We start from the raw sequence: 144,179 nt of genomic DNA on the forward strand, positions 1-144,179 counted from the left end.
TCCTCCAGAGCCCGCCCGCTGACGGCAAGTACGACGCCATCAAGGCACTTCTTCTGGGCGCTTTCGCCCTCTCCCCGGCTGAACGCGCACGACGCCTGCTCGACCTTCCTGAGCTCAGCGATACGCGCCAGTCCGAACGTATGGACTACATGCTCGCGTTGCTCGGCGAGCACCCCTCGGATTTCCTTTTCCGAGAGCTTTTTCTCCGCCAGCTCCCGGCCCAGGCACGGGTCACCCTGGCAAGCACGACCATCGCGAACCCCCGCGACCTCGCCAGTGAGGCCGACAAGATCGATTTGGCAAGCCAGCTCATCGGAGCGGCGAGCCAGCTCGTCGGGGTGGCTGCCGGGAGCCCGCCCGCGGTGCAGTTTCCCGCCCACCTGCCCGACGCCCGCGACGCAGCTTCCTTCCCGGAGGCCGCCGGGCCGGCGCGACTGGCAGCGGCGACGCCGCGTCGCCCGGTCCCGACGCGTCGACCGGAGCCTCTGCCAGACCCGGCCTGGTGTTATTTCCACGCCAGGTTCGGGCGGCGGGCCTGATCATGTCAATCCCCGTGCACGTTCAGCAAGTCGGGAAACGGTCGGGCCGGCGCTCACTACCAGCCATGAGCGCCGGCCGTTCCGGAAACCTGCTATTCATCGCGGACCAAGCGTCGGGGCGGCGTTTTCTCTGCGACACCGGCGCTCACCTGAGCGTCATTCCCGCTTCGGCGGAGGACAGGCGGGCCGCCATTTGCGGTCCCTCCTTAATCGCGGCCAACGGCTCCGCCATCCGCACCTTCGGCCCACGCACCGTCGCCCTCCGCTTCGGCAGCCAGCTCTTTCGCTGGGAGTTCGTGACGGCGGACGTCCCCATGGCTTTGCTTGGTGCCGATTTCCTTTGCGCCCATGGGCTGCTGGTCGACGTTAATCGTCGGCGTCTCATCAACGCCGAAACTTCCAGCTCGCTGGCGTGCGCTTTGAGCCGTTCCGCGCCCACCGAGCTTTCCTGCGTCCTCCCGTTGGCAGACGACTTCGCGCGTCTCCTCGCGGAGATCCCGGCCCTCACGCGACCGACGTTTTCGGCTGTCGCGGTGCGTCACGGCATCGAGCATCATATTCCCACTACGGGCCCGCCGGTATACGCCCGAGCTCGCCGTCTCGACCCAGCCAAACTCGCCGTCGCCAAGGCCGAGTTCGCCGCACTGGAGTGCCTCGGCATCGTGCGGCGCTCCGACAGCGCCTGGGCCTCGCCGCTGCACATCGTCCTGAAGCCGGGGGGCGGATGGCGGCCATGTGGCGACTACCGCCACCTCAACGACGTCACTACCCCCGACAGGTACCCCGTCCCGCACATCCAGGATTTTTCCGCCCGGTTGGCGGGGCGGACCATTTTTTCAAAAGTGGACTGATTCGGGGGTACCACCAGGTGCCCGTCCGCCCGGCCGACATCCCGAAGACGGCCGTTATTACACCTTTCGGCCTCTTCAAATTCCTCCGGATGCCCTTCGGCCTCAAAAACGCGGCACAGGCGTTCCAGCGCCTGATGGACGGCGTGCTGCGTGACTTGCCGTTCCTCTTTACCTACCTGGATGACATCCTCGTCACCAGCACGTCCAGAGCCGAGCACCTCCTCCACCTCCGGACGCTGTTCAGCTGCCTCAGCGAGCACGGCTTGATCGTCAACCCGGCCAAATGTCACTTTGGTGCGGCGACGAACGAACTTTTTGGGCCACCGCATCACCCGGAACGGCGCCGTGCCGCTACCAGCCAAAGTCGAGGCCATCGCCGCTTTCACGCGCCCCCGCTCCGTCAAGGCGCTGCAGGAGTTCCTCGGGATGGTGAACTTTTATCACCGCTTCGTGCCCCGAGCTGCGCAACTCATGCGGCCCTTGTACACCGCCCTCCGCGGCCAGCCGGCGAAGCGCGACGTCGTCTGGTCCACGGACATGGACGCTGCTTTCACCGGCGCGAAACGGGCCCTCGCCAACGCCATGCTGCTGGCCCACCGGGTACCCCATGCTCCCATCGCCCTCACCACGGACGCCTCCGACTACGCCGTGGGCGCAGTTCATGAACAATGGGTAAACGGGGCCTGGCAGCCGCTCACGTTCTTCAGCCGGCAACTGCTGCCCAACGAGTTGAAGTACAGCACTTTCGACCGCGAGCTCCTCGGGCTGTACCTGGCCGTCCGCCATTTTCGCCACCTCCTGGAGGGCTGCCCGTTCACGGCCTTTGTCGACCACAAGCCATTGATTTTCGCCATGGCCAAGGTCACGGAGCCGTGGTCGGCCCGCCAGCAGCGCCACCTCTCTGCCGTGTCGGAATACACCACGGACATCCGGCACGTCGCCGGAAAGGACAATGCCGTGGCCGACTGCCTTTCTCGAGCCGGCGCCAACGCTGTCCACCTCAGCGTCGATTTCGCCCTGATGGCGACGGACCAGGCCACCGACGGCACGGTGCAGGCGCTCCGGGTGGCGGACACGGGCCTCCGCTTGGCTGACGTCCCCTTCGTGGACACAGTCCTGCTTTGTGACGTCTCCCAAGGCCGACCTCGCCCCGTTGTGCCGGTCACCTGGCGGCTTCGCATTTTTGCTTCGCTCCACGGCCTCTCTCACCTGGGCCGGAAGGCGTCCCAGAGGCTGGTGTCGGCACGTTTCGTCTGGCACGGGTTGCGACGGGACTTCCGCGACTGGGCCAACGCCTGCACACCCTGCCAGCGGGCCAAGGTCCACCGTCACACCCAGGCTCCGCTGGCTCCTTTCACCATGCCCGAGTGACGTTTCGACCACGTCCACGTGGACCTGGTGGGTCCCCTGCCCCCATCGCAGGGGTTCACCCACCTGCTTACCATGGTGGACAGGACCACCAGGTGGCCGGAGGCCGTGCCCCTCGCCTCCACCACCACCGCCGACGTGGCCCAGGCGTTCATCGCCACCTGGGTCGCGCGTTTCGGCGCACCGGCGAACATCTCGTCGGACCGCGGCCCACAGTTCACGTCCGAACTGTGGGGCGCGGTCGCCCGCACGTTGGGCGTTACCCTGCACCGCACCACAGCCTACCACCCCCAGGCCAACGGGTTGTGCGAGCGGTTCCACCGCTCCATGAAAGCCGCACTCATGGCCGGCCTCCAGGACGACGGCTGGGCCGACCGGCTCCCGTGGGTCCTTTTGGGCCTCCGCACGGCTCCAAAGGAGGACCTCCAGGCGTCCACCGCCGAGCTGGTGTACGGCCAGGCCCTCCGCGTCCCGGGCGAGTTCGTGCCCGACGCCACCAACCCCTGGTCCGCCGCGCGCCAGCGCATGGATTTCCAGGAGGCCGCCCAACGTTTCGCCCCGGTGCCCATGTCCCGCCACGGCGACCCCCAATCCTACGTCCCCCCAGCACTCCGCACGGCGGAGTACGTCTTTGTGCGCCACGACGCGCACCGGGGGCCGCTCCGGCCACCATACGACGGACCCTTCCGGGTCCTACGACGGGACAACAAGTCCTTCGTCATCAGCATCGGCGGCCGGGCGGACCAGATTTCGGTGGACCGCCTCAAGCCGGCCCACATGGACGTCGGCCAGCCGCCACGGCTGGCTCTCCCACCACGGCGCGGCCGCCCCCCGTCCACTGTCTGGCCACCCGCCACCACACCTGCCCCTGTTTGTGGACGGCCCCGGTTGGTGGACGGCCCTGGTAGGAGGACGGCTCCGGTTGGAGGACGGCCCCTGTTTGTGGACGGCCCCTGTTTGTGGACGGCCCCTGTTTGTGGATGGCCCCTGTTTGTGGACCATCCCTGTTGGTGGACGGCCCCTGTTTGTGGACGGCCGCTGTTGGTGGACGGCCCGGTTGGAGGACGGCCCCGGTTGGAGGATGGCCACGGTTGGAAGACGGCCCTAGTTGGTGAGAAGGCCTCTCCGATTTTCCACTCAATGAAATGAGGAAAAATGAGGAAAAAGTAATTGAGGAAAAATGAGGAAAAAGGAAATGAGGAAAAATCCCATTTTCCACAGTAATTCTGTGTCTAAGTATCCAATCATGAGAAATTAAGTATCCAAATCCATGTTTTCAGGGTCATTGGATATAATTAGCACATTTCTGGATTTATTATGCTGAATTGAATAATGTGAAATATGCAAATCAGGGCTCTGACGCCATTTTCAAAAAAATGATTTTCCGCAATAACTCTATCTAAGTATTCAATAATGACAAAGTAGGTAGACCCATATTTTCTGCATTAATGGATATAATGTGCACAGTTCTCCCCTGGTCTGGGTGCCGGCAACTCTGTCCCATGTGTAAAAGCGGCATTTTTCTCAAACATCTGCACTTCGGAGTACGAACACCCAAAGCCATGTAGTCCGGCAGCCAAACTGGGCTTTTGGCCCAACCTTGCACTGGAGTACCTACAAAATGTTTTTGCAGATTATGCATCTATGGACCCTCCATATCAAGATTCCGAGTGATGCCAAGTTGGCATCATTGAGCATTTTGAGAAAATGGCCCGTTTCCATGGCAACCATAACTAAAATCGAAAAATGCAAAAACTCAAATACTTCAGGATGTAGATGAGCGATTTTCACAATTTTGGTGTCTAAACATATATTTGAGAGGATGGTCTATCGATTGAGGTCATGACCTTGATGTTTCAAGGTCAAGGTCATTGCGAAAATCCAAGGTCAAACTAAAAAATTGATTGATTTTCTAGTAAATTGCCGTGAAATAGCGATTATTGGCTCCGAAGATTAAAACAGACCTTCGGTGAATCCTGACAAATTCAAGGGTTGTTTCATTTAGCTGCGAAATCACATTTCACATTGTAAGCCATTTTATAAATGCCAACTTTCTCATTATTGCCTAGCCTATAGACCGTCTATGTTCCTATGGCGATGCCTACTTTCATGTAACATTTCTATTTCATCTCATTATTTACTAACGTTGGCCTTAGCCTAGGCCTAGGCCTAGAGACCTTCTACCTCGATAGGCCTAGAGCCGTGTTTCAGGAAGAAGAAGCCAAGAACTCACATTCGACAGAAGTCAGTCATTATGTTGACTGATGTGTCAAACTGTGTGGGTTTGGTAAATTACGGCTTGTGATTTGTGACAGCTGCCTGAGTTCGAAGACTGGTGTCACCAGAGAGGAGAAGACATTCCCAACTTTCAGTACTGGGCAACTGTGCTGGATCTAGAGATGTTGGTACTGGTCTACGTGCGTTCTCTGCGGCAGGCTTCATTCACGATGTACCTTGATGCCCTGATGGAACTGGTCCCATGGTTCCATGCCTTAGACCACACACACTATGCCAGGTGGGTCCCTGTTTACCTGAGGGACATGGTTGCACTCCCAATGAAGCACCCAGATGTAGCCAGATAATTCAGGGCTGGCAACTTCACTGTACAGAAGATGAAGAAGGTGTTCTCTTCGATCCCAATCGAATCGAAATCTTGCAAAAATCAAATCTCTGAATCCGAGATGGCCCAATATCCAGATCTTTTCATAATATGATAGTCTACGAGTGTGCCAAATTTGGTGCTTTCCTCACAAAATGCACAATTGTTATGCTAAGTTGCCCCACTACATCTGCAGGTTATGATATGGAAAAGTCTGAATGTATCTCAAATAGAACCGTGTGAATGGGGGTGGATGGTGGAGAATGGTAGATTGGCGCCTGTCATGACCGACATGGAACCTGCCCCCGATGATCTTCTGAAGTATGTGCGCTGCAAATGTAAGGCATCGTCACGAAATCCCTGCAGCACCAGTCTTTGTTCCTGTCGGAAAAGTGGGCTCAGTTGTGTCACTGCTTGTCGTGACTGTCGAGGTGAAAAGTGTCAGAATGCTGCTCCAGTGCAACCGGAAGAAGACGAAATGCCTGTGGACGCGAACATCTTTGAGATACTACTGTAGCGACCCATGGGTCCCGCAAAGCTCGAGACCAGCAACAGAATCTCCTGGCCCTAGCCGGTGACGTAACCGGTGGCCAAACCGCGGCGCCGAGGTTATAATCCTTTGCACCTGTCGGTCACATGACCACCAAAGCGTGCCTCGCCTGAGAGGCGGGGCTTTGGTTATGATGTATGCTTTTTGGTTTGGATATATATATGCGAACCCGATAAACGGGCTTTCAGAGTTCCCGAGATGATTATACAATAAACATCTTCTCGGACGAGTTTGTGTCTTGTCCGTCACTTCGTCCGTCTCAAGCAGGAGCGCTGCTCCTTCACTACTTTAGATTTATTTCCTACATAGTACATATGATTTACATCTTTCGTAGAAAGTAAGCCATTCCAGTTTGTTCCCTGTTATTTTTTTGCAATGTTGCTTGGTAATGGCCTGACTATACGCCGGACGCGTAATATTTTTTTCCCATGATGGTACAGGCAAATTATACGATACTATACTATACTATATTTTAATGACAATTGCCCTGTACCATCATGGGAAAAAAATTCGCACCCCGGACACAAGGCTGTTACCATGCTGGATAAATCGTGCTGTAAAAGGTTTTCCCCAAAGAGGATCAAAGAGGAGTTTTCACCATCTTGTAGAGCATAAAATTGCGCTTCTTTTGATGCCATATATGCTTTGGTAACAAGTTTTTCCCGGTAGATCAATCAAACGACCAGACTATCTAGGCCTATCGAGGTAGAAGGTCTCTAGGCCTAGGCCTAGGCTAAGGCCAACGTTAGTAAATAATGAGATGAAATAGAAATGTTACATGAAAGTAGGCATCGCCATAGGAACATAGACGGTCTATAGGCTAGGCAATAATGAGAAAGTTGGCATTTATAAAATGGCTTACAATGTTAAATGTGATTTCGCAGCTAAATGAAACAACCCTTGAATTTGTCAGGATTCGCCGAAGGTCTGTTTTAATCTTCGGAGCCAATAATCGCTATTTCACGGCAATTTACTAGAAAATCAATCAATTTTTTAGTTTGACCTTGGATTTTCGCAATGACCTTGACCTTGAAACATCAAGGTCATGACCCCAATCGATAGACCATCCTCTCAAATATATGTTTAGACACCAAAATTGTGAAAATCGCTCATCTACATCCTGAAGTATTTGAGTTTTTGTATTTTTCGATTTTAGTAATGGTTGCCATGGAAACGGGCCATTTTCTCAAAATGCTCAATGATGCCAGCTTGGCGTCACTCGGAATCTTGTTATGGAGGGTCCATAGATGCATAATCTAAGAAAACATTTTGTAGGTACTCCAGTGCAATGTTCACCCCCCGGGCTGCCGGACTAATGTTTATGAAGAGCATCTACGATAAACCTTGAGGCAAAGTGATGGTGCATTTCAGTTGCAAGGCCAAACTGTAATGGAGCTGGAAGGATTCTTGGTCTGGTTGCTTGCATAATAGCTTGTCCTATTGATGCCACCTTTAAATCAACGTTTTGTCCAACAAATAAACTTGTAGAACCGCCAACAGTGACTGTGGTATGAACTTCATTGCTTCCTCAGTGTAAGACATCTCTTCTCTAGTTGGATTTGTATCCCTGGAAGTATAAACATACTTGATGTCATTCTTGATAAGTTTGGCAGCTGTGCAGTTGGCAGTATTATTCTCATTAGATCTGTGTCTGAATCGTCTTTCCTCTGTTCCTGATAAAACTCATGCTTAATGGCATCAGCTGTACTTCCAAATGTAACTACATTTGGTTTATCATTCAACTCGGAGATGATTTTTTTTTTCACCGAAATGTTCCAGTAATTTACTTTTCATGTGTTTGAAGCTCTATGGCTCAAATGCTGAAACCCAGGAGACAGGTCTCCATCTTCTTGATCAAGTCTGCAATGATTATTATATCTGTTCATCGTCATTTTCCTCTAAGTACTTCGTAACCATAAGAAATGCTTCATGCCATTCTCTTTCTTCTGGCCTACCAAGCTTTCTTTTCTTGGTACTGTCAACTACGCCAGAGGAATATTGTTGTGGAAGCTGCTTTCCAGTCCTGAAGTTGACGCTGCAAATCTGATGGTAAACCGCATCAGCTGCAAAAAGGTCCCGAGCATAAGCAATCCTACCTGCAACTAACTTTGACCAGTCATCTTTCCTTTCTTCACATGCACGGCAGACAGTATTTTGTAAAGTTTCAGGTTCTAACAGGGATGACGTCAAACCCCTGTTTTCTTTCTTCATATTTAGCTGGTTGACCACAGAACAAGCAATGTTTTTTGAAACTGAACTGCGGGCTCTCTGAGCGGAGAACACAAAATGAAGGCAGTTCCTGTGCAGTTGCTCTTTCCTGTTCGCTGGCAATACTTCCTGGATTAATAAAAACCCTCCTGCATTCCTGGTGCACACATAGACCTTTTTTAGTCCTTACAGTGCTTCCGCGTGCCGCACTTGCCTTATTAATACCCCCACTCCCCTTTTCTCTAAGAATAACGGTCTTCTGGCCATCTTCTAAACTCTTGTTGCATAAAATGCACTTGTCCATGTTCTGTAACACTAACACTGTAACATCTGTAACACTACTCGGCCTTTAGTTACTCTGCAATAGAATAGAAACAATGCACATAATATAGCACTTTCCTATAAATGTAACGGTGACACCTAATTTCCGTATTTCATATAAATGGATGCATATAATTCATCGAAAATGTTTTACTCGTATGTATTTATTTTTTATTTTTTTTATTTTTTTTGTATACAAGATCGAGGCTCGTGAAAGAGCGAACATTAATCACACAGAAAGACAAACAGACACACAAAACAAATAACATCGGGAGCGGTAGACAAGATGGGGAGAGAGGGGGAAGGACACAAACACAACATTTGAGAGCAGGGACCGAGAGACATGGAGACATCGAGAGAACTGTGGGAGGGAGAGGGCTTTGGGGCGGAGGCATGGGAAGGGGGGGGGGGGGTGGGAGAGGTATAAAACATATGGACACTGCCAAGACTTCCAGGAAAGAAGTTGGAATTTCAAACAAGGTGGATCTGGGGTGAATTAGTGGGGGTAGAAAAGATCAAGGTTTTGGATGGGGGAAGATAAGAGATGGTGGTGAACAGCTGTTTTGAAGACCTGGAGGGAGGAGTGTAATTGAAGTGAGTGTGGGAGTTTGTTCCAGAGGCGGGAGAAAAGAGGAATGAAAGAGTGAAGGTGAGCAGAGAGCCGAGATTTCGGCAGTTTAACCATCAGAGGGTGGCTGGCAGATCTTGTGCGACCTGTAGGAATATTTGGGGGACAGAGCACAGAGAGAGCTGGGGGAGCAAGGCCGGAGAGGAGTCGGTAGAAGACAGAAAGACCACCTACCTGCCTGCGGTGAGTGAGTGAAAGGCCCTCAGAGATAGCTTCATCGCGGGAGATTCCAATGATTCTGAAAGCTTTGGATTCAACAGCGTGAAGCCGAGCCAGGTGTGAGGCAGGAGCACCAGCCCATAGGGGAGAACAGTATTCCATTGAGCTGCGGATGAAAGCCTTGTATGTGGTGAGGAGCTCAGGTGTGCCTAGGAAGGACTTCGCACGACGGAGGATGCCCAGTCGGCGACTGGCTTTGGAGGCCAGCTTGGAAATGTGGTTTTCCCAAGAAAGATCATGGCAGATGGTGAGACCCAAAAGCTTGAGCGACAGAACTTCTTGGAGAGGATTGTTGAGAAAGTAGATGGGAGGGTTGTCCAGTCGATCTTTTCGGAGAGACAAAGTAAGAGTGTGAGATTTGTCAGGATTGAAAGACATGTTCCACATGTTTGACCAGTCTGTGATTTTGTCCAGGTCTTCAGAGAGTGAGGAGGCTGCAGACTGCCGATCTGAGGGAAGAGGAATGGAGCGGCAGAGAGTGGAGTCATCAGCAAAGAGATACAGAGGATTTTCCAGAGAGTCGGAGAGATCATTGATAAAGACCAGAAAAAGCACAGGGCCCAGCACACTGCCTTGGGGAACTCCAGCCTGAACGGGAAGGGGAGATGAGAGAAATCCATTCAGGGCCACACGTTGACTACGACCAGAGAGGAAGTCCGCAAGCCATGCATGGAGATTTCCATGGATACCATAGGAGGAGAGTTTGGTGAGCAGAGCTGGGTGCCAGACCGTATCGAAGGCACGTGATATGTCAAGGGAGACAGCTCTGATTTCCTGTTTGGCATTGAGGACCTCCATCCATTGTTGAGACAGCAGAAGCAGCATGTCCAGAGTAGAGTGACCTGGTCTGAAACCAAATTGATGATCAGAGATCAAGCCATTGGAGAAGAGGAAAGATTTCATATCCGAAGCAATGATGGATTCCATGACTTTGCTGATAATTGGGAGCAGGCTGATTGGTCTGTAGTTGCAAGGATCTGTTTTTGCACCTTTTTTGTGTAAAGCGGTAATGTTTGCTGATTTCCAGGATGCTGGCAGATGACCTTGAGCAAAGGATAGGGTGAAAAGAACAGAGAGAGGGTGAGATAGAGTGGCAGAGCAGGATTTTAGGACCCGTGGGCTGATGCCATCTGGTCCAGTTGCAGAATCAGAGTCGAGGTTTGACAAAAACTCCTCCACCTTGTCAGGAGAGAAGGTCACAGAGTCCAGGAGCAGTTTGGTTCGACTGGGAAAGGTGGGAACAGAGAGAGATGGGTTTGGGACTAAGGATTTTGAGGCAAACACAGAGTTGAGGCATTCGGCTTTGTCACGTGCGATGTCAACTGTGTGGCCATTTGAGGTAAGGGAGGGGATGGAGGGGGAACAAACACCAGAAACGGATTTGACCAGACGCCACCAGGATTTGGAGGAAGGAGACAGGTTTGAGAGTTCATTCTTGAGTGAGGAGAGATAGTGCTTCCTGGCACTCCTGAGGGTAGACACACACTTGTTCCGAGCTTGGTGGAAGGAACTGAGATTTCCTTCAGTTGGATTAGCCTTCCAAGAGGCAAAGGCAAGTTGTTTCAGGGCAACTGCCTCACCACAAGATTCAGTGTACCATGGACGGGAGGAAGGGTAAGACAACTGAAGGCGAGATGGGATAAATCTGTGCATGAGAGAGATCAGTTTGCTTTGGAAGAATTCCCAGGAAGAATTGATGTCAGAGGCAGTGGAGATGGGAGACCAATCCAGACGATTGATGGCTGCTTGAAGACCGTCCCAGTCGGCCTGAGTGAAATGCCAGACTCGTCGACGCTGAGGAGGCTCTCTGAGAATGGCCAGAGAGATGTCCACTTTGACAAGCACATGATCAGAAGAACCGATTGGAGCAGAAGAAGAGCAGCAGAGATTAGCAGGGAAGTTAGTCATAACCAAGTCTAGAAGAGAAGATACTCCATTGGCTGAGATCCGGGTCGGGAAATTGACAGATTGTGTCAATCCCAGTGAGTCACAGAAGTCCTTTGCTGAGGTGCCATGACTGGTGAGAGAGGAACCCACACCCAACCAGGTGGCATGATGACAATTGAAGTCACCACATATGAGGAAGAGAGAGTTGGGATGAGTGGATAGAAGTTGGTCCATGTTGTCAGACAGTGAAATGTAGATGGAGTCATCACTGTTTGGGGGACGGTACAGAACACATATGAACAAAAGGTGGGAGCGGAGAGGAAGCCATAGCCAGAGGTACTCCTGGGGGTGAGGAGGAGAGAGGGCAGTGCAAGGAGAGTGAGGAAGAGAGTTTTTGATAAAGATAGCCACCCCACCACCAGGCCGAGGCTCAGGTCTATCATACCGGAGGAGGGAGTAACCAGGAAGAGATATTAAGGAATCAGAGACATCTTGAAGGAGGAAAGTCTCTGTTAAGCAGATCAAGTCTGGATTGTCAGAAGCAACCTGTATGGAGAGATCAGTCAGGTTTGAGCGAAGGCCCCGGATGTTTGAGGTCCATACCGTTAATGAAGAGAGAGGGGGAGCATCGGGTACAGGACAGGGGAGGGGAGGAGTAGGGCAAGATGAAGGATGAGAGGGGGAGGTAGGGAGAGCAGTTGTTAGTGTGTCAGCGATTGCAGAAGAGTTCCAAGAAAGGGAAGGATGAGGAGGATGAAAGGTTTGAAGGTGAAGGGATGAGGCACATTCTGTTTGAGGGGGGGCAGAGGAAAGAAGAAGGTTGGGGGGGGGGGTGGAGGTATGAGATAGAAGGGAGACGAAGTGGGGAGGAGGCAGCTTTGAGGAGGAGGGGGGAGGAGGGAGAATTGGAGAGGAATGGTATGGGGGGAGATTTGAATGGGAGGGGTTGGGGGGGAGTTTTGAAGGGGAGGAGTGAGGGGGGAGTTTAGGAGGGGAAGGGCAAGGGGGGAGTTCAGGAGTGGAAGGGCAAGGGGGGAGTTCAGGAGTGGAGGGGTAGGGGGGGAGTTTAAGAGTGGCGGGGCAAGGGGGGAGTTTAGGAGTGTAGGTGCAAGGGGAGGGATTTGGATGGGAGGGGCAAGAGGGGAGTTTAGAAAGTGGATGATTAATGAAAGACGAACATTGAAAACAAATTGGGTTTGTTGTGATTTTCAAGTTAGCAATCCGGTTCAGAATGATGGAGGAGGGATGGAATGAATGTGAATTTAGACCATGTAGTGAGGGAGACGTATAAGATATTGAATTTCTTTTTTTTGAGGTGGAATGAGTTGGAGAGGAAATTGAGAAAAGCCTTTTAAATAGGAAGAAAAACAGCGTGTTGTAAAATACCACCGAGTAAAACACTGAAGGGGAAAGGTTATACATATTTAAATAATATTTAAACAGAACCGTGAACAATCTTATGTGCACAAAAATACCAACGGGGGGAGAGCCGAGAGGGACCACCACGAGTCACGTGAAGGGCAAACGGTGGATCAACGGTGGACCATTTTAGTATGCACTAACTCTGGAAATTTGAGCCTCCTGGCCACCGCTAAACTCTTGTTATAGTGGAACATGCTCTTGTCAATGTTCATCCGTCACACCACAAACCCCTTCAACAAGGTACTCTGCAACAGAATCGAAAATATGTACTTAGTTAAATAGCAGTTTCATATAATGAAGATAGCTAATTTGAATTTTTGCATAATTGTACGCATATAATTAATCCAGAAATGTGCTAATCATATCCAATGACCATGAAAAGATGGGTCTAGACACTTCATTTACTATGATTGGATGCTTGAATACAGTTATTGCAGAAAATCGATTTAAAAAAAAAAATAATGGTGGCATCTAATTTGCAGACTTCATTGAATTGTATGCATATAATTGATCCAGAAATGAACTTATCATAATCATCAACCCTGAAAACATGGGTCTAAACACTTCATTTGCTCTGATTGGATGCTTAGATACAAAGTTACAGTGAAAATTCTGTATTTTTTTCAATAGCGGCAGCTAATTTGCATATTATTCAAATTTGACACCTTTACACCGAATATATTTTGGTATACTTTTAGTATTGTGCTAAGGGGACATTTCTGAAATGCATCGCGGTGAAAAAAATTATGTTGCAATTAGTGGTGGGTTGAGCCATAAAATTTGTTAGATTGACTGGACTACAGTAGATGAGCAAGGAACTAGATGGGTGTGTTTGTTTTACAATCCATCTGGAGAGATGGTGAGATTTTCCAGGATTTAAGGACATGTTCCATTTATCAGACCAGTATCTAAATATTTCCAGATCAGCTGCTGATGTCTGCTTAGTTGAGGGATGGGATACTTACAGTATGGCACAATGTTCTCATCAAGAAATCAAACGATACTAATGAATGTATATGTGTGTGGGGGAAGGGGGCAGGAGGGATGGGGGGGAGGCTCTGTGGTGTGTAGTGTGTGTGTGTGTGTGTGTGTGTGTAGTGTGTTTGTCTGTGTGTGTGTGTGTGTTTGTCATTTGTCAGGGTGTGTGTGTGTGTGTGTGTGTGTGTGTGTGTGTGTGTGTGTGGTGTGTGTTTGTCAGTGTGCGTTTGTCAGTGTGCGTGTGTGTGTGTGTGTGTGTGTGTGTGTTTGTTTCAGTGTGTGTGTGTGTGTGTGTGTGTGTGTGTGTGTGTTTGTTTCAGTGTGTGTGTGTGTGTGTGTGTGTTTGTTTCAGTGTGTGTGTGTGTTTGTTTGTTTGTCTGTGTGTGTGTGTTTTTCCCCATAACTTCAAAACCATGAAACTAATGAGCCCAAAAGTTTACGTTCATACCAAGTAAAGGAAACTCAAAGTGAGTGCATCAATGAAAACTGGGTATTTGGGTAAATTTAAATACCCCTTTTGAAGATAATTAACAGGGTGCTTATCATGAAAAACCAAAAAATGCTTACCCTTGGTTAGCCTGCTTTCACCTCGTAGGGGTCTTAAGCCGCCATTTTGTTTCTGCCTGTTCAAAAATGCCTTGCCTTGGACCCACAATGTATTATCACGGACTAATTAAAGTATATAATCAAAATCTGTCTTCTGATTTGAGGATCGGAGCTTGTGTACTGAATAAGTGGTGAAATCTGACAATTTTAAGAAGGTAGTGATTGTTACAACTAAGCGTATTTCATTTAAGTAAGGCTGTGTGTGCTCCCTCCTTCTCCATATTTACACAAGAAAATGTGAAATTTCCAGAGCGTTAAACTTAATTTTTCTATTGTTCGGTCAATTAACTTGAGTGAAGAAAAGATTAATGAATGTGCCGAAAGTGTAACTTGATTGAGCGTACCAAATATAATTAAACAGCGGGATCGCCGTGAAGGCTCCCATGGCCACTCGGTTCTCAGTGGGGAAATCTCCGGAGTAAGGAAGACAAACTAATTTTAATGAAAGATCAAATTAAAAGAATGATTCACATAACAAGAGGATTAGAATGAGTAAAACAACGGGACAAATTAATTTCGAGTTAAAGAGAGAATCAGAAAAATTTCAATCACATTTTTATTAATTTACTCTGAAAAATGTCACTCAATTTTCAAGGCGTTACTCTCCCTCCCCTTCCTCGCTCTTCCACCCTATCTCCCCCCTTCCTTCCACTCCCCCACCCCTCCTCTCTCTCCCTCCCCTCCTCTTCTCTTTCCCTCGCTCCCACCCCTCCTGGAGTGTATAGCGACATGTGGGGAGGTGTTGCCGACCCCCCCACACCCCTCAACACCCCACTTTGGTCTCCACAAATTCATCACTCTCCCTCCTTCCTCGCTCCCCACCCTTCCACTCTCTCCAATCTCTCCCCTGACTCACACACACACACACACTCTCTCTTTCTTTCTTTCTCTCTCTCTCTCTCTCTCTCTCTCTCTCTCTCTCTCTCTCTCTCTCTCTCTCTCTCTCTCTCTCTCCTCTCTGTCTCTGTCTCTGTCTCTCTCTCTCTCTCTCTCTCTCTCCTATCCTCCTCTCCTCGCTCTCCAAACCCTCTCTGTCTCTCACTCTCTCTTAGTATTCCCATCAGTGAAGGGATGGGTGGCATTTGCTCATCAAGAATAATTGTTGCAATTCGTGTGATAAACAAATCCATTTTTGAAAGGCAACATTCGACCCTTTATTCACAACCATGAGATAAATATGGAATGTTTGGGAATTCTCGTGTCTCACCATGAGGCGTTGATATCCTGGGAACGCAGTCTGTAACAAATTGTGTCAAACATCACCATGCACTGAGAAGTCCCATCAACATGTAGTAAGCAGCATGTAGCTGTTTCTTATAGCAGAAACAAAGGGTTAAATAAAACAAAACAAAAATCTGTTACTTTGCTTTTGCATAAACAACATATTTATTGTGCCGTCACAAACGAAAGCCTTTCGAAACATTTTTCTGCAAAACTGAACAAGTGACGAGCGAGGAGTGTGATCGTTCAAACTGCTAAAATAAATACAGGATAAAGAAGAGCACTTGTCGTTTGATCTGGTGTTGTGGCCTCAGTTGTGCAGTTTGGAAACGATGAACATACTGGGCCTCTGAACAGCTTAGGCCTCTGAGATGTCGGGTTCTAACCCCGACCCAGCTATAAACTCTCATCCTAGTTAATGTTCCATTGGCATCAACGTGTGTGCATCCGTCGATGGCCAACACTTGTTGTTCAAAGACATGAATATGATCCCAAGGTGTGCTTCATGAAGATGGGGCAAATTATTTCCAGTGCCTTGAACAAATTACAAAATCCTGGCTGCACTGCATGTGTAGCAAGTGGTTTGGTCTTTTTGAAGGTTCCTTCTTTGAAGGTCACACAGCTCACGATCTCAGATTCACATATTACATCAGCTATGAAGGGCAACCATGATGTGTGGAAGTGGGCAGATCGTTTCAGGATCCTGAAAATGAAGATGACAGCTAAAATCGCTTTCCACAAAACTGCAGATAAACAGCATCCCGAAGTAGTAGTAATCTCCCCCATGGGAGTCGGAGTCGGGGGAAAAAACCTCACCTATGGCCGAAGGTATCTGTCCTTGCTCATCTTTCATTTCAGAGACAACGTTGCGATGTTTCCGAACACTCTTGAGATCTTACCAGAAACTCAAACAGCTTCCATTAGTGTTCCTTCATTACGGTATCTTCTGGTATTTGGTTTCAACTACTCCATGTCCGAGTTTATGTAGCAATGTAGGAAGTTATTCTTATCGATTTCTAAAAACTTCTTCATTGAACGTTTGATGTCCTCGTATGTTTAGTTCTTTAGATCTTTTCGAAGCTGATAGTGGGTGCTTTTCATCTTTTGTTTCATTCTTCTTCTTCATCGCTTGTTGCTCTATTATTTTGTTTTTCTTTCTCGTACCAGCATTTTATCTCTTCTCCCAAGTAGGTTTGTGTGTCTAAAGTGCAATTGCTTGTCTTCACAACTACAGACAGCGACTACATTTGTACATTTCAACTTTCATACTTTTGGAAACCGAAAGCTTCCTCTTCATTGTTGTAGAGTCGAATGCTTTTTAGCCACATGTGTCTGACAGGAGTACAGGCGAGTGAATTTCCTTCCGCATACGTCACAGACGAATGGCTTCTCCCCCGTGTGAGTCCGAATGTGTCTAATTACATGGCTTTTACGAGAAGAATAAGCACAATAACTACATTCATACTTCCTTTTAAGGTAGACCGGGTGAATCATTGTCTTTTTCTTCTGAACGTCAGTCCAGGTATTGAGGCTGTACGGGTTGATTGTGAAAGGGACCTTCTTGATGAGATCTACAGGTTGTCCTGAAAGATTGTACACACAACACACACAAACTTATTAATTCTCATTCAGCGATTTCAGAGAAGCCACAGTAGAAAACAAGTACAGATACATTCAAAGTACACCGACCCCATGCCAAATAAATAAATAACATCCTCCAGCAACCGGCATTGCCGCAGGGCCTTCGGCACCCAGCGATACCACCGTGCAACACATAGAAACGGAATTGGGAGTGAGAGGTGTACAACAATTGATTGATCAATTGTGTAATTAAAATCAATAAAAAGAAATCATAAAACAATTTCTTAATCAATTGGGTAATAGCATACCTCAGCCACCAGTGTTTCATTCGAAGCTGTAACTTTTTGAAAATTAATTAAACTAGTGAGGTACCCGTGCTACACATGGGTGGGAGGCCAGAAGCAAACAGGCAATGCAGATACGGCGAATGCCAAGCATGAAGCCTATAAATTCCACATTCCTGTAGCACCTTCAGTCGCACATCAGACATGGACAGCAAGTTTGTGAAGGACTTCCTTGAAAAACGTACCCGTTCGCAAACAAACGGGTGCGTTCACGTATAGAAACATCGATCGTGGGACCGTGGCAAATCTGTATATGGCAATCCGAGAAGTTCACGTTCAGAAAGTAGAAACCATCACGGCATGTAGTCATTCACTTGAACTCGATATCTCTTTTTCCATTCCAAACAGCATAACTCCAATCACAAATTAATCACAAAATAAACTTTTAACAACATTGTTAATGTTTCCTTCATTGTAAAAACTACCAAGTCAACGGTTAAAGGATTTTGAGCCGATAGGTGTTACGGCCTCGGCAAGATCGATGGAGACAGCGATCTGTTGGCTTACACACCACCCAAATAGCTATGTGGAATTCTCTCATGTAGAGATTAAACCCACATCATTTGAACTTTGGCCGAGGTCATTATTTACTTTTAATGATGTTTATATACAAATCAAAAAGAAGATAATTGGTTTTGGGTTGTCCTTTCCGCATATCTCGTGGGATTGTGAGTTGGAGAGACAACTGTGATGGCGGGGTGGGGGTTGGCATTTTCTCAAGCAGGCATTCATCCCATGTCCTTATAAAAGGTCTATGTCCGAGGTCACTGATTCCGATCGGTGCAGCCGTGCAGCGATCAGTGCAGCCGTTTGCGCAGCACCCGGGAAAATAATGTTATGCGGGAGGCCAAACCGGAAAATGCTGGAGGCCAAAGCTGAAATTGGAAAAACAATATAGCCTATTTTACTCTAGGGGATCCCAGGATTACCCACCCAAAACATCGTTGCGATCAGTTCAGCCGTTTTTGCGGTACCTTCAAATGTACGGACAGACAGACGGACGGACATTTGGTGAATTACAGTAAACCACCTTTAGAGGCCATTTTTCCCCGCGAAGCGGGGGTTGGCCTTTTTCGGGAACCGTGGTTGTTGTTGTTTTTTGGTCCCCTTTTTGAAGCAATGTTTTACGGCCGGATGCCCTTCCTGACGCCAACCTTTTTTGCCGCCTTTAACGACAAACAGGGAATTACCAGTGAACTGGTACTCAATTAGCCGACCTCGGAAGGATGACAGGCTGAGTCAACCCCCCTGGCGTTAATTCAGCGATCGACCGGGATTCGAACCCAGGATCCTAGGATCCTAAGCCGGCACCCTAGCCGCTAGCCCAACACCAAAATAATTTGGTGAATTACAGTAAGATAAGTAAATTAATCGGAAAAATAATTGATTGATTAATCAATAAATGATAAATCGATGAAGTGATTAATCAATCAATCAAAAATATCCTTTATAGCCATATCAATTGGTCACTGTCATGTCCAAATTTCAGCTTCCTAGCTCAAAAGGTGCCTGAGATATTGCCCAGATGAGAAAGAAAATAAGTAAGTGATTAATAATGAAAACAAATAAATAATAATGGTAAAATGACTAAACTATTAATAAATTTGCTAATGGGATACCGAAACCAACAGTTTCATTCGAATCTGTAATTTAAAAAAGAAACAATTAAGTCATAAATCGAATAATTAATCGATTAATTGATTAATCAATAAATCAAAAAAACCCTTTCAGCTTGCATCGCAACTATCACAAAGGTCAACTGAACTTCCAAAATCATCAATTTTCATCTGAAATAACTCGATTTTCATCCTGTTGACTTGTAAATGGAACAGCATTTGCACATCGAGTCACTAAATTGGGAAACCAAGTATTTTTGAGGTCAAAAGGTCAAGGGTCAACACAAGGTCAAACTTCCAAAATCATCAATTTTCATCCGATTGACTTGAAGATTTACCAGCATTTGCATCGTGCCTCACTGAATTGGGAAACCAAATATTTTTGAGGTCAAAAGGTCAAAGGTCAACTCAAGGTCAAACTTCTAAAATCATCCATTTTCATCTGAAAAATCATCACATTTCATCCTATTGATGTGAGTTTTGATCAAGATCATAATTTTTAATCTTGATGATACAGATCATTTGATGGATCAATGGCAACCTTTTTTGGGGGTGGGGGGAGGATATTGCAAGTATCATGCTCTGCATGACGTCTTCTTGTTATTAATTGCCGGAAAAGATTCCGGCAAGTATGTTGATCTGTTCGTTTGTTTGTCTGTTTGTTACTTGCACCTCCTAGCACCTCCATATCTCCAAAAGTGCTGAACAGAAAAAATTGAGACATGGCTCATTGCAAAGAACTCTCCATGGGGAATAAAATATGTTAATGATGACGTCATCAGTCACGTGGTTCGGCCGCCATCTTGGAAAAACCGAAAAAATTTGCACCGCTATATCTCCGAAAGTACTGAACAGAAAAAATTGAGACATGGCAGTAGATGATAAATGTTGCTTCTGGGACACCTCCGTTTAACATGGGAAATCCCTATCTAATGTCATTTACCCCCCTGTCTTTTTCAAAAACCATAAACACCTCTATGTCTCCCTCTAGGCCTCTATGAACCTATAATCCTTCTCACCTTATGAACCTATAATCCTTCTAGCCTTATGAACCTATGATTTTCTTCCTTTATGAACCTATAATCCTTCTAGCCTTATGAACCTATGATCATTCTCACTTCCATGTAATTTTTACCCTATTCCCCCCACTACTCCCTTAATGTAGTTCCTTAGACCACTCTACTAATGAGCCTATAAATATATTATCTCTTTCTAACTTTTTAAAGAGTTCCATTCTCCTATAGAACTCATCCCCATCAAGTATATTTATAAAGTATACAGGTTCCTTAACCTTTTGTTGTGAAAGTATAAAGTGGTATGTTTCACGGAGGGTTCTTGTTTGACCTCCTCCTCTCCCACATACCATTTTAAAATTATAATATTTATTATCCGATTGATAACCATTAAAGTTCTCACTCCACTCTAATATATTTTTCTTCCCGCCCTCCATTACCCCACTTAACAAATGAATACGTTTATCCGTCTTGAGAACCTTCTGACCAGTGATTCTCTCAACCTCTTGAATCTGATATTTTTCACATTCGTTATGTTTTCCATTTATATACCAAGGTTGATTACACCTCCACTCTTTAGTCTGGTTGATACTTGGTTCTATCATTTATATAATAGTAAAAAAGGTGGCGGTAGCCCGTTAAAATCCCTAACCCCCTTTTTAACTTATCACTTATATATATACCTTATCACTTATATATCTTATCACATATATCTTATCACATATATCTTATCACTTATATATCTTATCACTTATATATCTTATCACTTATATATCTTATCATTTATATACTTATATAACCATAAGGGAGACTATCAATTCCATTTTCTAAAATAAACCTCTTATCATCAAAAGCCCCCAATGCTTTCTTATTCACCTCTTCTGAATATAATTGATGTTTATAACTTCTTATTCCATTAATCTTTCTAAACTCTTCTTTCTTTGTTGTTAAACAGTTATAATAATCCTTAAAGTTTATTGTTTCTTTAATGACATTTTTCTTTACACCTTTTAACTTCTTATCAGTCTTTTCAACGTTATTCACAATGTATTTATAAGCATAAGCCTTCGACCTCAATCCCACAAATTCACTCATAACATTTCCTCCCAATTCATCCTTGAACTTTCCAATCACCTTTTTATTTTTAGAAGAGAACAACTCACTCTCTGGACTGTAATTACTTGTATCATAGATATTAATGTCCTTTTTCATGTCTGAATAAACATCATCAGTATTAATTTTCAAAATAAAACTATCAGTATCCATATACAACAATGACACATTATCCTTATACTTTGATTTTAGATTAATATAAAAGTAATCATACATTAATGACTTTGACAAGTCAAGAATTGATGTTCCAATGTAAATAGGTTTGTCCATTTCAATACTCTCTTTAACCAAATGGATCGCACAAAAGTTCTCAGTAAAGACCTCAGCTCTAGTAAAACTCGGTCTATTAATTAATTTTGATGCTTGTTCCCAAGATGTTGCTAGTCTGATATTTTGTCTTTTCCTCACATTCTCCATGGTCTTACCAAAGACCGCATTATTCATCAATTTATAAAAGTCTTTCTCAAAATCTGTTTTTGACTCTGTTCTTCTTTGTGTATTAAAATCAATGTACCCCTTTAACCAATGACTTTGATTGAACTTTAGAACCCTGTGGATCTTCTCTACTCTTAGACCTTTTGATAAATATTGTCGCAAATTTCTTTGGTGTAGTACATAATTTTTCTTGTTATATAATGTAGTAAGTAATTTTTTTGTTGATTCACCTATATCAAACGATCGTTGATAATCACTCAACCATTCTTTCTTTGGACTTTCTTTCTCACAAGCAAATGGAAGATCTTTATGTTTGATATGAAGTTCTTCAGGATATTTTAAATCGACCTCAAAATAATAACCAACCTTTGAATCATCCAATTGTTTTTGTGTAGAGATACATACATCTTGTAAAACCTTTGTGTAGTCTTTTTCCTTTACCCATCTTAGTTTCCCATAAGGAAGAGCTTGAGACATTGCCCAACCATACAAGTTGTTTGCGTCATAGTACATCAAGTAAGAACTCTCTTTCGTTGAATCATAATTTGGAAGATATTTGTTATTTGCTTTTGCGTATCTGCTCGAGCATACTTGTGAAATTCCACCTCTTTTTGCCTTTTCAATCATCAAAAGCATATCGACATCGGTTATCAAATCCAAATCTTGTTTTGTCATTTTCAACATCGCGCTCCAAGCCAATCCAGGTGCTGTGTAGTAGTGAGCAGGATCCAATCCATATCCAGTGCGACAAACAGATCTAAAGGCTTCAAATACATCGGCCAATAAAAGCACATCAGTTTTGAGATACAAATCGTGATACTCACCAAGATTCTTGATGTTATATTTTTCCCAAACATTTTGTGCGTGTACATAATCTTTATCAGATATATGACTGTTGTTTAATTTGTTATCGAAATTTTCTTTTAAAGGAAGTTGTGTTTCATTGAATCTCTCAAATGAGTCCATATAGTCATAGGGGTAAATTCCCTTTTGTGTTAGAAAATCTTTATCTGAAAAATACTCTGAAAGACATGGAAACTCTTTTAGATTTTGAACCAAGTTAGCCAATGGACTTGCCATGAATTTAAATGTATCAAGAAATCTGATATGAGTAATAGGAGATGTGTGAATTGTTTTTGTGAATGAAATGTATTTCTGATCTGTGTTAGGAATTGCTGAAATGTGTCCAGATGTCTTTGAAAGTTCATTAATAAATAGATGCGTATCATAATGAGCATTGTTATGAAGAAAGACAGGAATGAAAGAGGGGAGTTGATAATTAATATTACAACTTTGATGAGCCGGACCTCTATATTTACCAGTGAGATGACAATGATCTCTAACCTTTAGACCTTCACCAATTTTTTCCTCACAAATATGACAAACATTGTTTTTTCTAAATTCCCTTTTCTGTTCACTTGTCAAGGACATTGGTTTATTAGTTTCTCTCATTATCTTGGTTAATCGGACACAGTCTTTTTCTAGTCGTTTCACAAACTCCTCTGGGGTATTTGAGCCTCTATACTCCTCTAACTTGTTATATTTATCACCAACGGATGATTTGATATAATAACAAAAACCGCAAGGAGTATGTTTTTGATATTTATTTGTGTATGAATCTTTTGGATCTGGAGAAGCAGTATCTATTTTTTCTAGAATACTTTCAAAATCAGCATATATAACAAATGGATGTTTGATCTTTTTCTTTTCATCTTTGAATGTGATATTTGAGCCTTCTTTAGGCATATTGATTACCGTTGATTTATGTTCACCACAATAATTTGAATGTTTATCTAATCTTTCTTGTGTATGGAAGAAGTTAAGACAACGCAAACAAATATATATTTTATTTGTTCTTTTACATACTTGTGGTTTTATTAATTTAGCAATATCTTTAATGTATGTATAATGTGAATTTTCCTCTGAATTAAAATATAGAAGATTAATATGAGTTTGTTTACAATTGTCAGAAAGCTTTAAAACCTGAATGCTGTTTGTTTCTGTTAGACCATAAACATTAACTGATAAATTATTTATCTTTTCAAATTTAGGAATATCATTTAAAGCCATCGGAAACTTTAGATCTTTCGTATTTAATGTATTCTCATATTTTTTATAATGAGATACTCTTTCATCATGAAAATGTGGAGGATGTAAGTGTGCTAGAATAGACCAGAGAAAACATTTATTGTCTTTATTTTTGATATTGATAACTGCTTTTCTATTTTTGATAACACTGGGTAAATCAATGTAGGAAGAAGCTTTTAGAGGATCTGATTTAAGAATATGAATATCTATGTAAATAATTTTTCCTATATTGAATCCACTTCCTACGATTGAATTATCCACATCTTGCTCTTGTTTAATAAGTTCATCATAGACTCCTGATGTTTTAAAATCTTGATATGAAGATATAAAGTGTGGCTCAGTTCTCATGTATGGTGTATCTATAACTCCTTCGTCCTTTGTCATTTCTAATTTTACTCCCATATAAAATTTAAGTGGTTTCATTTCTTTTAGTGTTTTTTCAATCAACGTTTGAACAGCAGGTTTAACTATTTCTACAGCATCAACTATAGACTCTGGTTCAGGAGGTTTGAAGTTAAAGACTTATTTTAATATGTTCTTTGAATGCGCCATCAGAGTTTTTAGTTGTGATAAAATTTGATAAATGTAGAATTGTTTTAAGATGTATTTCGAAGCCTTTCTTGAGGATATTTTTATTACATGCAGAACAGTGTTTTGTTTCCTTCTGAATAGGAGATAGTAGGTGAAGTAGATTAAATGTGTGTTTGTTAGTTTTAAGGTGTCTTTTGTATTGTTTATATTCTTGTTCACAAACATCGCAATACGTTGCTTTGATCATATTTATTTATATAGTAAAATTATACTTAAAACAAAGTGCCTTTTTTAGAGGCTTTTTAAAAGATGAAACTGTGCTTAAAGTAAAACACCTTTGAGCTTTTCAACTCGTTTTATGTATATAACTTTACTTAAAGTAAAACACCTTTGAGCTTTTCAACTCGTTTTATGTATATAACTTTACTTAAAGTAAAACACCTTTGAGCTTTTCAACTCGTTTTATGTATATAACTTTACTTAAAGTAAAACACCTTTGAGTTTTTCAACTCGTTTTATGTATATAACTTTACTTAAAGTAAAATACCTTTGAGCTTTTCAACTCGTTTTATGTATATAACTTTACTTAAAGTAAAACACCTTTGAGCTTTTCAACTCGTTTTATGTATATAACTTTACTTAAAGTAAAACACCTTTGAGCTTTTCAACACGTTTTATGTATATAACTTTACTTAAAGTAAAGCGTCTATGTATTAGCCAGAAAGTTTAGATACTCTAGTTCATCAATTTCAATTTCACGATCTGAGTCATCAATAAAGCTACTCTCATAACTATCATTTGAACACAAACTATTAGTATCATAACTATCTTCAGATCCTAGACTCTCAGTATAATAACTCTCAGAGTATTGACTGTTAATATCACTCATTTACATACCATTAAACTTCCATCAATATCTATATATTTTCTTTCATTAGAACTAATAACCACAATATTTTTTACATTAAATGTTATTTTCAAATAATCTCTAATAATCAGAGTACGGAATGATAGTTCACCACTAATATTCATATTATTAATTTCACCCACATCTTTGGGTCTATTAAAGAATATACAAATGTTTCCTCTAGAATCGTTGATGGTCTTATCATTCATTTTCAAAGCTTCTTTATCAATGACCTTTTCAAGCTTTGAGTAAATTGTTAGTAGTAGTGGAGAAACTTTTGTCAAATTTACTTTAATAGAGTTATTAATTAACATAGCTTGTCCCATAAATTTAATAAAAGGACACATGTTATTCTCCATTATGGGTTTAATCCAAAAATTTCCATATTTATCTTTGTTCAATTTAACATCTTTGACATATTTTTCTATATCTTCCACCGAAGTAGAGATTGATTGAAATTTGTCTTTTGTGTTTTGAAACATTGTATTTATTAGCTAATAAATTTGCGTTTAGTTTAAGTAAAGTTATATACATAAAACGAGTTGAAAAGCTCAAAGGTGTTTTACTTTAAGCACAGTTTCATCTTTAAAAAAGCCTCTAAAAAAGACACTTTGTTTTAAGTATAATTTTACTTTATAAATATGATAAATTCTGAAGGATATTTAGAATTTCCAGACTCTCCATATGATATATTTGAGAATTGTCTGGCTTGTGGTAGAGTGGGGCTTAATACAGAATCAGAAGCATATAAACAATGTATTTTCTGTGATTATCTTCTAATTAATGATAATAAAAAATATAGAAAAATATATAACTCTTTTAAATTAGAACCAAAAATGAATTACTTTACAAGATTAATAATAGAGATGAATGTTAAGTATTATGGTGATAATACACCATTTCTTACAAGGGAAGAGACTATTTGTATTAAGGAAATGCATAAGGGTTTAATGATATTTATTATTCAAAATAATTTTAATGGAAATGTTAATACAAGATACTATATAAACAAAATAATGGATTATTTTGAAATTAAACCTGAACTCAGGATAAAATATAGAGTTTCTCAAAAAACTCAAAAAAAGTTAGATGACTTGTTTTCCAAATATATAAATGAATGATTTTTTACCTGTTTGGGAAAATAAGATAAAATTTAATAACCATAAAAATCTTCCAAATTCATTGAGATGTCTAATAGTCGGTTCAAGCGGATGTGGAAAAACCTGTTTACTTTTAAAGATGCTCCTTAGTCCTAATTTTTTAGATTATGATAATTTAATAATTTTTACAAAGTCAAGTTTTCAACCTGAGTATCAACTACTCTCACAAGGTTTTAATGCGGGTCTTAAAAAGGAAGACATTATCGGTTTATTTAAACTTCAAAACAAACTAAATGATTATAATATTGATGATATAATACAATTATTTTGTGATACACAGAAATCAAAATCAAAACCAAAACCCATAACTTGTATTCTCAGTGATAATACGGATGATATACCTTCACCTCAAGATTTAGATAAATCAAAAAAGAACCTCGTTATCTTTGATGATTGTGTTAATGAGAGAAACCAAACAGTAATGGATAGCTACTATACAAGAGGGAGACATTCTTCTTGTAATTGTATTTATCTTAGTCAGTCATATTTTCAACTCCCTCGGCGCTCAATAAGAAACAATGCTAATACTTTTATTTTATTTAAGTTAAATTCAATAGATACAAATAATTTTTGGAGAGATAATTGTTCTACATTACGTAGTAAGAAGGAATTTGAAAATAATATGAAACACACGATTGGAAAATATAAATATATTGTTGTGAAACAAGATGAGATACTAAATGATATTTTTCAATAAATAAATACAGAAAATGAATACCGAAGAAAGAGTAAGAAAGTTTAAAGAACATCAAGAGTTGGTTTCAAAAGTTGTAAAGCAACAGGAAGACATAAAGAAGAAAAGGAGACAGAAACTAACTGGTGAAGAAGCCTTTGAAAGAAAACAAGAGAAATTTTTTAAACCACTTTTAAAAACTCAACAAACGATTTCACCTACAGTTCCCATGGTAGAATTTACTCCAAAAAAATTTCAAATGCTCAAAGATTTTAGTCAAATGACAGAGCAAGAACTTGGAGAATTAGAATATGATGATGAAGGATTATTTCGACATCTTGAGAAGGTAAATAAACTTTCCAATTATATTGTAGAAGCTCTTCAAAACAATGAATATTTGAAGGGTTCAAAAACCAGAGCAGGTCTCATTCCAACAGAAGAACCAGCACAGTTCCATCTTGTGAAAGAAAAGTTATTGATATTTAATGATAAATTGGTGTTCTTAAGTTCTGACCAACCAAATGTTGAATTAACCCCAAGATTAATGTTTCTTCTAACAAAAGATGGACATTCTAATTCACCTTATTTTGATGAACCGCTTGATATGGAAAGAGAGGAAGATAGAGAGTATATTGAGTTGCTAAACGCACTTGATTATGGAGTTTCTGTTGCTGGTAAAAGTAAGAAGAATGAGAAGGAGAAACATATTATTGATGCTTTAAGTAAGCTTGGTTCGGGTGTTAGTTTTCTTCCAAATGACCCATCACAATTAGTTAATAGGTTATTATTGTTGTTAGGTAGTAAGAAGGCTGGAAACAACAATTGTTTTAATGAAGCATCCGCCATTTTAGATCAGTTGATGAATATGAAAATAATTAATAAATGTCAATACAAAGATATTTTATTAGATATTAAATAAGATGAGAAGCACAATTCTTAGTTTTAATTTCACAACGAGTGATTACACAGCTTCATTCCCTTACCCACTACAACTTGACCCCAAAAAAGAATATGAGGCTTCTTTGTTGTCAATGGAGACTTACAATACCCTTTTTAATATCACAGAGAAAAACAACAAGTTTAGTTATAATCCAGGAAGTGGATATAAAACTATAACCGTTTCACCCGGTGCTTACGAGATTTCTCAAATATCTTCAGAAGTCTCTCGCCTTATGAAAGAAAAAGGTGATGAACCAAAAAATATTGTAATAGATATTCAAAAACACACTTCAAAATCAACTATTAAACTTAAAAATAATTATAAAGTTGATTTCACGATTGAAAATTCGTTCAGAGAGCTATTGGGGTTCTCTTCTAAAAAGATTGAAACTAACGGAACGTTTTACAGTGATAATGTCATTCAAATATCCTCCGGTATAAATTCAGTATTAATTCATTGTGATTTGATTGATGGTGCTTATAACGATGGAATAAGAACAAATACAATATTTTCATTCAGCGCATACTCAACCCCGATTGGTTATAAATTTAATATGGAACCAAAAAATCTTGTCTATTTACCTGTGTCAGGAAAAACCATATACAGAGTAAATTTTAGGATAACCGACCAAGATAATCGTATGATATCCTTTAATGATGAAATTATATCCATCAGAATTCACCTACGTGAAGTTTTTCAATAAATAAATAATGGTTATTGTGAGAAAACACGAGTTGGGAAAATATAAAATAATTACAGGGGATGGGATGTTCCTTTCACCATATAGTCTAGTAGGAAGACTAGGTCCCCCTGCACCCCCCGGAGATATACTTCTAATCAGTGTTTCTAGATTGGAAAAAATGTGTAGAAAATGACTAGCTATGGCCCCAAGCTGAAAAAATGTCCCACATACCATTTTTATGCAAATTACTGCTGCAAATTTTATGCAAAATTATGCAAATTTTATGCAAATTTTTGATGAGGAGTAGAGTTGAGGGGTCTTTGAGGGCTTCATCGAGGTGCTCTCGGTTGCAAGACTGGGTCATTCTGAGAAGCACAGCAGGGTCAGAGATCATGATGTTCTCCTCCTCAGTGAATCTCTCCATCAACAGCCTCTCCATTGCCTCACACACTGTTTTGAGGCAAAAGAGGGACTTTGCGTAGGCCTTTCCACTGAGAACACCTTTGAGAGATCCACTTGTTACTAGTTGTGCCTCAAAGAGAATCTCTGCATATCCAGAACCACGCATCTTGTGTCCAGTGAGCATCCCGATGTAGTTCATGGATGTGTGGAAGGGTCCAATCGTTACTACATGACTAGCAAATTCATTTGGCCAGCGCCAGATGATGGGAAGGGCTTTCATGCAGACACCCAGATCAAATGTATTCAGGACCCATCTCTGACCCACCTCAGCAGTTGCTGCCTCGGAACGCTTCAGTAGCTCACGAACAACTGCGTTGTCTGTGATCGGTTGGTGGATAGGCGTGCAGTAGTCGACTGTTGATTTGCTGGGTGGGGGAGAACCAGTTGCAGAGGTGAAACCCCCTAGCCCAGGCACAGGCTGCAGGCCATTGCCATGCCATGCAGGCACCAGGCACAGACCGATCACAGACAACGCAGTTGTTCGTGAGCTACTGAAGCGTTCCGAGGCAGCAACTGCTGAGGTGGGTCAGAGATGGGTCCTGAATACATTTGATCTGGGTGTCTGCATGAAAGCCCTTCCCATCATCTGGCGCTGGCCAAATGAATTTGCTAGTCATGTAGTAACGATTGGACCCTTCCACACATCCATGAACTACATCGGGATGCTCACTGGACACAAGATGCGTGGTTCTGGATATGCAGAGATTCTCTTTGAGGCACAACTAGTAACAAGTGGATCTCTCAAAGGTGTTCTCAGTGGAAAGGCCTACGCAAAGTCCCTCTTTTGCCTCAAAACAGTGTGTGAGGCAATGGAGAGGCTGTTGATGGAGAGATTCACTGAGGAGGAGAACATCATGATCTCTGACCCTGCTGTGCTTCTCAGAATGACCCAGTCTTGCAACCGAGAGCACCTCGATGAAGCCCTCAAAGACCCCTCAACTCTACTCCTCATCAAAAATTTGCATAAAATTTGCATAATTTTGCATAAAATTTGCAGCAGTAATTTGCATAAAAATGGTATGTGGGACATTTTTTCAGCTTGGGGCCATAGCTAGTCATTTTCTACACATTTTTTCCAATCTAGAAACACTGATTAGAAGTATATCTCCGAGGGGTGCAGGGGGACCTAGTCTTCCTACTAGACTAATACTATAAGGGTGAAGGTATGTTTCTTGGGAGAGGATACTATAAACCAAAGAGACCACGGGGTGTGGGACATCAATTTAGAAATAAAGGAGATGGGATAATTGATACTCTAATGGGTATTGGTTCAACCATCCTTAAACATAAAGACCTAATTGGTTCAACTGCTTCAGCCGTGGGCTCAGTTGCGGGTGCTATAAAGAGTATAAAAGATGCTCAAAAGGAGTCTCATAAATTACAAGCAATCAAAGAAATTAAAAAAGGTAAAACTCAACTATCTTCACAAGAACGACAAAAAATCATTAAAATACTTGGGTCAGGGTTTCAACGATTTTAATGCTATATAAATACAAGTATGGAAGCGATTGATAGTATCTATGATTTGGATGATACGATTATCATTTCAAACTCCACTAAAAAGGAAGACTATTTTAAGGTAAATGCTATAACAGGAACAGACTGGAATTCAAACGGAACAAAAAGTTTTGAAATAAATAATCAACAAACTTACTTGAATATAGCTGATAGTTTCTTGCTGTGTAAATTTAAATTCACTAAGGCTGCGAATAATACTAATGCTACACTCGTAAATGATTTCTTCTGGAAAATGTTTGACAGTGTCCGCCTGTATATTGGAACACAAGAGGTTGAAGCGGTTGATTATGTCTCTGCTACATCTGAAATGATGAAATTTACACTATATTCGTTTAGTGATAGAATGGGTAAGGGAGCTGTTGAAGGTTTTATTCCTGATATGTCAACAGGAACAAACGCAGACCCTGGTTATAGTCAAAGGAAGTCAATGTATAATGATGACGCAAAAGCAGAGAATAGTTTTACGGTAGCAGTACCTCTGAAAGGTATATTTGGATTTTGTGATTATGATAAAGTTTTGTATGGGCTTAAAATTAGATTTCAACTACAAAGGAATGATAATGTAAATAGGTTGCTTTTTGGGGTTGAAAATGCTTTTGGAGAAAATAATAAATTTGTTATTAATGATTTGTGTTGGTATATCAGTGAATATACTCCTAATCTTAAAACGGAAGAGATGTTAAATAGAAGACTTAACTCAAAGAAACCGCTAAATGTATCATACCTTAAAAGAAGATGTCAACACGTTAAACTGGAACACACTACCTACACCTGGAATTTGGGTGTTCTTGAAGGAAAGCCACGATACCTCTGGCTCATTTTTAAGAAACCAGATGGAGAGGAGGGTACTAATAAGAATAATGCCCTGAGTGATAATGCTAAGGTGAAACAACTTCGGGTTTCTCTTGATGGGACATTTTATCCGCGAGATAGATTGGAAATTGATTGGGAAAAAAATGATTATGCGGAAGCCTACAAGTCTTACCAAAAGGTGTGTGAAAGCAACGGTAATAATGAACCTATTTTGGATATGGTTGCGTTTCAAAAACTTTATACAATCTACACAATTGACCTGAGTTCTCAAAAGGAAACTATAAAGTCTAATAGAGTGGATACTTCTCTATACATTGAAAGAGGAGAGAATGAAGAAGTTGATGCTTATTGTTTGCTTTTGGAGGAAACAGAATTACAGATTAATACAGATAATGGTGTTATGATTAATATCACATAGGTTTTTTCTCATAAATAAATGGTAGGGGTATATGTTAATCAAATCAATCTTGATAAATTAACATCTTGTATTCAAAATCAAAAGCCTTGTATTATTAATGTTAATACATTTCAAAGAAAAGGAGCAGTAAGAATTGATGTTTTACTCACAAGAGAGCAGGTGAAAACACTAAATGATGCTGGATCACTTAAAATTAAAATGACAAAACCTATGTTAAAGAAATATTCAATAGACGAGTCAAGAGGAGGATTTCTCCCATTTCTAATTCCTTTATTTGCTGGTTTAAGTGCGGCGGGAGCATTGACTGGTGGTATTTCAGCAGCGATAAAAACTGCTAACGAAAGGAAGGCACAACTAAAAGCTCAAAAAGAATTGGAAAGACATAACAAGGAGTTGGAGAAACAAATTAGTGGAAGTGGTGTAATTGTAGATTTTGCTCAAAAACTTGAAAGTCTACCTGATAAAGCTAGATTGTTAGTTGGAGATATGCTTTCCTCTATCGCTCAAGCGGGTGTTAAACTAACTAAACGGGGTAATGGATTGTATCTTTCTCATAAATAAATGGATAAATGGTTTAAACAATTTGGAAAGAATACAACGTCAAATATAGAACTAGCTAAGTATTGTAAAACACTAAAAATTGATAATGTGGTTATTTGTATGAGAGATGAATTAAAAAAGTTGTCCAAGAATACAATGAATATTATTATGAATTTAGACACACAGAATGGTTCTCATTGGGTTTGTATTCATAATAGTCAGGATAAATATTATTTTGATAGTTATGGTATGCCACCACCTGTTGAAGTAATACAATTCTTACAGAATGGTGTTTATCAAACATTTCAAGTTCAAGAAATTAATTCTAAATGTTGTGGTCAATTATGTTTATATGTATTATTTCAACTCAACAATAATGAAAATTTTTATGATATCATTTTTAATCTAATATAAATGACTTATGTTGGAAAAGATGGTTCTATCTTTGGAAAATCCTCTCAGGATATTGATTTATCAAATTATTATACAAAGGCACAGGCTGAACGACAAAAATATAGTGTAAGTAAAAATATTAATATGAAGAATACTTATAAATTAATCAATTATCCAAACCCTACAGATGCGAATGACTTAATTAGATTAAGTGATTTATCACAATATATATTTTTAAAGAAAACAGCACGTTTTGTTAAACAAGTAAAATTTACAACCACAACACCTGGTTATACTGACCATACACCTTTCCTCATTGAATTTAACTACCTGCTTACAATTGAATTTTATAAAGAAGGACATTTAGTTAATATGCGAATTAATAAATGGGGGTATGATATGCCTGATTTAGGGTATAATTGGTCTTTTTCAATAAACATAGAAGACCTACATGATTTAAATCAGTCTCGTAAAGAAGAATATTATCCACTTGGTGAAGATAAGGATTTATGTGGAAGTACAATTAGCAAACAACAAATACGTGATTTTAAGAAAAGAAAAATATATGATAGTATAGCGATGGTTCGCATGACAAAGAAGGAAGGTAATGAGATAAGGATAGAAAGCCGAGGAATACAAACCGATTTGGTAGTGGGAAGATGGGGTGGTATTACCTGTCATAATATTAATCTCACATATATTTCTGATACATAAATGGCAGGAAGAAGACTACAAGAGAATTATAATTTTTGTATTCAAGGATACCTACAAGAAAAGGGTGCTCGGTATTACATACCTTATGATTTGGAGCATATACATGGGAATTTTGTCATTAAAAACTGGCCTTATACTGATATTGTTAAACCCACAAATAGAGACTTGTTTAAAATATTAAATAAAAATGAACTTCTCAAAGTTATGAAATATAAAACTCTTTTAGAAATCGTCAACAAATCTTATTGGTATCCTATTATGAGAAAAATAATTATAGATACAAGAATATCTCAAAATCCAGATGAGTATATGTATAATATTCTTTGGGGTTCAAACTCAAGGGTAGCAAGGGATGAGGAAGGAGTTGAAGAAGAGAAGGAGGAAGGAGTTGAAGAAGAGAAGGAGGAAAGAGAGAAGGAGGAGAAGGGGGAAAGGGAGAAGGAGGAGAGGGAGGAAAAGGAGAAGGAGGAGAAGGATGAAAGGGAGAAAAAGGAGAAGGAGGAGAAGGATGAAAGGGAGAAAAAGGAGAAGGAGGAGAGGGAGGAAAGGGAGAAAAAGGAGGAGGAGGAGAGGGAGGAAAGAGAGAGGGGGGAAAAATATAAAAATATGACCATTCCTGAGATTAATGAAAGATTGAAGGTATTACGACAAATAAATAAATCTCAACGCACTGAAGAGGAAAATAAAGAATTAATGACTCTTCCGAACTTATTGGTTTTTAAATTTGCTATAATGAATTCAGAGCGCAGATATACAACATATAGTTGATGATGTTGGTGTTATTGACTTTAGTTAGTTTTATTTGTAAATAAATGGAGGAGAGAGTGAAGTCATTTCTAAGGATTCTTTATGTTTTAAAAATCAAGATAGAAATGTATATGTTGAAAACCAAAAAGGTTTTGGCACTATGTAGAACTTTTTCTCATAAATAAATATGAGTTATTGTCTCAAATGTAAAAAGAAAACTAAATCGAAAAATATCTCTTATGTTAAAGCTAAAAATAATAGAGTTTATCAAAAAGGAATATGTCAAGTGTGTGGCTCTAAAAAGTGTCAATTCATCTCTCCTAAAAGTGGAGGAGACATACAAAAGTTTTTGTCAGGTAGCAAATTTACAACAACTGGAATTCCAGGGGAATTACACCTTCCAGGGTATTCTTTCTGTGGCCCAGGAACAAACTTGGATAAAAGATTAGATGAGGCTGACAATCCTAAACCTTGGTCTAAACCTACAAATAGGGTTGATGAAGTGTGTATGAAGCATGATATTGCTTATGGGAAAACCACTACATTGACTGAAAAACATAAAGCTGACAGAGAAATGTTGTATAATTTGTCTTTGATACAAAATCCAACGTTGAGAGAGAAAGTTGATAGGTTTATTGTGAGAAATTTGATAAATGCTAAATTGAAACTTGGCCTTGGTTATTCACTCTCAAAAAACTATTAGGCTCTCATGATGTCATCAAGACTGAGGAGCTTTTGGCTGATGAATTACATAAACCTATAATCACAAAGTTTAAAAGAAGGAAAGTTTATTCTAAATACACCGACCACATATGGTCCGCTGATTTAATCGAACTAAAAAATGATAAGGGATACAAGTATGCTTTAACCATTATTGATTTGAGGAGTAGATTTGCTTGGGTTGTTCCTTTGAAAAACAAGAGAGGTTATACTCTGATGTTAGCCTTCCAACAGATATTTAATAAAAGTAAAAGAAAACCAAAGAAACTGTGGACCGATGAGGGAACAGAGTTCTATAACAAAATATTTATGAAATTTCTTAAGGGGGAGGGTATTAAATTATACAGCACCTTTAATGAAGGAAAAGCAGTTGTTATTGAGCGTTTTAATCGTACTTTAAAAGAGAAATTATATAAAAAATTCACACAACTCGGTTCCCAAAAATGGGTGTATTTTATTCAGGATATTGTAGATAATTACAATAATACAGTTCATTCATCAACAAAATCAAAACCATCAGAAACATTTACAAAATTAGAATATGAAAAGGAGATTAATTTGAGAAAGCCCAAGTTCAAAGTTGGTGATATTGTAAGAATATACAGATGGAAAAGTCATTTTGAGAAAGGTTATACAAAGAGATGGACTAATGAATTATTCAAAATCGTTGATGTAATGGATACTATGCCTTGGACTTACAAATTATACGATATGAATTGGGAAGAAATCTTGGGTTCATTTTACTCACAAGAATTACAAAAAACAAAACTGATAATTCATTAAACAACAACCATCCATACTTTCATCCACCCAGATTAGCTAATTTAATTAGTAGTAATAAAAAAAATTAAATAAATAAATAAAAATCATAAGCCACACCCACACAGACCCCACCCACAAACCCCGCCCACACAGACCCCACCCACACAGACCACACCCACACAGACCACACCCACACAGACCCCGCCCACACATAAGAAAGCATTGGGGGCTTTTGATGATAAGAGGTTTATTTTAGAAAATGGAATTGATAGTCTCCCTTATGGTTATATAAGTATATAAATGATAAGATATATAAGTGATAAGATATATAAGTGATAAGATATATAAGTGATAAGATATATGTGATAAGATATATGTGATAAGATATATAAGTGATAAGGTATATATATAAGTGATAAGTTAAAAAGGGGGTTAGGGATTTTAACGGGCTACCGCCACCTTTTTTACTATTATATAAATGATAGAACCAAGTATCAACCAGACTAAAGAGTGGAGGTGTAATCAACCTTGGTATATAAATGGAAAACATAACGAATGTGAAAAATATCAGATTCAAGAGGTTGAGAGAATCACTGGTCAGAAGGTTCTCAAGACGGATAAACGTATTCATTTGTTAAGTGGGGTAATGGAGGGCGGGAAGAAAAATATATTAGAGTGGAGTGAGAACTTTAATGGTTATCAATCGGATAATAAATATTATAATTTTAAAATGGTATGTGGGAGAGGAGGAGGTCAAACAAGAACCCTCCGTGAAACATACCACTTTATACTTTCACAACAAAAGGTTAAGGAACCTGTATACTTTATAAATATACTTGATGGGGATGAGTTCTATAGGAGAATGGAACTCTTTAAAAAGTTAGAAAGAGATAATATATTTATAGGCTCATTAGTAGAGTGGTCTAAGGAACTACATTAAGGGAGTAGTGGGGGGAATAGGGTAAAAATTACATGGAAGTGAGAATGATCATAGGTTCATAAGGCTAGAAGGATTATAGGTTCATAAAGGAAGAAAATCATAGGTTCATAAGGCTAGAAGGATTATAGGTTCATAAGGTGAGAAGGATTATAGGTTCATAGAGGCCTAGAGGGAGACATAGAGGTGTTTATGGTTTTTGAAAAAGACAGGGGGGTAAATGACATTAGATAGGGATTTCCCATGTTAAACGGAGGTGTCCCAGAAGCAACATTTATCATCTACTCATGGCTCATTGTAAAGAACTCTCCATGGGGAATAAAATATGTTAATGATGACGTCATATGTCACGTGGTCGGCCGCCATCTTGGAAAAACGGCAAAACTTTGCTCCACTATCTCCCCAAAAGTGCTGAACAGAAAAAATTGAGACATGGCTCATTGTAAAGAACTCTCCATGGGGAATAAAATATGTTAATGATGACGTCATATGTCACGTGGTCGGCCGCCATCTTGCAAAAACGGCAAAACTTTGCACCACTATATCTCCAAAAGTGCTGAACAGAAAAAATTGAGACATGGCTCATTGTAAAGAACTCTCCATGGGGAATAAAATATGTTAATGATGACGTCATATGTCACGTGGTTCGGCCGCCATCTTGGAAAAACCGAAAAATTTTGCACCTCCATATCTCTGAAAGTGCTGAATAGAAAAAATTGAGACATGGCTCATTGTAAAGAACTCTCCATGGGGAATAAAATATGCTAATGATGACATCATAGGTCACGTGGTTCGGCCGCCATCTTGGAAAAACCGAAAAATTTTGCACCTCTATATCTCCGAAAGTGCTGAATAGAAAAAATTGAGACATGGCTCATTGTAAAGAACTCTCCCTGGGGAATAAAATATGTTAATGATGACGTCATAGGTCACGTGGTTTGGCCGCCATCTTGGAAAAACCGAACAACGTTGTACCTTTATATCTCCGAAAGTCCTGAATAGAAAAAATTGAGACATGGCTCATTGTAAAGAAGTCTTCATGGGGAAAGAAATATGTTAATGATGACGTCATCAGTCACGTGGTTCGGTCGCCATCTTGGAAAAACCGAAAAACTTTGCACCTCCATATCTCCGAAAGTGCTGAATAGAAAAAATTGAGACATGGCTCATTGTAAAGAACTCTCCATGGGGAAAAAAATATGTTAATGATGACGTCATCGGTCACGTAGTTCGGCCGCCATCTTTGAAAAACCGAAAAACTTTGCAACTCCATATCTCCAAACGTGCTAAATAGAAAAAATTGAGACGTGGCTCATTGGAAAGAACTCTCCATGGGGAATGAAATATGTTGATGATGACGTCATTGGTCACGTGGTTCGGCCGTCATATTTGTCCTAAATGGCCGATAAAAAAGTAAATTCCGGCAAGTCCTCGGTCTCTGACCGATTTTTCATCTGTCTGTCTGTCTGTCTGTCTGTTTGTCTGTCTGTCTGTTTGCAGCACTGCGTCTACACCGTTGCATGTAGAATCGCCAAACGTTGCACACATATTGGTCTTGCCCTGGAATAGACTGTGCCCAATTGATGACGTCATCGGTCACGTGGTTCGGCCGCCATCTTAGAAAAACCGAAAAACTTTGCACCTCCATATCTCCGAAAGTGCTGAACAGAAAAAATTGAGACATGGCTCATTGTAAAGAACTCCCCATGGGGAATAAAATATGTTAATGATGACGACATCAGTCACGTGGTCGGCCGCCATCTTGGAAAAATGGCAAAACTTTGCACCACTATATCTCCAAAAGTGCTGAACAGAAAAATTGAGACATGGCTCATTGTAAAGAACTCTCCATGGGGAATAAAATATGTTAATGATGACGTCATATGTCACGTGGTCGGCCGCCATATTTGTCCTAAATGGCCGATAAAAAAGTACATTCCGGCAAGTCCTCGGTCTCTGACCGATTTTTCATTCTGTCTGTTTGTTTGTTTGTCACTCGCCTACAGGTCACAATTCCAAACCAATCGTCATGAAAATTCACAAAGTTGTAGAGGTCGTCACAATTGAGAAGCCTATTGATTTTGATGTCAAAGGTCATCTGGAGGTCAAATTTCTAAAATCGCCATTTTTCATCTGATTGAGTTAAAATTTGAACAGCATTTGTATATTGAGTCACCAAATTGGAAAACCAACTATTTTTGAAGTCAAAACGTGTAGGGTCAACTCAAGGTCAAACTTCTAAAATCATAAATTTTCATCGGTTTAACTTGAAAATTAAACAGCAATTACATAGTGTATCACTGATTTGGGAAACCAGCTATTTAAGGGCAAAAGGTTCACTCAAGGTCAAAAGTCAACTCCAGGTCAAACTTCTAATATCAATTTAAATCTGAAAAATCATAAATTTTCATCCGATTGACTTGTAAAGTATAGAGCAATTGCACAGTGCCTCGCTCAATTGGGAAACAAACTATTTTAAGGGCAAAGGTCAACCCAAGGTCAAACTTTTAAAATCATCCATTTTCATCTGAAAAATCGTCACTTTTCATCCTATTGATCCGAGTTTTGATCAAGATCGTCAATTTTAATCTTGATTAAATTGATTATTTGATGGATCAATGGCTACCTTTTTTTGGGGAGGGGGGTGGATATTGCAAGTATCGTGCTCTGCATGACATCTTCTTGTTATGCCGTCTGTTTGTTTGTCACTCGCCTACATGTCACAATTATAAGCCAATCGTCATGAAAATTCACACAAAGTTGTAGAGGTCATCATAATTGAGAAGCCTATTGATTTTGAGGTCAAAGGACATCTGTAGGTCAAATTTCTAAAATCGCCATTTTTTCATCCGATCGAGGTGAAAATTGAACGGCATTTGTATATTGAGTCACCAAATTGGAAAACCAACTATTTTTGAGGTCAAAAGGTCAAATGTCAACTCAAGGTCAAGCTTCCAAAATCATCAATTTGCATCTGAAAAACCGTCAATTTTCATCCGATTTACTTGAAAAGTATAGAGCAATTGCACAGTGCCTCACTGAATTGGGAAACGAACTATTTAAGGTCAATGTTCAACTCAAGGCCAAACTTCTAAAATCATCAATTTTCATCCGTTTAACTTGAAAATTAAACAGCAATTACATAGTGTATCGCTGATTTTTGAAACCAGCTATTTAAGGGCAAAAGGTCCACTCAAGGTCAAACTTGTTGAGTCAACAATGTCAAACTTCTAATATCAATTTACATCTGAAAAATAATCAATTTTCATCCGATTGACCTGAGCTTTAGCGTCAATTTTAATGTTAATAAAATGAACAATTTGATGTATCCATGACAATTTTTTGGGGGGGTGAGGGGGTGGATTTTGCAAGTATTGTGCTCCGCATGACGTCTTCTTGTTTTGTTTATTTTTAGTGGAGGTGTATAGGATACCGATCGTGCCTCCTCCTTTGCATTCAGAAGCTCCCGAGCTTAAAGTTTAAGGAGCCAGGTGGCCATTTCGAGTCATAGTCCATCGGAAACCCAAAGCAAATCACCACCACCACTGCAGCCGATACATGAAGGTACATTCTGCTTCTAGTCAATAAACATTAAGGGAATCCGAGCTCGCTTCAGCATTAATTAATTTACCTTTGGTAAAAGCCCAGCTGCAATTGTCAATGATCTAAAGGTAAGAGGTCAGCTGCCTGTCCCACCTTGTATGGTCTACAGGACTTGCCATCCAAAGTTTGTAGTCGACTCTTAAACGTCTTTGGGGTACACGTTTGTGGTTGCCTCCTAAATTTACTTGGAAACATGTGTTGGGCTCCATAATGCTGCCGTTAAAAGAAAGGGCCTTATCCATTGTTCTACCCTAAAAAAAACATTTCATGTTCAACAAATCTTTACATGGTAAGGGCTATTTTGTTTCCTATCATCCACAAATAAACAGACGTACCGTGAGCCACCACCTTCTAGGATAATATTGAATACAGGAAAGTAAGATCACAGGCAGTAGATACCAGAAGGCAGAAGCAAATGGAAGCAAAGGAGTAGAGGTGAGCAGGAAAGGCAAAGGGTCGACTACTGCACATGATCCCGTCTCCTCACCGTTCATTCTACGTGTGGACATGTTTGTTCGTTTCGAGCTTTGCTGCGCACTGCACGACTCCATGAAACGGCAAAGTTTGGCGTACATGGTGAAGGTGAACTTCTGTGTGGCTAAAGAACAGAGTCGAACCCTCGCTAGAGCAGGCTCGGCGCGGGCACAGAGGGCTCCGAGGATCTCGATCCCCAATCCCGTAACCGTGGCTCGAACAACTTCCACCATCAAGTCTCGTTTCTCCAGCCAGGCTGGCACAGGACATACACCATTTTGAGCTCTTGTCGAGTCCATCATCTGTCAGGACCCCATCACTGGAAATTTAATAAAGCAATACAATTATCCTATAACATTCAAAATGTAATCAAACTGTTATTCTATAGTGTATATAAGCTTATTGAACCTGTAGCATGTATATATTACATGAAGTACAGCGATATTGAGAACATCATATGACTAACTCACAAATGAGGGCACCAACAAGCGTGGCTGCCCATCAAACCACCGAGTGATTTTCATCCAAGCCAGTAAAATCATAGTGTCCAGGCTTGAAGTACTCTCCCTAAGAGGAGTGAGGGGGCATCATGTGACTGATGTGCAGAAGCTGAGATCCAACAGTCTTTACATAAACACTTTGTATTCACCTACACTATGTTATACTACCCTGTATTAAAATATTGTTACGGTGGACACGTGGTCAAATCTTCCACTTGGAAGATCATCAATTTTAGTGACGGATGGTCCTTAGAAACCGTAGATCATCCGTCGGGAAAGCCGAAGCCGAAATTCTAATGAGATCTGTCACCTTTGGTGATCTCCCTGTATGAAAAACCTTCGGGCCAGAGCATGAACCCCAGGGAAACATACCGCAAATTTAACCCTTCCAGCAAGGTTTGGCGCCAAATTTCAAATGGCTACGAGTTTGACTCATGCCATGGTTATAATATCCCAATTCTGAACCGCGCATCAGGCTGACGTGCTTGTGGTGAGAAACAGATTTATTAATAATAAGAGAGTGATACGGAAAGCAAGGAAACGCACACATGAATTGCAATAATTATTTATATTTAAAATCCCCTCGCGCAATCTCTCTCCACGGCTTACGCGAAAGCTTAACCAGTCATGCAACACAGATTATTCAGACAGGGATATGTCATGAGACACAGAAGAAAAACCTTTTGTTGGTTTGGAGTGGATGATGAGAGGAGAGAGAGAGGAGAGAGAGGAGTGAGAGGAGAGACAGGAGATATATATATATATATATAGATATAGATATACAGTATATATATATATACACAGACTTGGCATTTAATATGGAATATTTTTTTTGTGGGGGTGAACTTACTTTTCAAGATGTCTTAGAACCAAAAGTTCATTGGAATTATGTTGAAATTATTCTAGATTTTGTTAATGTGACCTTTAAAAGAAACAAAAACCACATTTGACATTTCAAAACAAATAAATTGATCCTTGAAAGTGATGTAAACTGATATCGAACTCAATTCATGGACAGTACTGTGTTAAACTTCGGTACGTTTTCCAGAAGTATCTCTTTATTTTGCACATTAGCCAAATTTTTTTTTAACAAAAACAAAGTTAAATTACGACTGGGATTACGGACAGTAAAATTACAGTTCAGTACTTCGTGTAACCCCCACGAGCATTCAGGAGAGCACGTACATGTTGAGGCATGCTGTTCACGAGATTTGCCAAGGTTTGGACAGGAATCGCTTGCCATGCAGTGACAATAGCCTGCTGCAATTCACGCACAGAGGTCGGCTGCTGGTCCAAGTGGTCGATTTGACGCGTTAATTCTGCCTACAAGTTCTCTATCGGATTCATATCCGTGGACATGGCAGGCCACTCCATATGCTCTACACCACGGTCAGCAAGAAAGTGTTGGATCATGCGAGCACGATGAGGCCGTGCATTGTCATCTTGGAAGACAAAGTTTCCTCGAAAGGCTGCACGAGCAAATGGAAGCAATGTTTCTTCCAGAATGGCCCTGTACTTGAACTGGTTCAGGTTTCCATTCAGAACAACCAGGTCAGTTTTGCCCCCTGCATGAAAAGCAGCCCAAACGGTCACCCCACCACCTCCAGCTTGGACTCTTGGCACTATACAATCTTTGTTGTAGGCTTCATGCACTTGTCTGCGCACTCGAACATGGCCATCTTGACGACAGACCAGAAATCTAGACTCGTCACTGAAGATCACGTGATTCCAGTGTCCTGGCTGCCATTGACGGTGCTCTCTGGCCCACTGCAATCGGTGCTGGCGGTGTTGTCTGGTCAGGAGTGGCTTTCTCAGGGGACGCCTGGCATGATAGCCTGCTTGAACCAGTCGTTGGTTGACTAGCCTTCTGGATACAGGCACATTTGGCAGTTGCTGCCACTCAGCCCTAAGCCGATTAGCTGACTTGATACGGCCATTGCGGACTAACCTGTGCAGCTGGTGATCATCCCTCCTTGTGGTTCTGCGGGGACGTCCTGGCCTCGGTATTGGAGTAGGGACACCCCTCTGAGCATTTCGTTTCAGGATCTTTGACACCTGACCTTGAGTGATGCCATACTGCCGAGCAATAGCACGCTGTTTCATGCTGTAATTTCGTAAAGCCACCACTCCATGACAAACAGCATTGTCGAGTTGACGGACCATCTCCAGAGGAAGCGGCAATAACTTTTGGAGATGTGCAGCAGTTGTTTTCCACTAATACAGAACGCAACAACCCTTGTATACCCAACTGTGAAGCCAATCATCAAATGCACCTGTCCGTACATTTTGCCACGCCACCTGTGATATAATCCTGTTGTTGACTTCTTGCTACGACAGACAATCAGTGACATGGTTCTTTTAACAAATAAATCACCAAAGTGTAAAAGAAACTCACCAGATTGATATACTGAGTTAAGAAAGAAAACCCAAGTCAAGAAAAAAAAAAAATTCCATATTAAATGCGAAGTCTGTATATATATATATATATATATATATATATATATATATATATATATATATATATATATATATATATATATATATATATATATATACACATATATATACATACATACATACATACATACATATATATATATATATATATATATATATATATATATATATATATATATATAATATATATATTATATATATATTATATATATATTATATATATATTATATATATATATATTATATATATATTATATATATATTATATATATATATATATATAGAGAGAGAGATAGAGATATTTTGACGTTTGAAGCTCTTTTATTATAAAGGTAAGAAAACCACACAACTCATGCAAATAATAAAGTCACTACAATTCCAAACATGTGCAGCCGAACAACAACAATAAAAACACCAAACACTAAAATAAAAAATCTAACAAACCATTGTCAAGTTTCCAAAACCCACCCTTTACACACCATTTTCCACAAAGGTTTGTAAATCATCTTTCATTTCGCAAAAAGAAAATTCCAAGCATAACCTTGCCATGACCAGAGCCTCAAACACAATTACCACATCACATAAAATATCAGCATTTGCCAGGAGCTTTGCTTTTCTTGTCTTGTAGATTGCTAATTTTCCAATAGAAATTAAGAAATTAGCAAGAGCAGTCTCAGAGCGTTTTTTGTAACGAAGTGGTATTCCAAAAATAAAAACCAATGTAGAAAAAGAAAAGTTCATACGATGAAAAAAAGTTGATAAAAAAACCAAAGAAGGGAGAGAGTCTTGCACAATCTACATAAGCATGGAAAAGGTCTTCAGAAATCATACAAAAACGGCATTCCACTGAATTGTCCTCATTAAAGCGATGTAATAAAACATTGGAGGGCAACACCATATGGGCAAGTCTCCAAGAAATATCACCAGTTATTTTAACAATCGGTGAAACATACATTGCAGACCATTGCGGATGGGAGGGAGACCCAGAAGGCAGTTTCTCTTTCCATCGAGCCCCAAAAGAAACCGGCTGTAACGAGGGAAATCGGAATGAAATACAAAAACGAGAGTCTCTTTTTATCCTTGCTGGAAAGTGGCGATGAGGATAACAAGATAGATGTTGTGGTACTATCAGCCGGCAGGCTAGAGCTAGCACAGATCTGTGGTGGTGTATGGTGGTCACCAATGTTGGCAGTTAAGCTCAGGCCCAAGTGCCTAAAAACACAAGATTTCCTGTAGGACCTTGGCGATGCTCCTCAAAGATCTGATACCAGTTCTTACTTGAAGATGTCCTGCGAAGAACCAACTATTCCTGTTACAGTCACGAAGGTCCCGAGTCGTTTTCACGCCAGCACTCAAAAAACGTTGCACAAAAGCACGTGAGAATAGCAGGAAAGAGGGCATTGTAGAAAAGGGGTTCTCGGAGGAACCTTTCACTGTTGTACGTCCCCATTTGCCGAGTTACTGAAATGGACCGCCAGACGTGCAAGACATCTTGGTAAAGGTCAGGGAGCAGCGAAGCATCGACATGTTGCAGCTCCATGAAAAAGAGTTCACAATTGTAGCCTAGCATGCCGGCTTGTTTTAATATACAGTTTGCAGTAGATTTCCAGGGCAAGGCCTCCAGAAATATAAAACGATGAGCTGTAGAGACTCGGAAGGCCATCACCCGACAAAGAATGTCCATAAGTCCACGACCCCCTTCCGCCAGTGGAAGGCAAATAGTCTCTGGCTTTAGCCAGTGTTTGCCATTCCAAAAGAATTCAAGTTAGCATTTTTGGATTGACGACACCAACGTTGCAGGTGGCTGCAAGGCAATCATTTTATGCCATAAGAGAGGGGCCACCAGGTTGTTAATGAGCAGGGCAGGACCTCGAAAAGACAAGGTCGACAAAATTCCTCTCCATCTGTTTAATTTATTGCTAATTTTGTGGAGCAAACCATCCTAATTCCTTTTGACAAAACCAGGGGTTCCAAGATAAACAACGAGGTATTTCACACCTTCTTTCCCCCCTGTCAAATTCATCGGGAGAATTGGAAGGGCAGAAGGTGGCGTACCGCCGACCCAAACTGCTTTGCATTTCGACCAATTAATTTGCGTTGTACATGCTTGAGAGTAGACCTGTAGGCACTCAAATAGCAGAGCAATGTCATTACTGCTGCGAACAGCAACACATACATCATCAGCATAGGCCGAAATGATAACGGGCTTTTCTGATGGAGTCACTGAAAACCCCATAAGAGAAGATCGTAAACGAATCAAAAGGGGCTCAATGCAAAGAGAGTACAAGATTCCAGATAAGGGACAACCTTGCCGAATTCCCCTCCCAATCCGCAAAGGTGAACAGAGACCATCATTGATTTTGATCAAGCTAAAAATGTGATTATACAATAAGGATACATAAGAAATAAAAGATGCCCCAAAACCAAATTGCTTTAAAATGTGAAACAAATACTCATGGTTAACAGAGTCAAAAGCCTTTTCTTGGTCAATAAAAAAGAGACCGGTATGTTGTTGTTCAAATGCACACACATCCCACAGGTCTCGTACCAAAAAAATGTTATTGTGCATAGATCTGTGCATAACACAGTACGATTGATCCTGATGTATAACTGTGCTTAAAACAGTCTTCACACGGTTAGCAAGCACTTTGGCAAAAATCTTGTAATCTGTGCAGAGAAGAGAAATTGGGCACCAGTTCTGTATCAATTGCAGATCATTTTTCTTAGGGATAAGGCAAACAACTGCACGTCGACAACTAAGGGGTAACAATTCCTCACGCAGGCTGTTTAATAACACTGAATGCAAAGCAGGACCAAGCATGTCCCAAAAAGTTTTATAAAATTCAGCTGGTAACCCATCAAAACCAGGAGCCTTATGATCAGCAAGGTCATCTAGCGCAGTTTTAAGTTAACCGAGAGTAATGTTCTCATCCAAGACATGCCGCTGATGCTCATCTATCTGCAGTAAATTGGTCGTAATATTCTGCATTGCAGGCACATCATTAGGCTGAAAGGAAAACACATTCTTAAAATAAGACCGAACAAAATGAACAATCTCCGTATTTTCACTAAGAATATGCCCATCACTAGCCCGAAGACTAAGCATTTGCTGGCTCGCCTTGGTCGTCTTCTCAAACTTAAAGAAATCTTTACAACATGTGTCTGAGGACAGTAAACCATTCACTCACAGCCTGACTAAGGCACCGATACCATTTTCTTGAATTAATTCCGAAAGCAGAGTTTGTTTTTCAAAGAGGAGTTGACACCGTTTTTCATCACTAAGGACCTCAGCACCTTCCTGCAATCATAGAATTTCTTGTTTCAAGGCATCAATACATAATTGTTTACTTTGAGAGCAATTGGTTTTGTATTGCTGACAGAAAACATGGATCTGCACTTTTGCATAGTCCCACCACTGACAGAGATTTAAGAAACGATGTTGGAAATACACAACCTTGTCCCAAAAAACCACAAAGGATTATTTAAAGAAAGGATCGCTCAGAAGGGAGGTGTTAAAAGACCAATACAAGGTGCGGCGTTTGAAACGAGGAAAAGAAAAACAGTTTTACCAAAGAATGATCAGAGAAACCAGAAGGGACAATAGCCGTATATGTCACAAGATTGATAGCAGAGTTAGGAATATAAAATTTATCAAGACGAACAAGTGAAAGATGATTTAGTAAAACACGACACCAGCTAAATTGCTGCAGGTTTGGGTGTTGTTGCCGCCATACATCGTTGAGGTCATGCCGCAAAATTATATTGGAAAGAGGCCTACTTGAAGCTGGATGTGGCTCTGCACTGTTCCTATGTAAAGTTGGGTTTAAAGTACAGTTAAAGTCACCCCCTAAGCACAACAATGTATCAGAAGAGAGGTGTCTCAGGAAATTAAAGAAGTGATTCAAAAAAGTTCCTCTATCTGCACTATCGCTTGGAGCATAGATGTTAACAAACATAAATCGTTGCTGATTGTAATTCAAACTTTACAGAGGCTAGATAGCCTGGTACGATTTCCTTAAAGATAGGGGGGGGGGGGGAGGGGAGACAGACAAACGTGTACTGACAAAAAAGCAATACCCGCACTCACAGAATCTGTATTACTAAAAAACCAAGTGCCAATCAGCTGTTGCTTCTAATCAGCCATGCAGTCTGCAGTGGCACGAGCCTCTTGCAATAAAAGTACATCAATCTTTTCCCTCCTGGCTAATTGCACAGTCTGGGACCTATGCAGCTGACTGCACCCACCATTAATGTTCAAACTTGCTATGTTCATAAAAACATAGGCAGTAACACAGCCATTACAGGTTTCATTCTGTCCTTGCTGTGACAAGGTACCTCTTAAGTCTTTTCAGTGATTTATCAGAAATATGAAGGGCCGCAGATTGTTTTCCAACTTCCTGAGCCCCAATAATGAAGGCGTGAGTGTCAACGAAGAAATCGCAAATTTTTACGCGCCTTTTACGGTAAGTTTTTTGTAGGAAATTCATGATTTCAGCAGGAGGGACAGAGTCTCCAGAGACATGCTCCGATGAGAAGTCGGCCTCACCATCACTCAGTGAGGCAACGGAATAACCCCCATCAGAGTCACAATCATTGCATTGAGAGTCCATTGCTGAAGCAACGGGCTCATCAACACGACAATCTGAGACTTCAACACTATCACCCTGCTGACCATGAGCCTGACAAGGCTCAGCTGCCTCAATGGAGGATTCAATCAAAGACACATCACTAGTTCCTACACACACACCACTCCCCACAGAGGGAGGGGTGGCACAATCAACACAAGCTTCAGCAAGGGACACACATGGAGGCTCAACCTCACATGGAGGTTTACCCTCAGAACACCGGAGCGACTCAGGTGCTGTCTGGCCAACACATACATTTTCAGCATTTATCACATTACCCTCAAAATATTCTGAAGGCAGAGGAGGTTGAGGAATTTCCTCAACTGGAGGTAACTGCTGAGGAGGAGGTTGCACTCCATCGTCACCTTCACCAACCACTTGGGCGTAGGTTGGAGGACCGGCCAAGACCTTATTATCAGGCTCGTTGAGGTCGCTAGAAGGTGAGAGGGTTCTTTTCCTGGTTCTCCCTTTGTCTACAATGGGGTTTGAGTCAGCACCATCCATACTGTTTACATTATCGACAACGATCTCAGTAGAGCCCTGCTGTTCATCACCATTCAGGCTAGCGACTCTATCCGTGGACTTTTTCGGGCACGAGTCTTTTAAATGACCATATTGACCACACTTAAAACAAACTCGAGACTCTGTGGAGACAAAGACCCGATAAGTGTGACCTTCGACCTTGAAGGGCAATACCACATTTAAAGAGGTTACACCACATGGTAAAATCATAAAAACAAAACGACGAAAGGACATGCCGTGTTTTAAACGGTTATTTTTCCCTCGTATGGGAACCATAGTAACTGAAGAGACGACAGAACCAAGTTTGTTTAGTTTTCAGTAACCAGGTCTTTGTTCTTAAGGAACGGAGGAGCATTAGAGAGAGAAACCCGAACTGCCGGCGTGTCGAGTGGACAAACCTGAACAAACACGTCGGGAGCAAAGAAAAGTCGGTGCTCGACTATTTGAGCAACCATTGGCATTGTGGAAACAAAGATTACCACACGTTTATTCATGTGAGAAGCCGCTCTTACATTATCCAAACCGATTATCTCTCCGACGGCAAGGATAATGGCCTCGACATCGATTCCCGACGGAGGTGAACAAACTAAACCGGGCTTCCAGGTTAGCGCTTCAAGAGACGTGTAACGAGAGCTATCCGCCATCGTTTCCATGTTTAAACAAAGGATAAATGTATAAAGGGTGAATGAAGCCAAAAAACTCCAGTAAACAAACGAAAAATACAAATATTTATGAAAAAAGAAACGGAAAAAAGTATTATGATTTGTAACACGAAGCGAAAAAAACTGAAGAGGGAACCGCCCTAAGGGGGAACCTTTACCGGTCTCACCACGTGTGCTCCCTCACTCTCTCACTCTCAAGAGGGGGGAAGGGATGATAACGTGGAAGGGGGGATACACAAAAGATGGCACAAAGGTGAGAAGAGGTAAGGGGAGGGTAAAGATACAAACCACGAGCACGGAGCGACAAGGCCAAAAGAAGACACCGCGAACCAACGTACCAACAGCCAATAGGTGGCGACAGAGAGAGAGAGAGCGAGAGAGAGAGAGAGAGAGAGAGAGAGAGAGAGAGAGAGAGAGAGAGAGAGAGAGAGAGAGAGAGAAAGAGTTTGTTTTTTTTGTTGTTGTTTTTTGAACACAGAATCGAGGCTCGTGAAAGAGCTAACATTTATCAAACAAACAAATCAAACAAACAAGCAAACAAAGTATATAAAAAGGGGAGTGGTAGACAAGATGGGGAGAGAAGGGGAGGAAGCACACAAACACAACATTTGAGAGCAGGGACATCGGGAGATGTGTGGGAGGGAGAGGGCTTGGGGGGAGGCAGGATAGGTATAAAACGCAAGGACACCAAGGACTTCCAGGAAAGAAATTGGTATTTCAAAAAACTGGATTTGGGGTGAAATTAGCGGGGGTAGAAAAGATCAAGGTTTTGGATTGGGGAAGATAAGAGATGGTGGTGAACAGCTGTTCTAAAGACCTGGAGGGAGGAGTGGGATTGAAGAGAGTGAGGGAGTTTGTTCCAGAGGCGGGAGAAAAGAGGAATGAAGGAGTGAAGGTGAGCAGAGAGTCTTGATTTTGGCAGTTTAACCATAAGAGGGTTGCAGGCAGATCTTGTGTGACCTGTAGGAATATTTGGGGGACAGAGCCCAGAGAGAGCTGGGGGAGCAAGGCCAGAGAGGAGTCGGTGGAAGACGGAAAGACCACCAAACCTGCCTGCGGTGAGTAAGTCAAAGGCCCTCCGAGTTAGCTTCATCGCGGGAGATTCCAATGATTCGGAATGCTTTGGTTTCAACAGCGTGAAGACGAGCTAGGTGTGAGGCAGGAGCACCAGCCCAGAGGGGAGAGCAGTACTCCATTGAGCTGCGGATGAAAGCCTTGTATGTGGTGAGGAGCTCAGGTGTGCCAAGGAAGGACTTCGCACGACGGAGGATGCCCAGTCGGCGACTGGCTTTGGAGGCCAGCTTGGAAATGTGGTTTTCCCAGGAAAGATCATGGCAGATAGTGAGACCCAAAAGCTTGAGTGACAGAACTTATTGGAGTGGATTATTCAGAATGTAGATGGGAGGGTTGTCCAGTCAGTCTTTTTGGAGAGACATCGTAAGAGTGTGAGATTTGTCAGGATTGAAAGACATGTTCCACTCGTTTGCCCAGTCTGTGATTTTGTCCAGGACTACAGAGAGTGCGGAGGCTGCAGACTGCCGATCTGAGGGATAAGGAATGGAGCGGCAGAGAGTGGAGTCATCAGCAAAGAGATAGAGAGGATTTTCAAGAGAGTCAGAGAGATCATTGATGAAGACCAGAAAAAGCACAGTGCCCAGGACACTGCCTTGGGGAACTCCAGCCTAAACAGGAAGAGGAGATGAGAGAAACCCATTCAGGGCCACACGTTGACTATGACTAGAGAAGAAGTCCGCCAGCCATGCGTGGAGATTTCCATGGATACCAAAGGAGGAGGGTTTGGTGAGCAGAGCGGGGTGCCAGACCGTATCGAAGGCACGTGGTATGTCGAGGGAGACAGCTCTAATTTCCTGTTTGACATTGAGGACCTCCATCCATTGTTGAGACAGCAGAAGCAGCATGTCCAGAGTAGAGTGACCTGGTCTGAAACCAAATTGATGATCAGCGATCAAGCCATTGGAGAAGAGGAAAGATTTCATTTCCGAAGCAATGATGGATTCCATGACTTTGCTGATAATTGGGAGAAGGCTGATTGGTCTGTAGTTGCTAGGATCTGTTTTTGCACCTTTTTGTGTAAAGCGGTGATGTTGGCTGATTTCCAAGCAGATGGCAGTTGAACTTGAGCAAAAGAGAGGGTGAAGAGAACAGAGAGAGGGAGTGAAAGAGATTAAGAACAGGATTTTAGGACCTGTGGGCTGATGCCGTCAGGTCCAGTTGCAGAATCAGAGTCGAGGGTTGACTGAAACTTTTCCACCTTGTCAGGAGGAAAGGACACGGAGTCCAGGAGCAGCTGGGTACGACTGGGTACGGTGGGTACAGAGAGGGATGGGTTTGGGACACAAGATTTAGAGGCAAACACAGAGTTGAGACATTCAGCTTTTTCACGTGCGGAGTCAGCTGTGTAGCCGTTTGAGGTAAGGGAGGGGATGGAGGGGGAACAATCACCAGAAACAGATTTGACCAGACGCCACCGGGATTTGGAAGAGGGAGACAGATACAGACAGACAGATAGTTCTTGGCACGAGATAGAGAAACTTGTCTGGCGGCCCATGTCCGTGCTCCAGAGCTGCTGACATATGCGTGCTTATATCGAGTCGCTTTTTCCTTTGTTTTTGTCTGCTATGTCCAACTTGCTTGGCTCCACAGGACGTCCCTTTCAACTGACCTACTCCCAAACTGTCTCTCTCTCCCACTCTCTGAATTTTTTGAACAAACTATGCTCATCACCCTGTGCCACCCTCGCCAAATTATGTCCCCTGCATCCATGTGCTCATTGTCTCCCCATCCAGCATCTCGCCATGCTTATGGTTGCGAGCTGTATCAGCCTGACCTTTAACCCGGTATGATGGTATGATGGACATTAAGCGTAAATGCTCCTTGGTCTAGGGGCTCGGCTATTTCGGGAGGCCAATTTCATTCTGAGCATCCAAGATACAGCTCGGACACTGGCATTCAAAAAAGAAGAAAAAGAAAAACCCCGAAATGGTGGTTTAGTACTCCGAGGGGTCCAATAAACTCGAAGGTTTCATTAAAAATGAAGGGAACTAACTGTAGAAACAAACCCTACAACAGATTTAAGCCTCCACCTATCCTATAGGGTAGAGATTCTTAACCGCCGGTCCACGGAAGGAGAGGTATATATATGCTCCTTTTGTGTGTGTGTGTGTGTATTAGGGTGGGCTTCAAAAAATCAAAATGCAGATGTTCTCCGGGACATGGTCTATTTTTGTTCCTTTTGGTGTCAAAGGAAACCACACCAAATTTGAATGGAATCCAATAATATTTAGGGGTGCCACATCAGTGATGAATTTTCCCCCATGCAAAAATAGGAATTCCCATTTTTTGGGCTGTATATACACAAAATAAATACATAATTATATATATACATTAAATATAATATTAAAAATAAATATATAATAAATATACATTAAATAATAAATATACATAAATACACATTATACATTATATATATACAATATATTATACATACAGTTTTGAGACTTCCTATGATCACTATCTGGGCAATTTTCATGCATGTTTTGTACAGGTTCCCGGGGTCAGGGGTACGCTTTTTTAGTGTGTAATATGTAGGCCTAACTTATGGACTGTGGCTCTTTTGTAGAGAGTGACCCTGTGGAGTAAGAATTAACAGGATTTTACCCACATTCTTGCTTATTTTGCAGATATGGCATGTGCTAGTACCAGTGTTTCATTGAAAACTCGGGCTCAGGATAATGTGAATCTCATTGGGTCCACTTCTGGAGATGCCATCAAAGGTGCCAAGCTCCCGACTGTGCATCAATCTCTTGTCCTGTTTTTCCATCACCTGAAGAAGGAGAATCGCACTGCCCGGGAGAGTGCAACCCTCACCATTGAAGAGGTTGTGAAGTTCTGGGAAAAAGCTCACCTACCTACAACGACGAAGCAGCACTACATCCATCGTTTGGAGAGGCTATATGAAGAATGGAGGAGCCTCCAAAAAGGTGCAAAGCAGGGTGGTGCGACCCAAGAGAAAAAGGAAGCATCCTTCAAGGCCTCCTTGGAGAAGACGTTTGATCTTAGGCATGCAGATTCGGAGGCCATAATCACCAACCCCGAGGACAGGAAGTTTCTTCACGATCAATTCTCAGAGAGGAAGGCTTCAATGGGATCTGTAGACACTGTGTTGGAAGCAAAAACGTTCTTGTGTGTTTGAAAGATCAGCAGCCACGAGATGATTATCGTGAACTCCTAGAACTGACTGTCATCTACATGGGAGGAATCCCACCTCGTGGAATCCGGATCATGGCTCCAGGAGCAATGCACAGAGCCAGATGGATGGCAAAAGCACTATATTCACTACAGGTGTTCATGTTTCGGTCAGAGTTCCACTTGACACTTCGAGAGGCGAGAGAACTCCGAGCCTTCAACATTTTTGTCTGCCTTGTGTATGTACAGGCTTGGTTTCGGGCTCCACAAGCTATTGAGGCTCCCCTGAATGACATTAACCTCTTCAAGAAGTTGGAAAAGTTTGAACAAATCAATCAGAAGATGGCTCAGGCAGCCTTGAAGGCACTTGGCCGCCACACGTGGTACATGAGCCCAGTACTAGTGGCATTTGCATTCTTTGACACCAGAATTGACAAAGAAAGCAAGATCAATATGATTGAAGCATTGAAAAATGACGGTGAAAACCCCTCTCCAAAGAGACCAGCTATCAAACGAGGAACTGCCCTGTCAATCGCTGGCCTCATAACAAAACACACCAAGCATTTCTTCAGCATCCTAGGGACCCCAACTGATTGGATGGATAAGGATCCTGGTTCATGGGAGCAAGAAACCAGCTTTCAGGAAGCAAAGAAAGCCACCAGTGGCTTAGTCGTGGTGAACGACAGGGCAGAAAGGGGTGTCGCATTGATACAAGACTACAATAAGCTCCTTACAAAGGATGAAGAGCAAAAGCAAGCTCTGCTCCAAGTTGTTGCTGCTCACAGGAAGATGTACCCCGATGCCAAGAAGGCAACAGTGGTGAAACAGGCCCAGTTATAGGAGTTACATTTCTCATTATATTTGGGTTTTTTAATATTATGTGATATGGTGTCTCTTCATTTTATGAACTGAACATTTGGATTGTTATCATTGAATTTGAGTTTTCATAGCAATATAGTGCTATTTGTGCAGCTATTGTAACTTGTGTTTGCTAGAATACAAAGAAAGTGAGTGGAGGGTGGATTTTCATAAAACAAACTTCTGGTTTTGCTTTCGATCCATATATAGAAAAGTTTTGTAGACACCTTTAGTTTGAAGGCTGATGTGGCACCCCTAAATAAAATCAGATTGCTTTCATATTTGGTGTCTTTTCATTTTGGAACAAAAGTAACAACATAAAGCCATGTCCCAGTAAATATTTAAAAACAATTATTTTGAGCACCACCCTAGTGTGTATATATATATATATATATATATATATATATATATATATATATATATATATATATATATATATATATATATATATATATTGTTATGGATCCTTCACTTCCACCTTTGTTGTTGATTATTTACTTGTAGGATTTTTAGTTTCAGGTAATATTGTTGTTAATATTTTTGTGTGAAATGGAGATGACTTTAGTAAAAGGTAAAAAGAAATGTTTGTGGAGGAAAAAGAAAAACGCGGCAAAGAACCGGAAGTAGGAGGAGGAGGAGGAGGAGAAGACGGCCAGGAGAGAGATACAGCCGTAAATCGCCTCGAGGCTGTGAGCGGACTTTTTTTGATATTGGTCGCAAAGGAGTTGAGGCTTCCCGGGAAAGGGATTGTCCGCGACGTCATCATATATTGCGAGTGCAATTAAACCTGCGTCAAGTTTTATCACCAAGAGTGAGTTATTGTTGGAGAGAAATCAAGCGCCTCCATTACAGGCCTATAAGCCATTTTGTCCTCGAAGAAGAAGAGGCTGTCTGCTTGGTGCATCTTGTTTTGTCAGTGGGATTCCCATATCGACCTCATTGTGTTGATTGCCGTTGGTTTCCATATCGGCTCAATTCCCATATCGACCTCTAACCTCGCAACTCCTCATTCGCTGTTGTGCTGATACCTGCCTGTTCTCGTTGTTCTGCACGGCTTCAACCAGCGTGGAGATCCGTGCACGGACTTTGGGGAATGTTACATTCCACCATTCCACTCACATTTGCCGTTTTGTGAGTTTATTGCTTTGAGGGCATTGGGGAATGATGGTACCATCATATGTATTGTTCATTTGATGCAAGTGACATTTTCATTGTACTTTCTTTAATAGTGTTATAATTGTGTATGTGAGAGTTATTAATACAATTGCTTGTTTTGTTCTAAAAGTGCATTGGTGTGGTTTCACCATGGTTTATTAGAACACTACAAAATACAAATCTTTCTGCCACATTCCCTATCGAGACTCTGACGTGCACCGTAACCTGGGTTTGGGGGAGGTAATACGAAACAATGTGTCGGATATATATATATATATATATATATATATATATATATATATATATATATATATATATATATATATATATATATATATATAGTTGCGGATTTGAGAATCCTGTGTTTTTTTATTGTTGTGTCATGAGAATTGTTGTAAATATCACCCTCCGTGTTGTGTGCAAAGGTCAAAGGTCGTCCTCCTTAGTTACTCCATATACATACACGTAGCCAATCATATACCCTCTGAAATAGTTATCTCCTTATTCTATGTAGTTGAAGGCTCTGTTCCCACTAGTTGACACTGCATTGCATCGAATTCAAATAAGGTAGAATCCCCTGAAATATCCCCATGGCCTCTGAAAACCTGCCAGCAAGGCGGCGTTCGCCGCTGCTGCTTTGGGGTTGTGTTCTTCGCCGCAAGACTCCATTAGCCACGAGGTAATCTCGGAGAAGAAAGGCGTGTCTCCACCTCATCATAGAGGGGAGGAGTGAGCCAGCCCCGAACAACCAACCAAGTACAAGGGGTTTGGCTTGAGAGGGCGGAGAGAGAACGCTCGGGGAGGTTCGCGAAGGTTCGGGGGTGTGGTCAATATAACCCGCGGCGGGACGCCCCCACCTCGGATGAGATACGGGAGATGAGTAAGGGAGCCCCACGAGCAGTTCTGCAGAGAGAGAACCCGTCACGCAACGCCCCCACGAGAGAGATGCGGCAGATGGGAGATGAGCTTTGAATCCACCACGCAGCTTTGAGACCACGCAGCTTCGACCCGCTGCTACGCGGGAACCAGATTGCGGTGGCATCGGTGGCCGTCGAGGTCCAGCCCGACGTCCCGTGCGGGATCAAGCTCCAGCCAGCGTCCAGCTGAACCTTCCTCTCCTTCCAGCCATTCGTCCCTGCCTCCATTCCCCATTCGTGCGAGTTTGATTGTCGTCTGTTTTGTGTGTCTTGTCCTGGGTTAAGTAAGACTGTTTATAGGTAAGCTAATATTTGCACTGTGTCTCCTTATTCCTTTCTGTCTTTATTTTATTATTCTTTCTCCTTCCTTGGTTTCTTTTTGACTTGTAAATAATAGTAATAAATCATATTTGTTCTTCTTACTTTTGTCTTCTTCTTCTTCTTCACATCCGTTTCGTCCTTGTCTTTTCCCTCATTGAATACCTGTGGCGCGATTTTGGCCAACGTTTAAGGATCGGGTTTAGTTTCTGTTAAATGGTTCGTGCCGCGGTTGCTAAACCGCTCGGCAATTAACATCTGTCCGCGGACACGAACAGGGTTGCGCACCTGCCTTTCCGGAGGGAGCTGTGCAGCGTCAGGGACCACGTCGACCAGTCATAGACGAGGGGATTAATCCCCCCTCGATAAGGGGAACAGAGGCCGACGTTGGGTTCCGCAACAATTGGTGTCGGGAGTGTCGGATTCGGACCTGAAGCGCGCTTAGCGCGCTCAAATTACGAGTGGCCCAAAATTTTATTTTATAATATCCGAAATTTAAAATCGTGCCATGGATGGTCAAGGCGATCAGGTGCCGGTGGGAGAGATAGAAGGGTTAGAGTCGACCCAGGACCCCAGGGAAGTGTATATGGGGGAGAGGGAGGAGGAGAGAAATGAGGATGTGGTTGAGGGGGTATCAGGCGCACAAGATGGCGCCCTCGCGCACGATGTTGCAGCGGCACCCACTGTCGCCGCGCCCGTGACCGTAGCAGCGCCGCCAATGGACTGGGGCCTATTCATGCTGCAAATGTGGGCCCTCATGGAAGAGAACAGGGGGTTGGGAAACCAAATCGAAGGGATGGAAAGAGGAAACGACGCAAGGGGTACAGTTCTCAAGACCTCCGGAGGAGGGTATAATTACAGTGGTGGAGAAAAGGGGCAGATTACAAGGCAGTGAGGTAAAGACACAGAAGAGATGGGCACTTAATTACCGTCTTATCTTAGCCCAGACAGACCACAGACAAACGGAACAAGGCTGACTTACACAGGGATTGATGGCAGGAAGTGACAGGTAGGTCGATAGCACAAGGTGCACCTTGGCTCGGGGACAGGATAAAGCACGGTCCAGAAGATGCGGGGAGGTCTCACAGCGCTCGAAGGGGACGTCTTTCTTTCTCCAAGCTCGGCGCGCATCCCACTCCTGACACCAATTGTTGCGGACGCGGTTAAAGATGTTATTTTACCGAGCGGTTGGTATTGCCGCGACCGAACAGTTATTCCCCGATTAGAACCCGATTCCACCCAAACGTTGGCCGGATCGCACCGCGGCTGCTCAATGACGGAAAAGACTAAAACGACGAATGCAAAGAGGAAGACGAAGGCAAAGAAAGGTTTGGAAATACTACTAAATTTATTTACTATTTACACACATAAGCTAAAAGAAAGCAGTCACGTTTATTTACAACACATAAGACGCAGGTGACACAGTGCAAATACTAGCTTACCTACAGTCTTAATTAACCCAGGACAGAACAAACAAAAGACAGACTCACGCGGGGAATGATGACAGGAATCGCAGGAGGTGGATGGCTGGAGGTGAACGCTTGGTGGAGCCAACGCGGAGCTTGGTGGAGCTTTGGTGGAGGTGAACGCTTGGTGGAGGTGAACGCTTGGTGGAGCCAACGCGGAGCTTGGTGGAGCCTTGGTGGAGGTGAACGCTTGGTGGAGCCAACGCGGAGCTTGGTGGAGCCTTGGTGGAGGTGAACGCTTGGTGGAGCCAACGCGGAGCTTGGTGGCGCCTAGGTGGAGGTGAACGCTTGGTGGAGCCAACGCGGAGCTTGGTGGAGCCTTGGTGGAGGTGAACGCTTGGTGGAGCCAACGCGGAGCTTGGTGGAGCCTTGGTGGAGGTGAACGCTTGGTGGAGCCAACGCGGAGCTTGGTGGAGCCTTAGTGGAGGTGAACGCTTGGTGGAGCCAACACGGAGCTTGGTGGAGCTTTGGTGGAGGTGAACGCTTGGTGGAGGTGAACGCTTGGTGGAGCCAACGCGGCTGGTGGGGGGTTGGTGGAGGTGAACGCTTGGTGGAGCCAACGCGGAGCTTGGTGGAGGGTTGGTGTGACGGGTTCTCTCTCCTTCCCTCACAAGCTTCAGGACTCTTTCTCTCTCTTTCTTAGTCCCACCCAGTCCAACAAATTCCTCTCTTGCTTAGTCCAACTCAAGGCCTTTCTGTCTTCTGATCTCCTCCCTCCTCGACTCCCTCCGGGGGCCTCTGCCTCGGGTTATATAAGCCCCACCCTTGACCCTTTGCGAACCTCCCCAAAACGTTCTCTCTCCGCCCTCTAAAGCCAACCCCTCGTTCTGGGTTGGTCGGCAAGGGCTGGTTCACTCCTCCCCTCTATGACGAGGTGGGGACCCGCCTTTCTTCCCCAACCCTGCCTCGTGGTCAATGGCGGATGAAGGGAAAACCGCCCAAAATGCAGTTGGCAATTGACGAAAAGGGGGAATGGAGGTTTTGGGAATGGGAATGAAGGGAATCTATCTCTTTCACTTGGTGCAATGGAGTACTTCTATTAATGGGAGACACAGCCTTACCCTAAAACACAGAATAAGATATAACTATCGAACAGGGGTATTCTATGATTGGCTGATGTGTATGCTTGTGGACTAATTATGGGACGCCCTTTGACCTTTACACAGCTCCGGAAGCAGGGGGCGCAGAATAACAATAATAATAATAATAAAGCACACAATCAAAAAAAAATACAGTCCTCATATCCGCAACAATATTCTGGATGGAGGGAAGCTCACATCCACTGATGGTCAGCTAGGCTGACCATACGACCCTCAATTGACCGTACATCAATTGGCTAATAGCGTACATAAACCACCAGTGCTTCATTCGAAGCTGTAACGTTTTGAAAATTAATTAAACAAGCCATTAGTCAAAAAAATGTTTAAATTAATTGATTAATCAAAAAATAAAAAATAACGTTTTTGCCAAAGCACTTGCTCACTATTGTGCAGAAATTTCAGCTTCCTAGCTCAAAGGATGGCTGAGGTATCGCCCAGATGAGAAGGAAAATAAATAAACAAGACGTCATGCGGAGCACGATACTTGCAAAATCCACACACCCCCCTCCTCAAGAAAAAAAAATTCCATTGATACAGCAAATTGTCAATTTCATCAAGATTAAAATTGACAATCTTGATCAAAGCTTGGGTCAATAGGAAGAAAAGTGACGATTTTTCAGATGAAAAATGATGATTTTGGAAGGTTGACCTTGAGTTGAACTTTGACCTCAAAAATAGTTGGTTTCCCTATTTAGTGACTCAATTTGCAAATGCTGTTCAATTTTCAAGTCAATCGGATGAAAATTGACAGTTTTCAGATGAAAAGTGATTTTAAAAATTTGACCTCGAGTTGACCTTTGACCTTTTGACCTCAAAAATAGTATGTTTCCCAATTTAGTGACTCGGTATGCAAATGCTGTTCAATTGTCAAGTCAATCGGTTGAGAATTGATGACTTCTTAGATGAAAATTTATTTAAAATTTGACCTTGAGTTGATCTTTGACCTTTTGACCTCAAAGATAGTTCATTTCCCAATTTAGTGACTCAATATACAAATGCTATTCAATTTTCAAGTCAATCGGATTTAAAATGGCGATTTTAGAAATTTGACCTCGATGACCTTTGACCTCAAAATCAATAGGCTTCTCAATTGGGACGACCTATACAACTTGGTGAAGTTTCGTGACGATCGGTTTGGAATTGTGACCTGAAGCAACCGACCAATATACTTGAAAAATCTTTGATTTTGCAAGTAACAAACAAACAGAGTACTCTGGCATGGCTCATTGCCCAGCCCCCTACTGCGCCCAGCGATGATGTCATGCAGCACCTGGAGATAGAATAAGAAAGGAGCGGTGCACAATATGAACTCCCAAAAAGAAACTTCAACATGGGAGGTCATCAAGCCCGTTAAAGCCAGTGGGGATGCTAATGTTGCTAACATATTTGAGTGTGTGGGGACTGGGGACGCTCCCCACCCACTCAAAAACACCACCGCACCGCTTACACTCAGACTTTGCCCTACACCCCTCACTCAAACATTCCCCCATACCCCACACACTCAAGCATTCTCCCGCACCACACACACTCAAAACTTCCCCCGCACCCTTCACACTCAAACATTCAATCGCCCCAACATAACCAACTTCCCCGCCAATGTATCTCGCTCGTCCTCTGACCCAATTGGCTCATATGATCATGTCCTTGAAAAAGGTCAACATCTCTCTGTCGATTCTCAGAGAACAGCTTCAACGCTAGCAAGTCTGGCAGTTCATTCAGGCAAACTGGCCGGGACTGCAGGCAGCCAACACACTTCAGGACTGGTCTCCTATGTCTACCGCCCTCGATATTAATTCAGTCTGGGAGTCCTTCCACAGAAACCTGCTCTCTCAGATTGATCCCTTCTCGTCTTCAATTATCTTACTCATCTTCCAGCTCTTGGTACTCTGAATCCTGTTGTGAGGCAGTTGCTATAAAACAACTTGTATTCTCCTCTTGGAAGGCAAATCCAACTGAAAGCAACCTCAGATCATTCCACTTTCAGCTTACTTTCGATCATCAGCAAGGTCATGGAATCCACCGTCGCAGTTGACATAAAATCCTTCCTTTTCTCCAACAGCCTGATCTCGGATCATGAATTCGGATTCAAACCTGGTCACTCTACCTTGGACATGCTGCTTCTATTGTCACAAACATGGATGGAGGCCCTCAATATCAGACATGAGTCCAAATCTCTGTCTGGACATATCTTGAGCTTCTGATTGTCTGGCATCCTGCCTTGCTCTCCAAACTCTCTGCCTATGAAATCCAAGGCCAACTCCACTCTTGGATTTCTGACTTCCTCTAATCTTGTAGCCAACGTGTGCCTCTCAACGGAACCCTTTCTTCTCCTCTCCCTGTCAAGGCTGTAGTACCCCAAGGCAGTGTTCTAGACCCCATCCGATTCCTAATCTTCATCCATGATCTCACTGACTCTCTGGAGAACCTCTTTATTTTGTTGCTGATGACTCCACTCTCTGCCGTGACATCCGTCATCGTCATCCTTCTGACAGACAGGAGCTCCTCCCTCTCCTCGGACCTTGCCAAAAATCACAAACTGATCAAACACCTGGATCATGTCTTTCAATCCTGAGCAATCCGACACACACACATACACACACACACACACACACACACACACACACACACACACACACACACACACACACACACACACACACACACACACACACACACACACACACACACACACACACACACACACTCTCTCACTCTCTCTCTCTCTCTCTCTCTCTCTGAAAAGACCGTTCCGCACACCTTCCCATCTACTTTCTCAACAACCATCTCGAAGAGGTTCAATCACTAAAACTCTTGGGTCTCATTCTCAGCCATGATCTCTCTTAGGCAAGCCACATTTCAAAGTTTGCCTCCAAAGCCAGATGCCGACTGAGCATCCTCCGTCATGCTAAGTCCTTCCTTGGCATGCCTGAGGTCCTATCCACCAATGAGGCTTCTTTCATCCTGAGCTTGATGAAGTACTGCTCTCCCCCTTTGGGCTGGCTCACTGCCTGCTCAGCTTGGTGAGATGGAAACCAAGGCTTTCAAAATCATTGGATTTTCTCGCGATGAAGCTGAGTCGTGGGCCTATCACTTCACGATCGCCAACACGTCACTGGTCTCTCTGTCTTCATCTGCCTCATTTCTGGTCTTGCACCCTCTGCCCTCTCAGTGTCCCCTCCCCCACCCCCCACTCCCCTCCCGGGACTCCCAATTATCTGCTGAATGCACACTGTCCACCAGCAACCCCCTCCGAGTGAAACTGCCTAAATCCAGAAGCACTGCTCACCTCCTCTCTTTTCACGCCTGTGGAACCGCCTTCCACACTCTCTACAATCCAGCTCTTTCCTCCGACCTTTCAAGACAGCTGTTCACAACCATCTCTGTTCATCCCCAATCCAAAGCCATGATCTTTTCTACTCCAGTTAAACCATCCCCACCTCTTCCAAAATGTATCTCCCCAGTCCCCTGGCTAATAATCCCCCCTGTCTACAGCAGGGGTCAGTAAACCACTTGCATTGTGGCACGTGAACAGGCAGATATTACAAGTCGTCTCCACCCCCACCGCCCGGCCCATCGCAGGCCGGAGTGCCCAACTAGTTGCATCCACCTTCAGTGGGCAAGTTGTTTGCGGCACATATTTGAAGCTTCTCTAATAGATAATTAGGATTACCTGTCATAGTGTCATAGGAACGCAGTTAGGAAATCGATAAATATGATTATTTCCACAACACACATCATTTGAAGCTTGATAACAATTGTAATTTAAACACGAATAACGACAAAACTAATCACTTCAAGATCCCTTTGTGTGTATGCTTGCCTGAAAGTCTTGGGTACTTTGTTGGGGTGTCTTTTTCCTCTGCCGTGCACTCTCCTTTGCTTTTGCTCTTGCTCCTGTTTGTTGCTTCTGATCAACCTTTGCTGCCAATATTTCAGCCTTATTTCCACATTTGAGGGTTCTTCTAATTTCCTGGAGAAAAGAAGATTTTGTACTTACAAAGAATTAAAAAAAAAAAATTCTTGGTGATGGCCGCTTAGTGTCCGGGGAGTAAATGAGGAGTAATATTGTCAAAGATAGCATCACAATAAACATAGTTATTACCGATGTCAGAAGATGGAAGAATCGAGAAGAATACGACGAGTCACAAAGTGAGGAAAGCCTGTGATAAAGACGCCACACCACCGAGATGGAAGGTTGCTTGCTGAAGCTGATAGACGTGGGTCCGTGCCACAACCAATCGGAATAAAGCTGACGTATATAGACGAGATAGCACCCAATTGGTCAATACTGAGACCAATCGAGGAGTGAATAAAGCTGACATATATAGACCACGAGACCAGTATAAATAACCGTCATCGCCCGACAGCTGGCACACGGACATGACACAGCATGCACATCGCCCAAGCACACTAGGACACCGCCCAGGCACACGAGGACACCGCCCGGGAACACCAGGACACCGCCAGGGAACACCAGGTCACCGCCCGGGAACACCAGGACACCGCCCGGGAACACCAGGACACCGCCCGGGAACACCAGGACACCGCCCGGGAACACCAGGACACCGCCCGGGAACACCAGGACACCGCCCGGGAACACCAGGACACCGCCCGGGAACACGAGGACACCGCCCGGCAACACCAGGACACCGCCCGGCAACACCAGGACACCGCCAGGGAACACCAGGTCACCGCCCGGGAACACCAGGACACCGCCCGGGAACACGAGGCCACCGCCCGGGAACACGAGGACACCGCCCGGGCACACGAGGACACCGCCCGGGAACACTAGGACACCGCCCGGGAACACTAGGACACCGCCCGGGAACACTAGGACACCGCCCGGGAACACTAGGACACCGCCCGGGCACACGAGGACATCGCCCGGGCACACGAGGACACCGCCCGGGCACACGAGGACACCGCCCGGGCACACGAGGACACTGCCCGGGCACACCAGGACACCGCCCGGGCACACCAGGACACCGCCCGGGCACACCAGGACACCGCCCGGGCACACGAGGACACCGCCCGGGCACACGAGGAGACCGCCCGGGCTCACGAGGAGACCGCCCGGGCACACGAGGAGACCGCCCGGGCACACGAGGAGACCGCCCGGGCACACGAGGACACCGCCCGGGCACACGAGGACACCGCCCGGGCACACGAGGACACCGCCCGGGCACACGAGGACACCGCCCGGGCACACGAGGACACCGCCCGGGCACACGAGGACACCGCCCGGGCACACGAGGACACCGCCCGGGCACACTCGGACACCGCCCGGGCACACTCGGACACCGCCCGGGCACACTCGGACACCGCCCGGGCACACTCGGACACCGCCCGGGCACACTCGGACACCGCCCGGGCACACTCGGACACCGCCCGGGCACACTCGGACACCGCCCGTGCACACTCGGACACCGACCGGGCACACTCAGACACCGCCCGGGCACACGAGGACACCGCCCGGGCACACTCGGACACCGCCCGTGCACACTCGGACACCGACCGGGCACACTCAGACACCGCCCGGGCACACGAGGACACAGCCCGGGCACACGAGGACACCGCCCGGGCACACGAGGACACCGCCGGGGCACACGAGGACACCGCCCGGGAACACTAGGACACCGCCCGGGAACACTAGGTCACCGCCCGGGAACACGAGGACACCGCCCGGGAACACTAGGACACCGCCCGGGAACACTAGGACACCGCCCGGGAACACTAGGACACCGCCCGGGAACACTAGGACACCGCCCGGGAACACTAGGACACCGCCCGGGAACACTAGGACACCGCCCGGGAACACTAGGACACCGCCCGGGAACACTAGGACACCGCCCGGGAACACTAGGACACCGCCCGGGAACACTAGGACACCGCCCGGGAACACTAGTACACCGCCCGGGAACACTAGTACACCGCCCGGGAACACTAGGACACCGCCCGGGAACACTAGGACACCGCCCGGGAACACTAGGACACCGCCCGGGAACACTAGGACACCGCCCGGGAACACTAGGACACCGCCCGGGAACACTAGGACACCGCCCGGGAACACTAGGACACCGCCCGGGAACACTAGGACACCGCCCGGGAACACTAGGACACCGCCCGGGAACACTAGGAAACCGCCCGGGAACACTAGGACACCGCCCGGGAACACTAGGACACCGCCCGGGAACACTAGGACACCGTCCGGGAACACTAGGAAACCGCCCGGGAACACTAGGACACAGCCCGGGAACACTAGGACACCGCCCGGGAACACGAGTACACCGCCCGGGAACACTAGTACACCGCCCGGGAACACTAGGACACCGCCCGGGAACACTAGGACACCGCCCGGGAACACTAGGACACCGCCCGGGAACACTAGGACACCGCCCGGGAACACGAGGACACCGCCCGGGAACACGAGGACACCGCCCGGGAACACGAGGACACCGCCCGGGAACACGAGGACACCGCCCGGGAACACGAGGACACCGCCCGGGAACACGAGGACACCGCCCGGGAACACGAGGACACCGCCCGGGAACACGAGGACACCGCCCGGGAACACGAGGACACCGCCCGGGAACACGAGGACACCGCCCGGGAACTGGAGGACACCGCCCGGGAACGCGAGGACACCGCCCGGGCACGCGAGGACACCGCCCGGGCACGCGAGGACACCGCCCGGGCACGCGAGGACACCGCCCGGGCACGCGAGGACACCGCCCGGGCACGCGAGGACACCGCCCGGGCACGCGAGGACACCGCCCGGGCACGCGAGGACACCGCCCGGGCACGCGAGGACACCGCCCGGGCACGCGAGGACACCGCCCGGGCACGCGAGGACACCGCCCGGGCACGCGAGGACACCGCCCGGGCACGCGAGGACACCGCCCGGGCACGCGAGGACACCGCCCGGTAACGCGAGGGCACCGCCCGGGAACGCGAGGGCACCGCCCGGGAACGCTAGGGCACCGCCCGGGAACGCTAGGGCACCGCCCGGGAACGCTAGGGCACCGCCCGGGAACGCTAGGGCACCGCCCGGGAACGCTAGGGCACCGCCCGGGAACGCGAGGGCACCGCCCGGGGACGCGAGGGCACCGCCCGGGGACGCGAGGGCACCGCCCGGGGACGCGAGGGCACCGCCCGGGGACGCGAGGGCACCGCCCGGGGACGCGAGGGCACCGCCCGGGGACGCGAGGGCACCGCCCGGGAACGCGAGGACACCGCCAGGGAACGCGAGGACACCGCCAGGGAACGCGAGGACACCGCCAGGGAACGCGAGGACACCGCCAGGGAACGCGAGGACACCGCCAGGGAACGCGAGGACACTGCACCGCCCGGGAACGCGAGGACACCGCCCGGGAACGCGAGGACACCGCCCGGGAACGCGAGGACACCGCCCGGCAACGCGAGGACACCGCCCGGGAACGCGAGGACACCGCCCGGGAACGCGAGGACACCGCCCGGGAACGCGAGGACACCGCCCGGGAACGCGAGGACACCGCCCGGGAACGCGAGGACACCGCCCGGGAACGCGAGGACACCGCCCGGGAACGCGAGGACACCGCCCGGGAACGCGAGGACACCGCCCGGGAACGCGAGGACACCGCCCGGGAACGCGAGGACACCGCCCGGGAACGCGAGGACACCGCCCGGGAACGCGAGGACACCGCCCGGGAACGCGAGGCCACCGCCCGGGAACGCGAGGGCACCGCCCGGGAACGCGAGGGCACCGCCCGGGAACGCGAGGGCACCGCCCGGGAACGCGAGGGCACCGCCCGGGAACGCGAGGGCACCGCCCGGGAACGCGAGGGCACCGCCCGGGAACGCGAGGGCACCGCCCGGGAACGCCAGGGCACCGCCCGGAAACGCCAGGAAACCGCCCGGGAACGCCAGGACACCGCCCGGGAACGCCAGGACACCGCCCGGGAACGCCAGGACACCGCCCGGGAACGCCAGGACACCGCCCGGGAACGCGAGGACACCGCCCGGGAACGCGAGGACACCGCCCGGGAACGCCAGGACACCGCCCGGGAACGCCAGGACACCGCCCGGGAACACGAGGACACCGCCCGGGAACACCACGACACCGCCCGGGAACACGAGGACACCGCCCGGGAACACGAGGACACAGCCCGGGAACACGAGGACACCGTCCGGGAACACGAGGACACCGCCCGGGAACACGAGGACACCGCCCGGGAACACGAGGACACCGCCCGGGAACACCAGGACACCGCCCGGGAACACCAGGACACCGCCCGGGAACACCAGGACACCGCCCGGGAACACCAGGACACCCCCCGGGAACACTAGGACACCGCCCGGGAACACCAGGACACCGCCCGGTAACACCAGGACACCGCCCGGGAACACCAGGACACCGCCCGGGAACACCAGGACACCGCCCGGGAACACCAGGACACCGCCCGGGAACACCAGGACACCGCCCGGGAACACCACGACACCGCCCGGGAACACCACGACACCGCCAGGGAACACCACGACACCGCCCGGGAACACCACGACACCGCCCGGGAACACCACGACACCGCCCGGGAACACCACGACACCGCCCGGGAACACCACGACACCGCCCGGGAACACCACGACACCGCCCGGGAACACCACGACACCGCCCGGGAACACCACGACACCGCCCGGGAACACCACGACACCGCCCGGGAACACCACGACACCGCCCGGGAACACCACGACACCGCCCGGGAACACCACGACACCGCCCGGGAACACCACGACACCGCCCGGGAACACCACGACACCGCCCGGGAACACCACGACACCGCCCGGTAACACGAGGACACCGCCCTGGAACACCACGACACCGCCCGCGAACACCAGGACACCGCCCGGGAACACCAGGACACCGCCCGGGAACACCAGGACACCGCCCGGGAACACCAGGACACCGCCCGGGAACACCAGGACACCGCCCGGGAACACCAGGACACCGCCCGGGAACACCAGGACACCGCTCGGGCTCACTCGGGCACACTCGGGCACCGCCCGGGCACCCCCGGGCATCGCCCGGGCACACTAGTGCACCGCCCGAGCACACTAGGACACCTCCCGGGCACACTAGGACACCGCCCGGGCACACTAGGACACCGCCCAGGCACACTAGGACACCACACAGGCACACTAGGACACCACCCAGGCACACTAGGACACCGTCGACAAATTGGGTGACAAATGCTTTGTCCCACCGTCGCAGGCTGACCAGGTGTACTGTATGTTATGGGATTGTCCCGCTTTACATTTCCAGCACGGCATTTGTGTGTGTGGTTGTGTCGTGTCAGTGTGTGTTGTTTTATGTCTGTGTGTATCATGCTGTGTGTTGTGCCATATGCATGTCCCGCGCCCAGTGGAGAGGAGTGTTGCTAAGGGGGAGGGGTGGGGTGGTGGTTGGTGTTGTGAGGGTGGTGGTTGAAGGGGGATTGAGGGGTTAGTGGAACGGGTAGAGGAAGGTGATGTGGTGATGGTTTAATTGTGGGGGTGATGGTTCACGGGAGATCGTAGGAGACTAGCAAAATGGAGGGGCGGGGATGGACTGGTGGTTGGTATTGTGGGGGGTGATGATTGATGGGGAGTTGCAGGGGGGTGTGGGGCAGTGGTTGGTGTTGGTCGGGGGAGGGGGGGGTGTTGGAGGGGGTGTGGGTTGGTTGTGGGGGTGATGGGGCATTGTGGGGGATGGTGGAGGGGGAGGATGTTTAGTGGGTGTGGGGGGGTGATGGTTGATGGGGCATCGTGGGGGATGGTGGCGGGGGTTGGGGGGAGGAGGGCATGGACTGGTGGTTGGTATTTTGGGGTGATGATTAATGGGGAGTTGTAGGGGGGTTTGGGGCGGTGGTTGGTATTGGTCGGGGGGGAGGGGTGTTGGAGGGGGTGTGGGTTGGTTGTGGGGGTGATGGTTGATGGGGAATTGTGGGGGAGGGTGGAGGGGGAGGATGTTGGGTGGGTGTGGGGGGTGATGGTTGATGGGGCATCGTGGGGGATGGTGGAGGGGGAGGATGTGGCGTGGTTGTGGGGGGTGATGGTTGATGGGGCATCGTGGGGGAGTGGTGCTGGGTATCTTACAGTTTTGAGTGATGGTTGTTTCTTCCTCCTTATCCTGGGGGTGGCGTCCTCTCTCAATCGTGGCAGATATCCACACGATCTCGCCTTCTCTGTTATTTCATCACAGTCCTCTGTAAAATGTTCCGAGCACAAAACCGAATATTTTGTAGGCCCGGACCACACTCGGGTATTCCTGACAAACTTCGTCCAATTTCTGGCAACCCTCGGATCTTTGGGCCAATGGTGAAGCACGACACCATCCTGGTTTGTATTACTACAACCTCCAAGGACGCATCGACCCGGCATATTGCTAGAAATTCGAAGATTATTCGCCGTTCGTTAGACTTGAGTCGTACCACAATGTAACCGATAGCATGGAGCGAAGACCGTACGTACGGATTACGGCGGTCGACTTGCTGGTGTGACGTTACGCGTCTAATAGTGAAGAAGAAGAAGATGTCGACTTTTAATCGCAAAATTACCTGGTTTATAAACAAGAAAAATCGTGTCTATTTTGTAGGGCATCAAGGGATAGATTAGCAATTATTGTTTATGAAATAATTACTTTTCTCCAACAACCTCAACTCAAATCACCAATTTGGTTTCAGACCAGTTGTCACTTTCTCCTCACCCAACAATGGATGCCGGATGGAGGCCCTCAATATGAAGCATGAGATCAGGGCTGTCTCTCTGGGCATATCTCCAGCTTTTGATACAGTGTGGCATTCCCGCTTTGCTCTCCAAACTCTCCATCTATGGAATCCAAGGCCTTCTCCACACATGGATTACTGACTTGCTCCATTCTCGTAGCCCTATGGCTCTCAACGGAATCCGTTCATCTCCTCTCCCTGTCATGGCTGGAGTACCCCAAGGCAGTTTTCTGGGCCCAGTCCAATTCCTGATATTCATCAATGATTTATCTTATTCTCTGGAAAATCCCCCTTTATCTATTTGCTGGTCACTCCACCCTCTGCCATACCATCCCTCATCCATAGCAAGTTGATATGAAAACCTTCCTTTTTCAACCTCTCCCCGCTCTTCAGACCTTGACATCATCACAGACTGGTCAAACAAGTGGAACATGTCTTTCGATCCTGACAAATCTCGCATTCTCACTATCTCTCTGCGAAAGGACCATGTGGCAACCCTCTCCTTCCATCCTCAAAAAAAATCTTCTTTCTTAACAATCCCCTTGAGGAAGTTCAGCCATTCAAACTCCTGGGTCTCACTATCGACTGATATATTTCTTGCGGAAACCACATTTCAAAGGCAGCCTCTAAAGCCATCTGCCGTCTGGGCACCCTCCGTCGTACAAAGTCCTTCCTTAGCACACCTGAACTCCTTTCCACCTACAGTGTCTTCAGAAAGTATTCACATCCTTTGACTTTTTCACTTTTTCTCACAGCAAGAGACGCGACTAATTGGTCCGTCAGAGAAGCGATGGGTAGGCTCTTCTAGTACGCCATGATGACAAAGTGAAAGCATGTTTTCGAAATTTATCGAAAATTAAATACAGAAATATATAATTTACATAAATATTCAACCCCCTAAAATCAATACTTTGTAGAAATGCCTTTAGCAGTGATTTCAGTTTGAGTCTTCTTGGGCATGTCTGTATCAGATTTGTACATCTGGATTTGGGGAGTTCTTCAATTCTTCCTTGCAGATTTGCTCAAGCTCTGCCAAGTTGAATGGGAAGCGTCGGTGAACAGCAATCTTCAGGTCTTTCCACAGATTCTCAATGGGATTCAAGTCTGGGCTTCTGGCTGGGCCACTCAAAGACTTTCATGTTCTTGTTCTGAAGCCATTCCAGAGTTGCTTTGGGTGTATGCTTGGGATCATTGTCCTGTTGGAATGTAAATGTTTGGTGCAGTCTGAGGTGTTTTGCACTCTGAAACAGGTCTATTTTGAGGTTTGAGGGATGAGACAAGCGTGCGACGATCGCGCAGGAGAGAACGAGAGGACCGCAGCAGATGACCGAAAGAGCCCGAGGCGTGTCAAGGAAAGAACGAGCCCTGCCGCGTGGAACGACCAGGATACGTGTGCTGCCGCCGCCCTGCTCGCTCCCAGCCCGGAAAGGACATGCTTGCTGTGCGCCCTGCTCAACCTTCCAGGCTTGTGGTTCTACCTTCTCATCCTCCAGCCATCCACCTCCTGCCATTCGTTCCTGCCATCATCCCCCGTGTGAGTCTGTCTTTGTTCTGTCCTGGGTTAAGTAAGACTGTATAGTATAAGCTAGTATTTGCACTGTGTCCTTCTGATTCTTCCATTTCCTTGTATATTACTTTGATTGCTTTTCTTCCTTGAGTTGTGTGTAAATAGTAATAAATCCCTGTTCTTCCTACCTTGTCTTCTTCTTCACATTCGGTCGCTTTAGAGGTTTCCAAATTGAGTATACGTGGCGCGATTCGGCCAACGAATATGAATCGGGTTTAGCCCCTTTGATAAACGGCTCACGCCGCAGTTCGCTTCGCTCGGCGCAACCAGTCCATTACGCTGCGGCCGTGAGCGGGGGTGTTTCCTTGCGTACCGGGAGGCGCTGGTATTTAGGTCATAGGACGGTTGGGCCTAATACCCTACCCAGCGCTGACCGGGTGTGATGTCATACCCCAGGACCACGTCGGTCAGTCATAGACGAGGGGATTAATCCCCCTTGATAAGGGGAACAGAGGCCGACGTTGGGTTCCGTAACAATTGGTTCCGTAACGTAATCTCTCTCAGGGATTTGCCGGTATTCGGCTCCATTTATTGTTCTCTCTATCCTCACGTTTCCCAATCTCTGCCGCTGAAGATAATCCCCATAGCATGATGCTGCCACCACCATGCTACATGACAGTGATGGTGTTAGATGGGTGATGAGTTGTGCTTGTTTTCCGCCAGACATAGCAGTTTGCATTCAGGCCAAAGAGTTCAATTTTTGTCTCATCAGAGTGCACAATCTTTTGTCTAAGCTCTGAGTCTTTCCTGTGCCTTTTTGCAAACTCCAGGTGGGCTGTCATGTTCCTTTGTCTCAGGAGTGGCTTCCGTCTGGCTACTTCCCCAAGAAGCCTCAATTTGTGAAGTGCTGCAGAGACTGTTGTCCTTCCGGCAGGTTCTCCCATCTCAGCCAGCGAACTCTGCAGTTCTGCCAGTGGTCAATGGGTTCTTGGTCACCTCCCTGACCAAGGTCCTTCTTGCCCGGTTGCTCAGTTTGGTCGGACGGCCAATTCTAGGAAGAGTCTGATTAGTTCCATATTGTTTCCATTTCCTAATGATGGAGCTCACTGTGCTCTTGGGAACTTTCAACGCTCAAGAAATTATTTTGTATCCACCCCCAGATCGATGCCTCCTCACAATTATATATCGGAGTTCTCTGGACAGTTCCTTGGATTTCATGGTAGAGTTTCTGTTCTGACATTCATTGTCAACTGTGGGACATTGTATAGAAAGGTGTGTTTCTTTCTAAATCATGTCCAAACAATTGAATTGGCCACAGGTGGACTCCAACCAAGTTGTAGAGACATCTCAAGGATGATCAAAGGAAATTGGATGCAGCTGAGCTCAATTTGGAAGGTCATAGCAAAGAGGACGAATACTTATTGACGCAAGACATTTCAGCTTTTACATTTAAATTTGTAAAAAATTATACTTTGACATTATGGAGTATTATGTGTGGATCCGTGATTTTAAAAAAAAATCGAACTTTATTCTATTTTAAATTCAGGCTGGAACACAACAAAATGTGAAAAACATTGAATTTCTACAAGTATTGATGCCACCATTTGTTGCAAAACTGCACCACACCACAATATTCATAGCTCAGGGTAAACTTGGGCTTTACCACGCACAGCCTAAATGAGAATTCTGTTTAGAGGTAGGATTTATGTTGCCATTGGAGATCTCTATTTATTGTGAAGCCTGTCACAAAGAGCTAGACGACTCAATAGGGAGCTTTGATCAAAACATGGTAGGTGTAGAAGTTAAATCTCAACAGTTATATTTGGACACACACCCACACATACACCTGCTTTGTAAATATAGAGGGGTTAAAGCGCGGCGTTACGCGCACTGCTTGTGAGCAAGGAGGAAGCGGACAAGCGGTAACATATAAACGTCTTTATTGTAAGACTACACTGTAACACTGTACCGCTCCGGGCTGGGCGCCCGGTGTATATCATGAGGCCACGCCTACCCCTCGGACGTGGCCACCGCCCACTTGGTGCGTGGAATGATGTCACCACGCCAGTGGGCTTTTGTGTCCGCCACACGCGCCCCCCCAGAATTCCCGCGCACCTGGAGGGCCAGTTTGCGGGGCAGACGAATGACCCGGCCGAAGCGCCCCCTGGCGATCGGCGGCGTCCGGGGTGCAGGGATGCCAGGTGGGATGCCCCTGGCTGCTCCTGGGATGGGTGCAGGACCGGGGGGCGGCGTGGCGGCGGGGCTGGGCGGTGCCGGGGGTCCGCCCGCAGGAGGGCGGCCCCGACGTGGGGGTCGGGCCACTGGCGGTGGATGGTCCACATCGAGGTGGGCCGGCTTGAGGCGGTCTACCGAAACGCGGTCAGGAGTACCGCCGATGTCCAGGGTGAAGTGCTTCGCCCCGGTCTCCAGCACGCGGAAAGGCCCGTCGTACGGGGGCCGCAGTGGTGTCCGATGGGCATCGTGGCGGACGAAGACGTACTCCGCCGTGCGAAGCTCCGGGGCGACGTGCGTCGGTGGGTGCCCGTGGCATGCCGTTGGCACCGGGGCGAACCTCTGGGCGGTCTCTTGCAGAGCGGAGCGCTGCTGTGCCGCGGACCATGGTGCCGTGGAGTCGGGGAGGAACTCGCCCGGCACCCGCAGCGGTTGCCCGAAGACCAACTCCGCCGCGGATGCGCGCAGGTCCTCCTTGGGCGCCGTCCGGAGGCCCAGCAGGACCCAGGGGAGCCTGTCGACCCAGCCGCCGTCGCGGAGGGTGGCCCGGAGCGCGGCCTTCAATGAGCGGTGAAATCGCTCACACAGGCCGTTGGCCTGGGGGTGGTAGGCCGTGGTTCGGTGCAGCCGGACCCCGAGCCCCTGCGCAACTGCCCCCCAGAGCTCCGAGGTGAACTGGGGGCCGCGGTCGGATGAGATGTCTGAGGGGGCGCCGAACCGGGCGACCCAGGTGGCGATGAAAGCCTGCGCGACATCGGCCGCCGTTGTCGATGCCAAGGGCACGGCCTCCGGCCACCGGGTGGTGCGGTCCACCATGGTGAGGACGTGGGTGAAACCCCGCGAGGGGGGCAGAGGTCCCACCAGGTCCACGTGGACGTGGTCAAACCGGCGTTCCGGCACCGTGAACGGGGCCAACGGGGCCTGGGTGTGCCGGTGCACCTTGGCGCGCTGGCACGCGAGGCATGTCCTGGCCCAGCCGCGGACGGCCTTCCGGAGGCCATGCCAGACGAACTTGTCGGCGATCAGCCTTTGGGAGGCCCTCGCGCCCGGGTGGGACAGGCCGTGGATGGCGTCAAACACCTGGCGCTGCCAGCCCGCGGGCACAATGGGGCGAGGACGCCCGAGGGAGACGTCGCACAAGAGGGCCGCGCCCGCGCCGTCGAACGGCACCTCGGTGACGCGGAGGCCCGTGACGGCGGTCCGCAAGGCCTGGACGTCGGGGTCAGCGGCCTGGTCCGCTGCCATCCGGGCATAGTCGATGCCGAGGTGGACTGCGTGGGCGACGGCCCGGGAAAGGCAATCCGCCACCGGGTTGTCCTTCCCCGCGACGTGCTGGATGTCCGTCGTGTACTCGGACACGGCCGAGAGGTGACGCTGCTGCCGGGCCGACCACGGCTCGGTGACCTTGCCCATCGCGAAGATCAGCGGCTTGTGGTCGACGAAGGCAGTGAACGCCCGGCCCTCGAGCAGATGGCGGAAGTGCCTGACCGCCAAGTGAAGTCCGAGCAACTCGCGGTCGAAGGTACTGTAACGGCGTTCGGGCGGGCGAAGCTGCCGGCTAAAGAACGCCAGCGGTTGCCAAGCTCCACGCACCCATTGCTCGTGCACCGCGCCCACCGCGTAGTCCGAGGCATCGGTGGTGAGGGCGATCGGTGCATCGGGCGCCGGGTGCGCGAGCATGGTGGCGTTAGCCAAGGCGAGCTTCGCGCCCGTGAACGCCGTGTCCATCTGCTCGGTCCAGGTAACGTCGCCTTTGCCCGGCTTACCTCGGAGAGCTTCGTGCAGGGGGCGCAGGAGCTGGGCGATACGGGGCAGGAACCGATGGTAAAAGTTCACCATGCCCAGGAACTCCTGCAGCCCTCTGATCGTGCGGGGGCGCGGAAACCCCTTCACCGCCTCCACCTTGGCCGGCAGGGGGACGGCTCCGTGCCTGGTGACACGGTGCCCCAGAAAATCGATTGTGGCGGCGCCGAACCGGCACTTTGCGGGGTTCACAATCAGGCCATGCTGGCCCAGGCGTTCGAAGAGCGTGCGGAGGTGGCGTAGGTGCTCTTCGTGGGACGCGCTGGCGACGAGGATATCGTCCAGGTAGACGTAGACAAAATCCAAGTCGCGCAGGACGCTGTCCATCAGTCGCTGGAACGCCTGAGCCGCATTCTTCAGACCGAAGGGCATGCGCAGGAACTCGAAGAGTCCGAATGGCGTGATGACCGCCGTCTTCGGGACGTCCTCCGGCCTGACAGGGACCTGATGGTAGCCGCGTATGAGGTCCACCTTCGAGAAGAAGGACCTGCCCGCCAAACGGGCGGAAAAGTCCTGAATGTGGGGGACGGGGTAGCGGTCGGGAGTCGTGGCGTCATTGAGACGGCGATAGTCCCCGCACGGTCGCCATCCCCCGCCGGGCTTCGGCACGATGTGCAGCGGCGACGCCCAAGCGCTCTCTGAGCGCCGAACGATGCCGAGTCGCTCCAGGGTAGCGAACTCCGCTTTTGCCACCGCCAGCTTCGTCGGCTCGAGGCGGCGTGCCCGGGCGTAGACCGGTGGCCCGACGGTGGGGATGTGATGGGCCACCCCGTGCTTGACGGCCCCCGCCGAGAAGGTGGGCCGCGTGAGGGCTGGGAAGCCGGCGAGGAGGCGGGTGAATGCGTCCGCTGCCGGAAGCGTACAGACCAACGTGGCCGGAACCGAATCGTTCGGCAAGCCGCTTGGCAAGCCGCTCGTTGAGCTGGGCAACGCACATGCGAGCGAGCTGAACGTCTCGGCCTGGACAAGCCGTCTGCGCTTGACGTCGACCAGGAGCCCATTAGCGCACAGGAAGTCCGTGCCAAGCAGTGCCATGGGCACGTCGGCGGTGACGAACGTCCATCGGAAAACATGCCCTCCAAACCGCAGAGAGAGGCAGCGTTTTCCGTACGTACGGATGGGCGTCCCGTTCGCAGCAAGCAGCGCGGGGCCCCCACCCGCGGCGTGCTTGTCTGACGTGCCGGCGGGAATGACACTCACCTGTGCTCCCGTGTCGCACAGGTAACGGCGCCCGGAGAAGGTGTCCGTTATGAACAGCAGGCTGCTCGAACGGCCGGCGCTCATCGCCACAATTGAGCGCCGGCCCGGGCGTTTCCCGACCCGTTGAAGGAGCACGGCGGATGACACCGCCGAGCTTCGTGGCCGAACTTGGCGTGGAACCAGCACCAGGTGGTGGAGCTGGAGGAGCGCGGCTGGCTCCGCCAGGCCGGTGGAGTCGACGGGTTTCCCCGCAGTGGCGGTTTTCGCCGCGGCGGTGGGCGGGGCGTGGCGGCATTCACGAGGTGCGTATCAGCATGCTGCTGAAACTCAGCGTGCTGTAGAAGATGATGCTGTGGAACAGCAGCGTCGAAGGCCGTGACGGCCACGCCAACGCTCGCCCGCGTGTCCGAAGCGGCGAAGTACTTGTCCGCCTCGGCCGCCAATGCTCGGGGTTCCGTTAGCCCGGTCCCGGCCAACGCGAGGCGAACCTGCGCTGGAAGTTGGCGACGGAAAAGCGCCCGGAATAGCGAACCGGGGGCTTCGTCGCCCAACAGTGACAGCATATGGTCCATTCGGACCGACGGGCACGTCTCACCGAGCTCGGGGAGATCCAGGAGGCGGTCGGCCCGTGCGTCGTCCGTGAGGCTGAACGTGGCTAGGAGTAGCCGCTTGAGTGCCTCGTACTTGTGGCCGTCCGGTGGGTGGCGAAGGACGGACACAACTCGAGCGGCCGTGCCGGGCCCGAGGGAGGCGACGACATGGCAGTAGCGCAGGTCGTCGTTGGTGAGGCGCCGAAGCTGAAATTGGGCTTCGGCTTGAACGAACCAGACCTCGGCCTGGGCCTCCCAAAATTCGGGAAGTTTAATCGCCATTAACTTGTCGTTGGCCATTGCAATGGCGTCGTGTTCGGAAGGATCGCTACGGCAGATCCAACGTCGAGGGTCACCAGTAAAGCGCGGCGTTACGCGCGCTGCTTGTGAGCAAGGAGGAAGCGGACAAGCGGTAACATATAAACGTCTTTATTGTAAGACTACACTGTAACACTGTACCGCTCCGGGCTGGGCGCCCGGTGTATATCATGAGGCCACGCCTACCCCTCGGACGTGGCCACCGCCCACTTGGTGCGTGGAATGATGTCACCACGCCAGTGGGCTTTTGTGTCCGCCACAGGGTCAATATATGGTTGAACCCCAAAAAAATTGATACAAAAGGTTTTTCAATGGATTCTGGTACCATTGGGCATGCTAAATAACATACTAAAAACCTAGTAACATCTGACTTCCGGAAAGGGGTCATTTTCAAGATGGCGTCCAAGATGGCCGCCGGGAGCTTAAAATGGCCATATCTCAATTATTATTCAACCTAGAAAGGTGGTTTTGGTGTCTAACCCTAGGTTTTAGGGCCCAAGGAATCCAATTGAATCAATAAAATTACCATCAGTTAATTATTTATTATGTTAATTAATTAATTAATTAATGACATCCTGATCCACTAAAATGGCTCTGTCGAATAGTAGTCAACCTAGAGAGATATTTTCAGTGTGTATACCTAGGTTTAAGGCACCCAGGAAATCATCAAAATTACTTAAATAAGCGCAAAGTAATCAGGTAATCCAGTAAGCCAGGTTTACCAGCCCATTAGGCATTTGTTGTCTTATACAGTTAGTCGATATTCATCGTCATCCTCCGACTCACCAGCTAATGAACCAAGTGTGTGTTTCAGATTGGAGATAAGAGTGTAATGTGTCTACACCACTGCCACCTGTGACTCCAGTCCACAGTATTCAGTGATCATTATAGACAAGGGTTTGTACAAAGCTTGAGAGGTTATGGCAAGGGACAGACTTTATATTGGGGAGGGGGGGGGGGGGACTGAAAAATCTGACAAACAATTTATTTTCATCTCAAAAGGAATAAGTATATTATTTGGTACATGTATGCATAAACAAAATCCATATTTTTTAGACATTTCCAAAAGAAAAGTTTGTCCCACTTATGTCAAGAATGAACGCTGCTCCAGACAGTCTCTTGAAGGTCATTCATTGTAACTGCTCCACTGCCTGCAAGACACTCCGCTGCTCTTGTAGACGATATGGACTACCATGTACTACTGCCTGTGGACCGTGCCAACTTGAAGAATGTGACAATCCACATAACAAGAGTCGGAGGATGACGATGAATAGCGACTAACTGTATAAGACAACAAATGCCTAATGGGCTGGTAAACCTGGCTTACTGGATTACCTGATTAATTTGTGCTTATTTAAGTAATTTTGATGATTTCCTGGGTGCCTTAAACCTAGGTATACACACTGAAAAAATCTCTCTAGGTTGACTCCTATTCGACAGAGCCATTTTAGTGGATCAGCATGTCACCTTGGGATGCCATCTTGGACTTGTCAATAAATAATGAACTGATGGTAATTTTATTGATTCATTTGGATTCCTTGGGCCCTAAAACCTAGGGTTAGACACCAAAACCACCTTTCTAGGTTGAATAATAATTGAGATATGGCCATTTTAAGCTCCTGGTGGCCATCTTGGACGCCATCTTGAAAATGACCCCTTTACGGAAGTCAGATGTTACTAGATTTTTAGTATGTTATTTAGCATGCCCAATGGTACCAGAATCCATTGAAAAACCTTTTGTATCAATTTTTTTGGGGTTAGGTGAGTTTTTTTCGTATATTGACCCTACTACTAACTGAATTCAACCACCAACTATTTTTGAAGTCAACATAGGCTAAAAGGTCAACATAGACCAAAGGTCAACAACCATTTCAAATTTCTAAAACACTCAATTTTTATCCCATTGACTTGAAGTTGGAAGAAGATTTTCATATCAGCGAACTGAATTCAACCACCAACTATTTTTAAGTTAACATAGGCCAAAAGGTCAACATAGGCCAAAGATCAACCACTTATTTCAAAAAAAAATTAACCCTCAATTTTCTTCCGATTGACTTGAAATCTGAATAGGATTTTCATATCAGCTAACTGAATTGAACCACCAACTATTTTTGAGGTCAACATAGGCCAAAAAGTCAACAGAGGCCAAATTTCTACAACCCTCAATTTTCATCCGATTCACTTGAAATTTGAATAGCATTTACATATCAGCTAACTGAATTCAACCTCCAACTATTTTTGAAGTCGACATAGGCCAAAAGGTGAACATAAGCCAAAGGTCAACAACCATTTCAAATTTCTAAAATCCTCAATTTTCATCAGATTGACTTCAAATTTGAATAGGATTTTCAAATCAGTGAACTGAATTCAACCACCAACTATTTTTAAGTCAACATAGGCCAAAAGGTCAACATAGGCCAAAGGTCAACCACTTATTTCAAATTTTTTTAATCCTCAATTTTCTTCCGATTGACTTGAAATCTGAATTGGATTTTCATATCAGCTAACTGAATTCAACCACCAACTATTTTTGAGGTCAACATAGGTCAAAAGGTCAACATAGGCCAAATTTCTAAAATTGTCAATTTTCATACGATTAACTTCATTTGAATACGATTTACATATCAGGTCACAGAATTCAACCACCAATTATTTGTGAGGTCAAAAGGATGCTCCACTGAGTGCCATTCTACTTTGTTCTCTTTTGACAAGTGTCGCTCTATGAGTGATTACCGCTGTCACCAAAGGTGGGTGGAGATTATGTTTTCACCCCTGTCTGTCCGTCTGTTTGTTTGTCCATTTGTTTGTCCGTTTGTTACTGGCCGGAAAAGATCCCGGCAAGTATGTTGATCGGTTGGTTTGTCTGTCTGTCTGTCTGTTTGTTACTTGCCGGAAAAGATTCCGGGAAGTATGTTGTTCGGTTGGTTTGTTACTTGCTGGAAAAGATTCCGGCAAGTATGTTGATCGGTTTGTTTGTCTGTCTGTCTGTTTGTTTGTTACTTGCCGAAAAAGATTCCGGCAAGTATGGTGATCGGTTGGTTTGTCTGTTTGCCTGTTCGCAGTACTACGTCTACACCGTTGCACGTAGAATCGCCAAACTTCACACATATTGGTCTTGCCCTGGAATAGACTGTGCCCAATTTTTAACTCTCTCGGCCCAAGGCCTCCATTATGACGTCACAATTTGATAATTCGACAAGTACAAAACTTCATCCAATCAAGATGCAATTTCTTGAACGACATGACGGCATAAACTGGTGGAGAAAAAAAAATGATGACGTCATTGGTCACGTGGTTCGGCCGCCATATTTGTCTTAAATGGCTGATAAAAAAGGACATTCCGGCAAGTCCTCGGTTTCTGACCGATTTTTCATCTGTTTGTCTGTCTATGCGCAGCACTACGTCTACACCGTTGCACGTAGAATCGCCAAACTTTACACACATATTTGTCTTGCCCTGGAATAGACTGTGCCCAATTGATGACATCATCGGTCACGTGGTTCGGCCGCTATCTTGGAAAAACCGAAAACCTTTGCACATCTCTATCTCCAAAATGTGCTGAATAGAAAAAATTGAAACATGGCTCATTGTAAAGAACTCTCCATGGGGAATAAAATATGTCAATGATGATGTCATAGGTGCCTCCATTATGACGTCATAATTCGGCAAGTACAAAACTTCATCTGATGAAGATGAAATTTATTGAGCGTCACCAAGGAATAAATTCGTTTAGAAAACAAATAATGATGACATCATCGTTCACGTGGTTCGGCCGCCATATTTGTCCAAAATAGCCGATAAAAAGTACATTCCGGCAAGTCCTTGGTCTCTGACCGATTTTTCATTTGTTTGTCTGTCTGTCTTTTTGTTTGTCCGTTTGTTTGCCCGTTTATGAACAAAACATCTCAAAAAGCTGTGTGACGGATTCCGACGAAATTTGTCAGGGACGTATCGTATGTCACAAGGACGCAATTATTAGATTTTGGTGGAGATCCGGATTCGGTTCCGGCTACTAGAATTTTTAAGTGATTCTTCACCATTGAGTGATATGGCCAACCAGGCGGAGGTATGCTCTCTACTGAGTGCCGTTCTAGTTTTCATATGTCTGTGTGTCTGTCTGTCTGTAAACAAGATATCTCAAAAAGTTGTGGGTAGATTCGGACGAAATTTGGCAGAGAGGCTGGGTGTGTAACAAGGTCGAAATGATTATATTTTGGTGAAGATCCGGATTCGGATCCTGCTAGTATAATTTTTTAAGTGATTCTTCACCATTGGGTGATCGGGCCAAAAACTATACATAGCAGGATATCTCAAAAAGTATGGATGGATTCAGACGAAACTTGGTGGACAGTTTGTGTGTGTGTGTGTGACAAGGAAGAACCTATTCAATTTTGGTGATCATCTGAATGTGGATTCGGAAACGAGAATTGTTTAATTTTTCAGTGATTCTTCACCATTGAGAGATTGGGCGAAAAGCTATATATATATATATCAATATCACGATATTTCAAAAAGCTATGGACGAGTTTTGACTAAACCTGGTGGACGAGTTGGTTTGGTGACAAGTACAAGCCGATTAGATTTTGGTTCAGACCTGCATCCAGATCCGGCCTATCAGTGAGATACAAAACATTAACTGTTCAGCCTGGCGGAGGCACTCCCTCTACCGAGCGCCCTTCTTGTACAATTCTGTTATGGTTGAGACCTGATTTGGAGTTTAATTTTCTTCCACAAAGGTCTTATGCAGTATTCATTTATATTTCATAAAATGCAATCATGCTGGCTTCTGCTCCAGTCCAATGGTAACAAATTTGGGGAATAGGGTAAAAGATTTGGGGAATAAGTTAACTGCTTTGGGGAATATGTTAACATATTTGGGGAAAGGGTAACAGATTCGGAGAATAGGGTAAAAGGCTTGGAGAATAGGGAAACCTATTTGAGGAATAGGGTAACGTATTTGGGGAATAGGTTAACTGATTTGGAGAATATGGTAACATATTTGGGGAATATGGTAACAGATTTTGAGAATAGGGGTAACCGATTTGGGGAATAAGGTAACGTATTTGGGGAATAGGTTAACTGATTTGGAGAATATGGTAACATATTTGGGGAATATGGTAACAGATTTTGAGAATAGGGGTAACCGATTTGGGGAATAAGGTAACGTATTTGGGCCCCTGCTGCAAGAGAACCCTTCCACTCACTTTTGCCATGTCAATTGTAAAACTGCAAACCACCACCTTCAAGGACTGTCCTTGTGCAACTTGAGTTGCTGCAGATTCTGTACATTTAATAAATCATTATCCGATAAATTAAATTAACAATTTTTGAGACGAAAAGGTTCTTTGTACACGATATTTTTAAACGGCGAAGCTTTTCACGAGTTCCAAAGGGTAATTCTAATGGGTTTTAACGGTCATTCTAAAGGGTAATTGTGATGTGTAATTCTAGTGGGTTCTAAAGTGTAATTCTAAAGTGTAATTCTAAAGGGTTCTATAGGGTAATTAATTCAAAAGGGGCATGGAGGATAATTCTAAAGGGTTGTAAAGGGTAATTTAAGAGGTAATTCTAAAGGGTAAGTATAAAGGGTTCTAAATTGTAATTCTAATGGGTTCTAAAGGGTGATTCTAATGTGCAATTCTAGTGGGGTCTAAATGGTAATTCTAGTGGGTTCTAAAGTGTAATTCGAAAGGATAAGTCTGATGGGTTCTAAAGGGTAATTCTAATGGGTTCTAAAGGGTAATTCTAAAGGGTAATTCCAAAGGGTAATTTTAAAGGGTAATTCTAAAGGGTAATTATAAAGGGTAATTTTAAAGGGTAGTTTGAAAGGGTAATTCTAAAGGGTAATTCTAAAGGGTAATTCTAAAGGGTAATTGTAAAGGGTTATTCTCAAGGGTAATTTTAAAGGGTAGTTTAAAAGGGTAATTCTAAAGGGTGATTCTAAAGGGTTATTCTCAAGGGTAATTCTAAAGGGTAGTTTAAAAGGGTAATTCTAAAGGGTAATTCTAAAGGGTAATTCTAAAGGGTAATTCTAAAGGGTTATTCTCAAGGGTAATTCTAAAGGGTTATTCTCAAGGGTAATTCTAAAGGGTAGTTTAAAAGGGTAATTCTAAAGGGTGATTCTAAAGGGTTATTCTCAAGGGTAATTCTAAAGGGTAGTTTAAAAGGGTAATTCTAAAGGGTATTTTGAACGGGTAATTCTAAAGGGTAATTCTAATCTACTATATAAGAGAGCTGTTGGTCTGTCTATGTGTGTGTGTCTGTTTGTCTGTGTGCGTGTCGCCATTTTTCTCAGAGATGGCTGAACGAATCTTCGGCAAACTTTCAGAGGTTCATCAATGAGTGCCTGGGAGTGTTTTAGGCAAAAAATATATATTCTGAAATAAAGAAAGTTCGTTGTTTAGGATTTAAAAAACAAAATCACTCAATAATGCCTAAGCCTTTTAAAATTAATGACAGTTATATACAAGTACACATTCACATAAATAAATACAAAACAATCACCAGACATTTCAACACAAATATATCAAACAATTCCGGAAGTGTACGAAGTTGGTAGTAATGCTTCTTCTTCTTCTTCCTGATTGGCATCACACTTAACTCAGAAACGTGATAAACGGCACATTCACCCACCAGCATATATTCAACGAAAAGGTGATGAAACCCCTTCCACTCCCCCCACTCCCTTCCTCACCCCTCCGTCTCCTGCCTCTCCCCTCCCCCCCCCCCCCCCACTGCCCCCGCTCCCACCCCCGCCCGGCAACGCCGGGTACTCCTGCTCGTGGGATATTAAGGGTTATTGATTCTAAAGGGTTATGAAGGGTAATTCTAATGTGTTCGAAAGGTAAATTCTAAAGGGTAATTCTAAAGGGTAATTCTGATGGTTAATTCCAAAGGGTAATTCTGAAGAGTAATTCTAATGGGTTCTAAAGTGTAATTCTAAAGGGTTCTAAAGTGTAATTCTAAAGGGTAAATCTAAAGGATAATTCTAATGGGTTCTAAAGGGTAATGCTAAAGGGTAATTTTACAGAGTAATTATGAATGATTCTAAAGGGTAATTAATTCTAAAGGGTTATGGAGGGTGATTCTAATGGGTTCTAAAGTGTAATTCTAAAGGGTAATTCTAATGGGTTCTAAAGGGTAATGCTAAAGGGTAATTTTATAGGATAATTATAAAGGATTCTAAAGGGTAATTAATTCTAAAGGGTTATGGAGGTTGATAAGAAAGGGTCCTAAAGGGTAATTCATAAGGGTTTTAAAGGGTAAGTCTAAAGGGTTCTAAAGGGTAATTCTAAAGGTTAATTCGAAAGGTTATTTCTAAAGGGTAATTCTAAAGGTTAATTCGAAAGGTTATTTCTAAAGGTTAATTCGAAAGGTTATTTCTAAAGGGTAATTCTAAAGGTTAATTCGAAAGGTTATTTCTAAAGGTTAATTCTAAAGTGTAATTCTAAAGGTTAATTCTAAAAGGTAATTCTGAAGGCTAATTCTAATAAGTTCTAAAGGGTGATTCTAAAGGGTAATTCTAATGGGTTCTAAAGGGTAATGCTAAAGGGTAATTTTACAGGATAATTATGAAGAATTCTAAAGGGTAATTAATTCTAAAGGGTTATGGAGGTTGATTCGAAAGGGTTCTAAAGGGTAATTCATAAGGTTAATTCGAAAGGTTATTTCTAAAGGTTAATTCGAAAGGTTATTTCTAAAGGTTAATTCTGAAGGGTAATTCTGAAGGCTAATTCTAATAAGTTCTAAAGGGTGATTCTAAAGGGTAATTCTAATGGGTTCTAAAGGGTAATGCTAAAGGGTAATTTTACAGGATAATTATGAAGAATTCTAAAGGGTAATTAATTCTAAAGGGTTATGGAGGTTGATTCGAAAGGGTTCTAAAGGGTAATTCATAAGGTTAATTCGAAAGGTTATTTCTAAAGTGTAATTCTAAAGGTTAATTCTGAAGGGTAATTCTAATAAGTTCTAAAGGGTGATTCTAAAGGGTAATTCTAAGGGGTAATTATAAAGGGTAATTCTAAAGGGTGATTCTAAAGGTTTTTGGTCGTTTCTCAACTTTGCCTGTTTGCCAACTTTCTCAACTCCCATAAAAATCTCCGATTGTTCGCACCACCAATGATCATACGAGTTCACCAAAGTTGAGGCTGCGGAGCTTTCGCACAATAGCCATGGAAGTGTATAGCTGGGGAAGAAAGTTGTCAAGGGAATACGGTCACTCCCAGAAAACAACAACCCAGGGCATGAAGCTCGCTACAAGGGCTGAAGGCCAAAATGCTGAGGCCTCTACATGCTCGGACTTTCTCAAGTACCATGAAACCCACCACATACGGTATAGACAAATTTGGGCTCACACTTGCTTTACAATGAACGGAAGACATCGGGAAGGCATGCGACTGCAAATCCTGCACAACACTTACCTTCAGTAGCTAGGTAGATAGGTAGATAGCTTCGGCTTTCCACAGAACAGAAATGGGAACGTATTGTCGCGGTTACCGCTGGATGCACACAATCGCCTTGCACCGGCCAGAACACGGCCAGACGCGCCTCTCCCGGGCATGCCCGGACTCACTGTTCCCGGGCACGCCCGAACCTCCCGGGCACGCCCGGTCTCGTCTTTCCCAGGCATGCCCGCTCTCGCCTTTCCAGGGCTCGCCCAGAGCGTCCGGGCATGCCCGCTATCGCCTTTCCAGGGCTCGCCCAGAGCGTCCGGGCATGCCCGCTATCGCCTTTCCAGGGCTCGCCCAGAGCGTCCGGGCATGCCCGCTCTCGCCTGTCCAGTGCTCGTCCAGAGCGCCCGGGCACGCCCAGCCTCGACTTGCCAGGCCGCAGCCAAACACGCCCGGGCAGGTCCAGACTCGCCTTTCCAAGGCTCGCCCTTGACACCCGGGCATGCCCGGTATAGCTTTTGCCGGGCAAACTTCCCAACATAAATGTGTATATATATTGCTGCCCGATAAACGGGCTTTTGTCAGAATACCTGAGCTGTTTTGTTTCAATAAAGCAACTCGGACGAATTCCGTCTTTGGTCGCGTCAATTCTTTCGACTTGCGTTGGAGCGCAGCTCCTTCAGTATCACAGTAATTAGTTAGGTTGCAATTGTGGGTGGAGTCAGGCCAGCTGTCAAGCCAATGGGTGGAAGACACAGTTTGGCTAATTAAATATGCTGGCATTTGCCCGTGTTATGTGTCACGTGATAACTGTTAGCCAATCAGATTATATATAAATGTAAAAGAAGAAAAGTGGCTTCTAAAGGCTGAGGTGGTGGATGAAAATATCCTGAGGACAATCCCTGGGTCCACTTGATGTGTGCCAAATGTGGCGGTTGTCAGCCCAGCTGTCTTTGTAAAAAACGATAACATACAAACAGATGACGAATTTTATTTATTGGATGAGATATAAGATAAGATATATTCTCCATTTAGAAAAACATGATTGTCCTACAAACCGGCACGCTTCCATCTTCACAGGATGTTTGTATCGCTGAGAATAGTTCAGGGGTGTGTTCCATTCCCAATCAGCTCATAGAGCGCTCGCCAAGTGACCTAAAGGAAGGAGAACCCAAACTCAAAAAAAATAATTAGAAACAACTTTCCCCCCCCCCGCAAAATTAGAAGAGGACCGTGTGTAGCATCTGTGCTATGACCACTCCTTTTGCATCTCCAAATGCATAAGGCTGCAGATGCAGAAAGGCCTAGGCTATTAGGCACAATCCTGGATGGGTCGCCACTCCAACGCAAGAGATTCGAATGGCTCAAGACTCGTCTTTTAAAGGGGATTTTTTTTTTTTTTTTTTGCCAATCACAAACTACCGAAAAAGCCCTAAAAGGTCTATTTTATGTTTCACAAGTGACGTCACACTATGAACTCACCTTGATCCAAATGGCGGCTGTACAAAGAGAACAGTGCATGTCGAGCTCGGATTCCTCTGGATTCCACCGTCATTTGCAACTCTGAAGATTCTCAGGATGTTGAAACAGATTAGTGGGATTTTGAAGAAACGATTGGAGACAAAATTAGTGATGGAAACGCTTTCGGGGGAATTATTGAGCCTTATTGTTTCCAGCTTTATGCGAGTGATTCAGACGAAGATGGCGACAATGGAGGTGTTAGTAAAGATGAAAACGATGGTCACATGTTGAATCACGACATATTGGTGGGTTTTGTTTTTCCATTCAATTGACAGTTGATAAGGGATTTTGTATTAATTGATAAATCAGTTATATTACTACAGTATAAATATCCGTCATCGCCCGACAGCCGACACAAGGACATGACACAACACGCACACCGCCCAGGTATACTTGGACACCACCCAGGCACACTGGGACACCACCCAGGCACACTGGGACACCGCCCAGGCACAGTAGGACACCACGGACACCGACAACAAAATGGTGGACGACTGCTTTGTCCCACCGTCACAGGCTGACAAGGTGTCCTGTATGTTTTGGGATCGTCGCATTGCATACTTTCCCGGGACACCATTTGTGTCTGTGCCATCTCCGTGCTGAGCCATGTTCATGCTGTGTTGCGTCTGTGCTGCGTCTATGCTGTGTCCTGTCTGTGCTGTATCATGTCTGTGCCATCTTTGTGCTGTGCCATGTTCATGCGGTGTCGCGTCTGTGGTGTATCAATCCTGTGCCATCTCCGTGCTGTGTTCATGCTGTGTCGTGTCTGTGCTGTGTCGTATCTGTGCAGTGTAATGTCTGTGCCATCTCTGTGCTGTGCTGTGTCAGGTCTGTGCCATCTTCATGCTGTGCCGTGTTCATGCTGTGTCATTTCTGTGCTGTGTCGTATCTGTGCTGTATCATGGCTGTGCTGTGTTCATGCTGTTGCGTCTGTGCTGCATCGCGTCTGTGCTGTGTCGCGTCTGTGCTGTCTGTGCTGTGTCGTGTCTGTGCTGTGTCGTATCTGTGCTGTGTCGTATCCTTGCCGTGTTGTGTCTGTGCCGTGTCGTGTCTGTGCTGTGTCGTATCTGTGCTGTGCTGTGTTGTATCTGTGCCGTGTCATGTCTGTGCTGTGTTGTATCTGTGCTGTGTCACATCTGTGCTGTGTCGTGTCTGTGCTGTGTCGTATCTGTGCTGTGTCGTATCTGTGCCATGTCATGTCGTATCTGTGCTGTGTCGTATCTGTGCTGTGTCGTGTCTGTGCTGTGTCGTGTCTGTGCTGTGTCGCATCTGTGCTGTGTCGTGTCTGTGCTGTCTCGTATCTGTGCTGTGTTGTGTCTGTGCTGTCTCGTATCTGTGCTGTGTCGTATCTGTGCTGTGTCATGTCTGTGCGGTGTCGTATCTGTGCTGTGTCGTATCTGTGCTGTGTCGTGTCTGTGCTGTGTCGTATCTGTGCCGTGTCGTGTCTGTGCCGTGTCGTATCTGTGCTGTGTCGTGTCTGTGCTGTGTCGTATCTGTGCTGTGTCGTGTCTGTGCCGTATCTGTGCTGTGTCGTGTCTGTGCTGTGTCGTGTCTGTGCTGTGTCATGTCTGTGCTGTGTCATATCTGTGCCGTGTAGTATCTGTGCCGTGTCGTATCTGTGCCGTGTCGTATCTGTGCCGTGTCGTATCTGTGCTGTGTCGTGTCTGTGCTGTGTCGTGTCTGTGCTGTGTCGTATCTGTGCTGTGTCGTGTCTGTGCCGTATCTGTGCTGTGTCGTGTCTGTGCTGTGTCGTGTCTGTGCTGTGTCATGTCTGTGCTGTGTCATATCTGTGCCGTGTAGTATCTGTGCCGTGTCGTATCTGTGCCGTGTCGTATCTGTGCCGTGTCGTATCTGTGCTGTGTCGTATCTGTGCCGTGTCGTATCTGTGTCGTGTCGTGTCTGTGCTGTGTCGTATCTGTGCTGTGTCATGTCTATGCCATCTCCGTGCTGTGTCGTGCCGATGTCCCACCCCAGTGGAGATCAAGTCAAGAGATAGATTTGCATCGAGCCAAGGTGGTCTGAGCTTTAGGGTGCCCCTTTGAGGCCTCAAGCAAGCACTGCAACGAAGCGGTTGATAAAGACCACCCGGCTTGGAAAGCGATAGGAATCTTATAGGTAATGGAACAAAACGCAGGAATTCCTCCACTCCCTGAAACACGTAAAACAACTCCAAACTGCACAGCCCCTCTTAAAACCCAACATGCTTGGTTCCGAGCACATTATAGATCCTCGTAGATCTTTGTGCAGTGAAATTTATAAATCAATCACTGATCCTTTCGTCGTTTATTAAAAGTTATTCTCAGACTCGAATAGTACACTTATTCAAGATTTAATTCAGAGATCAACTTTATTTTATAGTGATGTTAAATTATATTTTTATTTTCTTCAAACGATAATGTATTTGATTCGATAATCATGTGAGGAGTCGTGGTCATTTACACGAACTTGAGGCGCTTTGTAAAGGACGTGGGTCTTGTTTAATTTTTAACTAGGTTAATCGAGGTCAGCCTTACTCTTATTTTCTTCTTCCGGAGCAGGGTTCAAAGGTCACTCACGGGGCTCTGTGTCTGTGTGACTGTGACCTGGGCGCGAAGAAGCGTTATTTCATGGTTCAACTGAAGGTTCTCCATTAGTTTTGTTATCGAGGATCTCGGGACGGGCCGTGTCTTCGTCACGACGTAAAGGTCTTTCGGGGCCGAATCGAGTCCAGGAACTGCAAACGATCACACAATGAATCTGGAGCTGCTCGGTGAGGTCCGATCACAACATACTACATAACATTAACATAGTACATGGTACAAAGTCCATAGTACATGTATGGCAATTTTGTTTGGTGTTTCTGCGAAAGCCCCGCTGCCGTCAGTGCTGTCCCCCCTGCGTCCCGTGCTGTCCCCCCTGCGTCCCGTGCTGTCCCCCCTGCGTCCCGTGCTGTCCCCCCTGCGTCCCGTGCTGTCCCCCCTGCGTCCCGTGCTGTCCCCCCTGCGTCCCGTGCTGTCCCCCCTGCGTCCCGTGCTGTCCCCCCTGCGTCCCGTGCTGTCCCCCCTGCGTCCCGTGCTGTCCCCCCTGCGTCCCGTGCTGTCCCCCCTGCGTCCCGTGCTGTCCCCCCTGCGTCCCGTGCTGTCCCCCCTGCGTCCCGTGCTGCCCCCCCTGCGTCCCGTGCTGCCCCCCCTGCGTCCCGTGCTGTCCCCCCTGCGTCCCGTGCTGTCCCCCCTGCGTCCCGTGCTGTCCCCCCTGCGTCCCGTGCTGTCCCCCCTGCGTCCCGTGCTGTCCCCCCTGCGTCCCGTGCTGCGTCCCGTGCTGTCCCCCCTGCGTCCCGCGCTGTCCCCCCTGCGTCCCGCGCTGTCCCCCCTGCGTCCCGCGCTGTCCTCCCTGCGTCCCGCGCTGCCCCCCCCTGCGTCCCGCGCTGTCCCCCCCTGCGTCCCGCGCTGTCCCCCCCCCTGCGTCCCGCCCGGCCCCCCCCCTGAGTCCCGCGCGGTCCCCCCCCTGCGTCCCGCGCGGTCCCCCCCCCTGCGTCCCGCGCGGTCCCCCCCCCCTGCGTCCCGCGCGGTCCCCCCCCTGCGTCCCGCGCGGTCCCCCCCTGCGTCCCGCGCGGTCCCCCCCTGCGTCCCGCGCGGTCCCCCCCCTGCGTCCCGCGCGGTCCCCCCCCCCCCCCTGCGTCCCGCGCGGTCCCCCCCCTGCGTCCCGCGCGGCCCCCCCCCTGCGTCCCGCACGGTCCCCCCCCTGCGTCCCGCGCGGCCCCCCCTGCGTCCCGCGCGGCCCCCCCTGCGTCCCGCGCGGCCCCCCCTGCGTCCCGCGCCCCCCCTGCGTCCCGCGCGGTCCCCCCCCCTGCGTCCCGCGCGGTCCCCCCCCTGCGTCCCGTGCTGTCCCTTCTGCGTCCCGCGCGGTCCCCCCCCCTGCGTCCCGCGCGGTCCCCCCCCTGCGTCCCGCGCGGTCCCCCCCCTGCGTCCCGCGCGGTCCCCCCCCCTGCGTCCCGTGCTGTCCCTTCTGCGGCCCGCGCGGTCCCCCCCCTGCGTCCCGTGCTGTCCCTTCTGCGTCCCGTGCTGTCCCCCCTGCGGCCCGTGCTGTCCCCCCTGCGGCCCGTGCTGTCCCCCCTGCGGCCCGTGCTGTCCCCCCTGCGGCCCGTGCTGTCCCCCCTGCGGCCCGTGCTGTCCCCCCTGCGGCCCGTGCTGTCTCCTCTGCGCCACCGTGCCTGGTCGCGCCACCGTGCCTGGTCGCGCCGCCGTGCCTGGTCGCGCCGCCTTGCCTGGTCGCGCCGCCGTGCCTGGTCGCGGTGCTTAATGCCTTGTGTTTATGTTGTGTGTATTTCCCACAGAGTCCTTTGGGCAGAATTATCCAGAGGTGAGTGGAACTTGCTCTTCTAGCTCGTTTGTCCTGTTGCATTGCGGGAACTGGAAGTTTAACTGTCATAAAGAAATGCTAATGAGACGTACGTTTGAATCCCTCATCCCTCCTTCCTCTGCCTATCGAGTGTGTACCTTTGTCTAGATCTGGACCATCCATCGACGACGTACAGTATTGTCCTTGTCCGGTATTCTGACCTTTTGCGTTTAAAACCTGTGAGTTAGACACATCATGGACGAGCTTGTGTATAAATCTCTTTCACAAAAAGGACGTGAGAACGAAATCCGCTCTCCACACCGGTTATTGTACCTTTTTATTTTTATTTTTAATCTCCAACGCATTGTCCTGTTTCGGTTTTCCATCTAAACCGACGGTCCGTGCTGGCGAACCCGGGTTGAGATCCTCGTTTGTGCGTGTTTGTGCGTTGTCTCCCAACGTCGTATTTCGTGTAACAGTACGTACAAGCTCCACGAGCACATGATCAATGTTTAAATGCAAAGTTTTTTTGTTTTTTTAAATTATTATTATTATTATTGATTATTTTTGTTGCACGGTTGTTGCATCTCCCTCCACTCTCCTCCGTGCCATCTCGCGCAGGAAGCGGATGGAACGCTGGACTGTATCAGCATGGCTCTCACGTGCTCTTTCAACCGGCGGGGCACGCTCCTGGCGGTCGGCTGTAACGACGGGCGCATTGTCGTCTGGGACTTCCTGACCCGTGGCATCGCAAAGATCATCAGCGCGCATATCCACCCCGTGTGCTCCTTGTGGTACGGTCCATTGTAAACGCGCCGTCGTGTATGTTCATTTTCTTTCTTTGCAGGAGCGAGGGACGTGAAAGGGGTGAGAGTGGGACAAAGATCAAGTCGATGAAGAAACAGTAAAGGGAGGACAGAAGAGCGAGACAGAACAGCCTTCGGAAGGTGGTTCCGTGGATGGGAGAAGCGAGGAGTAAAAGAGTTGAAGTGTGCAATCAGCCTGCATTTTGGAAGTTTAACCAGGAAGGGGGATATTGGAAGAACATGTTCATACTGGAGTTTGTTTGTTTTTGTATACAAGATCGAGGCTCGTGAAAGAGCTAACATTAATCGCACACAAAAAAAAAACAGACATAAAAAATATAATAAGGGTAGCGGTAGACAAGATGAGGAGAGAGGGAGAAGCACACAAACACAACATTTGAGAGCAGGGACATCGGGAGATGTGTGGGAGTGAGAGGGCTTGGGGGAAGGAGGCATGGGAAGGGGGGTGGGGGGGTGGGAGAGGTATAAAACATATGGACACCAAGGACTTCCAGGAAAGAAGTTGGTATTTCAAAATAGTGTATCTCGGGTGAATTAGCGGGGGTAGAAAAGATCAAGGTTTTGGATGGGGGAAGATAGAGATGGTGGTGAACAGCTGTTTTAAAGACCTGGAGGGAGGAGTGGGATTGAAGAGAGTTCCAGAGGCAGGACAAAAGAGGAATGGAAGAGTGAAGGTGAGCAGAGAGTCTTGATTTTGGCAGTTTCACCATAAGAGGGTTGCAGGCAGATCTTGTGCGACCTGTAGGAATATTTGGGGGACAGAGCACAAAGAGAGCTGGGGGAGCAAGGCCGGAGATGAGTCGGTAGAAGACAGAAAGACCACCAACCTGCCTGCGGTGAGTGAGTGAAAGGCCCTTGGTGTTCGCTTTATCCCAGGAGATTCCAATGATTCTGAAAGCTTTGGTTTCAACAGCGTGAAGTTGAGCTAGGTGTGAGGCAGGAGCACTGGCCCAGAGGGGGGAACAGTATTCCATTGAGCTGCGGATGAAAGCCTTGTATGTGATGAGGAGCTCAGGTGTGCCAAGGAAGGTCTTCGCACGACGGAGGATGCCAGGTCGGCGACTGGCTTTGGAGGCCAGCTTGGTAATGTGGTTTTCCCAGGAAAGATCATGGCAGATAGTGAGACCCAAAAGCTTGAGTGACAGAACTTATTGGAGAGGATTGTTGAGAAAGTAGATGGGAGGGTTGTCCAGTCGGTCTTTTTGGAGAGACATCATGAGTGTGAGATTTGTCAGGATTGAACTTGGCCATCTAGCTTGGGTTTGAATCCCGACCCAGCTATAAAACTGTCATCCCGGTGTTTCACAGGCTGGGTGATTCATCAATGTGTGTGCCAACCCGAGGATGGACTTGAAACTGGGTGTCCCGTCAGTTGGTGGATGTGGTGCTGTGGAGAGACATCGTAAGAGTGTGAGATTTGTCAGGATTGAAAGACATGTTCCACTTGTTTGCCCAGTCTGTGATTTTGTCCAGGTCTGCAGAGAGTGAGGAGGCTTCAGACTGCCGATCTAAGGGATGAGGAATGAAGCTGCAGAGAGTGGAGTCATCAGCAAAGAGAGAGAGGATTTTCCAGAGAGTCGGATAGATCATTGATGAAGACCAGAATAAGCACAGGGCCCAGAACACTGCCTTGGGAAGGGTCAACTGGGAAGGGTCGACGGATTGAGAGAGCAGATCGGGAAATGCTGGAGAATAGATGGTAGAACACAGAGTGACCCCCGACCTGCCTGCGATGTGGAAGCAACAAAACGTGTGATTCGGCTTCATCGCGGAAGATTCCAATGATTTTAGTTGTCTTGGATTCCACAGAACCGAGGAAGAGACTCATGTGATGCTGGATCCCCAGCCCATAGAAGAGCGCAGAGCTCCATTGAACTAAAGACAAGGGCCTTGTAGACTTGGAGTTGCTCTGATGTTTCCAAGGAAAGCCACAAGAAAAATTCCCTCAATCCTCTCTACGCATGCGCGATCGGGACAAGATTCCGTACAATTTGCCAAATTCGGATTCAAAATACTACGAAACTGCAGGTTCATTTTCCGATCCATCGTCAAAGAACAACATTCGATTGAAATTAAGTAGTTCCTCGATCATAAACGGACGTTTGTATACAGACAGACAGACAGACAAAGTGGACAGATTGCTAAACACTGCTCTTTGCTTCGATCTTGTTGGGTAAAAATGCATCTTTCCTGCCTCCGATTGCGATTCACGGCTACGCGACCTCGCTAAGACCTCGTCCCTCCTGGTCCACACTGAACATACAACTCTTTCTGCCACCTTGCTTGTATGAATTGTGCAGATGTTTCCAAATTATATTTGTCGATAAGAGTCAGACTTTGATTTTAACTGACAACAACACAACAACAACATGCATTTTAAGGCCATTTTCCATGCTAGAGCAGGGGTTAGCCTTGCGGTCCCCATGACGATCTTCTTCATTTTGCCCTATTTTCTGCATCTCCCCTTGTTAACCCCCTTGCCCACATTTCTTCTTCCACCATCTTTAGCCAAGTCTTTCTCGGTCTTCCCCGTCCTCTACTTCCTTCTACAATCATTTCCATCACTCTTCTCAACCAGTCACTTTCATCCTTCCTCAACACATGACCAAACCATCTCAACCTGTTTCTCTTCACAACATCCATCACAGGCTCTATTCCCATCATCTTTCACAATTCATCATTTGTCTTCCTCTCTCTCAACGATACTCCGCACATCCACCGAACCATTCGCATTTCCACCCTTTCCAGCCTTCGTTGCTGCTCTACGTTCATTACCCATGTCTCGCTCCCATAAGTCATAACACTTCTCACACATGCAGCATACACCTTTCCCTTCAGCTTCAACGACACTCCCCTCCTCATCAGCACGCCACTCAGTTCCCGAAACTTCTTCCATGCACATCTCACTCGAGCAACCGTTGCCGAGTCTGATCCACCTTCTCCATTCAGCATGTCTCCGGGGTAGCAAAATGTTTTCACACCTTCCAGCTTCACGCCGTCTCCAAGATCCAACTCAACCTTTCCTCCATCTGCAGCTCCCTCTGTGCACACCTTACATTTGAATGTAGCTGCCACACTGGTTAATGACCCTCTCAGACCACTACATTTTTGATGAACCCACTCAGAGCACATTGTACATTGAATGGAGTTCACTCCGACACCCTTCCTGCACACAGCACAGGGCCACTTCCCAGTTCTTTCCACCTCACCACATGCTTTACCACTTGCCATCACCTTCGTCTTTCCTATATTCACCTTCAGACCTTTTGTCTCCATACATTCCTTCCACTTGTTCATCTTTTCCTTCAGTCCATCCATACTTTCCGCAATCAACACCAGATCATCTGCATACAACAACTCCAATGATAAACCCTCCTTTAAGTTCTGAGCCAGCACCTCCATCACAGCTGCAAATAGTAGTGGACTTAGTACCGACCCCTGATGCACTCCCACCTTCACCTCAAACTCACCACTGTTCCCGTCCTTCATCCTTACAGCTGTGCGTGCTCTTTTGTACATTGCCATCACCACTCTGATCAAGCATTCCTCCACTCCTAACTTCCTCAATGCCCATGTCAATACTTCACGTGGAACCCTATCGAATGCTTTCTCCAGATCAACAAACCCAAGAAACAACTTCTTCCTCTTCTCCATGTACTTCTCCTGCAACTGCCTCACAATAAAGAGCGCATCTGTCGTTCCTCTTCCTGGCATAAATCCAAACTGCATTTCATCGATCTTCACCTTCTTCCTTATCCTCCTCTCCAACACCCTTTCCAATACCTTCATTCCATGCTCCAATAACTTTATCGCTCGGTACGAGCCACACTCCAGAGGGTCACCTTTCCCCTTGTATAGAGGGACGAGGGTACTCAGTTCCCAATCCACTGGAATGCGGCCTTCTTTCACCACCAGATTACAGATCTCTGTCATTCTCTTCACACCCCAACTTCCTGCTGCCTTCAACATATCTCCCACAACTCCCGTCGGCCCTCTCGCTTTCCTACTCTTCATTGCTTTTATCGCTTCCTTAATTTCCTTCTCAGTTATCTTCTCTGCCGGTCCTAAAACTGGGTTACTCTCTATGTTGCCATCCTATTCATTTTCTGTATTCAACAGCATTTCCATATATCTTTTCCATCTTCCTTTAATTCCATCTGGGTCCACAACGATTTGTCCCACTTCATCCTTCAAGCAACTCACCCCCCATCACATAGCACCTCTCTTTCGCTATCTGCTTTGCAATCCTGAATACCGCTCTCTGACCCTCTTCCGAATCCAAGCGTTCTCCGAACATTTTCCTACATGCCTCCTGCGCCTTTGCTACCTCTTTCTTTGCAGCCTTCTTGGCTGCCTTATAACTTTCATGCTCTGCTTTTTCTGCTCCCGTACCCTTCGCCTTCTGCCACTCCTTGAACTTCTTCCTCTTCTCGTCAATCCTCTTTCCAACTTCATCATCCCACCACCATGTTTCCGAGTGCCTCGGTGGTCCTTTTGTCCATGCCGAGCTCTCCTCGCACCTTTCACCCTTATGTCGCAGCCAACCAAGTGGTGCTGTGAAACAGCCTCTTCCCCCGGACTGACTGTTGACTTTGATTTGACTTGACTTTGATTTTAACTGACAAGTTAATGATATTTATTGATTATTATTTATTGATTATATTGATTGGTCTTGTGCGTTATTGTCTGTCTGTCTGTCTGTTTGTCAATTGCCTGCAGATCATGATTTTAAACCGATCGTCACGAAACTTCACCAGATGGTAGAGTTCGTCATAAGGAAGAAGCCTATTGATTTTGAGGTCAAAGGTCATCTTGAGGTCGAGTTTCTAAAATTGTCATTTTTAATCCGATTGACTTGAAAATTGAACAGCATTTCCATATTGAGTCACTAATTTGGGAAACCAACTATTTTAGGGTCAAAAGGTCAACTCAAGGTCAAACTTCCAAAATCGTCAATTTTCATCTGTAAAATCATCAATCTGTAAAATCATCAATTTTCACCCGATTAACTTGAAAATTGAACAGCATTTGCACATTGAGTCACTGAATAGGGAAACAAACTATTTTTGAAGTCAAACGGTCAAAGGTCAACTCTAGGTCAAACTTCCAAAATCATCAATTTTCATCTGAAAAAAACCATCAATTTTCATCCGATTTACTTGAAAATTGAACAGCATTTGCATATTAAGTCACTAAATTGGGAAACCAACTATTGATGTCAAAAGGTCAACTCGAGGTCAAACTTCTAAAATCATTAATTTTCATCTGAAAAATCACCAGTTTTAATCCGATTGACCCGAGCTTTGATTAAGATCGTCAATTTTCATCTGAATGAAATGGACAATTTGATGTATCCATGGCAAGCTATTCTTTTGGGCAGCGGTGGATTTTGCAAGTATCGTGCTCTGCATGATGTCTTCTTATTAATTGGTTCTTTTAAAACTCGGTTTGAACATTGCATTGGTTGGCTTTGTCTGATTACCTTTTATGCTGGACTTTATACAAACCAATGAGCTTACCTCTCATATTGTGAGTAGTTGGAGCCGGAATGGTCACAAGCTGGTGAGTGCTTCAACGGATAACATGGTCTCCCTGTGGGACGTTCTCACCGGAGACTGCGAGCAAAGATTTCGCTTCCCCGTGCCCATCCTGAAGGTTCAGTTTCATCCTCGTGACATGTGAGTTTGTCTCGTCACGTCTTCCCCCACTCCAACCATTTCCTTCATAAAATGTCTCACCCTATTTGTCCGAACTTGTGAAGGTGATGGGTCTTTGCCCGCTGGTCGTAGGAGCAAGGTCCTTGTTTGTCCCATGAAATCTGCACCCGTGCTGCTGCTGCTCACAGAAGGCAAGCACGTGTCTCTCCCCGTGGACGACGACTCAGATCTCAATATCGTAGCCGCGTTTGACCGTCGTGGAGAATACGTATACACCGGGAATGCGAAGGGGAAGGTGAACATTAAAGAAGTTTTGTAACTCGGAACCATTTGTTTCACTGATCATCAATTTTATGTTTCTGTCTCACAGAAGCCCGAGCGTCGGTTGGCTAATGTAATGCGTGCTCTTTTTCAGATCCTCGTACTTCGCACGGAGACGCAGGACTTGGTCGCTTCGTTTCGCGTCACGACCGGAACCAGCAACACCACGGCAATAAAGTCCATCGAGTTTGCACGCAAAGGAAGGTGTGCACGTGCGGGTGTGCTTTGTGTCATGTGTACATTTTAAAAATGCTTTTCTACTGTAAATATTTTTGTATTTTCTTGTGCACCTGTAACTGGACTCGTCCCTTCCCCCCCCCCCTCCCCCCCTCCTCGTAGTTGTTTCCTCATCAATACAGCAGACAGAATCATTAGAGTGTATGATGGCCTCGAGATCCTAACTTGTGGGAAGGAAGGTGAGCCAGAACCCATCCAGAAACTACAGGATCTTGTGAACAGGTATGTTACCCATCCAGAAACTCTTGAACTTCATTGATAGGTAGTCGGGAATCTCTGCAGGAAGTAGTCTGGTGACCACCCCCCCCCCCCCCCCCCATCAATCCCTCTCGTATAGTTCCTTAACAATCCTTTTGACGAAGTCTAACCATTCAAGCGCCTAGGCCTCACTATCAGCTATTATCGTTCTTTTGGCAAATCTCAACTTTACCCACTAACAAGGCCTTGATCCACAGATCTAGGGAGTACTCTCACCCTTGGGCTGGTGTGCCTTCCTCACACCTTGCGTATCTTGATGCCACAAAGACAATAGCCCCCACCCCCCTACCTGGGTTTTACATGATCTGCCAGTAACCCGTCTCTGGTGAAGCTCACAAAATCCAGGCTCACTGCTCACCTCATCTGTCTTTCTTCTCTCTCTCCATGGCTTCAAGACAGCTGTTCATGATCTCAGGTCATGACCCCCATCCATATCCATGACCCCCATCTCTGGGGGTGTCTTCTTATCTTATCATATCCAAGGTATTTTTCTACTCTCATGAACGCTCCCCCAAACGCACCCCTTCCTTTCCAATTTACTGTGCCATCACCCAACCCCCTTTTTTCCTGTTCCCGGTCTCCCTTCTTCTTTCCACCTTCTTCCTATGTTTGAGCTGGTTTGTCTACCAAGTGTCTTCCTTCCTTTTCTCATTGCTCCTCCAAGTGACCCTCTATTTTGTCCCTCAACCCTGCTGTTGGTGTATTTTCCTCCTGTCCACTCTGTTCTGTTTTATGGTATAAAACTTGTCACCTTTCTCAATGTGATGTGTGTGACACGTCGGCAAAAATAGAAACAGGAGAGCAATCGGAGATTGCAGACGCTCACCGGGATGTGTTTGTAGTTTGTGTGGTTTGTTGATGACATAGATTATGTTCAATCCAATATGGCTTCCGAACCACGTGACCGATGACATCATCAATTTAATTCTCCCATGCTATGTTTGTGTAGATCATGCTTTCAAACTGATCGGATCAAGTGTTCTACTTGTCTAATTATGACATTATAATGAAGGCACTGAAGACATCATCATGAACATATGTTATTCTCCCCAGAGAGTTCTTTTAAAATGAGCCATGTCTCAATTTTTTCTACGCAGCACTTTCGGAGATATAGAGGTGCAAAGTTTTTCTAAGATGGCGCCTGTACCACATGACCTATGACGTCATTATTATTTTAAAAATCCTACAGGAGGAGTTTTCTTGGCAATTGGGCCAACGGTTAAAGAGAAAAGTGTACTCATGTTCTGTGTAAACCAACAGACAGACAGACAGCCGACAGACAGACAAACGGACCCAATTGCGATACCCTCTCCTCTGGCGAGGGTAAAAAACACAAAAGTTATTATATTGATGCGGGTTGTTATGATTCATCCTGTCGAATTAAATCAGGAAAAGTTTATAATTGAGAAAGCTGGATTTGCAAGTCAATGGGGCCGACATTTCGGCGAGAATCCACTCGCCTTGTCCACGGCAGATGTTGAAGTGAAGAAGCTTGAAAAAGCTTCTTCATTTTCAAGCTTCTTCTTCACTTCACCAGTTTCCTTCACTCCACCGAAACGCCGGCTCTACTCACTTGAAAGTCCAGTTTTCTCAATTATAAACTTTTACTGATTATTATGCAAACGTCTTTTCAAACAAACTTTTATACGATTGGCTAATCTGACCCCTGAATAGTATAAAGCCCTGAATCGTACTTTGTCTTGGTAACGTAGCCATGTTTTGGGGAGTCGGTTAATCGCGGTGACTTTTTGCCGTAAAAAAACGAAAAGCATTTTGTTTGTGTCTCAGAACACCGTGGAAAAAATGCTGCTTCTCCGGGGACAGCGAGTACATCTGTGCGGGATCAGCCAGGCAACACGCGCTGTACATTTGGGAAAAGAGCATCGGAAACCTCGTGAAGATCCTCCTCGGAACACGTGGGGAGCTTCTGCTCGACGTCGCTGTGAGTATTACCGCTGTTAGTTATTCCGCAGTTTGGGGGTTATCGCACGACTCTAGAGTTTTCTTGCCGGGACCATATCGTCTGGGTGTCCCACGTGCTCATTAGCAGACGAGTTTCTGTTCCGTGACTTGCACGTAGTTTGATCTTTGTACCTCCGTGCCATCTGTGCCATCAGTGGCATCCTGTACGACCAATCATCGCGTCAATATCGAGTGGAGTCGTTTCCATATGGGCGCAGAACCAAGTGGTAAGTGTTGGTGACTACCGTCATGAACTTTGAAGTGTATTTTATTTTGTTATTGGGTTTGGCTCCGACTACTGGCAAAGATGGGAATTTAACGTCCGAGCGTTTGTCAAACCGTGGTTTTTCAGGAAAACTGGAGCGCATTCGCTCCAGACTTCAAAGAGTTGGACGAGAACGTGGAATACGAAGAGAAGGAGTCCGAGTTCGACATTGAGGATGAAGATAAAAGCGAACCTGAATTGGCTGGTACGGGCCTTCCTGAAAGTGCGGCGTATGGTTGGTTTGTTCGATCGACATACTTAACCCTATGTTCTCTTTTAAGGAGCAGATGCCTTGGAGGACGAGGAGGTGGATGTGACGAGCATCGATCCGATCCAGACGTTCTGCAGCAGGTGGGCATCAGTGAGAATCACCATGAAAGCACTGATATCAGTAGTCTTTTTCTCCACAAAGTGCATACTACATCAGGCTACCCAGGCTTATTGTCTTCGGGTACGCGATGGGCAATGTACTTCGTGATGCATCGTCTTGCCTGAACAAGCACTCGGTTTTAGTTGGGGTGGAATTGTCTCCAAACGAGAGTCTGAAGACTAGTTTGTTTCCTCATTGCCATCCTGCCCTGTTGAGCAAATTTCAAATCGACGTATCGTTCAAAGACAATTATTTATTTATTTAAATACTGCTACTTTTGTTGTCCCCCGTCGCTCAGCGGAGCGAAAGGGGGATTATGGCTTTCCCCTCCGTCCGTGTGTCCGTGCGGGCGTGTGTGTGTGCGTGCGTGCGTGCGGCGTGCGTGCATAAGCGAAGGATCGCATTCGAATTTGGTGTGTGGGTGCAACCCACGTCAAAATCCAAGATGGCCGCCACCATGTATGTCTGATGCCATGTATGTCTGAACCTTGTAACCTGCATATCTTGAAAAATAAGCGAAGTACCAACTTCTAATCTGGTGTTTGGGTGTATCTCGGCATAAGGACGAACGCTATTGAAAATTGGGTCGCCACGTCAAAATCCAAGATGGCCGCCACGATGTATGTCTGACACTTGAGATGAATATCTTGAAAAATAAGCGAAGTACCAACTTCTAATTTGGTGTGTGGGTGTATCTGGCCATAAGGAAGAAGGCTATTGAAAATTGGGTCGCCACGTCAAAATCCAAGATGGCCGCCACCATATATATGTCTGACCCTTGTGAGCGAAATATCTTGAAAAATAAGCAAAGTACCAACTTCTAATCTGGTGTGTGGGTGTATCTAGGCATAAGGAAGAACGCTATTGAAAATTGGGTCGCCATGTCAAAATCCAAGATGGCCGCCACCATGTATGTCCGAACCTTGAGATGAATATCTTGAAAAATAAGCGAAGTACCAACTTCTAATTTGGTGTGTGGGTGTATCTCGCCATAAGGAAGAAAGCTATTGAAAATTGGGTTGCCACGTCAAAATCCAAGATGGCCACCACCATATATATGTCTGAACCTTGTGAGCGAAATATCTTGAAAAATAAGCGAAGTACCAACTTCTAATCTGGTGTGTGGGTGTATCGAGGCACACGGAAGAACGCTGTTTAAAATTGGGTTGCCACGTCAAAATCCAAGATGGCCGCCACCATATATATGTCTGAATCTTGTGAGAAGAATATCTTGAAAGATAAGCGAAGTACCAACTTCTAATTTGGTGTGTGGGTGTATCTCGGCATAAGGAAGACCGCTATTGTAAAGTGGGTCGCCACGTCAAAATCCAGGACGGCCGCCACCATATATATGTCTGAACCTTGTGAGCGAAATATCTTGAAAAATAAGCGAAGTACCTTCTGGTGTGTGGGTGTATCTAGGCATAAGGAAGAACGCTATTGAAAATTGGGTCGCCACGTCAAAATCCAAGATGGCCGCCTCCATGTTTGTCTGACCCTTGTGAGCGAAATGTCATATCATGGCATGTTTTCTGCGTGTTCCACTTTGTCAACTCACATCACTTCCCCGACGGGGGACCTAGGCATAACGCTTGTTTTCTTTATTACTGGGTCAAATTTCATGCTATCGTATCTCTAAGGGTCCCCCACGCACTCGCCATCATCGTGTGGGGCCCTTCGGTATGCGATACCATGCACGGACGATAAGCCCCCAGACTACGCAGCTCAGAGAAAAGCACACTCAGCTGCGTAGTCTGGGTTTGATTCCAGACCCGAACACTGTCCAATTTGTGTTTTGTCGGCTGGGCCTTGCGTCAATGTGTGCCGTCTCTTGTATTGGACGTTAATCCTGGTGTCCCACGTGCTAGTATTAGCTGAGGATATTAAAGACCCCAGTGTTTTTCACGATGTGTTGGCAAGTTATCTCCAGCACCCCGACCAAATTACAAATTGGTCGCTACAATCACCAGTTCAACGGAGGCCTGGTTCACCAATTTGTTAAAGATTTGGGCCACAAAGCTTCCCAGGCCAACACCACAAGGTGGTGAGCTAAATTGGTAACGTTGTAGTAGTAGTATTCTAACACTGGTGAGTAGTTTACCAACTTGGTAGTTTTGAAGCGTTAACCGTCCCAACGTGAGTGCTTCCCTTTGCTTGCAGTGACGAAGAGACTGAAGACCCAGATGCCCTCCTCTACCTACCCATCTCTCCAGAAGTGGAGGAGCCAGAGGAAAACCCATATGGACCCCCTCCAGATGCATTGCAGGTATTCCAACTTGTCTTAACTAGCACAATCTCGGCTCGTTTGCTTATTCAAACTACAATCTTCTTCTTTACTTGTCATGGTGGTGCTGTTCTTTAATGATGTGGTCGCATGAAGTAAACCGATCGGCTCTGATGGAACGCCAACCCGACCTTTCTTCAGCAGACAACTACAGGAGAGGAGTTGGGTGGCCAAGAGCGGAAGCGTCAGTTGTCCACCGATGGGACACAATCTCCCAAAAAGAAAAAGCCCAAGACTACAAACATTGAACTGCAAGGGGTCCAAGCAGAAGGTGTGTGCAGTGCCTTTCCGTCGGGTAGCTTGTTTTACATGAACTCAACAAAAATAATACCACTGTGCTCTTTTGTATTTTATATACAACTACAATGTAGTAAAATAGTCTACCATATAAAAGTCAGTTTGTGTGTTTGTCCCCCTTCATAAGGTTAGGTTTTAAAGGCCAATCCTTGAGTACGCATGTGTGTTCACTGCGGTCTATTTTTGAGGATAAAACAAACTCTAAAAACATTTTCCGTAAAAGAGAAATTATGTCTCTTCTGTTGGAATTGTAGACGGTGTCTTTCAAAACGAGCCTCAAGGGCGGTGTACAGAAACGTTTTTTTAAAATAACAATAAATACAACGCTCAGGGAGGTGAAGTTCGCTGCACGTGATGTGCTGCAATGCGCGCAGAGCAAAACGAGTGTTAATTTACATCTGCAGGATGTCTAATAAATAAACAAGATATAAGCACACCTGACACTAGGCCGAGGCTTCAGACATTGGCACGCTCACAAAGCTGCACCGGCGAAAAAATTGTTCCAACCCGTTATTTGTGGCAGGCTTTCTACTATTGTAATATAATTGTATCATTATCTCCACCACCAATCTGGACAGAGGTGGTTTTCACCCGTCTGATTGTTTGTCTCTGTTAACCTCCATCCCCCTTCGGTGGTAGAGGTAATGTTTTCACCCATGTCTGTCCGTTTGTAAACAAGATGTCTCAAAAAGTTGTGGATGGATTTAGACGAAATTTTGAGGAGAGGTTGGGTATGTGACCAGGACGAAATGATTAGATTTTGGTGAAAATCCAGATCTGGCTAGTAGAATTTTTGAAGTGATTTTTCACCATTGAGAGATAGGGCCAAAAACGATATATATATATATATATATACACACACACTGTATATATATATATATATATATATATATATATATATATATATATATACACACACACTGTATATATATATATATATATATATATATATATATATATATATATATATATATATATATATATATATATATATATATATATATATTGTTACAGACACGACTTTGATGTTAAGGTGGGCCGAGCGGAATGGCCGTCGTGTCCGCACAAATTACCCGATTGTACCCGAACGTTGACGAAGCCGCGCCACGCTGGCTCAATAAGGAAAAAGAAGACACCCGGCTGGGTTATAATGACAGACACCAATGTTTCGATTCTCAATTATATTCGTACGGAAAGGTTAGATTACAGGGGCTAGAGGTATATCACAGGAAGACAGGCACTTAGACACACTCTTATATAAACCCCGGACAGACGACAGGTAAACGGGACAAGGCTGACTCACACGGGGGTTGATGGCAGGAAAGCGGGTATCGATGGCTCAAGGTGCACTCTTGGCTCAAAGCAGGGTACAGTCCGGTCCAAAGATGCGGGGAGGTCACAGCGCTCGGAGGGGACGTTCTTTCTCAGGCGGGTCTTTCTCTCTCAGCGATCGCAGGCAACGTTCTTTCTCAGGCGGGGCGCATCTGACTCAGCGCTCGCAGGTACCTCTTTCTCCAGCTGGGGGCGCATCTCTCCTCACTTCCGGTAAGTCGCCACGTATATCCGGCGGGGAGTGACACGCCCTCGGCTCGCTAGCGCCGCCCCAGATGGAATCGGTCCGCCCTTCTGATTGGGTGCGGGGGGTTACCAGGCTCCGCCCTTGAGGAGGAGCTGACAGCCAGCCCCTCCGTGGTAACCCCGTGGAGCGCGTGGTCAATGGCGCTAATCGAGCCGGTGTGAGGACGCATCCTCCCCCGCGCCGCCGCCATCTCCTCTGTTGTTGTTGTAATTGTTGGGGAAGAAGATGGAAGGAGGTATGGGAAAGGTCCTAAACTCACTACTGATGCCATATAATCACATTCTGGTGCAACGAAGAGTCAGAATTAATGGAAACGAGTCCTTAACTGACATAGATTAAGAATAACTAGCAAGATGTCCGAAAGTTGTCTACGTGTGGTGCGGTGGACCTGGGCACGACATTTAATGGGGGAATAAGGGGAAGGTCGGCTCTACTGAGTGTTATTTACATGCAATGGGACTAGGGAATGGGGGATTGGGGAAAGTTGGGGAGTATTGGAGAAATAGGGGAATATTTACAAGCGGATATGGAGGCCAAATTCCATATTCGCAACATTGCACCCTTCTCTACCCTCGGGGCGTCCCGACCCGATAAATTTTTACCTAGTTTAGTGTGGCACTCAGATGTAGTCCCTCTACTATTAACTCTACCCTGAGTGCGACAGTTTTACAGATGTTCACAAATGAGTAAATATGTCCCCCTGCGACGTTGCACCCTTCTCCTCACAGAAACACACCCACAGGATAACCGAATCCGGAAAGAATTCTCAAACTACACATACAGCCGGCAGGGAGCATTATTTACAAGACTACGCTGCTATTTACACTACGATCCAGGACCTGTTTTTGGAGGAACACATGCAGATGTTATGCATAGAGAGAGCGCGCTTGCCAACATCGATACACCAACCCACGAGTGCTCTGTGGCCGACGGCCTTTAATAACGTGCAGAGCACCCTTCCCGAGCATCAAAAGCACCACCCCACCACCAATCGGTGCAGTCACCATTGTTCATTGGAATAAAAATAAATTCGACAACCCCTAACCCTGCAGGTGTCTCTTGCTCTTCTTGTGGTGCACTTGGTGTTAACTAAAAGTGGTTCACCTGTATGGCATAGGTGCCACGTTGACCCATAGGTCCATCCCCGGGTGGTGCTTGGCCGCAAACGAACTGCGGTCCATTGTGGGTGGCCACAAACATTGCGGTCCATATGGTGTATCGATCCCGGCAGCAAACAGCGAAAGTGCAGGCCCACAACTGCGCAGCCAGCACCTCTCTCTCCTCTCTCTCTACCCCAAAGCCAGATCCTCGGAGGTGGGAGACAAAAGAAGCAGACAAGTGAGTAAGGTGGTAAGGGCGCAAAAGTGCACGCAATGTAAGGTGATGCACACTGGGGGCACATGGGAACCAGGTGAGACAGGTACGTTCCTATCGTACGCCCCCCCCCCCACCAGGTAACCTACATGGCCCCTCCCTTACCCCTTACTGTATCCACACAACACAACACTACCCATAAACATCTACTTTACAAATCAACAAACATCCCTACTGTCTTCCCCGTTCCTCCCATATACCAAATTCGTCTTCTCTCCCTCCTAACCAATCAAATTTGCCATTTTCAACTCATCAAAATTTGCCATTTTCAACTCAACATCAAAATTTGCCATTACCAATTCATCATCAGTCCCTCCTAGGGAGGGAGAGATGGAATCACCCCAATGTCTCATCCACGTCGTGATGCGTCTCACAAATCCACAGCAATCTCATTTCCTGCTACAAACCAAGAAAACACAGGTGTGGAGTCATCATCATCACCACAGGCAAGTGGCTGCGTATGGTGCGACAGGTTCATCAATCCTAACTATTTCCTAAATGACTTTAACAACTTTACACTACCCGGGGTCTTTCTCCGGCCAAACCATTGGCCCTCTTACACTATGGGTTCTAAAAACCAATTCCCATTGGCCAAACTGTGGTGCTTTTCAATTTGGGGTCTCACTCCCCCGATTCATCTCCCGGTGCCCTCGCACAATTTCTGGGCTGCGGCGTGTACCTCTCCCAGTGGGTCTACCCACCTGCACACCTCCACCACTGCAGTTGCCTCCGAGCTTACCTGCTCCTTGCCCTAACCTAACTACCTGGGGAAGGCCCTCTGGCACTCTCCCCACTCGGTGCCCTCTCTGGCACTGGGCTACCCGGGTCCGTCCTCCGGATCCTCGGGCCCCATCCACAACTCTACCGGCTCCCAGAGCCCACCTGCGGCCTCACCTGGCCGACATCCTCACAGTGGTGGAGTGCCCAACCAACTACACGCACTAACAGGCTACACGCCCAGCCATTTCCACAACACTAATGCACCCATTCACAACACCATTCTGCAACCGCACCACAAGTGCCAATATCCAACCACAATTTACCTGTACCCTCTACCTAACACTTACACTACCCGCCCCGGGTACTCGTGAAAGGGGGTCCACTCTTCCCCCATCCACACCTTCGCACCATGCACACCACTCCGTACCACTTACTCCAACTCTCTCCACACACCTGTACTTGCACACCTGTGCTCTCACACCTGGTGCCACCTGCACCCTTCTCTCCCCAAGCGCATTCGCGCTGATCCACACACTCACTACTCATACACTGCTCCACACACCTGTCCAATTGCACACCTGTGCAATCACACCTGTTCCATCCTCACACACACGGCATCATCTCAGCTAACTACTCCCTTCTGAAACTTGCGCTTCCCAGTCGTCCCTTTAAACTATTGCGCTCCCTCGTCATTATCATCCATACTAATCTACCTGCGTCCCCACTACAGGTATCAGTCACTAACTAACCTTAACGTCACCTAAGGTCATCTTCTCTAGATCCCTACACACAATATCCTAACCCACCCGGGCTAGTTTTCACTGCCATACACCCCATAAACTATAGCGCATTTGCCCCCATTCCATGGGAAGGGCGGCAGGGATGCCAGCCTTACCCACCGGGCCCATCGCTCACCACCAATTTTGCACATCAAATTTCAACAAATCAAAAATTTTGCCAATCACTGCCCATCATCTGCCAATCACTACTGCCAATCCCTTGCCAATCATCAAATTTTGTTTTTCTCTAATTTTGGGGCCAAAACACTATCCTCATAACCCGTCTACTTACTAATGCCTCTCGGTGCGCCAATTCCTGTCCAAAGCCCGGCTTCGTAAAGCCAAGCAATGGATGCTGGTTGTTTTGTGCCGGCGGCAGGATGCGTCCCGCATTCGGTGCAGGGAAGGAGGTTTACCCGGGCCGAGATCCCACGCACCATCTCGGCACGGAGCCATCCCATGGCTCGATCTCGACCTGCCGGAATGCCTCAACAAAAAGTGGTCGCCATGACGACCCTTTCTATCGGGCTGCCCGCTCCGCCTCGTGGAGCACGGACGCGGCCGTTCAAAGCGAGGCCCAGCACGCACCGAGGGCCCGCTTCGGCTAAAAGTCGCTCTAACCTCTACCCCGTCTAACGTCGATGCTTCACCTGGACGCTTACACCCCGCAGCCCGTTCCTTGCTCACACATCCAGCCGTGCCCATGCTCCTCGTACCTTTCCTTACACACCCAGGTACCCTCATTCCACTCACAGCCTTGGTCACACACGTGACCACCGAACACTTTGGCACACATTCGTTGGTCGCACACCTCACCAATACACCTCTTCGCACCCCCTCCTCTGTCACCTCCTCTGTGACAATCACAGGTGTGCTCTCATTCGCACACCCAACCACGTGCCTCACTACCAACTCCAGCGCGCATTCCCACTCACGCTCTACCATTCCAGGTGTGCATCCTTCCATCCCAGGTGTACATCCTCTCTCACCTGTCACAACTAACTCACGCTCCATGTCACTCTCACTACTCTCACCTCCATTCTTGACAGCGCACTCACCCTTACTCTTGACAGCGCACTCTTTCCTCGTGCACCTGTCCGTCACACACCTTTCTCGCGCACACTCTCCCGTTACACCCTCTGTAACACTCACCACAGGTGGACACTCTTCCTTACTTCTGACAGCGCACTCTTTCCTCATGCACCTGTCCGTCACACACCTTTCTCGCGCACACTCTCCCGTTACACCCTCTGTAACACTTACCACACCGCGCTTCCATGTGCTCCCTCGCACACACGCTACGACCGACTCATTCTCGCCAGCACCCTCACTCCTTGGCACGCGCTTTTTCCTCACACACCCCAGAGTCGGACTTTCTCGCACACCTCCTCTTTCGCACACCAGACCTGTCGCACACTTCACCAACGGCCTCTCACGAACACCCGGGTCTATCTCGACCCCCAAGCTTCTTAAATCCCCTGGCGCATCATACGCACGACCATATTGGTCACCACTTACACCGGGTCCTCTTCCTCTTCGCTTCTCCTCCATCACCTGCGAATCCCTCATCCGGTTAATGAGCACATCATCACGATCCAAACACAGACTTTGGACCAATTCTTTTATCTCCTCTTTTATTTCTTTCTTATCCCCTCTCCGTCGCTTCTTAATTTCGCTCATCCCTTCTTCCACTTCTTCTAGTTTCTGCTTCACCTCTTTCATTCCCCGGTACGTCTCCTCAAGCTCATCCTCTAAGGCTACCTTGACCGTTTCCAGGTGCGTCCTCACCTGCCGGTCCTTCGTCTCCATTACCTCTACCACCTCGTCCAACCTCGTTGTCAGTCCCTCACGTACCATCTGACATTCCCTCTTCGTCGCTATCAAGTCGTCTTTTAGTTCTTTCTGTGTCACTTTTAACCCTCCTAATACCGCAGTGTTCCTTTGAACCTGCTCCGTTAGTTCTTTTTGTCCCTCCGTCAGCTGTTCCACCTCCTGCGTCAGGACCTCTATGCCCCCTTGTAACTTTACAGGCCCCTTTCTCACCTCCTTCTCCATGTGCTCCTCACAGTGCCTCACCTCCTCGCGCACTCCTCCAACCTCCTCACTCACTCCTCTTCTGATCTCCTCTCCCATCACTTGCATCTCCTGCCCAGATGCCACCCTCATCTGCTCCATTTCCTCCCTGTGAGCATCCAGTTTGGTTTCTACCCCCATTCTGACCCCCTCTATCTGCTGCCCCATTTGGTTAACTTCCCTTTCCGCTTGGTCCCTCATGTCCCTCAATTTGCCTTCCATCCTGTTTTCTAACCCCTCTAACCCATTTTTCACTCCCTCTATCTGATTCTCCTGGGCAGCCATTCTATTTTCTACCCCCTCTAACCCATGTCTCACCTCTTTTATCCCATTGTCTAACCCCTCAAAATTTTTGTCTACCTTCTCACCAGTACCCCTCGCTTCGTCCCTCATTACCCCCAATTGCTCACTCCGAGCCCTCGCTTCGTCCCTCATTACCCCCAATTGCTCACTCCGAGCCCTCGCTTCGTCCCTCATTACCCCCAGTTGGCCCTCCAATCGCTCACTCTGAGCATCCATCCGATTCCCCATTCTGTTTTCCATTTCTTCATTATTCTGGGCCATAAGGGCCTTCATTTGTATAAAAAACAGTTCCAAATCCACCGGGGGCGCTGCCACGGTCGCCGGCGCGGTGACCAGCGAGGCGCCATTTTGCGTGCTTGCTACCCTCGCTGTTTCGCTCTCCTCACGTGTCTCAATTTGGTCCTGGACCGACCCTGCTTCACTCTCCCCTACCGGACCCCAGCCGTCTTGATCCGCCATAGCGCGACTTGCAAAATTCGAGTTTCGTAAAACAAATCCAAATTTTTTTTTTTCCCGTTATAATTTCGGCGAGCGCAGTAACCGCGGGACCGCGCTCCGAATCGATTCGGTCGAGCGCCGTACGCGCTCCGGCTCGATTTTCCCTCCCAAAATTTGGGCCTAACTAATTTAGTCCCGGGTCCGAATCTCACTCCTCGACACCAATTGTTACAGACACGACTTTGATGTTAAGGTGGGCCGAGCGGAATGGCCGTCGTGTCCGCACAAATTACCCGATTGTACCCGAACGTTGACGAAGCCGCGCCACGCTGGCTCAATAAGGAAAAAGAAGACACCCGGCTGGGTTATAATGACAGACACCAATGTTTCGATTCTCAATTATATTCGTACGGAAAGGTTAGATTACAGGGGCTAGAGGTATATCACAGGAAGACAGGCACTTAGACACACTCTTATATTAACCCCGGACAGACGACAGGTAAACGGGACAAGGCTGACTCACACGGGGGTTGATGGCAGGAAAGCGGGTATCGATGGCTCAAGGTGCACTCTTGGCTCAAAGCAGGGTACAGTCCGGTCCAAAGATGCGGGGAGGTCACAGCGCTCGGAGGGGACGTTCTTTCTCAGGCGGGTCTTTCTCTCTCAGCGATCGCAGGCAACGTTCTTTCTCAGGCGGGGCGCATCTGACTCAGCGCTCGCAGGTACCTCTTTCTCCAGCTGGGGGCGCATCTCTCCTCACTTCCGGTAAGTCGCCACGTATATCCGGCGGGGAGTGACACGCCCTCGGCTCGCTAGCGCCGCCCCAGATGGAATCGGTCCGCCCTTCTGATTGGGTGCGGGGGGTTACCAGGCTCCGCCCTTGAGGAGGAGCTGACAGCCAGCCCCTCCGTGGTAACCCCGTGGAGCGCGTGGTCAATGGCGCTAATCGAGCCGGTGTGAGGACGCATCCTCCCCCGCGCCGCCGCCATCTCCTCTGTTGTTGTTGTAATTGTTGGGGAAGAAGATGGAAGGAGGTATGGGAAAGGTCCTAAACTCACTACTGATGCCATATAATCACATTCTGGTGCAACGAAGAGTCAGAATTAATGGAAACGAGTCCTTAACTGACATAGATTAAGAATAACTAGCAAGATGTCCGAAAGTTGTCTACGTGTGGTGCGGTGGACCTGGGCACGACATTTAATGGGGGAATAAGGGGAAGGTCGGCTCTACTGAGTGTTATTTACATGCAATGGGACTAGGGAATGGGGGATTGGGGAAAGTTGGGGAGTATTGGAGAAATAGGGGAATATTTACAAGCGGATATGGAGGCCAAATTCCATATTCGCAACAATATATATATATATATATAATGTATATATATAAATAAAACACAGTTTGTGTGTGTGTGTGTCTGTATGTTACCGATAGACTCCTAAACGGAGAGGCTTACGTGCTTGATATTTGGCATAGACATGGCCATTGAGCCTGGGAAGGACATGGCCTACCTAAAAATATTTGACAAGATCCATATTTTTTATTCATATTTACCTCAGCGCATTTCAGCGAGGAACATTATACACGGAATCTCAGCCGGTGCTAGAGCAGCTCGCTGATTCGCTCAGAGCGATCACGTGATCGTGATGTTCCATCCTCGCTGCCAGACCACTGAACAGAAATATATAGAATGTGACCATTGCCACAACCACATAGGTGGAGATGCAGCTACCAGGCGCCATCTTGGTTGGCACTCGATGCTGGCGGATGGTGATTTCCGTCACGCGTTGCACGTAATTCAGAGCGAAACAAGCGATTGCGTTTTTTCTCCTTTTGTGCGATCGTGTTTTAGTCGATTTTTGTGCGATATGAATTAAATGTCTTTGAACAGCTGTGAAACGCTTTCCACAACCCTTCCTTAACCGAGTGTAAGCAGTTTATTGCTGCAGCAAAATGGCATTTTAACAGTTGTCTCGCTTTTAAAATCTGGGACACGTTCAAAATAAACCGAGATCCGCGAAGCGAGTTGGGTCGAGTCGTGTTAACCAAGATGGCGACACGGCGGCTACACTTTCACGGAGTATGAGCGTTCTATATATTTTCAATTCAGTGCGCCAGACTCGCTCACATACTTGATTTGTGCATAGACAGGGCCATTGGGCCTTCACGGTGTAATTGCGCCGAGGCTTTTGTCCGAGTGAGCTTGAGTCGAGAGGGCGAATGTACGGGTTGGGAATGTCAGGTTCTCCTTCCCCGCCCGGCAACGCCGTACTGGTGGGCGTCACAGGATCGGTGAGTCATCCAAAATCCGCTTCGTGCTGTTGTTGCGAAGATGCAGGATGATGTCGCGATTGTTGTGTGCTCTCCTCCCATGAGACTGCAACGTCATTGTTAGACTGGCCCTCCCCTTCCTCCCCTCCCACCCCCCCTCTCTCCCTCCCCCCTCTCTCCCTCCCCCCTCTCTCCCTCCCCCCTCCCTCCCCTTCCCCTCCACCCTCCCCTTCCCTCCTCCCCTTCCCTCCTCCCCCACCCTCCTCCCCCTCCCCTTCCTCCTCCCCTCCCTTCTCCTCCTCTCCCTTCCCTCCTCCCCTTCCCTCCTCCCCTGCCCTCCCCTTCCCCCTACCATTCCCCCTCCCCTCTCCCGCCCGGCAATGCCGGGTACTTCTGGACGAAACTTGGTGGAGAGGTGTTGTGTGATGTGACCAAGAACGAAATGATTAGATTTTGGTGAAGATCTGATTATGGATTTGGATTCGAGAATTATTTAATTTTTAAGTGATTCTTCACCATTGAGAGATCGGGCGAAAAGCGATATATAGCAGAATATTTAATAACGTTGTGGACGAGTTATCACTAAACTTTGTGGACGAGCTGGTCAGGTGACAAGAACAAGCCAATTAGACTTTGGTTCAGGTCCAGATGGTTCAGGTTCAGGACCGAGTGCAGATGCAGGGTTGTAGGTCTCTGCGCATGAGCCTTCATCATAAAGGCCAAAATATCAGGCCCTCCTGATGAAATGTACTATAGTGTGTGTGTGTGTGTGTGTGTGTGTGTGTGTGTGTGTGTGTGTGTGTGTGTGTGTGTGTGTGTGTGTGTGTGTGTGTGTGTGTGTGTGTCATGTTTTTTGTGGAGTTCCACTGGAGCGCTCTGATGTGGAATGTGATACACCGAAATGATCGTTGTGATCTCCTGAGTTGATAAGGATAATTACCAACAAATAATCCTGAAGAATTCCCATGTTTCTTAACATGGCGTGCGTTTAGGTGTATAGAGCAGTTTAATAGGTCCTTCCATGGCATGGCATTCCAATTACAAAATAAACAACAAAAATAAGAACATTGCAGCAAAGCATATATTAATTAATACTACTAATAATAATAATATCAGTATAACTTTGCAATAATAACGAACGTATAATCCCACTACCCCCTCACCTCCCTCTCCCTGCCCTGGCCCAAGCACAAGGAAAGCTAAAGCTCAATCAGTACGGCAGGCAGGTATGCTAAAAGGCTGTGAAGATCAATGAAAATTTAACCCAATGGACCCACTTGTCTTTTCAATGGACGTGTTTGGAGTTTGTATAATCTATATGTCGACTTGTAGATATGTACAAGTTGTTTCCAAAGCTTGGTGTAAGCTATTTGGAATTTTAAGCTTGAGGTTTCTAATACCATTGCGTTGCGATGCCTGGCACACACTGCCAGTTGTGGCTGTTCTGAACAGATTTCTGTGTTCTTATTGTATCTATTTTTACCTCTCTCACACCTCCGTTCGGTCCTCCACCGCACCTCCGCTCACTCGGTCCTCCCCCGCACCTCCGCTCGCTCGGTCCTCCCCCGCACCTCCGCTCGCTCGGTCCTCCCCCGCACCTCCGCTCGCTCGGTCCTCCCCCGCCCCTCTGCTCGCTCGCTGGGTCCTCCTCCGCCCCTCCGCTCGCTCGCTGGGTCCTCCCCCGTGCCTCTGCTCGCTCGCTGGGTCCTCCCCCGCGTCTCCGCTCGCTCGATGGGTCCTCCCCGCGCCTCCGCTCGCTCGCTGGGCCCTCCCCGCGCCTCCGCTGAGCCCTCCCCCGCGCCTCCGCTTGCTCGCTGGGGCCTCCCCCACGCCTCCGCTCGCTGAGCCCTCCCCCGCGCCTCCGCTCGCTCGGTTCTCCCCCACGCCTCCGCTCGCTGGGTCCTCCCCGCCCCTCCGCTCGCTCGCTGGGTCCTCCCCCGCCCCTCCGCTCGCTCGCTGGGTCCTCCCCTGCCCCTCCGCCCCTCCGCCCGCTCGCTCGCTGGGTCCTCCCCCGCCCCTCCGCCCGCTCGCTCGCTCCTCCGCCCGCTCGCTGGGTCCTCCCCCGCCCCTCCGCTCGCTCGCTGGGTCCTCCCCGCCCCTCCGCTCGCTCGCTGGGTCCTCCCCCGCGCCTCCGCTCGCTCGCTGGGTCCTCCCCCGCGCCTCCGCTCGCTCACTGGGTCCTCCCCCGCGCCTCCGCTCGCTGGGCCCTCCCCCACGCCTCCGCTCGCTGGGCCCTCCCCCGCGCCTCCGCTCGCTGGGCCCTCCCCCGCGCCTCCGCTCGCTGGGCCCTCCCCCGCGCCTCCGCTCGCTGGGACCTCCCCCGCGCCTCCGCTCGCTGGGCCCTCCCCCGCGCCTCCGCTCGCTGGGCCCTCCCCCGCGCCTCCGCTCGCTGGGCCCTCCCCCGCGCCTCCGCTCGCTGGGCCCTCCCCCGCGCCTCCGCTCGCTGGGTCCTCCCCCGCGCCTCCGCTCGCTCGCTGGGTCCTCCCCCGCGCCTGCTCGCTGGGTCCTCCCCCGCGCCTGCGTTCGCTCGCTGGGTCCTCCCCCGCACCTCTGCTCGCTCCGTGTCCTCCCCCGTGCCTCTGCTCGCTCGCTGGGTCCTCCCCCGCGTCTCCGCTCGCTCGATGGGTCCTCCCCCGCGCCTCCGCTCGCTCGCTGGGCCCTCCCCCGCGCCTCCGCTGAGCCCTCCCCCGCGCCTCCGCTTGCTCGCTGGGGCCTCCCCCACGCCTCCGCTCGCTGAGCCCTCCCCCGCGCCTCCGCTCGCTCGGTTCTCCCCCACGCCTCCGCTCGCTGGGTCCTCCCCCGCCCCTCCGCTCGCTCGCTGGGTCCTCCCCTGCCCCTCCGCCCCTCCGCCCGCTCGCTCGCTGGGTCCTCCCCCGCCCCTCCGCCCGCTCGCTCCTCCGCCCACTCGCTCCTCCCCGCCCCTCCGCCCACTCGCTGGGTCCTCCCCCGCCCCTCCGCTCGCTCGCTGGGTCCTCCCCGCCCCTCCGCTCGCTCGCTGGGTCCTCCCCCGCGCCTCCGCTTGCTCGCTGGGTCCTCCCCCGCGCCTCCGCTCGCTCACTGGGTCCTCCCCCGCGCCTCCGCTCGCTGGGCCCTCCCCCACGCCTCCGCTCGCTGGGCCCTCCCCCGCTCGCTGGGCCCTCCCCCGCGCCTCCGCTCGCTGGGCCCTCCCCCACGCCTCCGCTCGCTGGGACCTCCCCCGCGCCTCCGCTCGCTGGGCCCTCCCCCGCGCCTCCGCTCGCTGGGCCCTCCCCCGCGCCTCCGCTCGCTGGGCCCTCCCCGCGCCTCCGCTCGCTGGGCCCTCCCCCGCGCCTCCGCTCGCTGGGCCCTCCCCCGCGCCTCCGCTCGCTGGGTCCTCCCCCGCGCCTGCTCGCTGGGTCCTCCCCCGCGCCTGCGTTCGCTCGCTGGGTCCTCCCCCGCACCTCTGCTCGCTCCGTGTCCTCCCCCGCGCCTCTGCTCCTCCCCTGCGCCTCCGCTCGCTCCTCCCCCACGCCTCCACTCGCTCTTCCCCCGCACCTCTGCTCGCTCGTTCCTCCTCTGCTTCTTCAACCTGGCAACGGATGCTCTATAGAAACTCAGCACACGGACATAAAGCCAAATAAATGAAAATCGGATCTCGTAATTCTCAACCTTTTGTAATTTGTGGTGGTTTCCCCGTCAAGCACGTTACCTTTTCCATGTTGTGGAGCATACCATCCTGCACAAAGTGCATGGTTTGGTTATTATTTTTTTTGTGTGTTTACAGAACTGCACCCACTGTTGTGCGTTAAGGGAGATGGAAAGTCCAAGAAGAAGCCAACAGGCCGACCCAAAGGTGTAAAAGGCAAGGATAACACTCCGAACAAGTCAAAGGCTTCCAAAGGGGATAAAAACCGTCCGTTTGATGGGTCTGGAAAAGCAAGGGATCTCCTGGATCCAGCACCAGGTATGATGTTGTGTATTTTGTCATTTTTGATGGTGTTGGGGGAGGGGAGATGGTGAAGGGAATGCTGAGGGACATCCAGTTCAAACATTGAGAGCAGCACAGGTATGTATTCGATGATCGAAGAAGAAGATCCATCCATTAAATAAGAGGGTCGTGGAATTGAGCATGGTGCCGGTCAGGTCTTGAGGAACCTCCAGAAAAACAATCCTCAAACTCGCACTTTACCTCTAGTTTTGCCAGAAAAGGTATTGCATGTGTTTAAACTTTTGACTTTTAGAGGTCCAATCATTTATTTTGTCATGTAAAATCTCACAAGATGTCAATTAAATGTTTCTTAATTTTAACATTGTAATGAATTTAGGATCATTTATCCACATAATTAATGGCTGGTGTTGGCTTCACGGTCAATGTGGCTGGCTTGAGATCTCGGGGTCCTGAGTTCATGCCTCTGTCGTGCCGTTGAATTAACACCAGGTGGGTGGACTTAGCCTGTCATCCTTCCGAGGTCTGAAGTTTTTCTTCTCTCCAGAAAAATACAGCCTCATCTTTGAGCTCTTTCAACCACCGCAAAAAGAGAAAGCTTCCATTTTTTTCTGTTTTTCAGGTCGTAGTATTTTTACCATGGCCTTTTGCAAGTTTACCATATTGTAAAAGTTTTAAAATGCTGCATCGTCTTTCTTGTTTTCCAGGAGCAGACATTATGATAAATACCTGTGGACAGTGACAAGACGTGCTCGCACTCGAGATCCGATGGCTGCCGTCGACTTAAGTTGGAGCAACCGCAGCTGCCCAGAGCTTGCAGCCTCGTCACCGAGCAATGCGAGTGCCCCTTGCGCTCTGTTAGAGTGAACAGTTTGGACCGGAGAGAAGAGCCAAAAAGGTCAGTTTGGTTTTCAAGAAACAACCAACACCGCACTTCCTGCTCCAACCGAGTTTAGCAACTGAGCTCCGCATCCCTCGCATGGCCTCTGTGGAACGCCGCGGATTTTTAAAAATGATATTCATTGCCCGGATACCAAGATATTTTCATGATAAACGATGATATCCGTAAACATTCCTGCTAATTAGCCTCTTGTTTCATGAAAAGTAAAAAATATATTTTAAAATGTTTTTTTCTTCTTTTGATGACTCTGCAAAGGGTTTTAAGGACCGGATGTACAGGATTAAAATAGAAAGCATTTTCATATAAAATACATTTTGAATTGTTCTTTTCCTCCATTTACCCCTGAAGGATTTGTTTTTTTAATCCTTTGGCGTTTTTTTTTTGTTTTTTTACATCAAAGCTTATTATCGGCACTTTTAATGTGGTTAAGGCTCAGAATGGAGTTGCCACACTCAGATACATGGACGGATACACACAATTTAGATGAGACGAGCATAGCCACTGAGCTTGGGTAAAGTGCTGCACTTCCAGGGATACTGTGTACCAGTGACGTCAAACAATGGTGCAGCTTTTCTCACCACACTCAGCGGGCATTTCCCAAGGAAGAATGTCCTTCCCATGGATGCCAACCAATGGGGTGTCTCCGCGCTGAAGGTTGAGCAAGGAAGCAGTACATAACATTTTTGAAGTCTTTGGTACGACTCCGCCGGGATTTCAACCACTGACCGACCAGACTCGGAGCGCCGACACTCCATTACACCCCCGTACTTCAGCTATATCGTTGAGCACACCTGCCTGTTGTTGAAACAGGAAGTAACGATTCTCAGCGTTTTCTTGAAGTTTTCCTGCCAATCCGCGTTCGATTGATTAAACCTTTCAACTTTAAACACGGACAGACTTTGGCTTTTGCTACGTTGTCCGCAAGTCATCTTGTTTGGTAACAATTCAGAAATGTGGTTGTCATGCTGGGATTTCCGTGCAGGTTGCCAGTATTGTAAGCTTGCATGCCATGCTTTTGACTATTACTCCATCCCAAAAGTGATAAGTTACTATTAATCCATCCCACTAATCCAAAACGGACCATTCAATGTTCACTTCCGAGAAAAGGAAAACTTCACTCATGTTTTTCCAAATATCCATTCACTTCAACAAGTCGACCAAACGTGAAGCAAATCTGCCAATTTGTGAAAGTCTAGCACGTCTACCATTTTCAGGCCTTCCCCACCTGTAGGACCCGGACCTTGTGAGAAGGGGGCGGAATGTTAAACATTTATCACCAAAAAAAGTGTAAACACGGCTCTTCCCTCTCACCTGATATTGGGTATACAGTCACGTGAAAAAGTAAGTACACCCCATGTAAAGTTTTGACTTTTTCAACATATTTCAACATACAGCTAGTTGATCTTCATTTCAACAATATTGATAGATAAAGGTGATATAATATAACAAATATCATGAAACATTCACATTTTGTTGTCCATTGTATAATTTAAATAAACAAATGCAAATTTCGCATGTGGAAAAAGTAAGTACACCCCTACATTTATCACGACTTCAAATACCTAAAATTAATCTGGTGCACCAGCTCAGGTGCAAATGATGAGAACATCGTTGGAGAGGATCTTGGAGGAACCTGTCTTATTTAAACCTCAGACATTTAGTTTGGTTTGCTCTTTGTTGTTGAAGTGTGCGGCGTCACCATGCCTAGATCAAAAGAGCTCTCTGAGGCCTTCGGAAAGAAGGTTAGAGGTGCCTACGAGTCTGGGAAGAGATTTAAAAAGATCTCCAAACAATTTGAAATCAATCATTCGACTGTCCGGAAGATCATCGACAAGTGGAGAAGATTCCAAACAACTGCCAACTTGTTCAGGCCAGGCCGCCTCAGCAAGTTCAGCCCGAGAACAGACCGCAAGATGCTGAAAGAAGTCTCTAAGAACCCCAGAATGTCATCACGGGACCTACAGGTAGCTCTTGCCACTGTTGATGTCAAAGTGCACGAGTCCACCATTAGAAAGAGGCTGCACAAATTTGATCTACATGGAAGGTGTGCCAGGAGGAAACCTTTGCTGTCCAGAAAGAACATCAGGGCAAGACTAAAGTTTGCCAATGAACACCGAGGCAAAGACCAGCACTTCTGGAATAATGTGCTCTGGACAGATGAATCAAAGGTAGAGCTATTTGGCCACGGTACCAAAAGACATGTTTGGCAAAAACCAAAGACAGCATTTGACCACAAGAACCTGATACCAACTGTAAAGCATGGTGGTGGAAATATTATGGTTTGCGGCAGCTTTGCTGCATCAGGGCCTGGGCAGCTCACCATCATAGAATCCACGATGAATTCTTCATTGTACCAGAGGGTGCTTGAGGATAATGTGAGGCCATCTGTCAGAAGTTGAAGCTCAATCAAAGGTGGACCTTGCAACATGACAATGACCCTAAACATACCAGTAAATCCACCAAGGCATGGCTGAAAAGAAAGAAATGGAGGGTTCTGGAATGGCCAAGTCAAAGCCCGGATCTAAATCCCATCGAGATGTTGTGGGGGATTTGAAACGAGCTGTGCATGCAAGAAACCCCTCAAACATCGCACAGCTGAAAGAATTCTGCATGGAGGAGTCGGCAAAAATTTCTCCCAGTCGATGTCAGAGACTGGTAGACAGTTATAAGAAACGCCTACTTGAGGTTGTTTCTGCCAAAGGGGGCAATACCACCTATTAGATCCAAGGGTGTACTTACTTTTTCCACATGTGAAATTTGCATTTATGTTTATTTAAATTATACAATGGACTACAAAATGTAAATGTTTCATGATATTTGTTATATTATATCACCTTTATCTGTCAATATTGTTGAAATGAAGATCAAATTGCTATATGTTGAAAAAGTCAAAACTTTACATGGGGTGTACTTACTTTTTCATGTGACTGTATGTTATCTAATGGCCACCAATCCCAACTCAATTTCTCAGATGTGGCTTTTACCTGCCACTGTAACCACTGGCTTGGTAGCTCTAAAGCTACAAGCCAGGGCGCTGTAGCGAAGGCCTTCTGCTGTTCCATTGGTCCCGACCTGATTTGTGAACTTCCCAATTTGGATCTCTGCTAATGGTACGTCCTTTCTGCTGGACCTGGCAATGACCAACTTTCCATGCAAACCTTAGTAACTTGATCAGGGGGCTGGCGATAACTCACCTGCACTTGGTGGAGGACATCGTGGGATCTTTAATGTCCATACACTAACCGGCTTGACGTTCATCCGATGGATGTCACACACATTGATGCCTGACCCTCCCTACCTGTGAAACACCAGGATGACAGTTTACAGCTGGGCTAGCTTTCAAACCCAGGCTAGACGGCTCGGAGGCAGGTGTGCTTACCTCTACGCATGTTCTGCCAGCCTCTATTTTCCTCTGCGTCTTATATTGACTCCACTTGGGGAAAAAATTAATAAAGCTTTCACATGCACAGGTTTGTCACAATCTGTCCTCTAGACCCGGGCAGACATGTTTGCGGTCAGGCAAGTACCTTATGTTCCCCTTATGGAATGGTAACCTAACAGGTGATTCTGAAAGGCTTGCAACATTGTGCCCATTAGGGCTGACAGGGATGGCCTAGAGCTACGCACTCTCACCGCTAAGCTGTCTAGCCTGGGCTTGAATCCCGACCCAGCTATAAACTGCCATCCTGGTGTTTCACAGGAAGGGCGATTCATCAATGTGTGGTCTGTCACTCGGACGGATGTTAAACCGGTGTCCTGTCTGCCAGCACTCGGTGGGTGTTAAAGATCCCATGGGATCCTTCGCGTGGAGTAGGCGAGCTAATTGAGCACTTCTCCTCTCTCTGGTCGGCCTCGAATGTCAAGTGAGAGGTCAAGGCTGTCTCCTGCTCTGCTTTCCAAACTCATTGCCTGTCAAAGGCAAAGGCCACCTTCTTTTCTGGCTTGTCGACTCCCTCTAATCGCGCAGTTGGCGTCTTGCTCTCAACATAATCCTATCGCCGCAGGTCATCACATGATTTTTGTTTTCTGTCTTCAACCCCTCCCGTCAACTTGCAAGATGCCATTTTCTTCTTTCTTAGTTATCTTGCAGAAAATAAACTTGCTTTCCGATCCACTCCCATGGCTGAAGTTGAAATTTCACGTTCAAATCCCATCGTCGTAATTTGGCATTGTCGAGTAGTGTCATTGTAATTTGTCATACATGAGATGCACAAGCTCCTCCTCCATGAGCTTTGGATAAGTAAAAAAAAAACTTCCTGTTGGAAAACCTTGTCCTATAGCATAAGGAGAGGTTACTGGAACAGGTGCGAGTTTGCACGCAGATTTACGTTGTGGGTCGTTCATTCTCAGATGTATGGTAATCTAGAAGCCCCTGCAAGGTTTTTGCAACGTCAAATTCTCAGGCTCATGTTGTAACTGCTCGGCCTGGTCTAACTCGTGTTGACCTCCATTCGGTTGCTCAGATTGCTTTACCCATCCTGGTACCTTTTGCCAGATACTCGATAATGGATGGAGCTGCAGGTGTTTGGCAAAAGCATTTCCTGGAACTGATTCGGACCCAAAGTGGATAGATGTTAGACTCGGCCTCTTTTTATTATCCACTCCTTGGTAAACGATTGACAGCGAATTAACAAAAAAAGAAAGAAAAAAAAACAAAAAAAAAACGAACGGCACTCTTCGACGTCACATCATTGACTGATATGCCTTCGCCCACGTTATTACATCGTTATAACACTTGTACCAAGTTTGATTTAAATCCATTCAGCTGTTCTCAAGTTATTGCATTTTTACCTGACATGACCTCTGACCTTGGGACCCCAAAATCGAATCAGTTCATCTTGACCTCACACATACCTGTACCAAGTTTTAATTTATATCCCTTCAGCTGTTATCAAGTTATAATTTAAATCCCTTCAGCTGTTATCAAGTTATAGACCTATTACAGACTTTGACCGCTTGACCACAAATTCTAATCAATCTTTACATTATACATACCTGTACAAAGGTTGAATTAGATCACTTCAGTCGTTATCAAGTTATAGACCTATTACATACTTTGAATTCTTGACCCCAAAATCGAATCAGTTCATCTTTACCTCATTATACATACCTGCACCAAGTTAATTTAAATCCCTTCAGCTGTTCACAAGTTATCACATTTTTACCTGACATGACCTCTGACCTCGGGACCCTAAAATCTAATCGATTCATCTTGACCTCATTATACATACCTGTACCAAGGTTGAATTATATCATTTTAGCCGTTAAGTTGTAGACCTATTACAAACTTTGAACTTTGACCTCTTGACCCCAAAATATAGTCAGTTTATCTTTACCTCATTATACATACCTGCACCAAGATTGACTAAGATCCCTTTAGCCATTCTCAAGTTATCTCGGTAACGAAAACCCATCACGGATGGACGGACAGACAACCTGAAAACATAAAATGGCTCCGGCGACTTCGTCAACGGAGGCATAAAAAAGTGCAAAACATTTAATTTCATCCCGATTGGTAATCGTACTGTATTTTAAAAGCCATGTATGTACAAATCGTCTATCTTTATAATGGGATTGAAAACAGATCCCAGTCCTCCAGGAAATAAAAACCGAATCCATCGGTATGCAAATAGCTCTCTTTACAAACGTCGATTAATGCTGCGCAGAATCAAAAACGTGAACCAAAGACGTTAAAACAGCAAGAGTGTGCTCGGATCAAAGCAAACAAACGAGCTAGTGTCTGCAAGCAACGAATTTCGGACGATTCGTTCAATAAATTAACAAGCAGGAAGGATCGTCAAAATATCTTTTCGAAGCGTTTCAGTTCGTGTTGCATTAGAATCACATCTTCCATTAAACGGTGTTGTCGACACCTGGATGCTCCGTTAAGGTGATTTTGCAATATACCTGCTATGGCTTGGAACGTCCCTTTGTAAGAAGGTTGATATCGGAAGCTGCCGCGTTACGTTATGAAGCAGCGTTACGAAGCAGCGTTACGAAGTTTATAACTCGGGAGATATGTACACTTTTGTTCCTGCCAGAAGAGGATGCCGAGTTTGGGTTCCTTGGTTGGATGGTATTATCGGAACATCGGCAGGGCATCCACGGCTGCGATGGCATCGAAAGAACGTGGCAGAGTGGTTAACTACATGATGCGGATTACAATCGTTGTGATTCCATACGTGGGACGCTCCTCCATCCCCCAGATTGCTTCCGCTGTGTGGATAATTATCAACGTGGAACGACGATCGAGTAAATGGTGACACGACAAACTTGCACAGACATTTAAAATATCGGACGAGCCTTCGGCTTTGTACAATGGGAGCCGCCTCACCGCTCTTCGGGCGCGCTCATTCGGCATCGCCGTTCATCAGAGGGACGTCGATCTTGGGCGTAGAAGGCAGGGACGGGGAGCTGTCGCCTGCTGCCTCGGACATAGCCGCCGGCGCCTGTCCCAGAGATTCCCAGCAGGGAGTGCCACTTCCATGTGCAGAGAGCGAAGCTGGCGGGGGCGAGGATGACGCGGAGGTTGGTACCGACCTCGGTTTCTCCTTAAAGTCCGTTACGATTACTGTCAAGCTTCCCACCGTCACCTCCAAGTGCTGCGCGCTCTTCCTGTCGACGTTCTTTAACCGAGGCCTGAAATCCCATGGGGGAGGTGACACCGTTAGTTAAGTTTTGATTCAGAATAATGGACTACTTTGCCGTACACAAGCATTACCTGTCTTACCTGACTTTCTTCCCATTCTTTTTGTTATGCAACAGCGTATCCTTGTCCTTCTCCGTTCTGTCCCTTTCTCCAACTTTCTCCTTTTTGTCCTTCTTGGCTGGAGGTGGTGTGGTGGAATACTGCTGAACTACTTGCTGTGCCACCAGCTGTGAATAGCGAGGTTTGCTTTGTGGTGAGGGGCGAGGTGGGGTAAGGGTTGAGAGAAAAAAAGCAAATCAAACAAGTACAGATACATTCAAAGTACACCGCCCCATGCCAAATAAATAAATATCCTCCAGCATGGCATTGCCAGGGCGCATTTGGCACCTGGCGATACCGCTGTGCAGCACATAGAAGACGGTATTGGTAGGGAGAGGTGTACAATAATTGATTGATAAATTGCGGAATTAAAATCAATAAGTAAGGCCGAAAAAAATATATTGCTGGTCTCTGGTCAGACCAAAGTTCCAGAATTGATGCGGCGATGCGGTTTTTTTAAATTTTAATTTTATTTTTTGAAAAGCATGGATTGCACATATAAAGGTGTTGTTTTTTGTGTCCTCATGCCTTGTGGTCCTCCTGATCTGCTGTGGCACCGTCCAAAGAGAAATTAAAGACAGCCAATGGGACTGGTAGGCCTTTTTGTAAATAATGAACACAAGCTTAAGTTATTTTAAAATGTATTTATTCTGAAAATCATTAAGTTCTTCAAGTATATTATAGACTGCCATTTCGTTCTCGAGACCGCCTCGCCGTACCGTCAAACATTCCAATGCGTCGATCGCGTCAACACTGCGCTTGTGCAAGTGGTCTAACAGGCCGATGGTCTCCCACGATCTCTTCTCCCAGTCCACCAGATTATCACAGACACTTACAACTTCATGACAGACGAGATAGGATCCAGGGCCCAGGCCTAACTAACGAGACCACCCACAGCTCTCTAGGCCTTCTGGTTGCTTCACACGAACCCGACAAAGAACGTCTTCGTATCAATAAATGACAATATCCAGCCGATTGGATTCATGACGGCACGGCACAACAAAACTACTCATATCTTTGGAACGGCTGGTTGGATTGGACAATCTAAACGTAGTTTTGTAGGGGAGAACCGTGCGCGAAAGTAGATTCCAATGGCGACCCTCACAGATCCGTATTTCCCGAGATAGCGTGCCGGCCCGGCAACAACAGGCGCGCGCTGTTGTAGGTACCGTTGGAAATTAAAAAATAAAAATAAAAATTGTTGACACGCAGGGTCAAAATCGATGTGAGTGCTGACCAGAGACCGGAAATATATTTTTCTCGGCCTAATAATCGTAAAACAATTTCTTAATCAATTGCATAATAGCATTCCTCAACCACCAGTGTTTCAGCCGAAGCTGTAACTTTTTGAGATTAATTTAAAAAGTCAATAATGGAAAACAATAATAATGAATTGATTAATCAATTAATAATAAATCGATTAATGGATGAATCAATAAATCAAAAATACTCTTTACCGCCAAATCATTTGGTCATTGTTGTGTCCAAATATCAGCTTCCAAGCTCAAAAGGTGCCTGAGATATTGCCCAGATTGGAAAAAAAAAAAAGTGATTAATAATTAAAACAAATAAATAGTAATCGTAAAATAATTAAATTATTAATCTAATAATAAAATAACAAAAAAAAAATTAATCTAATAATTAATCGATAAATCAAAAATAGCCTTTACAGCCAAATCACTAAATTTGTGATTTTGAGCAGCTTCTTAGCTCAAAAGGTTCCTGAGATATTGCCCAGAAGAGAAAGGAAATAAATAAGTACTTAATTAATCAATAATAATTAAGTAATTAATTGATTAATCAAAAAACAAAAATACAGTTTTTGACAAAGTACTTCCTCACTATTGTGCTGAAATTTCAGCTTCCTAGCTCAAAGGATGGCTGAGATATCGCCCGGACAAACAATATACCAGAGTGTAAACTGAGTACTCCCTTTCAGCGTGTGCCATTGCCGAGCCCCGAGCCCGGCAATGACGTTATGCAGCGCCTGGAGATGGCATAGGAAAGGAGCGGTGTATAACACATTCATAAATTGGTTGGTTAGTACCAATCAAAAGGTAGGGCGACCCGAACAACTGTCAATCAAACAAACCTGCTAAATGAGGTGGTGTAAAAGATGTTGCATCAACGGTGGTAAACTTATGGTTTTTTGTGGGGGTTTTCTACAACCTTTAAAATCTTTACAAAATCTTAAATGCAACATCTTAAAATGCAATCTGCAAATGCAATGCAAATGCAAATGCAATGCATCAATCAATGCAATCTTAAAATGCAACATCTTTTACACCACCTCATTTAGCAGGTTTGTTTGATCCCTGGTGTTGGCTTAGCGGTTAGGGTGCCGGCTTGGGGTCCGAGGATCCTGGGTCCGAATCCCGGTCAATCGCTGAATTAACGCCAGGGGGGTTGACTCAGCCTGTCATCCTTCCGAGGTCGGCAAATTTGAGTACCAGCTTGCTGGGATGAATGATCCCGGTGTGTACCCCGGTTTAGAATAGGTACACTGTATCCCTGCGCATCGTAAGAGGCGACCAAGGGTTGGCGTCAGGAAGGGCATCCGGCCATAAAAACATTGCCTCAAACAGGGAACCATGATTGTCATGGGGCCCGCAAGGCTAACCCCCGCTCAAGCGGGGAAAATGGCCTTAAAACGATCATCGATTCATTCATTCTTTAAAATCTTATTTCAAATAAATTATATACTTGAACACTGAAGAACACAAGTCGCCTTGTTGCCACTTTAATACCTTCCGTTTAGCAGTAATTGGACAAAATATGACATCGTCATAACCAATTAAATTCGCCGCTCGCCAACCATGTCCTTGTTTCTCAAGACTGCATGGGGTAAAGGTGTTTTGTGAACTCTAGTTGTTACTTTGAATTGAACCACAAACAACAAGGTTTCAACATCGGAAACAAATTTCAAGCACATGACAGGCCGAGTTACAAAACTGCTATGATGAAGTAATACAAGGAAGAATTGGATTTTTTAAAAAATATTTTCATTTTTTTTTATTTTTCGTTTTAATACAAGGAAGAAAAAGGAAGAAAAGCAATTTTCAGAATCATTGGAATCTCCCACGATGAAGCTAACTCCAAGGGCCTTTCACTCACTCACTGCAGCCAGGTTGGTGGTCTTTCTGTCTTCTACGGACTCCTCTCTGGCCTAGCTCCCCCAGCTGTCCCCCAAATATTCCTACAGGACGCACAAGATCTGCCAGCAACCCTCTTTGGTGAAACTGCCAAAATCAAGACTCTGTTCACCTTCACTCTTTCATTCCTCTTTTCTCCCACCTCTGGAACAAACTCCCTCACTCTTCAGTCCTACTCGTCCCTCCAGGTCTTTAAAACAGCTGTTCACCACCATCTCTTATCTTCCCCCATCCAAAACCTTCATCTTTTCTACCCCAGTTAATTCACCCCAGATCCACTTTTTTGAAATACCGACTTCTTTCCTTGGAAGTCCGAGCAGTGTCCATGTGTTTTATACCTCTCCCACCCCTCCCACCCACTTCCCATGCCTCCTTCCCCCAAGCCCTCTCCCTCCCACAGATCTCCCGATGTCCCTGCTCTCAAATGTTGTACTTGTGTGCTTCCCTCTCTCTCCCCATCTTGTCTCCCGCTCCCTTGATCATATGTTTTTTGTGTCAGTTTGTTTTTATGTGATTAATGTTAGCTCTTACACGAGCCTCGATCTTGTACACAAAAATATATACAGTCACGTGAAAAAGTAAGTACACCCCATGTAAAGTTTTGACTTTTTCAACATATTTCAACATACAGCTATTTGATCTTCATTTCAACAATATTGATAGATAAAGGTGATATAATATAACAAATACTAGCGGGGTCACCCGTGGGAATCCCACGGGCATGGATGTGTGTGACATTTCGACATATTGAGTTAGATGCTGCACATTCATTTTTACAAAATGGTTACTGGCAAGTCATCAGATCCAGAAATGGTGTGATGAACACAATTTATTTATTTCACATAATATGTGACCCCTCACTCCTCTCCACCTGACACTCTCCTGTCTCCACCTGACACTCTCCTGTCTCCACCTGACACTCTCCTCTCTCCACCTAGCACTCCTCTCCTCTCCAAACCCTCACATCCCTCTCCTTTCCAATCCCTCACCTCTCCAATCCCTCACACGCCTCTCCAATCGCGCCTCACACTCCTCTCCAATCGCGCCTCACACTCCTCTCCAATCGTGCCTCACACTCCTCTCCAATCGTGCCTCACACTCCCCTCCAATCACTCCTCTCCAATCGTGCCTCACACTCCTCTCCAATCGCGCCTCACACTCCTCTCCAATCGTGCCTCACACCCCTCTCCAATCGCGCCTCACACTCCTCTCCAATCGCGCCTCACTCGCCTCTCCAATCGGCTTTCCCCGTCTCGTTTCTCTCGTTTTTCTCCCGTCTCGTTCTTTTTCTTGCTCCAAATCGGCCCGTCGGAATCGGAAATCGGGCCGTCTCGCCCGTCGGAATCGGAAATCGGCCCGTCGGAATCGGAAATCGGCCCGTCTTGCTTTTGTGCTTGCGCGTAAAGAAATTGTGTTCATGACACCATTTCTGGTGTTGGGCTAGCGGCTAGGGTGCCGGCTTAGGATCCTAGGATCCTGGGTTCGAATCTCGGTCGATCGCCGAATTAATGCCAGGGGTGTTGACTCAGCCTGTCATCCTTCCGAGGTCGGCAAATTGAGTACCAGTTCACTGGTAATTCCCTGTTTGTCGTTGAAGGCGGCAAAAAGGGTTGGCGTCAGGAAGGGCATCCGGCCGTAAAACATTGCTTCAAAAAGGGGACCAAAAAACAACAACTACCACGGTCCCCCGAAAAGGCCGACCCCCGCTTTGCGGGGAAAATGGCCTCTAAACGGTGGTTTTTACACCATTTCTGGATCTGATGACTTGCCAGTAACCATTTTGTAAAAATGAATGTGCAGCATCTAACTCAATATGTCGAAATGTCACACACATCCATGCCCGTGGGATTCCTACGGGTGACCCCGCAAGTTTGCATTGACGTTCGTCGATGGACTCGTTCGCCCGTCTCATTCGTTTTCTTGCTGCATCCTGTTCAAGTCTGCGTTCTTCATCGATCGGCTCATTCATTTTGGAAATAGAAGTTTCCACGCAGCGCATGAATTGTCACGATCCTCAAGAGGAATTTGTCTCGTAATCATCAAATGATAAATGGCAAGTAAATTATATTGTGGAAAATTAAAGATTTCAAATAAACCTATTTAAAGTGTATTCGCACATGACTAATTTTAAAAAACGAAGAAATATCTCTCGGTAATTTCCTGAAACATATTTTACTTCCGGCTAATAATGTTGAATTAAATAAAAACGAAGAAATATATGTCGGCATCATTGTTGACGTTTTTGTGACGACTGTCATCAAATGAAAAAGTAATATATCTTAACGGAAAAGCAAAAGCGAATTTTTAATATATATCGACACGTTGCCATCGGTGTCATGTTGGGCGGTGTATGATACACCATTAAGCGATTTTTAAAAATATATCTCTGCATTTTCCCGCGTGTGTGGAATGTTCTCAATTATTGCTGACACCGAGTCCAAAACCATCGATAAAAATGAAATCATATGGTGAGTTAGATTGGAGATAAAGGCGTGAGAGAGACTCAATGGCCTTGAAGTTACACTTACAGGCCTTTGAGAATTAATTTTGTTCTATAAACGGCAACTTTCATTGGATTTCCTTCCCGTTTTTTTTCAACCGAGTCTAAAACTATGTTAGCGACTGTGAAAAATGAAATGATATATCGAATTTGATTTGAAATAAAACTGGGAGAGAGAGCAAGACACCACGGGCCTACAAAACAGGCCTCAAAGCTATGCGAGTTAATAAAATGGTGGATATTTGTTTATAATTAGATGAAGCCACTCCCAGAATGGGTGGAGCTATGGGTGGAGCTACTCTGCAAACCGAGTAAGCCACACCCCGGACAGACGCCCAACAGACAGACAGACAGACAGACAGAATCATCTACGGCTATTATAATATAGATCATGAAACATTTACATTTTGTAGTCCATTGTATAATTTAAATAAACATAAATGCAAATTTCGCATGTGGAAAAAGTAAGTACACCCCTACATTTATCATTACTTCAAATACCAAAAATTAGAATCAGGTGCACCAGCTCAGGTGCAAATGATTAGAACGTCGTTAGAGAGGATCTTGGAGGAATCTGTCTTATTTAAACCTCAGACATTTAGTTTGGTTTGCTCTTTGTTGTTGAAGAGTGCGGCATCACCATGCCTAGATCAAAAGAGCTCTCTGAGGCTTTCAGAAAGAAGGTTATAGATGCCTACGAGTCTGGGAAGGGATTAAAAAAGATCTCCAAACAATTTGAAATCAATCATTCAACTGTCCAGAAGATCATCTACAAGTGGAGAAGATTCCAAACAACTGCCAACTTGTTCAGGCCAGGCCGCCCCAGCAAGTTCAGCCCGAGAGCAGACCGCAAGATGCTGAAAGAAGTCTCGAAGAACCCCAGAATGTCATCACGGGACCTACAGGTAGCTCTTGCCACTGTTGATGTCAAAGTGCACGGGTCTACCATTAGAAAGAGGCTGCACAAATTTGATCTACATGGGAGGTGTGCCAGGAGGAAACCTTTGCTGTCCAGAAAGAACATCAGGGCAAGACTAAAGTTTGCCAATGAACACCGAGGCAAAGACCAGCACTTCTGGAACAATGTGCTCTGGACAGATGAGTCAAAGGTAGAGCTATTTGGCCACAGGACCAGAAGACATGTTTGGCGAAAACCAAAGACAGCATTTGACCACAAGAACCTGATACCAACTGTAAAGCATGGTGGTGGAAATATTATGGTTTGGGGCAGCTTTGCTGCATCAGGGCCTGGGCAGCTCACTATCATAGAATCCACTATGAATTCTTCATTGTACCAGAGGGTGCTTGAGGATAATGTGAGGCCATCTGTCGGAAAGTTGAAGCTCATCCGAAGGTGGACCTTGCAACATGACAATGACCCTAAACATACCAGTAAATCCACCATGGAATGGCTGAAAAGAAAGAAATGGAGGGTTCTGGAATGGCCAAGTCAAAGCCCGGATCGAAATCCCATCGAGATGTTGTGGGGGGATTTGAAACGAGCTGTGCATGCAAGAAACCCCTCAAACATCGCACAGCTGATCGAATTCTGCATGGAGGAGTGGGCAAAAATTTCTCCCGGTCGATGTCAGAGACTGGTAGACAGTTATAAGAAATGCCTACTTGAGGTTGTTTCTGCCAAAGGGGGAAATACCACCTATTACAGCCAAGGGTGTACTTACTTTTTCCACATGCGAAATTTCCATTTATGTTTATTTAAATTATACAATGGACGACGAAATGTAAATGTTTCATGATATTTGTTATATTATATCACCTTTATCTCTCAATATTGTTGAAATGAAGATCAAATAGCTGTATGTTGAAATATGTTGAAAAAGTCAAAACTTTACATGGGGTGTACTTACTTTTTCACACCAGTGTACATATATTTTATTTTTCCCTTTGCAAACGATCAACAAAAGGTGCAAGAATGTAAATTTTGAAATACCCAAATTAATAATTGATATCACCTGGAATTCAAGTCTGACCAACCGATTGGCAAAGGCCTAGTAGGTATGAACACCCGTTGCAGTACCCTAATTGAAAGCGTACCCCGTGTGGAGCGTACTCACCGGGTGGACGTCCCTTTGCGAACGTCACACATGCTGCACTTGAACGCTTCAGCTTTGTTCCGGTACGTGCAGACGCTGCAGTCCCAGAACCCATCCTCTGTGTGCTGGGGTTTTGTGGAACGTTTTGGTCTACTCGCCAACGCAAGAGCGGGATGGATTCACCAAGGGTGGGTGTGATGGAGTAAACGAGGGGAGAGAGAGAGGGGACTCATTTTAATATAACGTGCCAGTCTCATGCACAGGTCGTGGAGGAACTTGTGTAAAAATTGTACGCATTATAAGGACATGAGGCCTACCATTCGTGAATTGCAATGATGTTATTCAACCCTGGCCAAATCAACGTGGTGGAAGAAATTTTAAGCTGTTATCCCGAATAAACAGTGGGTTCGGATGGGAATACCAAACGGATCTTACAACATCCACACAATCCATAAGTGTAATAACCCTTGACAAACTGCATTACCTGCCTCCGAGCTGGAACGCTGTCCAGCCATGACTCGTTATCTACTGCAAGGTGGGACCAGTAGGCGCAAGGTACCCGCAAATCTCATCACTTCCTTTAGTTAAAAGGTGTGCAACACAGCCGTCGCCTCTCAAACCGGAAAACATGGTCGGCAATGTGATACGATGAGTGAAGAGCGAGCACTAGGACGTCGAGACGAGCCCATTTCGTCCCTCGCCTTTATTAATGTATGAACAGGAAGTAGGAATGGAGGTTTCTTTGGTTTCCTTCTAGTTCCTTCAGAGTGCAAATGAGTCCCTGGGAGATAAACCGGTACCTATCCCACATCCAGTGAAGATCTGTAGGGAGTGCAAGGAACGACCCTTTCAATGTCAGTAGGCCTCTTCTCATGGCATTTTCCAACAAAATATTTATGCAATGAGAGTTTAATGACATTATAAACAAGTTGCCTCAACTTTGAACTGGTATTTTTCTATTTAACCGCATCTCCTCTGATCAAGCTTTGTCATTCGGGTCTCAGCCAATGCTGGGTCGATCATTTTGGTTACAGCCAATGCTGGGTCTATCATTTGGGTTGCAGCCAATGCTGGGTTTATCATTTGGGTCGCAACCAACGCTGGGTCTATCATTTGGGTCTCAACCACTCAGGTTCTATCATTTGGGTAGCAACCCACACTGGGTTTATAACTTGGGTCTCAACCACTCAGGTTCTATCATTTGGGTAGCAACCCACGCTGGGTCTATCATTTGGGTCTCAACCACCCAGGTTCTACAATTTGGGTAGCAACCCATGCTGGATCTATCACTTGGGTAGCAACCAATGCTGGGTCTATCATTTGGGTCGCAACCAATGCTGAATCTATAATTTGGGTCGCAACCAATGCTGGGTCTATCATTTGGGTCGCAACCAACGCTGGGTCTATCATTTGGGTCGCAACCAATGCTGAATCTATCATTTTAGTAGCAACCCATGCTGGATCTATCATTTGGGTAGCAACCAATGCTGGGTCTATCATTTGGGTCGCAACCAATGCTGAATCTATCATTTGGGTCGCAACCCATGCTGGATCTATCATTTTGGTAGCAACCAATGCTGGGTCTATCATTTGGGTCTCAACCACCCAGGTTCTACAATTTGGGTAGCAACCCATGCTGGATCTATCACTTGGGTAGCAACCAATGCTGGGTCTATCATTTGGGTCGCAACCAATGCTGAATCTATCATTTGGGTCGCAACCCATGCTGGATCTATCATTTTGGTAGCAACCAATGCTGGGTCTATCATTTGGGTCGCAACCAATGCTGAATCTATCATTTTAGTAGCAACCCATGCTGGATCTATCATTTGGGTAGCAACCAATGCTGGGTCTATCATTTGGGTCGCAACCAACGCTGGGTCTATCATTTGGGTCACAACCAATGCTGGATTTATCATTTGGGTCACAACCACCCTGGCTAGAACTGTCATTTGGGTCTGCTTCTGCCAAGTCCCGGTCACAGAATGCGACTCCTGTATTTGCACAAGCAGGTACAGGGGCAGTCGTATGACTTGGAACCATTTATTTATTATTTACGCAAATAAAACAGTACAAATCCTTCATCACCTGACCTCTCCTACAATCATAATCAGATATACGGAAGAGGAGGATCTGACTCCTTTGGAGTCATCCTGTCTTTGATTTTGATTGGAACCGAATAGACTGCCAGTGCAAATCGAGTCTGTTCTTGAAAGTTTGTACAGAGGGAGCAATGCTGACACATTCAGGAAGGCTGGTCCAGTCGTAAATGGCTCTCCAACAAAAGAACGAGCTCCTGACATTTGGTATGCTTCTGTGATTGAGGTCTGCTTCGTTGTTTGATCGGATTAAAGCTGACCCATGGTGGCTTGGTATCCGGCTATGGTGAACAACTCGCTTCTCATGAGAACCAAATCGGAGTACTGAAAGTCATGACGTCCTGGTGCATTCGGTGTCATGAGTGTACCTGGTGTGTTCGGTGCCATGAGTGTACCTGGTGCGTTCGGTGTCATGAGTGTACCTGGTGGGTATGTTGACCTGCTGATCATAAAAATGTTGAATTGCCATCACAAACCATAGTTCTGGATACTCTGCTGTAGTTTGCTCTCCAGCACTTGCAGTTACTACCTGGGCATGCTGGGCATGGTTGAGGGAGGAAAGGAAGAGGCACACCTTGTATGCGCTGGATGGATGGGATAAAGGATGCAACCAAACTGTCTCTGCCAGACCTTTGGAAAGCAGTGCAGGACAGGAATGTTTGGAGAAATCTGATCATGAATGTCATAAGAAGTCAGACTGGGCTTGATAATTAATGCCTTCTGTAAACCACTTCATGTTCTTCAATTCTTTCTGAAAACAAAGTTTGAGTTTCTCTCATTGCTGGTTCGGCTTCCATAACCACATTTGGATTTATAATACAAATGACAAACCCTAACCCCCATTCCCACCCTCTTAGCCACCAACCACTACTCGAAACCCCTTAACTACCAACCTCGACTCCAAACCCCTTAACCACAAACCTCAACTCCAAACCCCGTAACCACCAACCTCTACTCCCAACCCCTTAACCACCAATCTCTACTCCAAACCCCATAACCACCAACCTCTACTCCAAACCCCTTAACCACCAATCTCTACTCCAAACCCCATAACCACCAACCTCTACTCCCAACCCCATAACCACCAACCCCTTAACCACCAACTGCTACTCCCAACCCCTTAACCACCAACCTCTACACCAAACCCCTTAACCACCAACCTTGACTCCAAACCCCATAACCACCAACCTCGACTCCCAACCACTTAACCACCAACCTCTACTCCAAACCCCATAACCACCAACCTCTACTCCCAACCCCTTAACCACACAACCTCCCCTCCCACCCCCTTAACCACGAACCTCTACTCCCAACCCCTTAACCACCAACCTCCCCTCCCACCCCCTTAACCACGAACCAATACTCCCAACCCCATAACCACCAACCTCGACTCCCAACCCCGTAACCACCAACCTCGACTCCCAACCCCGTAACCACCAACCTCTACTCCCAACCCCGCAACCACCAACCTCTACTCCCAACCCCGCAACCACCAACCTCTACGCCAAACCCCGTAACCACCAACCTCTACTCCAAACCCCGTAACCACCAACCTCCACGCCAAACCCCGTAACCACCGACCTCCACTCCAAACCCCTTAACCACCGACCTCCACTCCAAACCCCTTAACCACCAACCTCTACTCTCAAACCCCTTAACCACCAACCTCTACTCCCAACCCCTTAACCACCAACCTCTACTCCAAACCCCGTAACCACCAACCTCCACGCCAAACCCCGTAACCACCAACCTCCACTCTAAACCCCGCAACCACCGACCTCCACTCCAAACCGCTTAACCACCGACCTCCACTCCAAACCCCTTAACCACCGACCTCCACTCCAAACCCCTTAACCACCAACCTCTACTCCCAACCCCATAACCACCAACCTCTACTCCCACCCCTTAGCCACCAACCTCTACTCCAAACCTCTTAACCATGAACCTCTACTCCCAACCGCTGAACCACCAACCTCTACTCCAAACCCCTTAACCACTAACCCCCACTCCCACCCCTTAGCCACCAACCTCCACTCCAAACCCCTTAACCACCAACCTCTACTCCAAACCCCTTAACCACTAACCCCCACTCCCACCCCTTAGCCACCATCCTCCACTCCAAACCCCTTAACCACCAACCTCTACTCCAAACCCCTTAACCACCAACCTCTACTCCCAACCCCTTAACCACCAACCTCTACTCTCAAACCCCTTAACCACCAACCTCTACTCCCAACCCCTTAATCACCAACCTCTACTCCCACCCCCTTAACCACCAACCTCTACTCCAAACCCCTTAACCACCAACCTCTACTCCAAACCCCTTAACCACCAACCTCTACTCTCAAACCCCTTAACCACCAACCTCTACTCCCAACCCCTTAACCACCAACCTCTACTCTCAAACCCCTTAACCACCAACCTCTACTCCCAACCCCTTAACCACCAACCTCTACTCCCAACCCCTTAACCACCAACCTCTACTCCCAACCCCGTAACCACCAACCTCTACTCTCAAACCCCTTAACCACCAACCTCTACTCCAAACCCCTTAACCACCAACCTCTACTCCCACCCCCTTAACCACCAACCTCTACTCCCACCCCCTTAACCACCAACCTCTACTCCCAACCCCTTAACCACGAACCTCTACTCTCAAACCCCTTAACCACGAACCTCTACTCCCAACCGCTTAACCACGAACCTCTACTCCAAACCCCTTAACCACCAACCTCTACTCCCAACCCCTTAACCACCAACCTCTACTACCACCCCCTCAACCACCAACCTCTACTCCCACCCCCTTAACCACCAACCTCTACTCCAAACCCCTTAACCACCAACCTCTACTACCACCCCCTTAACCACCAACCTCTACTCCCACCCCCTTAACCACCAACCTCTACACCCACCCCCTTAACCACCAACCTCTACTCCCAACCCCTTAACCACCAACCTCTACTACCACCCCCTTAACCACCAACCTCTACTCCCACCCCCTTAACCACCAACCTCTACACCCACCCCCTTAACCACCAACCTCTACACCCACCCCCTTAACCACCAACCTCTACTCCCAACCCCTTAACCACCAACCTCTACTACCACCCCCTTAACCACCAACCTCTACTCCCACCCCCTTAACCACCAACCTCTACACCCACCCCCTTAACCACCAACCTCTACACCCACCCCCTTAACCACCAACCTCTACACCCACCCCCTTAACCACCAACCTCTACTCCCAACCCTTAACCACCAACCTCTACTCCCAACCCCGTAACCACCAACCTCTACTCTCAAACCCCTTAACCACCAACCTCTACTCCAAACCCCTTAACCACCAACCTCAACTCCCAACCCCTTAACCACCAACCTCTACTCCCAACCCCTTAACCACCAACCTCTAAATCTCCAACCTCTACTCCCAACCCCTTAACCACCAACCTCTACTCCAAACCCCTTAACCACCAACCTCTACTCTCAAACCCCTTAACCACCAACCTCTACTCTCAAACCCCTTAACCACCAACCTCTACTCCCAACCCCTTAACCACCAACCTCTACTCCCAACCCCTTAACCACCAACCTCTACTCCCAACCCCTTAACCACCAACCTCTACTCCCACCCCCTTAACCACCAACCTCTACTCCAAACCCCTTAACCACCAACCTCTACTCTCAAACCCCTTAACCACCAACCTCTACTCCCAACCCCTTAACCACCAACCTCTACTCCCAACCCCTTAACCACCAACCTCTACTACCACCCCCTTAACCACCAACCTCTACTCCCACCCCCTTAACCACCAACCTCTACACCCACCCCCTTAACCACCAACCTCTACACCCACCCCCTTAACCACCAAGCTCTACACCCACCCCCTTAACCACCAAACTCTACTCCCAACTCTTAACCACCAACCTCTACTCCCAACCCCGTAACCACCAACCTCTACTCTCAAACCCCTTCACCACCAACCTCTACTCCAAACCCCTTAACCACCAACCTCAACTCCCAACCCCTTAACCACCAACCTCTACTCCCAACCCCTTAACCACCAACCTCTACTCCCAACCCCTTAACCACCAACCTCTACTCCCACCCCCTTAACCACGAACCTCTACTCCAAACCCCTTAACCACCAACCTCTACTCTCAAACCCCTTAACCACCAACCTCTACTCCCAACCCCTTAACCACCAACCTCTACTCCCAACCCCTTAACCACCAACCTCTACTCTCAAACCCTTAACCACGAACCTCCATACATAACTTGGAGTTTACACTTGAGTTGTAGAGAAGAAGAAGCACTCCATTATTGTCTTCAGACGCACAGGCCTTTCATTCGCTACAAGACCATGTTGGACGGGTCACTTGTCCCACCCAGGACCCTCAAATGAGTCACTCTCACCAGTCACCTGGTCATCATTTTGCCGACCTGAGAAAGGTGACCGGCTGAGTCAACCCACCTGGCACTAATTAAACAGAAACCTCGGGGCTTGAACTCAGGACCCCCAAGATCTTAAGCCGAGCACCTGAACCGTTAAACCAACACCTGCCTTTGATTATTCCGTCTGATACAAAATCCACGAAGTGCAGCCTGGAGTTCCATCTTCATGTATGGATCAGATCCCTCCCGCGTACGTAATAAGTAGATGTCGCAGCCCAGCGCACGGATTGATTCCATATCGCTTTTCCATCAAACGCAGGTGTTTCCCTTCCCATCCCGTCCAAAAGCGTCGTTACGGACGAGGTGTGCGCAGGTCGATCCCCGCAGGCAGCGCCATGGCCGGACGATCCGCAGCCCCCAGGCCAGGGAAGGGGTCGCGCAAAGCACGCGCTTCATTTACATATCATGATGGTCGCTTCGGACGTGTCGCCGGACAAGATGTCCGTGCGCCGCTCTCGGATCGAAAACGCGGTTACCGTGGAGTTTCATGGAACCGATACCTAGCGAGTCGACGACGTACCTGGAGAGGACCCGCCGGTCTGACATGTCCGTGAAGCGCCTACGGCGGCGTCAGGCAGCAGCACGGGCCGCCGCCCCTCCCTCCCGTCGCTCTTGGACCAATGGGAAATCGGCTAGCCCGCCCACGTGCTTGCGCGCAGCCAATGGCGTTTCGGCACCAAGCAGCCCATGTTTCCATGCTTGGTGATCGTTCTGCCGAAGCGGAGACGTCTGCTGTGTTTCTGGCGATTACGCAGCAACTCGTTTCAGAAAGATACCTGGTTTTTATCGGTTTGTTTTCTGTGTATTTACACTCCCATTGGACGTCCCACGTGGTCTGCAGAAGAACCACACGGTGTGCCCAAAACTTTTAACCTCTGCGGTTTTTACTCAAAACGGTCTCCTTCACATCACACGTCACAAATTACATCGAGTGGTCCACAAAGTCTGTGTTTACACCGGCTGTCTACCAAACAACGTCTGTGTCGACACCAGCTGTCTACCAAACAACATCTGTGTCTACACCAGCTGTCTACCAAACAATGTCTGTGTTTACACCGGCTGTCCACCAAACAACGTCTGTGTCTACACCAGCTGTCTACCAAACAACGTCTGTGTCTACACCAGCTGTCTACCAAACAACGTATGTGTCGACACCAGCTATCTACCAAACAACGTCTGTGTCTACACCAGCTGTCTACCAAACAATGTCTGTGTTTACACCGGCTGTCCACCAAACAACGTCTGTGTCTACACCAGCTGTCTACCAAACAACGTCTGTGTCTACACCAGCTGTCTACCAAACAACGTATGTGTCGACACCAGCTATCTACCAAACAAAGTCTGTGTTTACACCGGCTGTCTACCAAACAACGTCTGTGTCGACACCAGCTGTCTACCAAACAACGTATGTGTCGACACCAGCTATCTACCAAACAAAGTCTGTGTTTACACCGGCTGTCTACCAAACAACGTCTGTGTCTACAACAGCTGTCTGGCAAACAACGTCGGTTTCTACAACAGCTGTCTAGCAAACAACGTCGGTGTCTACAACAGCTGTCTAGCAAACAACATCGGTTTCTACAACATCTGTCTCGCAAACAACGTCGGTGTCTACAACAGCTGTCGAGCAAACAACGTCAGTTTCTACAACAGCTGTCTAGCAAACAACGTCAGTTTCTACAACAGCTGTCTAGCAAACAACGCCGGTGTCTACAACAGCTGTCTACCAAACAACGTCTGTGTCTACACCGGCTGTCTACCAAAACAAGGTCTGTGTCTGCAGCGGCTGTCCACCAAACAACGTCTGTGTCTACACAGGCTGTCTACCAAACAACGTCTGTGTTTACACCGGCTGTCTACCAAACAACGTCTGTGTTTACACCGGCTGTCTACCAAACAATGTCTGTATCCACACCAGCTGTCCACCAAACAACGTCTGTGTTCACACCAGCTGTCCACCAAACAACATCTGTGTCCGCACCAGCTGTCTACCAAACAACGTCTGTGTCCACACCAGCTCTCCTCCAAACAATGTCTGTGTCTGTCCACACCGGCTGTCTACCAAACATCTGTGTCTGCCGAACCAGCTGTCTACGAAACAACGTCTGTATCTGTCTACAACAGCTGTCTACCAAACAACGTCTGTGTCTGTCCACACTGGCTGTCCACCAAACAATGTCTGTGTTTGTCTACACCAGCTGCCTACTAAACAACGGCTGTGTCCACACCGGCTGTCTACCAAACAACGTCTCTGTCCACACCACCTGTCTATCAAACAACGTCTGTGTCGACACCATCTGTCCAGCAAACAACATCGGTGTCTACAACAGCTGTCTGGTAAACAACGTCGGTTTCTACAACAGCTGTCTAACAAACAACGTCGGGTTCTACAACAGCTGTCTACCAAACAACGTCGGTTTCGACAACAGCTGTCGAGCAAACAACGTCGGTGTCGACAACAGCTGTCGAGCAAACAACGTCGGTTTCTACAACAGCTGTCGAGCAAACAACGTCGGTGTCGACAACAGCTGTCTTGCAAACAACGTCGGTTTCTACAACAGCTGTCTAGCAAACAACGTCGGTTTCCACAACAGCTGTCTCGCAAACAACGTCGGTTTCCACAACAGCTGTCTAGCAAACAACGTCTGTTTCTACAACAGCTGTCTAGCAAACAACGTCTGTTTCTTCAACAGCTGTCGCGCAAACAACGTCTGTTTCTACAACAGCTGTCTAGCAAACAATGTCGGTTTCTACAACAGCTGTCTAGCAAACAACATCGGTTTCTACAACAGCTGTCTAGCAAAGAACATCGGTTTCTACAACAGCTGTCGCGTAAACAACGTCTGTTTCGAAAACAGCTGTCTAGCAAACAATGTCGGTTTCTACAACAGCTGTCTAGCAAACAACATCGGTTTCTACAACAGCTGTCTAGCAAATAACGTCGGTTTCCACAACAGCTGTCTCGCAAACAACGTCTGTTTCTTCAACAGCTGTCTCGCAAACAACGTCGGTTTCCACAACAGCTGTCTCGCAAACAACGTCGGTTTCCACAACAGCTGTCTCGCAAACAACGTCGGTGTCCACAACAGCTGTCTAGCAAACAATGTCGGTTTCCACAACAGCTGTCTCGCAAACAACATGGGTTTCCACAACAGCTGTCTCGCAAACAACGTCGGTTTCCACAACAGCTGTCTAGCAAACAATGTCGGTTTCCACAACAGCTGTCTCGCAAACAACGTCGGTTTCCACAACAGCTGTCTAGCAAACAATGTCGGTTTCCACAACAGCTGTCTCGCAAACAACGTCGGTTTCCACAACAGCTGTCTAGCAAACAACGTCGGTTTCCACAACAGCTGTCTCGCAAACAACGTCGGTTTCCACAACAGCTGTCTAGCAAACAACGTCTGTTTCTTCAACAGCTGTCTAGCAAACAACGTCGGTTTCTACAACAGCTGTCTAGCAAACAATGCCGGTTTCCACAACAGCTGTCTAGCAAACAATGTCGGTTTCTACAACAGCTGTCTAGCAAACAATGTCGGTTTCCACAACAGCTGTCAAGCAAACAAAGTCGGTGTCTACAACAGCTGTCTAGCAAACAACGTCGGTTTCTACAACAGCTGTCTAGCAAACAAATCCGGTGTCAACAACAGCTGTCCAGCAAACAATGTCGGTTTCCACAACAGCTGTCCAGCAAACAATGTCGGTTTCCACAACAGCTGTCCAGCAAACAATGTCGGTTTCCACAACAGCTGTCCAGCAAACAAAGTCGGTTTCTACAACAGCTGTCCAGCAAACAATGTCAGTTTCCACAACAGCTGTCTCGCAAACAATGTCGGTTTCTACAACAGCTGTCCAGCAAACAATGTCGGTTTCCACAACAGCTGTCTAGCAAACAATGTCGGTTTCTACAACAGCTGTCTAGCAAACAATGTCGGTTTCCACAACAGCTGTCAAGCAAACAATGTCGGTTTCTACAACAGCTGTCGAGCAAACAATGTCGGTTTCTACAACAGCTGTCCAGCAAACAAAGTCGGTGTCTACAACAGCTGTCCAGCAAACAAAGTCGGTTTCCACAACAGCTGTCTAGCAAACAACGTCGGTTTCCACAACAGCTGTCTAGCAAACAACGTCGGTTTCTACAACAGCTGTCCAGCAAACAACGTCGGTTTCCACAACAGCTGTCAAGCAAACAAAGTCGGTTTCTACAACAGCTGTCTAGCAAACAATGTCGGTTTCCACAACAGCTGTCTCGCAAACAATGTCGGTTTCCACAACAGCTGTCTCGCAAACAATGTCCGTTTCTACAACAGCTGTCTAGCAAACAATGTCGGTTTCTACAACAGCTGTCTAGCAAACAATGTCGGTTTCCACAACAG

At 46.7% G+C, this 144,179-nt stretch overlaps 3 protein-coding genes across 5 annotated transcripts; 1 reads left to right on the forward strand and 2 right to left on the reverse strand.

The window, feature by feature from the left end:
• Positions 1–15,036: 15,036 nt before the first annotated feature.
• Positions 15,037–69,895, reverse strand: LOC137417403 (uncharacterized). The gene is made up of 4 exons (XM_068103310.2): positions 69,474–69,895; positions 63,187–63,336; positions 40,595–40,883; positions 15,037–16,980 (listed from the first exon to the last, which is right to left on the reverse strand). Exons 1-4 carry the CDS (start codon positions 69,756–69,758, stop codon positions 16,691–16,693), a joined length of 1,014 nt encoding a protein of 337 aa, XP_067959411.1. The 5' UTR covers positions 69,759–69,895; the 3' UTR covers positions 15,037–16,690.
• Positions 69,896–90,057: 20,162 nt separating this feature from the next.
• Positions 90,058–119,684, forward strand: RBBP5 (RB binding protein 5, histone lysine methyltransferase complex subunit). Of its 2 annotated transcripts, none has more exons than XM_068103231.2 (15): positions 90,058–90,412; positions 91,976–92,001; positions 92,602–92,774; positions 98,345–98,485; positions 98,597–98,759; positions 98,880–98,989; positions 99,125–99,244; positions 101,069–101,222; positions 101,398–101,469; positions 101,595–101,712; positions 101,789–101,858; positions 104,038–104,143; positions 104,303–104,432; positions 117,735–117,914; positions 118,604–119,684. In XM_068103231.2, the coding sequence occupies exons 1-15, from the start codon at positions 90,394–90,396 to the stop codon at positions 118,636–118,638; spliced, it is 1,617 nt and encodes a 538-aa protein (XP_067959332.1). In that variant the 5' UTR covers positions 90,058–90,393; the 3' UTR covers positions 118,639–119,684. The 2 variants fall into 2 exon arrangements, with proteins under 2 accessions (XP_067959332.1, XP_067959341.1); XM_068103240.2 differs by having other exon boundaries at positions 90,075–90,412; positions 104,306–104,432.
• Positions 119,685–124,280: 4,596 nt separating this feature from the next.
• Positions 124,281–140,443, reverse strand: LOC137417415 (YY1-associated factor 2). 2 transcript variants are annotated; one of them, XM_068103327.2, is made up of 4 exons: positions 140,324–140,443; positions 133,273–133,401; positions 125,528–125,692; positions 124,281–125,436 (listed from the first exon to the last, which is right to left on the reverse strand). In XM_068103327.2, the coding sequence occupies exons 1-4, from the start codon at positions 140,347–140,349 to the stop codon at positions 125,148–125,150; spliced, it is 609 nt and encodes a 202-aa protein (XP_067959428.1). In that variant the 5' UTR covers positions 140,350–140,443; the 3' UTR covers positions 124,281–125,147. The 2 variants fall into 2 exon arrangements, with proteins under 2 accessions (XP_067959428.1, XP_067959421.1); XM_068103320.2 differs by having other exon boundaries at positions 139,913–140,397.
• Positions 140,444–144,179: the final 3,736 nt, after the last annotated feature.

The sequence above is a fragment of the Myxine glutinosa genome, chromosome 1 (genome assembly GCF_964187855.1).
Source record: "Myxine glutinosa chromosome 1, kmMyxGlut1.1, whole genome shotgun sequence".
Classification (NCBI taxonomy): Eukaryota; Metazoa; Chordata; class Myxini; order Myxiniformes; family Myxinidae; genus Myxine; species Myxine glutinosa.

What these genes read in the sequence shown, in the direction of transcription:
- LOC137417403 (XM_068103310.2), bottom strand. Translation starts at nt 69,758, where the DNA reads ATGCCGGGTCGATGCGTCCTTGGAGGTTGTAGTAATACAAACCAGGAT. An exon ending in AACAACCATCACTCAAAACT is followed by an intron (nt 63,337 to 69,473) that starts GTAAGATACCCA and finishes TCTTTTCTCCAG; the next exon opens with GAAATTAGAAGAACCCTCAA. An exon ending in AAAGTACCCAAGACTTTCAG is followed by an intron (nt 40,884 to 63,186) that starts GCAAGCATACAC and finishes GGGTCCTGACAG; the next exon opens with ATGATGGACTCGACAAGAGC.
- RBBP5 (XM_068103231.2), top strand. An exon ending in CCGGGAATGCGAAGGGGAAG is followed by an intron (nt 98,760 to 98,879) that starts GTGAACATTAAA and finishes GCTCTTTTTCAG; the next exon opens with ATCCTCGTACTTCGCACGGA. An exon ending in TCTCCTGGATCCAGCACCAG is followed by an intron (nt 117,915 to 118,603) that starts GTATGATGTTGT and finishes CTTGTTTTCCAG; the next exon opens with GAGCAGACATTATGATAAAT.
- LOC137417415 (XM_068103320.2), bottom strand. Translation starts at nt 140,040, where the DNA reads ATGGAATCAATCCGTGCGCTGGGCTGCGACATCTACTTATTACGTACG. An exon ending in ATCAGACGGAATAATCAAAG is followed by an intron (nt 133,402 to 139,912) that starts GCAGGTGTTGGT and finishes GTTGGCGAGTAG; the next exon opens with ACCAAAACGTTCCACAAAAC. An exon ending in AAGAATGGGAAGAAAGTCAG is followed by an intron (nt 125,437 to 125,527) that starts GTAAGACAGGTA and finishes ATGGGATTTCAG; the next exon opens with GCCTCGGTTAAAGAACGTCG.